General features: G+C 44.2%; 5 protein-coding genes across 7 annotated transcripts in view; 3 read left to right on the top strand and 2 right to left on the bottom strand.

Moving 5' to 3' along the window:
- The window catches only part of C5H4orf17 (chromosome 5 C4orf17 homolog), a 7,235-nt gene extending 3,731 nt beyond the window's left edge, over positions 1-3,504 (top strand). Inside the window, exons 4-7 of the mRNA XM_074147571.1 lie at positions 232-396; positions 1,511-1,592; positions 1,996-2,152; positions 3,237-3,504. Coding sequence (XP_074003672.1) covers positions 232-396; positions 1,511-1,592; positions 1,996-2,152; positions 3,237-3,504 — 672 coding nt within the window. The remainder of the gene's footprint in view (positions 1-231; positions 397-1,510; positions 1,593-1,995; positions 2,153-3,236) is intronic.
- Positions 3,505-5,484: 1,980 nt separating this feature from the next.
- On the bottom strand, positions 5,485-18,360 carry TRMT10A (tRNA methyltransferase 10A). Of its 2 annotated transcripts, none has more exons than XM_074147708.1 (8): positions 17,954-18,136; positions 16,576-16,873; positions 15,398-15,560; positions 13,285-13,356; positions 12,730-12,804; positions 11,735-11,884; positions 10,439-10,544; positions 5,485-6,849 (listed from the first exon to the last, which is right to left on the bottom strand). In XM_074147708.1, the coding sequence occupies exons 2-8, from the start codon at positions 16,794-16,796 to the stop codon at positions 6,683-6,685; spliced, it is 954 nt and encodes a 317-aa protein (XP_074003809.1). In that variant the 5' UTR covers positions 16,797-16,873; positions 17,954-18,136; the 3' UTR covers positions 5,485-6,682. The 2 variants fall into 2 exon arrangements, with proteins under 2 accessions (XP_074003809.1, XP_074003808.1); XM_074147707.1 differs by lacking the exon at positions 17,954-18,136 and adding an exon at positions 18,241-18,360 and having other exon boundaries at positions 6,410-6,849.
- Positions 18,361-22,791: 4,431 nt separating this feature from the next.
- On the top strand, positions 22,792-50,561 carry MTTP (microsomal triglyceride transfer protein). Its single transcript, XM_074147913.1, has 18 exons — positions 22,792-22,852; positions 27,645-27,832; positions 28,396-28,539; positions 30,521-30,628; positions 31,374-31,490; positions 32,686-32,825; positions 33,644-33,794; positions 37,216-37,373; positions 38,253-38,421; positions 39,000-39,107; positions 40,557-40,769; positions 41,833-42,044; positions 42,677-42,774; positions 42,876-42,997; positions 43,779-44,006; positions 48,870-48,994; positions 49,321-49,491; positions 50,393-50,561. Exons 1-18 carry the CDS (start codon positions 22,792-22,794, stop codon positions 50,559-50,561), a joined length of 2,682 nt encoding a protein of 893 aa, XP_074004014.1.
- Positions 50,562-70,887: 20,326 nt separating this feature from the next.
- Positions 70,888-135,148, top strand: DAPP1 (dual adaptor of phosphotyrosine and 3-phosphoinositides 1). 2 transcript variants are annotated; one of them, XM_074148369.1, is made up of 9 exons: positions 70,888-71,189; positions 120,382-120,504; positions 123,801-123,934; positions 128,209-128,339; positions 130,390-130,437; positions 130,680-130,742; positions 132,420-132,505; positions 133,087-133,174; positions 133,564-135,141. In XM_074148369.1, the coding sequence occupies exons 1-9, from the start codon at positions 70,888-70,890 to the stop codon at positions 133,612-133,614; spliced, it is 1,026 nt and encodes a 341-aa protein (XP_074004470.1). In that variant the 3' UTR covers positions 133,615-135,141. The 2 variants fall into 2 exon arrangements, with proteins under 2 accessions (XP_074004470.1, XP_074004471.1); XM_074148370.1 differs by lacking the exon at positions 70,888-71,189 and adding an exon at positions 110,439-110,588 and having other exon boundaries at positions 133,564-135,148.
- LAMTOR3 (late endosomal/lysosomal adaptor, MAPK and MTOR activator 3) lies at positions 135,043-141,180 on the bottom strand. The gene is made up of 7 exons (XM_074148371.1): positions 141,099-141,180; positions 140,872-140,909; positions 140,595-140,629; positions 139,843-139,901; positions 138,834-138,967; positions 137,705-137,768; positions 135,043-136,915 (listed from the first exon to the last, which is right to left on the bottom strand). The coding sequence occupies exons 2-7, from the start codon at positions 140,878-140,880 to the stop codon at positions 136,842-136,844; spliced, it is 375 nt and encodes a 124-aa protein (XP_074004472.1). The 5' UTR covers positions 140,881-140,909; positions 141,099-141,180; the 3' UTR covers positions 135,043-136,841.
- Between the last annotated feature and the right edge of the window lie 1,722 nt (positions 141,181-142,902).

The raw sequence follows: 142,902 nt of genomic DNA, 5'->3' as shown, positions 1-142,902 counted from the left end.
CAATGTTACACATTATGCCACGGATATCTGTTATGATTCTTGGTGACCATTTATTAGAAGCTGTAACGACCTATATGTGGTCATATTCAAGCAAAGAACAGTTCCAGAGGTGTTTTCTGCTGCACACCCTTGCTGCGGTCTAGCATTAGTGGCATACTTCACATTGTCTTCAATTGCCACCTAAATGGAGTCAAGCCAAATCTTTTCACTTTGTTTTCTATTTTGGAAAAGCTTTTGAAAAAACAATCCCAAGCCTCTACACCACCTGCAACTCGACAGGGAATCCGCAGCGTGTCTGTCACCCAGCCTTGCTCTCCATCTGTCAACTTGTGTCATGGTCCTCATGTCCAGGAGAACATGAACATGGACCTTAGCTACCTGGATCAGGACATGAAGGTAAGACTAAGACTTGAGTGCTGTAGTATATCACAGAATCACGGAATTGTCAGAGTTGGAAGGGACCTCTAGAGATCATCTAGACTAACTCCCCTGCTAAAGCAGGATTGCCCAGAGCACATTACTCAGGACTGCATCAAGGCGGGTCTTGAAAATCTCCAGAGAAGGTGACTCCACGACCTCCCTGGGCAGCCTGTTCCAGGGCTCTGTCACCCTCACCAGAAAGAAGTTCTTCCTCATATTTGAATGGAACTTCCTATGTTCCAGCTTGTGCCCGTTGCCCCTCATCCTATTGCTGGGAACCACTGGAAAGAGTCCGGCTCCATGATCCTTCAACCCACCCTTTAGGTACTTGTAAACATAGATAAGGTCTCCCCTCAGCCTTCTCTTCTCCAGGCTGAAGAGCCCCAGCTCTTTGAGCCTTTCCTCATAAGGGAGGTGCTCTAATCCCTTAATCATCTTTGTTGCCCTATGCTGGACTCTCTCCAGTAGTTCCCTGTCTCTCTTGAACTGGGGAGCCCAGAACTGGACACAGTATTCCAGTTGTGGCCTTACCAGTGCAGAGTAGAGGGGGAGAATGACCTCCCTTGACCTACTATATGGCTTCCTATAACGTTACATATTTTTCTTTTTCTTGAGGATGGTGTGGGGTGTTATTTGTCCATTTTTTTCCCCCCCAGTGTGGATTCTACTGACTTAATTTGATGTTCAGCATTTACTCTGAGTTGCTTCCACCTAACTGGAAGGTGCTATTGGCAAATCACTGGGGGAGCAACGCAGCTGGCACATGGGCTGAAACTTGTTCTCTAACATACAGCCTGCAAATATTACACGTAACACGCAAGCGGCTTTACATGTAGGAAACACTACTTGCAATTTCCTTCCTGTGCCTCTGAAGCACTGTGTACATGGCACTCTCTCAGCATCACCTTTTGCAGTCTGGTTGGCCTTCGCTCACACTGGATCAAAACTGGTGGGACATCTTAGGCTGGGCAGTCAACACAGCTGTAAAACTGCATGCTCACATGGCTAGAGCTAAACTGAAACGCACACAAAAACTGGGTGGCGAAACAGCTTCTCTTCCTTCATGGTTACCATCCTGTACATCTTCCAGGTGCTGGAAAAACTCGGCCAAGTTTTACAGACAGATTCGGTTACCAAGATCCAGAAATGGTTTGCAAGGGCAAGTACAGAAGGTAACAAACAGATGCATCTGCATCCCTTTCTGAAAAGCACGTGCTCCTGTACGTTCATGTAAAACCCTGAAATTCTCACAGACCTGAACAGAGTGGGGTTGCCAAGCTGGAAGGAATAGGCTTGGCCCAGCGGTGGCTGTGCTGAGCAGTAAGGTGACAGTACACAGAAATCAGTCACTCAGACCTCAGCACACTCAGGTTTGGTGCCGGGGGGAAAAACGCGCTCTCACAGTGGAGCTCTGGGCTGCTGTGGGCTGGGGGGAGGCAAACAAAAAGTGTGTCTCTTATGGCCTTAAGCCCTTTGAAAATGAGAAATGAGGTTAGGGAACTCCTGAATTCACCCTGAACTTCCACACCAGCAAGTGGGAACTTCAGTAGAATTTCTGCTGCCTTCACATTTCAGAGAAAGGCTTCGTGTACAGACTGATTTTCTCAAAATCGACTGACAAAGGCATGCTGAACTCTAAGGAAGGTCCCGCAGAGAACATGAATACCCAGACTCTGCTGCAGCCTCACCCTCTTCCTCGGAGAGGACCAAAAGGGGAAATGAATCAGTCCAGGTAAAACCTGCAGGAAGGTTGCGAGGATTAGGGACAGGCTAAACCCCATGACCAGAAATCCTTGTTTTCTCCTCCCATGAAACATGCAACTTTGCGCTTGAACTTTATCATGCACAGCCTAAAGCAGAAATGCTCCTAACTCCAAACAACCCCACACTCTTTGATACAACTTTGGTTACTACAGGAAAAGCAGAAAGTTTCTGGAGCACTCAAAACCCCGTTGGAAAAAATACCTGTATATTATACTACACAGTTTTTACTAGTTATAAAGTTAGACATTCTTTCATTTTTATTCAGGGCTTCATCCAGCTCATCGGTGGCGAGTCGAAACGTTAAACAGGGTAAGTCACAGAAATTACAAATGTTAAGATACCGTATGTCTTGGATGCTAGTCACCAAACAGCACAAGGACTGTGAATCTTCAGAAGCTCTAACTTCTGTCTTCACAGCACCACCCAAATTAGAATCACAGAATTCAGTGACAATATGATTCTCATATTACATTTAAAATTATTATGTTCACTAAGAGTATCACTAAGATACACAAGACCCTCTATACAGCTGTATCTGCCTCTGCTAGAAAAAACACAGCAGCAAGAGGTACTGAGTTCATCTCTTCACCAAAGTCTGCGCCTGTAAGTTACACACAAGCTGAAACTCCTCCTTCTGCCAATAAACTTGGGGATTTGCCAGTCTTGGGCACTCCCAAGAAACACCACTGTCACCTCCTTCTGTCCCTTCTAAAGCACACAGAAGCAACAAAAGTCACTCCCAGAGCATTACCATTTGAACAAAGCCATTCATGCCAGCTCTAATGCTACCAGCTTTCTAACTCCTCCAGTAGGAGTGGGTGAAGAGTAATCTTACATAAGAACAAGTAGGAAAAAGAAGGAACTGCCAAAGCAATAGCCTCTCCTTTTCCAAGTGGTGTCCAGGGATGATTCCTTGCGGAAGTGTGGATGCGCTTCTATACTCTCAGCTGCATATGGAACAAAGCTAAACCAGCCTAACATAACCTTAACCCTAGCCCGATAATGTGTATCAGCAAAGCGCTGATAGCTTGCATTTTCAAAATGTTTTCCAGAAAGCAAGAAAGGATGTCTTTTGCTCTCAACGCTGAGAAACACGGGTCCAGCACAAACAGACACACTGCTCCCAGGGAAGAACTGCAACTGAGAAAGTGCAATGGAGACAAGAAACCGTCCTGCCTTCACACTCCAGCAGAAGTCTCACCCGTGCCACAGCCACCCCCAAACAACAGATATCCCCCTTCCACTGGAGGCACTGCACATAGAAAAATATGTAATCTTAGCCCTTATATTATAAAGATAGATGTTCAGACTCCCTGTTAAAATAAACTGATGTTCATTATATTTAGTCCTCAAGTGATTCAACTAAATCATGCCGCACAGGTACCTGAGAAGTGAGCTAAACGGTAAAAAGCAGAGAGGTCACTCTTTTTGGCATCACATTAATCTTTTTGTGTGACTCAGCCAGGCCAGCACAAAGAGCTCTTGTGAGCAGACTTGACTCTACAGTCATAGACGTACGTAAGAAGAGGGGCACACACACACGATCTGCAGATGCACGTCAAGCCCTTGGCACTGGGGAAAAAAGTGCCCTGGAGTTTCAAAATATGGCCAGCAGAGTGACTGCAGATGTCTGCCTCACAGCAAGCTAGAATTTGCTTCCATAGCTCTCGTTATTAGCAGAGAAGCATCACAAATTGTAGCATCCAGTGGCGGGAGATGGGATATGGACAGGACTAACACCAAACAAACATTAAAACCACCATGCAAATCTCAAGCCATTGAAATAGAAGCCCACAACGACAGAAATGTATCTGGACCTTTGTGGGGCCTTGTGAGTGAACTGTGAAAGCATAAAGATTGGGGATTATCAGTTTGAAACATACCTCGGTCAATTTATTCTCACAAAACCAAAGAAAGATGATAAATCGACTCTACTTCCATTTATTTCCCAGAGCAGGAAGTCAGGAATTCCAGAGCAGAATTCAGGGCAGACAGGCTCATTCAAAACATCTGGCTGTTTGAGGGGGAAGGAGAGAAATCCTGTTAGTACAGCATTAAGGAGTGAAGAGCTTCACTCAGAGCAGAGCTCAGTGTACTCTTTCCAGGAGCCCCTGCCTCCACTTCAAATCATGTCGACCATAGTAACAACTATCACCTCCATTCCCATTTCCCCCTGCAGGAGAGGAGTATGGTAAGACCTGGGAGACTATCTCCGCTCTGCTTTCTCGGGTCTCATGCACAGCTGCACATGCCCAGCCATGCCGGAGTGCTGGATGAAGCAGGCTTGGGAGCGTGAACTAACCTGTAACCTCAAATCAACAAAAAGGGGATTTGGGAATGACCAGCAGAAGGCTGGTCACCCAGAGAAGTCACTACTCAGGCCCACTTGCCAACTCAGATCACAGATGCAGAAACTCGTTTCTACAAAATAAACTTAAAGGGGTATCAGTTTCCCAGACACGAAATTTCTATACTGCTATGCAAGAGTAGGAGCCACAGTAAATGGGAGCAGAGCTGCAAGCGGGAGAGGAGCTGGCAGCGCTTTGAAACTTCTGTTGTGTCTTAAGTGTAAACCCTGCAAAGTCATCTGGAATCCAAACTGGAAATGGAACAGCAGGGTTGAGTGACCACTGACTGAGCTGTGGCAATGACTTCTTGAATGGGCCAGATACTGAATGGCCAAACCTTTTAGGCCGTACTCAGGTTGCCTTCATTCCATATAGGTCTCTCTCCTGAGTGTTTCTTATCAGCTGTCTCACACTGCATTAGCTGAGCCTGAAAAACTTCATTATGTCTCAGAGGCGTGAAGTGCATCAAGAAGAGATTAAAAATACTGAAAAGCCGAATACCAGAGGTAGGACGCCTACAGGCCCCTCACTACAATTACATGAACTTGAAAGCCACACACAGACTCTCACGATTTCTCACAAATCCCATGATACAGATTTCTGATCACTTGACTGTTTTCAAACAGCCCGTCGCTGCAGAGGTAGGAGGTACTACTTGGGAAGTCCATGACCTTCTTTACAGAGGCAGCCAGGGACACTCAGGGGTTAAAAAAAAAAAGAAAAAAAGGAAAGAACAAGACCACTCAGGATGCTTGCTAAGGCACCACTGAGGACAGATGATTGAGACAAGCAACAGGCAACAGCTACTCACCAACCTCATGTGACCTTGTGGAGGTAGCACTTGGAGCCTTCCTAGAGCAACATACCTGACCATCTTTTTCTTCTGTCTCTTTCTCCACAGACAGGTAAGCTTCAGATTTGCAACAACTTGATTTAAAAACATCTGCATGCATATGGGTGGGTGTGTTTCTTTATTTTCACTGGTAAAGATGCAAGACACACTGCATTTTAAACCTCATTCCGGCTCAGCAGAGATGAACAGTTACGATGCCGTCTTCCTACACTCTTCAGATGATCTCTGTGAAAGCTGCACTTGTTCAGAACCTGTAGCTACCTGGTTAGTCCCTGTAGAAGAAAGGGATGGGGAAGCCTCACAGGGCTGAAGGGAAGCCACACTTCCAAGGTGTCCATTTCAGTACTTGGCAAAAGCACTTAAGTCACTTAGAAAGAAATTAAATTGGAACCTCCAGCCAAGACAGACTGTGCTTTTTTTTTTCTAAAAAGGAAAATATTTGACAGACAATACAATACATACAGAATCCTGTGCTAAAACAAGTATACTGAAACTGAGGGACTTGTAAGAAGAGTTCCTGTCTCCTGGTCTTGTTCTGAGACCATGTGATAAATTTTGCTAAGAGGCTCAAGAAGTAATCAAAAGTGACTGTGTCACCTTAAATCAACATGTACCATGTACCAACCCAGACACACAATCTGCATTTGGGCAGACATCCATCCCACTCAACCTGAAGTATAAAGCACTGGCTTAACCCCACACTTGTATTTCGTCTACTGACCCCAGCCAGGTAAACATGGTATAGAAATCAATGTGGCTCAGCTGATGAAGGCAGTTCAGTTGCTTGTGACTGTCTGTGGAGATGCTCAGGGAAACCACAGTCTTTCTTGATTTTTTCTGAGTGCCCATGCACACTTTGTAATAAGCACTAGTGATACAGGTTTTGAGGCCACAGGACCACTTGTCATTCACTGCTTTTAAAAAAATACAGAGCAGAAATAGAGAAGATGCATCATTAAAATAGTAATTACCACTGCTCTTGGGTAATACACCCACCTTGGCACGTATAAATTTTTTTTTTTTTAAATAAAATAAATAGCTTCCTCGGGGAAACAAAATAAATACTGCATTTGCCATTAATTTATTTTTTAAAAAAAAGCTATTAATATCGAAGTTTCAGGGCAAAAAACTTGCATTTATCTTTACCCTTCATGTCCAGAAACAGCTCTAGGGCAACTATTGAACTACCAAGCATTGAGTCAATTCAGTATCACAAGGGCAGCAGACAGTCTTCAGAGTGCAACTGCATGTCCCATGAGCTGCATGTCTCATCTTTCCCATCTTGTCATTCTGAAGCCTAGTTGCTGTCCAAGTCATTATCTTCATGTTCTTTGCCAGACAGAGCATGTTTGGATGAATCATTGGCTTCTCCCAAAGGAACAGCCCCTTTCCGCTGTGGCAAGACACTGAAAAAGGCCTCCTTCCAGTCTCTCTTCTCCAGGTATGCAAGGATGATCTCAAATACTGCAACATCAAGAAAGAACATCAGCTCTTTTACAGGGAGATAAGTGAACTGCTGATAGAAGCACCCCCCCCAAATCTGTCTTTACAGAGGTTTACACGTACTCAGTTGTGGCATCTTCAGAGTAAAGCTGATGAAGAACAGGCAGAAGCAGACAAGGCAATTCTGCTACTGCTGCAGTCTAAAGCCAACCACAATTTGAGTCTCCAGTTGCAAGATGTTTACTACAGCAGTGCTTTTCTGCAGCGGCCCCAGTTTGAATTAATTTCTCTCAGGGATAGAGAGAAATGTCCCCCCAGTACTTCGCTCTCACCTGTGGCACATCTATAGAGGCACTAATGCTTTCCCATGTTTGACAGGAATACTGCTGTGGATGCAGTTTGGATGCAGCCGAACAATGACTTTGTCCCTTCCCTAACGTATGGGCAGCCCAAAATCTTCCTAAAACCTGCTATCATTAGCTTTCTCTTTCATTTCCAGCTGAGCTCATCCCCAAAATCCTTATTAGCCTCCAATTCTGTGACCCTTTCTTGCTGTTTCCATTACGCTAACCATATGGTCACCCTCCTACTCCTCCTGTTTCAGCTTCCAAAACTTTGCCTGATTGACAAGAGCTCCAAATTGCATTATATGTAAAATTCATCAGCAAATTCTTATTTAGAAAAATCCCAGGCCATCCAGAAAAACCTCTCAACACAGATTGTGGCTCGGGGGCAGCAGCAGGAGGCTCTATGGCTGGTGAGGAAGCCAGATTCGGATGACAAATCTGGGACAGAGGGGTGGCTCTTCAAGCTTGGGGCTACAGGAATAGTGCTAACAACACTGGAGAATGCTGACTTCAAAGAACGCACCCAGTACAAGCATTCTCGATGCCAAGCGACAGCATATGAGAAAGGATCAAAGGAGCTGGGGAGGGGAAAAAAAACTTACAGAGAGCTAGGCAGGCATTCAGAAATGGAGGAGCAGCATGGATCTCATACTCATCGAGAGTCAAGTTACAGAGAAGTGTCACATTTACTAGAGGTTTCCTGGATCCAGGTTTACTGGACAGCCAGCTGCTCTCTGTGACATTGATATTGAAGAGCCTGGCCATTTTACTAAGCAGATTATTCACCTGAAACATACTGTGAAGGTATAAGCTCTCAAAGGACTATATTAATATCACTGTAAGTTACTGCATAAAGCATCTGTGGCAAAAATGGTGGCTTTAGAACAAGAAAAGTATAAGGAACACATTTCTTTTCCTTTGCTTTGAAACTTCCTTTATCTGCATGGTAAAAACAGAACTGATAGAAAGAGAGCGGCTTCCACAGGAGAACAGAGGCTTCTAGGATAGGCTGCAATAGCAAGAAAAATATTATCCAAGGACAGAATAAAGCAGTGGGAAGACCTGGTAGAGACATCACTGCAAATTGAAATGGAGTACTATGGTCCTATAACACACACTACAAAGTACAAGCCTTGGGATACAAACCTGACCAGATGGAAACAAACTCTCTCAGCTACACTTGCAGTATGTTTTGCATACAGTATTTTACAAAAACTTGTGCAAAAAACTTGTGTTTTGCATACAGTATTTTACATGGATCTCAAATCTTCCAAGTTTTAAAATTCCAGATCAAGTTAAAAACCGTGTCTCATCTTACACCTTGTCAGTTTTCTAGCATCAAATACTTCACACATACACGTGTTCCACATGCGATTTTGACACGGCAATGCAGGCACTGAAATGCCTGTGGAAATATGGAGACTTGATCCCAATAGAGAAAGATTATAAATTAATAATTAAAAAGCAACAAGCAAATTCCGCTGTAACGACAGCACCAATCTCCCACCACCAGAGGGCCCATTTAATTAAAACGCTTCAAAGCCTGACAAGGCAGTTCAGAAAGTTTCTTCTTCTACAGGACTTTCCAAATTCCCGCTTATCAAAAGTAGTCCCACAGCGACCAGGCAGGTCCCACAGTCTCATCTGGTGAGCCCTGTACTGTACTTTGCCAGCTTCAACTTCTGCACTCAGAGGGGGAACTCAGAGGCCAGAATAACCACATCAAAACAGAAAAGGTGAGCAATTACACAGTTACACAAAACAGTAAGGTGGATATTCTCACAGCAACATGCACAAACCTCAGTACAAATCTCCTTCTCACCTCACAAAATGAGATTTGAGAGGCAGCTTGATTCTGTCCACCTTACGCCAAGTAGAACCTCCCTTGAAAGCTGTCTTTTTGGATTTAGGTTGTAAACTATTAGGGTTACAGTATACACCAGAGCCTTAATTACAACTTTAAAGGTACCTCTACTTTTGGTGGTGGCGGCGTTGTGGTTATTTTCCTGCCCAAAAGCCTTAAGCAAAATACTGCTATAGTATAATCTTTATCTTAAACAAGGTCTGCGTGTTAATAGCCCTTCAGCTGCAATTTGAAAATATTTTTGAAGGGCAAGGGAAGACAACTTCATGCAAAATGAAATCTCACGAACTAAATTGCCGTGAAATCAGGTGCCTAAAAGTCTGGCTCAAGAAACATGCCCAAGACCATAAAGCAGATAAAGGAAAGCCTCAATGAAAGTAAGTGACCCAATTTATACCCAGTGCTCAAACCTGTAAAAGACAGCCTCCAAAAATGTTGACACTAGAGGTCAGTATAAGATTATTGCAGAAAAACTCCAGTAGAAAGCTACAGCTATCATAACTATTGCTGAGTAACACATAAAGTCCTATTCTTGTACATATAAGGCAACATGTAAAGTTAAAACATGTAAAATCTTACATATACATGGAATTTGATAATTTTTCATTCCGGTGATATCCTATATTCTCCTCCACATTTAAATAATCTTGATTATCATGCAAATACATACCTCATCAATCAATGGCATTTTCAGAAAATAAAGTTATCATCAACAAATGTGTTACATAATAAAATAAACTTGAAATAAAGCAAGGTTAAGATAAAATTTCCATAAAGGTCTGAGCAGGCTCCATTTTGCATGTATTTTTGTTTAATGACAATGAACGATAATTTAATAATAAAACTGAAAGTTTAAAAGGAGTGGGATTCAAGACTTGGTTAAGTAATTGTATACTTCCTATACCAGGAAACCACATAATAAGACAGTTATAAAAGCTCAGCAGACGGAATACTGCTGATACCAAATGAGGCCAGCCTACTGGTACCCAAGCAGTTACTGCTGAACAAAGCTGTACAAAGAGGTGAAAACATCACATACATTTATCCTTCCCTGAGATAAATTACATGGGATAGTTTCCAATGTTTTACTCACTTATATATTAAGCCTGGAAACAAGACCAGGATTGTAAGAATGGCAAAATTACTCATGCGACAAGTCAACAGACTAGGAGGTGCATTTCTAAGTGGCTAAGACACCATCCTTTACATTTAACCATATCTAAAATATTTAAAGGTCAGGGCAATTACTGTATCCCAAAGGCAACTAGATTCAAGAAATATCAATATAATAAAATAAGATTTAGGCACCTGCTCTACAGTGCAAATTTTGAGCGTTCAAATTCTGAGTATTGCAGGGACATTCTATAATAATGTCATTATTTTATGATTTAAAACTTACCGTGATTGACAGCTAACACCTTCCGACTGTTCATCTTGACAAAGTTTCCAAGTGGGAGCTGTGCATGACCAATTCCCTGCTCTACAGCTTTTTTGTAAGTAATTCCCTGTGGGAAAGACACCAAAAGAACTGGACTGAGAATCGCCATTTCAGATCAGCCCGTACAGATTACTACAAGTATCATTTCCCAACAAGAGTTTTGCCAGGGCTGCCATGATCTCACTTCAGAAGGTATTTACAAAAAGAAACTTAGCCTAGTTAGACAGTACCTGCTTCAAGGCCTACCTTTGGAAAACTTACTACTTTGATTGTATGTCACACTGTGATGTATGGTCAAAAGGATCATAAATAAAACTTGTTCATGCAGCTGCAGCTCTAGAACATGTTGGCCATAGACCGTTTTAAAGGCGAGTTTATGCTTAACTGCAAAGTCACTCAGATTGCAGTAACCAGGTATTTTTTGAGAGGAAGAGTAAAGGATAGAGAAATTTTGTTTGATTTTTTAAATCTGGCAAATCTTGTGCCCAAGACAGGCAAAAAGAACCCCCCAAAACCTTTAAAACTGTGTAAACACTTTATACCATAATCACTATATAAAGGATCCACTTTAGCTCCCCCCTGGTCTGTAACTGTGGACTAACTGCTCAAGTATCATTTGGTAAGGCTTAAGATCCTTCTCTTTTTTTAGCATCACATTGAAATATTAAACATGTCACCAGAAATTACACAGAAGTGTCTTTGAAGAAAAGCAGTAACAGTGCTTTCATTTCCCAACTGAATCCCCTATGACATTCCAAGTCCACACAGCACGATCCCACATACAGGTATGGAAACAGATCCCTGAGACATGTGTGTTACTTAGCCAAGTTCTCCTGACAAGCAAACGTATTAAAAAAGGACATCCAAGACTCAAGTGCTGTTCTTCATCTATATTTGGGCACGTGCACATACAAGCGCACACACACACACAGAGTGCATGAACAGAAACCAAGCCCTTCTGTCTGAAAATACGTCCCTCAGTAAGCTGAGCAGTGTTATTCATTCCATTCCTATATTTAAAATGAAAAGATAAAATCCCAAAAAGCTCAGCGTGTCTGCATTCTGGAATAAAAGCCACTGCTACCACCACAAGTTTGGTTTTTTTCCCATTTCTTCAAAAATTTTTTGAAGTCAGTCTTTTTTGAAGAAGTTCTCTTGTTATTTATTTTTGTTAGTTTACACATGAACAGCATTAAAGTCAAATAATGTGCCAAAAAAAAAAAAAAAGAGCTGTAAAGAAATGGACTCACAGTTTACCTTGTGGTGATTGTGATCCACCAGTCCACCAATCACATAGGCTTTCTTCTCATCAAGCTCACTGAGAACGTCCGGGGAATCCGAGGTAAGATATACTAGGTCTTCTTTCTTTATTAACTCACTATAGTGTTCTGTTCTAATTTGGATATCCTCAAAAAAAAAAAAAAAAGGTAGTTAAAAGAAGTTAGATTCAACTGATGAATTGCTGGGCAAGCTTTACAGACCCAAGACAGAACCAGCAAAAATAAATCACATAGCATGCAGGCATTCCACATCCTCATTCATGTAGCACAGTGCAGATTGATTTCTGTATAAAGAATCCACAGTCCCTACAGCACTGACTTGTAGAAATCATCAGGAAATTTTCTGAAACCCCCAAAGAACTTTACAAATCCCTAAGCTGTTGTGATTCCCTTCAAATGTTACCGTATTTCTCATAGGCATCAAAATAATTTTCAAGTCTACCTTTCTAAAAACGTGAAACCAGAAGGAAATGCTTAGTTAACATTACTTGATCGATGAGAGGTTTATGCTGTGCTTTTGCAAGAGGTTTATGAAGTGCTTTTGCACTTCAGTGTTGAGAGGCAACATAAAGGAAGCGAAGGTGCACACGAGAATCGCATCATGACTTCAGTCTTATTTTTCCCCAAGAAAAAAAAAAAGCACTCTCAAGACAGATGACTGTCAAAACTGTCTATATCAAGTAGTTTTGCTCAGCTTATCAGAGAATGAAGTCTGTTCAAAAAAAACAGGGGAACACATGTGGAGTTTCTCAAGGAAAAAACTAAGCTAGTTTCAAGTCAAGAAGACTTTGGCTTATTTAAGTTTAATTAATTAAAACCACAAAGAGCCACATTATTTCTAATATGCTATTGCTCTGATCTCTTAGAAAAACCCACATGCAACAAGCACAGGTCCTTCACGACTAACAACCTAGTTAGCAACTATAACCATGACCTCTTTGTCTCTTTTTATAGAAATATTCAATTATTCACCTTCCAGTTTACCCATCCTTTGTCGTTTTCATTCATGTTGTTCTTCAACTGTCCCCCATGGCTGGTCAAGTAAAACTTTGAAAAGAACAAACAAGAGGTACAAAATACTGAAATGTTAATACACCAATCTGTTTCCTCTCAGTACAAGACTTTTTCTAGCCTCAATTATAAGCTGAAACTCTTAATTACTTTTCAGCTGAAAGTGGTATTAAGACCATATTCATACAGGTAGTGATACATTTAAAAGACAAATATAAAAAAAAAAATGACTGTAAGTGCATATCTGTCACAGACAAAACTGAGGATTAACAGTATTTTAGCGGCACACCAGTATCTGGCACTCTTCATCTGCATGCACATACTTTTTCATATATACAGGGATTTTTATAACATGTGGGTTAAAGTGAATTGATTACAATAGAAGTAATTTTTTATTAAAAAGAGGCAGCTTAAATATTTTTTTCTACTACGGTTCTCACCACCTGGGCCGCAGCCACCTTTCTCATATGCTTTGTACATGGCAATACAGTCAGTGCGGAGTTTGCTTTAACGTACCTGCACAGGATGGAATGCTTTGCGGTTTTCTGCGTAACATCTCTGAATTTGCTTGTGCAGCTTCTTAACATCCTGTATACAACACAATTTGGTTTTACATAGTCCTTCAGACAGACCACCACAAAATGCTTTACCATGAGCCAGTCAGAAGCTAAAGAAAGAGAAAGGAAGCTTTTAACTGGCAAAAGTGATGACTGAGAGAGCGTGGACATCAGAACCTGAGTGAAAAAACAGCCGTTGTGAAGGGATTATGCTGACAAGGGGGCAGTTTCTTCCCTGCAGGGGTTGTCAAGCATTGGAACAGGCTGCCCAGGGAAGTGGTTGAGTCACCATCCCTGGGGGTATTTAAAAGACACAAAGATGTGGTGCTTAGGGACATGGTTTAGTGGTGGACTTGGCAGTGCTGGGTTAATGGTTGGACTTGATGATCATGAAAGTCTTTTCCAACCTAAATGATTCTATGACTGATTTGCATTATTCTAGGAAACAAACAAAAATCACTAGAATTTAATTATATGCAATAATATACTCAAAATTAATCTGAGGAATGAAGGAGATTTATCACTGCGACAATACTCAGTCTTTCACCCATGGAAAAATCCTGAGAATATACTGTTTAAGAAAATTAAATACTCATAATTAACCTGAAGAACCCCAGAATAATGCAAATAATTTAGTGGCTGGCTGTGGCATTTCAACCTGACAATTTGGACAAGAGTTAACTAGTACTACTTAAAATGAAGCAGACTTACTTTTTAACCAATTAGGGTTTTTCTAAGGTACATCACATAGCTTTATTCTCAGTGTCCCAAAAGCAGTGTTTTGTAAATATAACTGATTCCCATTTTAAAATGAAACATCATTATATTGCTTTGAGTCATGTAGTGATTTGAGAATGTTCTGGTATCTCCAAAGGAGATGACTTCCAAGTAAACTAGACTTTATCACTACAATATTGCAATGCAAGTTTATACAGACACTACAGGAAGTGTCTAATTAAGCCTATTGCTAAAGGCCACAACCATCTTCACTTACAACGCTTGACCCTCCCGAAACACCTGCAGAAGTGCCACGTTTTATATCAGGCCTAACAGGGGCTCTACCTGACCAAGGAAGCAAACGCGTTTTACGAAGGATGAAGTCTAGCAGGAAATGCCAAGTCAGCATCTCCAAAACTATCAAGGGGGTCCTCTGGTCTCTTCTGGAGCACTGTTGAAGGGCTCCTCAGGGAACCAAGTTCCAATATACCAACTGGAGCTTCCCCAAAATTTTGTGGTGAGCGGTACTAGCCTCCATCAGTGCTGTACCTGCTCTGCATTACACACGAGCAGCAAGATAGGCTTTGCAAAAGCTTGTATTCAAGCAGTCTTGCAGGGCAGTGAAGTCCCTGGCAGCAGCAGAAGCGCTCAGGGCGACACAGAGAGGAGAGGTCTGTCTCAGAAACCAAAGGCTGCAGTCTTACAGGAGGCTGCAGATTAACATACTTTCCTCATAGAGTTAAAGCTGTTTTGATCTCAAACCACCACACCAAGCATCTTGACCAGTGGTGGGGTATCATGCTCATCTTTCTCATATTTACCTATCCTGCGATCATCTCACCTGTTCTTTTACCCATTCTAATATTTAGAGACAATGTCCTCCTGTCCCAACTGCCTCTCGTGACTAAGAGAAAAAGCTCAGTATCCTCATAATGCTCAAAATTCTCATTGTCACAGATGGGACACAGTTGGGAGCCTCAGGTCCATTTTGAAAGACGAAGTACCTAGATGTGGCATTTGCAGCCCCTCTAGCAAAACCATTTTGAGGCAGACTGCATCTAATTTCATCGTGAACACGAGACATGAACTGTTTCTATATTCCTGTTTTGGGAATCAAACTAACTCACCATATATCCATGAAGGCAAAGAAAATCTTTGGGAAGCTTACAGAAAGGTACACATCAAACCATAAAAAATTCAGCAGCTGATGTAAGCAGGTGTGGGAGCCATCACAAACTTAAAACATGCTAACTGTCCTCTTAAAGCTGTTCTCCAGTCTTTGTGCTCTGACATCGCATCAATGATGTCACTGAAGACCTTTCAACATTTGTTTGTGATGAGTAAGTTTCTTTTACCTTTAGCACCATCAAGTCATCAAAGCTGCAGTCCACGATGAGGCGAAGTGTACTAGGAACAACTTCCCTTCGCATACGCTTTCTGTCACTCCCTTCATTATTGGAGTCCAGTTTTGACTGACGTTCTAGTTTTCTCTTCTGGCGTTTTTCTTTTCGTTTCTGCCTAAATAAGCAAACAAACAATTCTTCAATAAGCACTGCCAGATCCGCTGAGGTGCACGTTATGCACATAAATGCACCTTCTGTGAAGGTGGTTTCCATGACTGTGTTAGTTAAAACTTAGCCATTTGTGCTAGGGTGATACCAGCATGAAACACATACCCCATTTCCATGAAATTCTGTATATACCTACAAACCAGACATCTGACACAAATTCAGTGAAGTCAATAGTGGGACTCTCATGGATTTAAGGGTGCTCCGAGTCATGCCTCGTAACAGAAACGACCAAAAAGATTGCGCAAATTGCGGTATCAGAATCAGAATGTGGAAGGCAATTTACCTCTGGATTCACTGAAGTTTTTCAAAATGCTTCTGAAGCAATTGTTTCTTTCCCTGATCCCCCAACAGGAGCTGGCAGTTGGGAGATCAATTTTCAGAGACAGCAACCTTAACAGCCACTGTCTCAGGAAGGAAGACTTTGCATTCAGCAAGACAAGGATAAACCACCATCAGCCCATTTGCAGATACGCTTTCTCTCAACAACAGAATAATACAGAAGCTCCCCATCCTCCAAAGCTATTTTAACAGACTGTAAATTAACATAACTTATAGCCCAGCGTTTCATACGTCAAAAGAAAATTTTTTTATTCACTGTCTTTGTAGGATTCACCAAGTCTGACAGCACCAGGGAAAGAGGGCGCAGCCCATTCAGAAAGGAACGAGGCCACACGTTATTTCTCCCTTCTGACAAGTCAAAACCATGCAAGTTTGAATCCCTCCTGATATCCTCTTCCAGTTGAAGAACACTTCTAGTATGAAGAGAGGATGCTTACCTTTATAGCTTCTTCATATGCTCATGGAGTAGCCTGTGACTACTGCTTTAAACCTGGCATGGGAGAAAACTGGTTCAACTGCCTTGATTTGCTAAAGCAATCTACATGCAAATTCTGCTGACACATTGTTATTATTAGCACTAACTACTACACACTATCCTAGAAAAGTCATTTTGCAAACCATACCTCCGTAGATCTTTCTGTTCTTCCCACTGTTTCTGCTTCAATAGTTTTTTCCTTTGCCTCTTGGACATAGGCTCAAGGCATTCTTCCTTGTCTGAGCCTGCCTCCCATCTCTCTACCGGACTGTCACTTGACTTCACCTCTCCTTCCACATCAGGAACTTCAGGGGACATGGTATTTTCTGTTGGCACCTCTGGACTTTCTCTTGGCGTTTCTGACGACATTAGCTTTTGCCCAGGTTCACTGACTTCTCAACTTATGATAAATATGTCATTAAAAGCAAGCTTTTCCCTCACCAGTTCTGTAAGAAACAAAACAATACTATGAGTGTTATTAACAAGACATTTAAGTAGAACGAATATCACTCTACACCTACCATAAACCTGAATAAAGAAAAAAATAATTAATAAGAAATGGTCTGGTTTTCTTTAAAGCTAGGTTAGTATCTCTGCAAACAGTAACTTTCAAAATACTAGAGGCATTATAACCTATATACAGATGTCTAAAACCCTGCCTGCTACGTCTGCAGCTATTCAAGAGTTTCCAATTAACGTTGTGAAAATGCAACTGCATAAAAGTAGGGCATCATACTGGGTTAAATGTAAAAGAAAGAACATTAGCAGTACTGTTATGTGTACACAAACTATTCGCAAATACACAAACACAAAAAACTAAAGAGGTATCCTGTAATATAATGCCGGCAGCATGCAGAGAAATATAATTTTACGGAGACTAAAGCCATTTTGGGGAAAAAAAAAAGTGTGAACAACCTGCAGTCCTTCAAAATTAATTTTTACTTCTGAGAACCAAAGACACTGGCCAACCACCGACACTGGCCACTGTCAGTGGACAAAACATGGCAAGTAAGGGAATGAACAGACTGAACTGAAACTCAGCAAAATGTCCTGCGTTCAAATCAATTACAATTATACCCTTTTCCTTTTCAATGGCAAGTATTATTTCTTCATACTAGTAGCTCCCCTGTGCCCAACAGCCGCACCGTTTTCCAAAGATAACTTAGTTCACCGGAGAACACTGCATCTACAGAGCCAACGTGCAGAAAAAAACCCCACCACAGTCCCCTGGCTTCTTCAGGAAGGGAAGAGCCGGCAAACACACGAAACAGCAGAAAACCGGCAGCGCTTTCGCTAACACACCCCGATTTCCCTGTCTGGGGGCCGTAAGGTACAAGGCCCGGGGAGCGGGTGCCCAAGGGCCCGGCCCCGCGTGGCACAGGCGCCCCTGCCGCCAATATATATATATATATAGGCACGTACACATCTACACGCATACATCTATATATACACACACGTATCTATGTATACACGCATCGTATATATAGAAACACACACGCGTTATTCCTGCTCGCGCGCCGAAGTACCTCGTAACTCGACAGGACAGGACCGGCCCACCCCCCCTGCCCACAAGGGCCCGGGGGGAAGCCGTGACACCTCCCCACACACAGGCAGCAGCGGCGGCCGAGCGTGGGGAGTGTGGGGGGGGAGTGTGAGGCTCCCCAGGCCGTTGGGAGGCGGCCATTTTCCCCTCTTCTTCCCTCTGAGGAAAGCCGAGCCCGACCCCCCCCCCCCCCCCCGCCCCGGTACACCAAGGGGTAACGGACACAAGAGGGGGTGAGGGAGGTTGGGGGGGGGGGCGGCTGCAACGTACCCGCGAGGCGCCCCACGCGCCGGGTCGGGGGTGGGGAGGGGGCGGGAGGAGGAGGAGGAGAAGGAGCAACACCAACACCACCCCCCTTCCCAGCACGCAAGACTTCAAATCCCGGCGAGCAACGGGGCGGCGGTCACGCGGCGCTAACGGCCACCGCCCCGGCGCTGAGGGAGGGAGGGGGACGCCACGCGCAAACAGGGCGCTGCGCCTCCCTAGGCCTCCCGCGCCCAGGGAGCGGGGGGTAGCGGCCCTGTCGGTTGCGTGGGGCGGCGGGGAGCGGCTTTGCGGCCCGCCCGCGCTGGGCAGCGGGGGTCTACACCGACTGCTGTGCTCTGCGTTAGCTCTGGTTTCCCCTTCCAGCTTCTTCCAGTCAAAAAGTACAACCGTAACGAATGCACTTTGAACATCAGTCATGGTTCGAGCGGGTTTCTCGTTTTTACGTCGTTGGTTATGACAGACGCTGACAGGCCGCGGACGGCAGCCGGTGGCTGCTGCTGCCGGCCTTGCCATGGCGGCCGAGCGGCTGGAGGTGGGTGCCTGGCCAGGCTTCGGGGGCCTGCAGGGCCCGAGGTCGCAGGCAGGTACGCAGGTGAGCACCTTGCTTGGAAATGGGCCCCCGCGGCGAGTTACGAGGAGAGCTGTGCACCTCCTCCCTTACGGCTGTGGTGGCTCCGTGGGATTAAGAGGAGCGAAAAGTAGGAAAACCTTATTTTTATCCGATGGTTTTGATGACACCACTGAGTTCACACAGGGGCCAGCGAAGTATTTTTAAGTGGCGGCATTCCTCAGAGCAGATTTCTCGCTCCAAAGGTCCCCCAGCAATGGCGTGTTCCCTCTGCCCCTTAAAAAGGGGTGCGCGCTTTCACGCTTCATAATTTTAAAGGCCACCGCCAATTAGCTTTTTAAACTCCGGTGTCAATACTCAACGAAGGGCAGCATTCTTTTGCCTTCAGATAACTTCAGGAAAAAAATGCTGCCCTGGTACAGGAGTCAGTTCTGGAGACGGGGATTAGATTATATGAGAAAAATATATTTTGGGCAGCCTAAATATGTAGGTATCTGTTCGCCCCTGGTTAATGAGGCACTCAAAGTTAGCAAACATAAGAGTGCGTGCTACCATAATACCCTTTTCATCTGCATCAATATTTATCTCAAGTTTCATTGGTTCCAGATATACGCACTCTTAGAGTTTTAGTGCTGGTTTCAGGTTTACTATGGCTATGTTAAAGTCACAAAACTGTATGCTGTCACTATAGTAAGACACTGACCTTTAACTGCTGTTGGTATTTAATATTTGCTGTAATATTTTATTTCATTTGTGATTCCTATTCCCTGCATTACTTTAAAAATAGCTAGATTTGCATTTGCTTTTGCTAGCAGCTATTTAAAACCTCACTTGTGTTACTATTAATATCTAGCTTTACACACCAGCATCACGAAAGTCCAAATGTGCCACTGTCCCTGTGAGGAATCCTTCATTTTCCTTTGGTGGCTAAAAGTTTGCAGATCAGTTACTGATAGAAGCCCATTTGCCTGCTTGCTTTTTTAAAAAAGCAAAAAGGCATCTAACAAATTCACATAACATTCAGATGTGCTTTTTCTTAGAATGAAGAAACTGCTTACGCATTCTGATTTATTAATCTGTTTTTCTCATATTGCACTTTCCAAAGCGTCAGTACTGCTAACCCAGATCCCCACGTCCTCAAACACCGATACAGCGTAATGCAATGTTTTCTGAAGTCTGCCAAGAGCCAACTGGTGACAAAGCAAAATGAAGACCTGAGCAGTTGCAAATATTGAGAAAGAGCTGTCTAACTGAATTTCATTATTTTGGTAGAGCCATAACATGACTTTTCAAGATGCTCATTCAAATGGTGAGTTGCCCCCAGCAACAGAGCAAACTCAGCACCTCGTAGTTGAATACTGCATATCGAAACATTCTGTACAGACACCACCGCAGGTCAAGAGACCACGTATGGACAGAGGAAAAGATATACTCAGTGGAAGCTCAGGTGTGGACACAGACACTCTGTGGGCCAGGTCTGATTGCAGCACTCTTGGGGCAAGGCTTAGGATGCAAGTGACATGCGCAACTCACCTGTAGCCAGTGGCTTGGCAGTGCATCTCCCTCCCCCTGCAGCAGAAACTGGGGGTGGATGGGGTGTCTTATTCACCGGAACAGCAGGAGCTGGGGCACGCAGGTACCAGCTGAAGGGCAAAGATGGACTTGGGTACTTCAAGTGAGTTGAAAACCAAAATCTTCACACTGTCACTTGTGAAGACAAAACCATTTCAGTGACCTCAGAAGCTGTGAGGAAATCTCATTAGTTTTATTAGGTCATATAAAGATATGAGACTTACAGTTTGAACTCTGGAAAATGTGCAGCAACAGTAATACTTTGACCCCAGTACATATGCCAGCATGGCGTGAAGCATACATTAGGGGCTGATCCTGCAACCTCTGCGTGTAATGGACTTTGGTGGGCGCAACAGTTCTTTCGTTGGTGTAATTTGACTTCAAGGAAATCACTGCTGGTTTACTCTGGCCATAACTGAGGAGAGGCTTAGGCCTCCTGTTTTTAAGGCGTTTGAAGAATATACCGAGTATACATTATAGACACAAATAGAGGGGAATATATGTATATGCACGTGGAAATATATGTACGCTGTTTCTCTACGTTATGGCTACATCCTTAGCTCTATAATTGGCAGTACTACACTGGTGTCCAAAGAACTACTGCGCTGATTTAACTCAGCAGGTGATCTGGCCTCTGATACTCTAGTGTCTTAAGGGAGTGTCTTTTTTACAATAACTTCATCTCAAGGAAGAAATAAATTTCTTCTGTCCCAAGAGCATAAGGGGAGGACAGTTGCTCTTCTCCAGATTTCAGACAAGCATCAACTCCTCCCTGTGAGTGAAGTGTGAACGTTGCGTTTCCAAATTAGGATCCATACCTCTGGTCTCTTTCTAGCCAGAGTTGGTTTTGCACACAGACAATATCGTTTTTATCAAAAAAAGCACAGAAAGCCTGGTAAGCTCTTCGTGTACAAAACACAGCAAAAGGATCAGTTGGAGTCCTCTGCCTCAGGCCCTTGAATTCAGGAGCGTATCACAGCCTGCACTGGTGAAGCAGTGTAAATAACAAACTGGGGAGCGGCAGTAGTGGTCCCCAGGGTTTCCTGCTAATCATCTCCTCCATCCCATGTGCATGCACACACAGCACACAAAGAGCTCCAGGGGGACTTCCACAAGCTGCAGAGAGATGAGCATGAGTGAGGGGAATTGGAGTGGACCTGTGGTTTCCCACTGCTGGGCGATGTTTGAGATCCATGGTGCTCAGCTTCTCTTCTCGGCATTTGTACCACCCAAGGTGAAGGCTGTTCTCATAATCGCGTAATAATACAGAGGAGCTGGTGGCAAAAATGTCCCATTGGGAGCAGCTAAACATGCCTGGGGCAGCACTGGTTCAGTTGGGGTGTTTGTAGCTCACAGTCTTGTTAAAGGAACCTCTGGAAGTGGAGCAAAGGAGCGTGGTGATGGCTCATGGATGTGCCTGTACAAGCAGGACCAGATCCTCCCACCCTACAGAGCCAGGGAAGAGACGCTGCCCCCTTGCAGGCTGCGACACCTAGGGGGTGCCAAGGAACATGGGGGGGGGGGGGTACCTACTGCCCCACCATCACCTGAAAGACAAGGGGGGTCCTTTAGGAAGCCCTTTGGCCATGAGGCTTAGTGCAAGATGGCCTGGGATTTACTCTGGGAGGAAACGGGGAAGCGCATGAGTTAGTCAGCTGGGGGCTTATCAGGGGCGGTGGTGAAGTGAGCGTAAAAAAAGGGGAAGATAGGGGTGAAAAGGAGGGCTTGGTTTGCCCTGCTGCCAGACCTAGCCAAGCAGGTACTCTTCACCAAGGTGGGACAGAATGGCAAGTTTATCTCATCCTTTCAGTCTCTAACCTCTGCCAGTGGAGCTGGGGCTGCTGAAAGAAAGAAAATTTATTTGGTACGATACAACACAGCAGGAACTGACATTGCATCTGCATCTCCATAACAAAATAGCATCACTTTTTGGGGTGGCACTGGTAAATCCCATGTACTTCTGCTTCCAGGGTTGCTGGAAAAAGTTAAAAAGCATCTGCCTCCGGGGTTGCTCACAGAAATGATACAAGACAGTGGAGACAGTGGTCAGGATCGGGCCCCTGGTAACAACAAACCCTTCGTTCAGAGGAGGAATGGCAGGTTCTGCCAGGACTGGAGAGGGGCTCCCCCGCTCAGAAATGTGGCTGTATGGGCTCAGTATTCAAAAATGAAAGCTGAGGCGATCGATAAAATGGGGTAGAAACCACCAGTTACCTTAGTTCTTAATAATTAACTGGAAGTCCTTCAATGAACTTAGTACCTGAGTGTGGAATTTGGAATCTGACCTTTACTACATCTAGATAAACAGCGTGGCTGACCCAGCAGCGCTCTCTGCAAGCGCCCCTACACTCTCAGCAGCTCACTTGGAGGCTCTCACGCTTCATGCTGCAGTCAGGAGCTCGGGGGAGTCCAGCATGATTCTTCTTACTGTGCTGTTCCTTTGCATCATTTCCACCTACTCAGCCTCTGTTAAAGGTAGGTCTTACCGGGCTTGGCTCAGCAAAGGCATAACCAGTGTGTATATGCAGATCTGTTTTGCAGTAAAAATGATCGTCTTCACTTGTCTGTCTTTGAGTAATTCAAAATACATTTAGTAATTACAAACGCTTAAGTGCTTGTAGGATTCACGTCAGCAGAGGGGATGGAGAGACAATGTTTTCAGGTGCACAGGGCCAGCAGTGTGAGCCAGGAGACTGGGGATCTTGACCTTGCTTAGTCAGGACATGCTGTGGGGGCACCGACTTGAAAGGGACTACGCTCAGAAGTTAAACACACAGAAGTGCTCTGGTGGAGCAGAGCCAGGAAGCGCTCAGGGCTCTCCAGGTTTCAGCTTCTGAGCAGTTGACTCAGCTACCACTGAAGTCAGTAACAAGCATCCCATTAATTTCATGGGGAGCTCGCTCTGCAATAAGTCATGAAAACCTGGATGTCTGCACAAGCCCTGGGAGCAGGGCTTTACTGAGGTGTCCTGACAAAGGTCAAGGGTATGAAATCTGGAGGGCGCCCACTTCAGCGGTGCCAGTGTATGAAGCAAAGAACGGTGTTTTTTCTAGTGGTCCTTCATGTACAACTTGACGTTAAATTTAGAGGGGTGGCAACCTTAAAACATGAGCTGACACCTAGTTTTTAGTTTAATAAGGATGTCCTCATCATGTTGAGGAGGAGAAGGCAGAGGCACGCCATGCTAGGTTAAACTGTTAAAAAGGCTGTAGAGGTGCTTTCATGCAGGTGCTCCCTGCAGGGGATCCAGAGCAACAATCCTCCTCCCTACCTGTGTACCCCCTTACAGCAGGATTTATAAAGCAGAGAAGTTTACAGGCAGTGCCTCTACCCATGAGTGTATTTCACAAGACTGCCAAGTAACATTTATGGCTAGACACCAACGTGCCACATTTCTGCTGTCTGTTTTTCCCAGCTTCTCCTTAATTTCAATTAAGCAAAGATCCTTCTTGGTGTGAAGTAATATTTGCTTGTCACTTTACATCCCCAAGGTACTGAACAAGCATTTTCTCATTAATTAGTCCTCCCTTCAGCTCTGCCAGGTCTCATCTCTCTCTTGTGCAGAGAGATTGAGAGCTAAATTACTGGCCCAAAGGCCACTTAGTGCCTCAGTGACAGAGTTGGGATTAGAATGAGTGTTTTACCTTTCCACCAGGGCCATGCTTCCTTTTGGAAATATTGAAGGAATATTATTTTCTTTTAAGTCAGCTATATCAGCACACATGAAACTTTCCTACTGCAATTTCATTTGAAAAATGTTTTTAAAGTGGATGGGTTTTGCTTTTTAAAGCTCTCCGGTATCAGAAACAGTGGCAAATATAATTTATGAAGGTAGAGCCAGCAAGTAGTTAGAGACGCAAATGCTGTGCATGCCATATGTATTAATAAAAGGCACAGGACTTGACAGCTGTCTCTACTCATGCAGTGTAACCTTCTGTATTATACAGTATCATGATTTAATTATAGACTTGGCATGTTACCCTTAATGACAGACACTTAACATTACTAGTCAAACTGTATGTTATGCACTCCACCTTGAAAGCAGGCACTTCTGACCCCAAGAGAGCAAGGCTGATTGCAGTCTTTATGTCCATCTCTCCTCCCTTCTCAGCCAGTGGACATTTGCTGAAATGGCAATGGCGTATGGGCAGCAAGGATCCCAGTGCTGTGCTGAATACAAAGGAAAGAGCTACTAAAGGCAGGGGTTTTTTAAGAAAAGTTTCTATCAGAAAGGTGTAGGAATATTCATTTTTTAATATTACTGGTGCTTTCTTCATGAAAGATGGCATGAAAATTTAGTTAAGCTGTTTTGAATGCTGGTTCTGGGCAGCGACACTGTCTCTGTCCCTCAGCCACCAATATCCCCCTTGCCTCTCAAACTGACCACACTATCCAATTATCTCTTGGCTTCTCCATTTCCACCACAGTAAGTACTAATTCCTTGGGACTGCCTTGAATACTGCCTCATCCCTGCTGCTTCTCTTATTATGATCCAGTGCTGGCTCACCCTTTTCCATTAGTGACACCATTCTTGCAACTAAAGGCATCTTCTGCCCTGGCTTCTGCAGTGTCTTCTACACATGAAATGGTGAAAGCTTTCAGAACCTTATATTCTTCTAGCTCCCAGAAATACTTTGCAATTATTCATCTCTTCCATGGCACTTGCAAGAAGCTGCTGCGTCATTTGCTCATCTATTTCCTTCAGTAGGGAGCAGCTCTTTTGTATGTGGGGACAAGCACACGCCAAAAGGGAAGAAGAGGGAAGGAACTCCTGCAAAAAGGAAAAAAAGATCTATGGGTTGAGCTGTGGGAAAAAGAAGAGGATAGGTGGAAGGTAATTTTAACTGAAAAGAGAGAGGGAGCAAAACCACAAACATCCACCTTAACTAATAAGACATGTCTCTCATCACCCAGATCATTTTTCTTGGACGTGCTTTCCCCCCACCTTAATCTTCAGATGGGATTGTGTCACCTTCTGTGTTTAGAAAGCACCTAGTGGGTGGCGCTTGTAAAATCTCAGCTGATACTAAATCATCAGCACTGCCATTTCTGCTGGAAATGAAGGACATTTCGAACTAGGAAGTGACCTGCTCCGAGGTACTGCAAGGAACCAGGGGTGTCCCTGAAAGGCGCAGCCATCTCCGGGAAGGCACTGAGCACACTCTGCTCTCAAGGGCAATGTAGTTTCAAAACTGATAGGATTGTGGGGGATTAGGGAAGTGGCTAGAAAATTCACAGTAAGCCTGAAGGGAGGGTTGTATGTCTCTTGGTGACTGTTTTTTTGAAGCAGACACACAAGACATGCAAAACCAGAAGAGCCCCATCGTGCCAACATTAATGCTTCAGCCTTCCTGCAAAAAAATCAAGAGTCACAGCTTTGAGCTCTCATATGCAAACAGGCTTCTTCCCCACCCCCCCTCAAAGATTACCAAACTTGCTGTGCCACATCTCCAGCTGGCGTAAAGCATAAGTCAGTTTAGTTCTGTGTTGCTTTGCCAATTTATGCAACTCGCAGAGCAGACTTGGTGGGGTTGTTGTTTTCCCCAGGAAAAGGTTCTTTGAAGCTTACTTTTATTTACTGCTATGACATCTGAGTAAACAGGGGAAGGAAGTGAGCAAAACCTTAAAAAGGGGTTTTGGACTCTTTGAGCACTGCAGAATATATCTGTATATATCCAACAGCCATGTTGGAACTACACTGTCCACCTACCTAATTGGATTTAAAATCTGAGAGTAAAATAAGAGAAGGCTTTGGTTTTCCTTTTTACCAATGCAGTGATTTGAAATTTATTTAGCAGAGTCAAATAAAACACTGAGGGACATGACATAAAGCACGATAGCCTGTTGATTCTCTGCAAGGGACTTTGAACACACTGATGACATTACCACATGCTTAAGAATTTGTTTGAGTTGTTTTGATAGATTTTTCTTCTTTTCTGTGCACTTGTCATAAGACTGAGATGCATTTCCCTGAGGACAGCACTTTGTTTTTGTTAGATTAACTCTGTTGTGAAGTTTTTGTTTCTGCTCTGCACCTCCTGAACTCCATGAAGAAATTCCCAGTGGATTCAGTGGTGCGGTATTCAGGTTCGAGAGGCTAGTGCCATGCTGCTTACAGATAGCACCTAAGGTCACTGTATGTGTATTTACTTTGCAGATGTAACAGCACTTTGTGTACAGCCAGTTTCTCCTCCCTTCCCTTCCCTCTACAAACTGACTTCATCAGTTTTTCTTGTGTGGAAGAGACCTTTGTAGCCATTTGCACCAGAGGAGGGAAGCCCTTGGAAGCAGTGAAAAGGGTTGTTATGTATACCCTTCACGACAAAACATTTAAAGGGTATTCAAGAAGAAGTTGATTTTCCTTAGCCACAAATTTTAGGGGCACGGTCCTAATTCCTGTACCCTGGGCTGGGTAGAGAGTTGTGACTCTGGTGCCACACGACTCATATGGCTGTGTGTGACAGAAGAGAAAGAGAAGATAGGAAAGGGTGTGGTAGTAAGTGGTTTTGTAAAGGAAAAATAAAAGCCATTTGTATACTACAGATTTTCATTTATGCTGAAAAGAGTGCAACTGAGTCCCTAGGAAACAGTCTGAGTTGTTAACGCAGATGGAAATGGCACCATAAATTGGGTATGCAAGTTGCATTTTTGCTAGAATTTGGCTTTTAAATCCCTTAAAATACATCAATTAACAGCCAAGGCACAGCTGCAGAGACAGTTATTTGGTTTAAAGAACAAGGGCTTAATTATTTAATCTAAAACATATTTTCCCAATGTCTTCATTACATCCATGTCACCCCTGGGCAAGGCTCTCAATGGAAGGATTCCCAATAAACATGCAAGAGATGCAGAGATCAATTTCTGTTGGCTCCAGCAAATATCGTCTCTGCATTTCAAGTTGCTAAGCACACAAATTGTATGATTAATTACAGTATTTTGAGTTGCAAATAATTTTGGATTAATTTCTAATGCTAACATATCCAAAGTAAAGAATTTGACTTTCTTTTATTTATTTAAGTGTAAGCTAGAGCAAAGGATTTTGTGGACATTCTTATCTTAAATATGTGAGATTAGGGTCAACTTAATCACAAAAAAAAACCCCAGGTGCTCTAGTGGGACAGCCTCTGTAATCAAAGGTAGCAGGATCAATCCCAGAAATATTCTGTTGACAATTAAATTTTTGATTTTTCTAAAGGTGTTTTTTAGAGAAAATGACAGATTATGTTAGTCAATTCTAAAACACTGTTTGTTTTTGCTTTCCAAACAGGGCACACTACTGGACCAAGCTTAAGTAATGACAAGCTATATAAATTTGCTTACTCAGCTGAAGTGTATGTTGATCAGGTGAAAGCATCGCTGCAGAAAAGTGCAGGCTACCGGATTTCTTCTGGTGTAGATGTCAACCTCTTATGGAGAAACCCTGACAATGATGATGACCAGTTGATCAAAATTACGGTAATCAATGCCATCAGACAACTTAAAATATGCCAAATCTTTTCTGCATTTATCTAACTGCTGATTTAATCTTGAAGACCTTGTTTTCAGAAGATGAGCTAAATCATTTATTATCCTTGTCTCATCAACTAAACCCAGCTTTTTCAATAAGCTGATTACTATAGAATAAGACTTCATAAGAATACATCTAGCATCACAAGTCAGAACTTCAGAATATCTCCTATATTTTGAAATTGCTTCGTACAGCTTCTATAGCTTCAAACAACTGGCGTGCAAGCTTCTACCTGAGGTTGTCTGAAGCCCTAAGTTATAGCTGCAAATCATGACATTTGCTAAATACAAACTTGGTTTGGTTTACAGTGAGTTTTTCTGCCACTTATTTCCCCAGTGGTGAGTTCTGATTTCTTTTGAAAACATAGACATAGTAATCGTGGAAGATTAATGATCAGAACCAGAAATGAAGAAATAAAAAAGATGTATTAAGTAATTTAGTCTATCCAGCCTACCCCAGGCCAATGCTAGACTGCTCTCTACATGAATTTTCTCTGCTTTTACTTTACTAGATAAGAGATGTTCAAGTTGAAAATGTGAATGAACGTCCAGCTGCTAAAAACATCTTCAAAGGAAAAAGCACAGAGAAGATCATCGGGAAAGAGTATCTGGAAGCTTTACAGAGGCCCATAGTTCTTGAGGTTGTCCGTGGAAAAGTAAGACCTTGTCTTTTAAAGTTCAATCCCTGAGGAAACCTGAGACAAATCTTTTATTACCAGCTTGGAGAATTTACCAATTCAATATCCTCTCAGTGTTCTTAATATGTCCTCATGTCCTGTATTTCTGTACAAAATACAATAGTTTAGAACAGACAGTAATTTAGCTATACAAGGAGCCCTTCCAGCCCAAGAGTCTTGTGTTTTGAGAACACCATACAGTATCGAAGTAAACAGGAGATTGGCCACAAATTTATGGACCACATGCAGATATATGCACAGTTGCTGTGTAAGATTTGTGCTCTTGACTTCAGCCAGGTCAGGATTTTATCCAATGCCTGAAGGCAGAAAAGGAGATACAATTTGCAGTGAGGGAGATTATACTGAGTCTGTGAGGAACAGTGTTAATCACTTTAAACCGTTAGCAAATAGTTTAGCATGACTGCTTTTCCCACCTCTCTGGCTTGCTTATTTACTTCGGTGTCACCTGCAGTTTCAGTGGTCCCAAGTTAATGAGCTTGATACTGAAACAGCCTTTCAAGTTGTTCCTCTACTGAGAACTCTCTCCAAAAATCAGAAGAGAAGGGACAGTGAGCAGGTGTGTCTCGTTGTGTGCCTGCATTTTATAGCTTGCTCTGAGAGAGCAATGAATGAAGCACTGTCCCACCACAGGGGCACCCATGTGCAATTGTAGCTCTCAGAGTCCCAGTCTTGCTCAGAAATGGAATCAAGTAAATCCATCTCCCCCTCTTTTTGCCTGAGGAGCTGCTCACTTGTCCCCTTGTGCTTTAGCCTACTGCTTAGGCAAGGCTTGAGCCATGGCTGCTCCTGCCTCCTCTCCCTGCTTCTTCACTAGCTTGTGGCTGGGCGCATTACACCAAGAGTCTTGCTCTCCCCTCCAGAGCCCAAGCAAGTGGGCAGGTGGGACGTGGGCAGAAGGGCAGTGAGAAAGAAGGAAGGTTGAAGGTCACACTCCATTTTCTCTTCTGCAGAGCGGTGTGAGGGCTGTGACACCCTATCCCAGCAGGATCTTTACCTCCTGCTGTAAATAGGCATTGAGCACATACCCTGGCCGCCAGCTCAGCCTACTGAATTGCAGCTGCTATCAGCCTGCTCGGTAACTTTCAGACTCAGCCTTGTCATCAGTTTTACACAACATAAAAAGAAACAGGACAGCACTGTTTCCCAACTGTACACATCCCTAAATGAGGACAGATGTATCAGAAGAACACAGTCAAAACACATCTGCTCCTAATTCATTAAGCAGTTCACACACTAAGACTGAGATGTAGTATTAAAAACTTGGGCTTTTTCTCAGGTAATATGGTCTCTATGCTCCATTTATGATTTCTTTGTGGTGTGATACTTTCATCCCTGGCACAGTGATTTCACTTTTCAGGTTTGCCCTGAGATAACACGCTGATTGTACTTACAGTTCCTGAAAAAAGTGCACTTTTAAAGCACCTTGAATGCAAAGTGGAGGTGCAAAGTCTTGTTACCAGAGGAGAGGCTTAAGCACAACAGTTGACCCACGAAGTGCAAAGGTTGTGATGTGTTTGACACGTCATTTAAGTCATTCTAACTGTGATTTACTTATGATTCATTCTGGGTTTTTGCAATCTGTGATTAAAGTGCAGCAGATATTATGCCCCTGTGGGGAGGGATTATCTGACGATTGTGCAGAAAAATGGGTCGTTTCTGAAATTATGTAAAGTTTCCCATTTCCCTGCTAAATTCTCTCTAATTAATAGGAAAGATGTTCAGTGCACTGAAACTGTACATAGGTACAGCTGAAGCCTGAAACATGTTTGTACTGTTATCGGCAGGCCCTATAGCCCCTGGAGTTTGCTTAAATAAGGGCAACAGACCAAATTCAGCTTCCAGATCAGAAAAAAGTAACGAGAGTTTTTCTAGAGAGAATCCTCACTATTCCTTTCTCATTTAACCAGATTTGTTATATACTTGTTTTTTATTCCTACAGGTCAAAAACTTCTACTCGTATCAAAATGAACCCGGTTTTACTCAAAATATTAAGAGGGGTCTGGCTAGCCTTTTCCAGCTACAGCTGCACTCTGGTGCTGCCCGTGAGGTATGACGCTATATCTGGCAAGATAATCATCATCAGAGAAAGAGGCAGGGCCCAGTCTGCTCTGAAAGGCAGACCTGCGGCTCCCACTGACCTCAGAAGGAATGAATTGTGACAAAAATCAGCCCTTTGAATGCATTTGAGGTTGGGGATGTAAAGGGAGTCTTCAGAATATTTGGTGACACAAGTCAAGATGCTGCACTTGACATAAGGAATTGGTGAAATCCATTTGATTTAAAATGCTCTTACCGATTTAGCAGAATCTGGTAATATACCAACTTAAACCAGGTCACTATAAAAGAGATTATACTGATGTCTAAATTCAGTTGATTCCTAACCTCAATTCAATGGATTAGGCCATTTTAAATCAGAGTATCCACACAAAGTTAGCAATGGTTTAGCTGCATCCATTTATCCTGCATTACCTTTATATCTGTCCACATGAGCAAAGGTGGAATTTAACTCAAATTCATAAGTATAGTCCCAACTGCCAGGCATTTCCTAACTTTTTTTGTTTTAGCAAACATTGTTACTTTCCTTCATAGCTGTCTGATGCAAAGTACCCCTGCCTATCCAAAGCAGGTAGTTAGAAATACTGATACCTTCAAAACTGGTAAATAAACCCAAACAGTGTAGCATCTTGTGTAAAACATTCCAAGGGTGGAGAAAATGGTTCATCTCTGGAAGGTGTTCCAGGGTCCCAAAGATAAAATCACACAAGTGTCCTAATCTAACTCTTTTTTTCAAGGTGGACATATCTGGCAACTGCAATACTACTTACCATGTGCGGCAAGATCAAGTGACTAAAATAAAAGCCCTGGACTCCTGTGAAATAGAAAAACAAGGATTTACCAGCCACAACAAGGTATGATTTCTTTAACGAAATAAAATCTGTTCTGCCTATTTACAAATATATTCTTAATAGCTATTACTTATTTTCTCAAAAGTCCTTTCCTACATTACAGAAAGCAAATTCTACATGTAGATTTTGTAGTATTACTGATAGAAATTTCATATGTGGTATCTATGGGGAGAACAGGAAATGGATTCTCCTCTTGTGCAAGCCACCTTGGCTCAGCTGACATTAAGTGAAACACACCAATTCTCATAATTTTGGAATCTCATCCATAATATATTTCAGTTTCTAAGCAGATTTAGAGCACTTTTGTCCTGTCTGTACTGAATTTTTAATCAATGTGAGGCTTCTTTTTCTTTGGAGGAAAACACTATATGCAGTCACAGTCATAGTGACAACAGTAACTTTTTTCCCAGCTGCTAAGTCACAGCGTTTAGTCACACAGTAAATGCCGGGCAAGATGCTGACTCCTGAATGGAGCCCTGTCAAGCTTGCCTGAAAGGTTGAAGGCTTCCCTAACGCACAGGTGCAAGTTAGGAGATGTGCTGTAGAGGTAACTGAAGCCCTTAGTGGTCCCTTGCTACTAGTAAGTGCCTTTCTAAGGGGTTATTACTGAGTGCAGGCTGGACACACGCTGAAGGCACTGGGATTCTCTGCATCAGAAACTGTCCTTTCTCAGGTCAGAGAATATAAAGGTAGCACACGCTCTCTTAATGAACCAGCTTAATGCCATGACTGAGTTCCTGATATTCGCATTTGTCACAAAGACTTCATCTTGTTTACAAACAGATCAAGCAAGGTGGCTGGCTTTGCTTCCCAGGTGTGACCACCACAATCTTATTTAAAAAACATTTCCCTGGAAAGGCTTCTCATCTTATTTGAAGTGTAATTTTAACTAAATGTAGTACTGGGCATTTTCTCAGTTACAGCCTGCTCATGACTTTGTCCCATCCTTCCCCCTCTTTTGTTTCTGGTATGTATTGAATTTGAAACACATGGTGCAGAAGTGAGTGACTTGCAGAAGGAATTCTTGAGAACCTGGAAGATCCTGGTTTGTAGGATTAGCTGGAGATGTTGTCAACCCAGATGCACCTTCCTCATTCGGCTCTATTTTGTTATGAGTTTTGCCCCAATGTAGAACTGTGACCTCTTTTCATATTCTGTTGTTTATTGATCTTCTGGTTTATTTTTTAATTATTTTCAGATCTTAGATGTGACTACAAAAGCCACATCTGCCACAATTTATGTGCTAGAAGACAGTTTCATTAAATCCATCAAGGCAGAAGAAAATTATGTTTTGCTTCTGAATTCCCGACGAAAAACAGGTGCCAAAATAGTCTCAAAGTAAGTGGGGCCAATTGACTGTCGTTGATAGTAGCAGGTTCGAGTCAGGTTATATGTGTATGTCTTATAGCATCAAGTTCTAAGGCTCTAAACTCTCCAGGTAAGGATTTAGGTCTCTTTTGCATCTGTACAGTACCTAGTCCAACTTTGATTAAGGGCTCTACCATACTGCAAACAATAAATAATTACATTGATAAGAAATTAAATGGAAGCAGCTTGAATTGGCCAAAACATTTTAAGCAATGCATTACTTTTGTAGGTGTTCCGTTTCTGTCTTCTCGTTTCTTAAGAAATACTTCAAATAGATCTCCATTTCTAGTGTGTGAAAGTTCAGAAGTGTAGAAGACAAAATCTGCTGCTTAGAAAGGAAGCAATAGTGAAACCTAGATCTGCGTTAGACTCCAGACTCTGAAACAGTGAAAGTTTGGACAAATACAAAATGATTCAGGCATCTCCTTAGTATTGCGATATTAAAAAAATGTTCATTCAAAATCTCATTTTCCAGATCTTCTTGTGAACAAATATATGAAACATATCAGAATGTATGTGGTCACTAAAGCTGTTTACCAGGTGCTATAAATCCATACTTCAGAAAGTCTATTATTTTGGTATTTTATACCACGGACCTCTAGCAGTAAACTTCTGTTACCTTAAGAAAGCCAGAGAATTGCCATGTTCTGAACATTTTAAAATGAGACTTCAGTAAATCTGTGTTCTGTATTTTTGGTCTGTGGAGGATTTTTTGTTTCCTCTTGCTGTGATTTCTACATTTCTGCTCTAGTAGTTGAGCTCTAACAGTGTCTTCTATGGATACACAGGCAGAGACTGGAACTGAAGTCAGTAGAAGCTGGCCCTGGACTGATCGCTGCAAAGCAAGTTGCCAGTGTTATCAAGACCTTGGACTCCAGTTACGTTGCCGTGACACTAGTAGCGGAGCCAGTCAAATCCGAATGCAAAAAGTGTCCTTCGGTAAGTAAACACAGGCTCATGCGACGTCGGGTTGGTTAGCTGAGCAGAACAAGTGTGGAAGAAGTTTCTGTCCAAGCAACCCAGTAGGAGAGGTCTAACATAGCAATATAAAATACTCCCTGGAGGGGGGAGCACAGTAGCGATGCGAAGGTTCTCCACCACACAAGGGTGTTTTAAGATTTACCTGTAAAAGTACCAATCTTTTTGCTGTCTTTCAAAGACTGAATACAGTATTTCTTGAGACCACTAGAAAATACAACACCCTTTTGTTTTATCTCATCTTTGCCAACCTTGAGTTGGCAGGAACTTAATTCTTCTGGGTAATGGAGCGTGAAATGACTTTTAAGATGGTTTGCCAGTGTTTATAAACAATTCTGTCATGGAGAAGCTGAATGAACTGCTCCTAGAAATTAAAGGTAGTTAGCCTTTCCTTAGGCAGGCTAAACATTTTTTGGTAATCTATGTAGCCTTTTCTTACTGCCTGACTGTGAAGGAAGTCTTCTATTTAAAAGACTTTGTAGGTATTTTATAAGTATAAAATGGGGCTTCAGTATTCCTGCAAGTCAAATACTGTTCTCATTTTTCCCCTGGAAAAAAAAAAAATTACTCTTTTTTTTTTTAAATATTTAAATCATCTAGAAACTACTAAGGGCTCGGTTCTATAAATACATCCTCTTTTGTTTTACTGATGCTATTCATCATAAACTAGTATATATTGCTACAGTGGTTGTTAGCAAACAGTTTTAATGCTATAACTATTGTGGACTGAATTTAGCAGTGAATGGGAACATTAATTTAAAGATTATTATTCTCTGGCAGTTTTTGATAAGCAAGATAAGGCTTCTGTTCAGCACACATAATTTTAATCCTCCAGATATAGTCCTTATGAGCACAAATACCTTACTATATTGGAATATGTGCTAGTTATTTGGAAGTAGCATTGAACTGTAATAATTTATCTCGTCTAATGCTTGTTGAGCTGCAGAGAAGATAAAAAAATATGTTGAGGGAAATGAAATAGAAATGATGCTGCATGTGTGCTGGAGCAGTTCTAAGCAGGGAACATGAAGGGATCTTAAACAGAGCAGGGACAGGTGCTTTTTCCCTGACTCTGCCCCTCGGGGTTTGCACTGACCAATTTGTTACTTGGAACCAAGTTTGTCATAATAGTTAGAGATAATTTCCAGACCAAGATAACAAACATAGAGTATAATTCCAGAGCACTGCCTGGGGACTGAGCTATGTCATTATAAACCTGATGGCACGATGAGAATGAAGTCCTGCTTTCTCACTGTATTTTACAGTAACTGCTATGAAAAGATGGGGTCTATAAACAGAACACTGTATCCAAAGCAGCAACATAATATTTGGTACTTATATATCATAGTATACATTAATGCCATGCTGACATGTTATGCCCTACAGTTTTACATTTTCAAAACCCTTTTAAAATCAGAACACGTCTTATCTCTATGAGTTTGGTGAAACAACCATTATTATCCCCACTTCACAGATGTCTGCACTAGCTTCTGTGAGGTTATGGCCAACATTTACATTTAAATTTAGGCCTAGATTTCTATGTTTAGACATCATAAAGCATGTTCTTTTCAGAAGGGCTCATGGTTCTTGCATTTTTTTGATGCTCATGGTTCTTACAGAAAGGAATGCTTGTCCCTTCAGAAATTGAGGTGGTTTTGTTCTGTCTTGTGCAACCAACCTTTGTAGGTTCGTAAGGCAGCTGTCAGGAACTGACATTCAAAACCAAGTCTTGCTCAGTTTAGGACCTCTTGGTTTGGCTTGAATTTTTCTATAATACCTGCAAGATCTCTGGTCTGCTCTCTCTGACAGAGAGACAGAGATTCATGTCCGAGGTTGGCTGAGTTGCCATGTGGAAGTGTGTGCATCTGTGCCTGAATCCTTGGGGTAGTCAATCCAAACTGCCTGACATTTGCATAAGGAGAATGAGGCCCCTCGCAAAAGTCAACAGTAAATGCTGGTTTTTTGAAGTTATGGTCACTGCAGGAGATGGTAGCTGCTCCTTGTAGTAGCTGAATGGTTAGAGCATCCTCCACAAAGAGGAAGACTTGGTCTCCACTCTCTTTTGCTTGAGATGGCTCCAGCTCACATCTCCCACCTTGCTCCTCTCTAGGGTGTGGGCTAAGCTGAGAGCAGCCCACACAGCTGGGCTCTGCACAGGAGAAAATACAGATCAGAGATTTTAGCCAGGCTATAGTGCAACTTCAACAGGGGGAATAGAAGGTGCCCCGTATGTTTATCCAATTTCAGCTTATAATAGCCACACTGACCTTGGTGCTAAGCACTAATCACCAGTTGAGGTTAACAGACCCATCTGTGCCTCAGAACATGAGCTCCTCCCAGCTGGTCATTAATCCTCAGGAAATATCCTATGTCTCAATCGTTGTTGCCTAATTATTGTTTGTTACAGTTGATGGAAGTTGCACTCTGTACTTCTGAATGATACTTCTATTTGCCGGCAGGTTCAAGTGTTATTGCCTAATACAAAATCCACGAAGAGGGGAAGTATTTTAGTAAAGGTCAAATGGGCGACAGTGTTATTTCCCACTTGGGAAAACTGCAGTAAACACCGCTGCAGAGAACAGCTGAGTTTTCACCAATAATTTGAGATAATAATAATCTAACTCGATAATTTGAGATAACAGAGGCAAAGGCAAGTGAGGGAGGAAAGGTCAAAATACCTGGACCAGTTTCTTATGGGAGTGTATCTGGAAAGACAGATATAGGTGCTTTGGTACCATGTTGGCTTATTGAAGTAAAAAATGCAAAGTGTGGAGTAAATATAGAAACAACGTAAGAAGGGGCCCATACCTATTCTAATACCATCTTACCTATCATTTTGTACAATAACCACAAATCCTTCCCTATCTTATGAGGTTTATGAAAGAAATGGGAATTATTTGTGGGACATTTACTCCTGTTCCACACTAGCAACTTACAAAATTACCATCTTCTGAGGAAAATATGATTAATTTGGGGACTGTGCATCTCCCACTTTAAAAAAACTGACTTGGGAAAAAATGGAAACAGAAGGCAAACATTGTATTCACCAGAAAGCACAGTAAATTTGCAAGAGAAGAGAATTCACCCTATTCCAGTTACAGTATAAATAAACATGTTTTGTTCCAAAATAGATTGCATTTAAGGCAATGTACATTATCAAGAAAATACTAAAGTGTTGGAAGAGAGACAGCTATAGAAAGGTTTCAAAGATATTTGAGCTGGGATATAATAAATTAAATAACACTTAGCTAGAGGATCCACAATCTATTGAGTTTCAGCTAATTTAAGCAGTAGCTGGCCCACATATCTGCATTTAGTAAGTCTGATTTTGAGGACTGAAACCACAGCTGAGAGATTTGGCATAATGTGAATTGTTTTGCAGCTTTCTGAACACTGGCAGAGCATCAGAGAACATATGTATCCTGAAAAACTTTCCAAAGCTGAAGCAGCAAGAAGCTTTTTGTCCTTCATTCAGAACATCAGAAAAGCTACGAAAGAGGAGATACTGCAGATTATTAGAAGTGAAAATAAAGAACTTCTGTAAGTCATCATGAACAAGCTTTCAAAAGGTGTAAATTACTTAAAATTGCAGAAGGGCAAATTGCGTGCAAACAGATTCAGTTCTACTGGTGATGTCCTAGCAATGCAAAACCAGAATTCAGTACTGTCTACAGGAAAACAATATATTTTTAAAAGCTATGTTTGTTCTTGTAGTATAATATATTTGCAGCACACTGTTCAGCATCGAAGACTTTATCTGCAATACAAGGCAAACATGTTTTGTAGCTTACCCAAAGGTTCTCGTCCCAACTGCTTGTTCTGAAACACTGTAAGTTGTTCTTGACTTGCCCATTTTCCTTCAAAGGGAAATACGGCAAAGAAGGGGATGGTTCATCCCTGGATATTGCTCTCATATTACAGACTAGGTGAATGAGCACCTAGACTTAGGAGCTGGAAAGCTTTTCTGAGTCCCACCATATGATCGGGATCTTTCAAACAAATTATAGCAGGTCTTAACAACAGAGGTAAACCTGAGAGTAACTCAGGTAGCGTAGAAGCCTGTTCTCTAGTTGCCATTGTGTATGTAGAAATAAAGCACTTTTTTCCATTTACAACCTTGTCCTGTAAACTTTTAGACACTCTGGATAGTTCTGGTTTTTAATACTTTTTGGATCCTATATTTGCATAAATTCAAATATTATTATCCGTGGATACGAAGAATTTCTGGAGTTCATGTACCATTTTGAGGTGGAAGAATTCAGAACACATTTTTTTCCAACAAGAGTGAAAAAAAACCTCTCTCTTACCTACAATGAAGAGATCTTTCAGCACATTGGCTTCTTTCTTTCTATAAGCAGTGAAGCCTTTTCAGTATTTTCTAGCTCTTACAATGATATGTTCATTTCCACTTCTTTGTAGTCCGCAGGTAGTGGATGCCGTAACCTCTGCTCAGACCCCAGAATCACTGGAAGCCATATTGGAGTTTCTTGACTTTAAGGATGCAAGCACTTCTACCCTGCAGGAGCGATTCCTGTATGCCTGTGGATTTGCTTCTCACCCCAGTGAAAATCTCCTGAAATCTTTAACTGTAAGTCAAAGGACAAAAAAATACAACGGAGTTAATACTCTTGAGCCTCATCCCTGTAAAAGGGGAAGGGAGGGGGAAGGTTGCTGTTTCCAATTTTCCTTTCTTTATCCCAGGGTTTCCTTTAAGTGTGCCAGTAGCACGTAGCCTGTAAACAACAAAAATTAGTAGGTCCAGACTGGAAGTCTATTTACTTTGTAAAATGTTATCAATATCTACTACTTGGAAAACAAACATAATTCTGAATGTTAGCAAAACAATTTGAGAGTTGTTTGATTGTTGCCTTATTGTTGCCAAAGTCCTGTAACCATTTAATACTCTTTTTTACTTTTTAAACATAGCTTCAAAATGAATCTACTATTCGAGACACAGAAGTGTAACTCAATGGGAAAATGGCAGTCAGTTTTTATATGTAATGATACAGCAGTGCTCTGTTTAGCCTGAGCCCAGGACATTGTGGTCATCACTGCCTTTGCATTGCACTAATATTCACAGGAAATGCGGGAGGGTATTGAGCCCACTACAGACTGGGCTTCATCATATTTAGACAAAGAGAGTAACAGCATTGCTTTTGCTAACAGGCTACGTTCAAGGGTGATATCGCGAATGAAGAAATGAGAGAAACTCTCGTCATTGTCATGGGAGCGCTCATCAGGAAGCTGTGTGAGAGAGAAGGCTGCAAGCTTCCAGTGAGTATCTGCTCTTCACTGCTGGCCAGACTGTGGTCTGCAACACATGCGAATGATCCCTGCTGATGTTACTGGGAGAGCATGAGAGACACAGGCAGCATATTCCCTCCTCTTTTAAAATAAGCCCATAAACTCCTATATTTGATAGAGGGAGGATTATTTTTTTTTTTTATAATGACATCTACTTTGTCAGCTTTAGGTTTTACTCTCATCCGACAGAACTTTTTCTCACAGCCTAGTCTGCCAGCAGAAGCAGTACTTTTGGTCACATGTCCAAAAGCTTTGCATGTTGTCCTGGTTTCAGCTGGGATATAGTTAATATGTTTTTCTAGTGGTTGCTGTATATCAGATTTGCTATGAAAGGATGCATGCTATAAAAGGAGGTCAATAACGCATATTGGTGTAGTTGTTGCCAGGTGGTGGTTATATTTTTCAAAGACTTTTTTCAGCTTCCCATAGCATCTGATAAGGAGTGTAGAATAGACATGATGTTCAGTATATAAATGGGGATAGCTGGGGAGAGGGAGGTACTTGCAATCACTGCTTGGGACGGTGCCAATTCACCAATTTACTGGGTGGTGAGAGCAACTTGTGTCTTGTATATTCTTTTACCATTATTATTGTTATTTTTCCTTCCTGTTATTGTTTTATTAAACTGTCTTTATCTCAATCGATGAGGCTTTTCCCTTTCCCCTCCTTTTCTCCCTGCCCTTCTGGGGGAATAGGGAGAACTGCATGAGCGGCTGTGTGGTCTTAGCTGCCAGCTGGGGTTAAACCACAACATGTCTCCTCAGAGAACCACTGGTGAATTCAAGATCTATTTAACATCTGCAGTCACCTTAGGTTATTTCAGGTCTGTGAAGAAAATGAATTAATTCAAGTATTCAACTCTGCCCCAAACGTGCATAGAACAACCAAGGAGGAAGGCTATCACCTTGACCATGGACTGAGGAGATGCTGGTGATAGAGGATGAGGATGGCCAGACAAGGCACTACAGCCTGCTGGACCTGTGCTGTTCAGGATTGCAGCACACTGCTGAAAAGATACAGAGAACCTGAATGGCCCTTAGGAATCCCTTTTTCCTTCCTCTGTTGATTGGCAAGCACTCTTATAACACTATGTTACGAAGCACTAAAGAACACTTCCCTTGGATTTTTTTTGTGGGGACACGTTGGCCCCATGAGTAAGACCTGTGAAGTCCTTGAATCAGGGCAAGAGCAGCTAGCAAATGATAAATCTACAGACCAGGTGTCACTGTGACATAGCCACTTTGGTTATGCCTGAAGGAAGCCACCGACATACGGTTTACAAATCACACATTTGCTAACCCTGTGCAGTGATGCTTTGAAACAAAAATATTTTAGAAGCCAGCCCTGCGCCTCCTACTTCTGCGAGGGAAAAAGGTGGGTTTGTGGTCACCATTTAAACATGCTGTTGATTTTCTTTAGGCTGTTGTGGAAGCCAAAAGGCTGATTCTAAGTAGACTGGAGAAGGCTAAGAAAGATGACAATGTGAGGATGTACCTGCTGGCACTGAAGAATGCACTCCTTCCTGAAGCAATTCCACTGCTTCTGAAGTATGCCGAGTCAGGAGAAGGGCCCATCAGCAATCTTGCTGCCACTGCCTTACAGAGATACGATCCTTCTTTTCTCACCAAAGAGGTAAGAAAATATACTGCCCAAAAAAAGAAGTGGAAGAGACAGCATTAAACATCAAGTATAAATTAACATAGTTCATTTGTCAGTCTCACTCTTTTTAAAGATGCCCCACATACAGTTTTTTTACCTCCAGGAAATTATGATACACATCTCAGTTCCAGCCAGAAAACTCTATACATTCCTGCTTGCCAAATCCCAGCTCCCAGTGCTAGTCAGCCTTTGGCTCCAGAGTCACAGACAGCCATCGAAGGTGGCAGGTGAAAACTGGGCTCCCTTGACAAGACCTCTGCCTTCTGTGTGATGTACAGGAGACATTAGGAACACTTGGGCACCCGTGTAACCCCTGTTCTTTCTTGTGCTTTCACACAGTCAGGGAGAATGCATGAAGTAAGAGAAGGGTAAACCAGCTGCATCTTACCTTGCAGCCTCCAAGAGTAAGAGAAGACATACAAAACAGCGGAACATGAGGTCCTGCCTCTGCTGCATTACCCTGTATCCCATTTCATACCTGCTGCTGGCAGCTGTGACTGAGGTTGTCAGGGTGCTGCTCTGCAACGAACATGCTAGAGGCCCTTCTATCAGTGGGGCTACATGGTTCTCCATGGACTTTTCTGTAACAAAGATGTGTCGCAACCTTCTCAGGGACACAAGGCCACCATGAGCACCAGCTAGAAAGTTAAAATTGAAAGATTCTTGATTTTTTTTAAAGTACCTATTCCCTTAACAGTGAAGGAAATCTCTCTCTTGATCTTACCACTGCCACAGTATTTTGATCTTAGTGCTCCCACTTATTTACGGCCCCGCTGTGAAAATCAGTGTGGGAGACTGTATTTGGACTGTGGCAGAGAGAACATAACAGATGCCCCTCTTGCCCATGTGGTCACTGAGCTATACATGTCTCGTACATTCCAAAAGGACCATGAAAAACAAGGTGCTGAAAATATATCCTTATGTATTAGCCTTAGCTATGGAGCTAGCTTAAGCTGATATTATAAACGAGATTCCAAGCTGTACTTTGCCCAGTCATCTGTGTGAGTACTGACTGAATAATCTGTTTCCTGACCAGGTGAAGGAAACAATGAACAGGATATACCACCAGAATCGTCAAGTCCATGAAAAGACAGTGCGAACTACTGCAGCTGCTATTATCTTAAACAGTAACCCATCCTACATGGAAGTGAAAAACATCCTGCTCTCCATTGGTGAACTGTCTCTGGAAATGAACAAGTACATGCTCTCCATGATCCAAGATATACTTCACTTTGAAATGCCTTCAAGGTACCTTAAGTTCAGTATAAATGAATACAGTTTATCCTTAGTCCTTTGCAGAAACCCAAAGAACACACAGGTTCTCGTGAATTACTACTGTAAGAATTAAGGAGAGTCTAAAAGGATGTCTGATTTTTGTGCCATTTTTAAGTATTGATATTTCAGAATAAAACTCTGCATTTCAATGACATTCCTTTAATAACTAGTCACATTTTCAGAGATACAAATAAGAATTAGGCATCTAACTTGCATTACTGTAAGAAATGTCATCTGTAGCCTTAATTCTCTCAGTGGGCCCTTGCTTTTATATTATAAGAACCAGTGAACCAGAAAAATTTTAAACATCACAGCACTAGAATGAAAATAATCAAAATATCTTTTCTTCTCAACTCCATTAATTTTCAAGCAAGACTTTTGCTTGCCTTTTCACATATGACTACAAGGAGTAGCTGAAATTGGAAAAGAATCTCGGTGTTAGGGCAGATTTTTAGTTGGAAAACATGAGGGGTTTGAAGACCCTCTTTCCTACTGGGAAATTCACCCTCTTTCAAATTTGGTATTTCTACAGAACAGTAATACATTTGGTACCATAACATTTTTGTGTCTCTGTGTGTTTGTTTGTTTGTTTTGAAATACCACAGCAAAACAGTTCGGCAAGTTCTGAAGGACATGCGTGTTCATAACTATGATCGCTTTGCCAAGATGGGCTCTTCCTCTGCCTACTCTGGCTATATTACACGTATGTAACCATGAAACTGCCTTTTAACCCTGTTTGTATTCCCAAACGTTTGATTAATGCACTAGTTTAGTCACAGGTACCTTCTTTCTTTTTTAATTAAGGTGGTCCTGATGTATCATCCACATACAGCCTTGACATCCTCTATTCAGGCTCTGGCATTTTAAGGAGAAGTAACATGAACATCCATGTTTTTGATAGAAATGCTGAACTTCATGCCAGCCAGGTAACTGCCACGCTGTGCATAAAAACTAAGCCAGTGTGTAGTCTCTTCTTATAGCTTCTAAAAGAATTCATCTAATGCCTAAGACCGTAAGATTTGCTGCACTCGGCAGAGAACGAGCCAATAACGGGGGAAAAAGAAACCTGCAACAGCCAATGAGGCACATATTTGCCCTAACGAAAAGACAAGTGTTTTCTTCTGTATCATATATCGAGTCCTGTCTCTGGTTAGAGCCCATACTGTTTATCTGACATAATCAATAAAAGCTTTGTCAGTTTGTAAAATCAAGCCTCTCATCTGGGTATAACATAGAATGGAAGTAACAGGAGTAGAGCAAATGTACAAATCTAAGAAATTTAAATGAGATGCCTCTATTTTGGCCTCTTCTTAATGTTGGCAAGTACCTTCAATATTATAATCCTCCTAAATTTCTGCAGGGCAAAAATTGCGCAGTGGAACATCTTTGGGTTTTCCTCCCAAATGTCTGTGGAAAATAGTCATATGGATAAAGGAAAATTTATTTGAAAGTAGGCTCAGGACTGTGAGCTGCATGTGGGCAAATTCTGCCTACGTCTAAAGGGAAAAAACATGCAGTGAGATTATTTTATTTTCCGTTTTTCTAACTGCTCTACCTAGTTCCCTTAAATCTTAACCTCATACTTTTTCATCTATAACTACATAAATAAGAGTGAGGCTCTTAGACATTAAGAAAACGTGTAGGACTGTTAACAGCCTGGATCAGGCAGAGTTTTTTCATTGCTTCTGTATCACTATTGCTTCTTAGGTGGTGATTGAAGCTCAAGGTCTAGAGTCCATAATAGCTGCAACTCCTGACGAAGGCGAGGAAAACCTGGATTCCTTTGCTGGCATGTCAGCCATTCTGTTCGATGTCCAACTCAGGCCAGTTACATTTTTTCAAGGCTATGGTGATTTAATGTCTAAAATGTTCTCAGCAACTGGAGATCCCATTAACGTGGTGAAAGGACTTATCCTCCTGACAGATTACTCACAGGTACTAATATCACACTGTTTGCTTCTTTTTCTGTCTCTTAAGCACAGATGCTCCCTCCCCCACACTCTTATTGTAGGACATTGTATTTTCTCTCTTTTCAATGCTGATAAAACTGAACAATGTTACATAGGCTTCTCTTACTATTGAAGCAATAGAAAAATCACAGGTATTAAAAAACAGAATGAAATTACGTGAAAAGCAATCTAGAACAAATGTGAGAACACATATCATTCTAGAAAACAAAGTAACACTGAATAAAAGCAAATCCAACTGAGTTTCCTGTAGAAAACTCATATTGCTGTCAGCTATGGCCTCCCCTCCCACAGTTACTTGTAATACAGTATTGTCCCATGTGACCACCTAAGTTTTCCTCTTCACAAGTTGTCCAGAGACCTAATGTTCAATTAGGCAATAACTGTCAGGTACTGAATGAATGAATCACTGGTACTCAAACTTTCCCAGGTAACGAACCTTCAAAGAACAATGCTAAGAGGTCCAAATTTCAAATGCTTATTGCTAGGCAAACCCAGGAATTAGGGTTAAAATGAAGATTGCACAATGGTTATGCAACTGTCACCCCAAATGCTCTGTTAATTTTATGCTTAAATATAGACTCATGGACAAATATAACTGGCTACATAATGTATTATTGGAGGACTAAAGTCTAGACACCTCTCTGAAAGTGCAGGGCCAGCACTTGGTTCAATATTTTTGTTCTTCCCAAGCGGGGATCTCCTTAGAACTTGTGGATTTAACAGCAGCACTCAGATCATGAAACATCTGCAGGCTCAAACTTTACTTTTTACTTTTCGCTTTTAATGCTTGGCAAAAGAAAATGCCAAAAGCAGATGATGAGAAAATCCACTCTGATCAAAATTACACAGAAACACCCCCCGCACATGACAGCTGTCCCCGTCCTGAACCCAGCTCAGCCCCTTTATAATGGTATTTTAAGTCTAGAGGGCTTCCCATGTAGTGCACAAATTGGCGAACTAAAGCTCATTCCAACAATGCTTTACAGTTCACATGCAGATTATGGGCAAAAACTTTACCATGACCTATTTAACAGACTGCAGAGGTGGGAAAGATAATCATGTCCAGTCCTGGGCATAGGAGCATGGTGTTTACAGAACTAAATATTTCCAACTGCTGTGCATGCACCAGGCTCCATACATAGCCTGGATGAATCAGCTGGGCAGGCACCCCAAGAGCTCTGTCAGCCAGCAGATTCTCCACTCCTCATCTTTGGAGAAGCTTACAAAAGTCTGGGGCCCAGCAGGGCTGGGACTGCCTGCTGTTTTTATCAATATCAGGGTGTAACATTTTCCGTCAGTCGCTGACTCTCTGGAAGCCTGGGCAGCAGTGTGATGAGATGGGATCCCACCCTGCTTTCTCTTTTGGGTTGCCACCGGAACAGTTGCTGCCTAAGCTCTGTGAGACTCAAACAGTGGACACAACCAAAAGTGCATGTTCACAACCAAAAAGGCACTTGTTCTTTCCTCTACACCCCACAAAGGCAAAAATTCTTTAAAGCACTGTTGAACACAGCTTTAGGCTGAGCTGCATTTTAAACACAGTGCATCATTCAAAGAATGGTTTTATAGCTATGTTCCAGGTCAACAGCAACATGGTTTGGGCACTTCCACATAACCCAGTTAAGCTTTATTAGAAATGCTTTCACCAGTCAAGTTCTTCAACTGTGATTACAACTGTACCAGAAAACACTGTCAGATGGAAGTGTGAATGGCGTAACACTGGAACTGAGGAAAGACAGTGCAAGAGAGCCGTAATTAATCTAGATTCTTGATAGTTGAGTACTACCTCCACTTTCCCTGGCCAGCATGGACAGGCCTTGCCCAGAAGGTAAGCCCCTTAACAAATTGATACTGTAGACGACCAAGTCAAAACTGGATTTATCTTCTTTCAAAGAAGAAAACCAGGCATGGGAAACAGTGCCCATTCTATGATGCCAAAACTCAGTGTGCCACAGCTGGCCGCAGTGTGGTTTCAGAACAGGGAAAAAAACAAACATAAGATACAGACAGAGCAGTTGAGATCAAACATCGAAAGGGTGACTTGGAAGCCAAGACTGAAACTTAAAAACGGGGCAATTGAATTGTCAAAAGAGAACTTATGTAATATTTGGGTTGCAGTTTTTGCATTGGTACAGCCTAATTTTGAGAAAACTGATTTTTAAATATTAGAAAAGTTCTGCTCCCCTGTTGCTGTTTATAAGGATCATTTTGCACAAAAAGACCAAAACTGATTTGTACTCAAAGTGCTGTCAAATCTACCAAATAACATACCCCCCCACGCCCCCTTACCTCTCCGTCCCCCAGAAAATAGCTTCCTTTCATTAACTTTACAGCTGCAGTAATCACAACAGGCACATTTTGGAGAGGTGTTTCCCAGTTAATAACACTGCTTCTAAAGCTTACATTCCTGCCCACCTTTTCTCACCTAACTCCACAAAGTGAAATCAGAGTATATTTCACAGCCATGGCCAGCTCTCGCAGTGTTGTCTGAGGGCTAAGAATAACCGTCCAGAAGTTGTAATTCCCTCTATAAAATAAACAGCTCTCATAAAACTGTTTTTGAGACTCCTAAGTCACCTGCATTGAAGTTCAGTAGTGTTAATATTTCTCCTAGGCAACACACCTGCCAGAAGCACAGAGAAATTAAATACTGTATTAATAGGTCAGAGAAACCATTTGAAAGCCAGACCCCAGTGGAAGATAGCCAGTTCCCAAAGAAGTGTGTGTTTCAGTCGTCTCTGCATTGCATTACAGTAGCACTGTCAGTGCAGTACATAAAGAAATGCTTTTCTTTATTGAAAGGTAGCATGTTTCAGCATTTTAAACAGTAACAAACTGCCAATTCTGATCTTTTGGATCATGGTTTCCACTGCAAATGACATACAAAGCTTAAAATAGGAAGGGAAAGGAAGATACTGCTCCTGAGGAGGCCGGGTCCCTGTGATTTACGCCTCCCATCAGCCTGGATTGGATTTGCACATGAGGCGAAGGACAGGACTGAGCTCTAAATAAGGAAATAGATGAGCTAGTAAAACACAAGACCAGTGCTCCTTAGCTTCTCCGCTGGCTCCAGTGACAAACCTGATTTAATTCTAGGTAGCCTTTAAAGCCTTAAACTGTGCAGCCGTTGCAAACCAAGCTTACTCTAATATTATTAGGTGCAATTTGACAATGCATCTAAAAATATCTGCTCCTCTGGTTGTGTGTCCGTGTCTCCGCCAGAATGTATACTGTTACCTCCTCGCTCATTAACAGCTACCCACCAATTCAGGCCCAATTTAAAACAAAGTAAAATAAAGTCAAACAAGCTTTATTTCCACACCTAAACAGACCAACAAGGAAAGTATTCCTTGCTCCGTTGCAGCCAGTAGAAAAGCTGCCTTTGATTTCAGAAATACCGTCATTCCAACCTGTGATTTTAACTTGCGTGAAAATAAGAAATCAGAGGACAATATGACCACACCTGCTGTGGGCATGCGGGATTTATGAGCCACAGCCAGCCCACTTCATTCTTACATTAAATCTCAAGCCCACCTCAGCAGTAGCCGACTGCCAAGTTGGTTCTGCCAAAGGGATTGTTTCAGGGATTGTTTATTTACCCTAAAAGGTGAAGTAACCATATACAGCCACCATAATTATCCAAGTCCTCAATTACGGCAGGAAAACTCAGGAAAACTTTAATGCTCTGAATAAAAATGCTCTCCCCCAGTGTTGCTCCTTGCTGTAGGGATTAGGAAGCCAGACTGTCTCTGCTTGCTTCTTTCTTAAATCTTGGGACAGTATTAGCTGGAATCACTGGGCTACTGAATAGCTAGGAAGAGAAGAGAGACTTTTAAAGTGCCTGAACATCAAAAAGGGGGAGGAAATTGAGTGTCCACACATCCTACAAATGCCTGCAGAGCTACAGGGGCTGAGAATACCACAGGCACAGGAACCTGGAGAGAGGGAAAAAGCCAGCTGGGATAGAGGAGAAGATGCCCTGTACACAGGACATATGATCAAAATGAACTTCTCCCAAATTAATGGTTCTTTTAAGCCAGTGAATTAGTCCACTAGTTCTTAGGGAAGCAGGACAACTATATAAAGTGAGGTAGATTGCCAAGCTGAGTGAACCTTAAAATCTTGGCTGTGTGTCAAAACTTAAAAGTAATGAGCTCCCGTGACCCTGAGCTATATTATCACTTCCGAAACAGACTCCACACGATGGGTTTCCAGTCCAGCCATAGAGATTTCAAGAAGCCACGAGCACACTTGATGGAAAATGCATTAAATGCAAATTCACAGTGGGAATTAAGGTGCATTAGCTTAAGAGTTTGGCCACCCGGCCACTGCAGACGTAATTCCTGCCATAGGGTGGGTTCAGAGCCACGACACTGCACGACTGCTCGCAGCACCTTGGTGCACTTTGCTTTGCAGCCTTCGGGTGTGCTGAGGAAGCCACACCACACTCCACCATGGCTGGGGCTCCAGTCAGGAGTTTAATCTGATTTAGCTGGAGTGCCAGCAGAGCCTCCGTGAGGCTTGCGTGGTAGCTCTTGGAGACAGAGGCCACGACATTCCTTGCAGTGATACTCCTTGCAGAAATTATACCAGCTGGCATATGAGGGAGAGGGGAAGGATGCAAGGCACCTCACTTTAGCCTCATCCCAGTTTCTAGGGAGAGAGGTACATCAGGGGTGTTTTGTGCACCCTTTCAGAAAAGTCACCTATTCCTTCTTGTTCCTGCAAAACGACAAGTGGCATGATCATGGTACAAAAGGGAGTAAGGAAACCACTGAGCTCTGCAGTCACTAACGGGGGGGTTACCTGTGCTTTCTGGTGGCTCTAGGAGATTCAGCTGCAGTCCGGGCCGAGGGCCAGCACGGAGTTCCTAGGCGGCCTGGCCATCGACATCTCGGGAGGGATGGAGTTCAGCCTGTGGTACAGGGAATCTAAAACCAACGTCAAGAACCGGTGAGATACTCCCAGCGCGCGATAGAGTTGTAGAGAGCTCAGACTCTTGAGCCCCGGTAGTCTCAATGAGAAAAATTTAAATATAAAAGACCTTGCAGATGAGTTAAAATTAAATACCTTGCATGCATGGGAGAACACCTGTACTTCTCCTTTCCTCCTGGGTAATACCAGTTCCCACTGGTCTCATCTGAATTTATATACCTTTACCTGAATAACAGGCTCCTTTGAGGGCACTTGATTTGTATGGGTGGTAGGACCGTTTGCAATTTAATTTCCTCTTTCTTAACGTGTTTTGAATTAATTGTAATGCCTGAATTTATTTGCAGGATAGCCATGTTTATAGCTGGTAACACCGAGGTAGATTCCTTCTTTATAAAAACTGGTATGGAAACCACTTTGGCAGGAGAAACGGCATTAGACTTCATCTCCACAGTGCAGTTTTCACAGTACCCATTTTTGGTCTGTATGCAGATGGACAGAGTCGAGTCTCCATTCAGGTAAGAACTAAGAGCACACAATTTCTGAGGCGTCCTTCCAGCCAGCTGCTGGATCTGGAACTTTTGATGTTCGCAGCCAACAGAGGCCACATTTCAGCCTAACACCCTCAGGTGCAGCGGAGACTGTTAAACACACCGGTCCCTCCGCTAACCCGTGCTCCCCTGTCTCTCACCCCTGAGGTTCAGAAGAGACTTTTTGATCTGAATGTGCATTTTAGTCTAATTTTCTAATTTGGTTTTGCAAGTAAACCAACTGAAGTGGCAGGACACTGGTCCCCTTGTGCACGATCGGTTCTGATGGTGACCTGAAACTCTTCCAGCAGTAGTTCTTTATTACACTGTCGAGAGAGTAAGCGCATAAACATAAACTAGCTGAAATTGAAAGTTTTCTTCATCGTCTGCTATTTACTAGTGTCAACAAAAGAACCCGGTGTGTTAAGCTCTTGCAACCCTTGTGTTCTATCATATTTTATTAAGGCACCAACTTTCCTGAAAACTAAACAACTCTGCAATAAGGTAAAAAAGATGCTTTCCACTAGCCAAAGAGTAGTAATTGCATTGCTGTGTGACAAACTGAGTTTACTACTCCCTCCTAATCCCGATTTGCTAAGACCTAAGGGTGATAACATTTGCAGAGCCCGTGCCAGATTTCCATTCAGGCTTTTCTGATCCAAAAGGTGGTAAGCCTGAGAGGAATTAAAGAACTCAAGGATCTCCAGGGAATCCTAAGAAAACAGTATCTGTTATTCTGCGGATATTAAAACATCTTCTGATTATACTTGCACATTGTGGAAGTGTAATCTCCTCTGTAGTTAAAGTGTTTATCTCTAGCTTCACATACAGGGTACAGATTTTGCATAAATTTGCTCTAATGCCGGACCACCATGTTCTGTCTTCACAGGCGTTACGTGACCAAGTATGAAAGTCTCCCGTCTGGCAGACGGTACACTGCAAAGAGAGGGAAAGCAGAACTGTTGGCAGGGAATGAATTCCCTCTCCATCAAGAAAACTCCAACATGTGCAGGAAGGTTTTCAGCGCGAAGTCCGATTCCTCCAGCAACTGGTTTTGAAGCGAGCACCTGAGCTTTTGCTTTCCTGAATCCGTGGCTCCCTCAATGACTTAGGCTTGTACGTACCGTACTAACTTGGAGCTTGATCTTGCACTTCTGCGGTTAATGGGAAATTTGCCATTGATTTCAACAGGCCAGGATCAAACTCTCAGTGCGTGCACAGTGTTTACATATTAACCTATATTTAAGACTTTTGTAAAAAAAAAAAAAAAAAAGCTAAGGCAAATAAAGTCTGATTTGGTAGTATTCCATGCACCCCCTTAAGGGTGGTGCTAGTTCTTTATTTTTACTTTTTCATGCCAAAAGCAAAAATAACCCCTCATTTTTATTTCTTGGGGAATACAGAAGTCCATGTCTTTGACATGCAGTAAGAACAATTATGATGTGTAAAGAACAATTATTTATGGATATATTTTAAAGTATTTAGGTGTTTTAGGCCTATGACCAATCCTTACTCAAATATTCAAGTACAATTAACATATAAATGGGACCATGAATTCCTGCTTACTCAGTATTGACTGTTTACAAAAAAGCAGGTTTTGTTTTACATGATTTTAAAGGATTTTTCCTTTTTTTTAAAGCAGACAGAGCCTGATTATTATTATTATTTATCTTTTGGGGGTTTTTTTATTATCTGCTGTAGTTAAATACAATTGATTAAAAATGTGGGGTAACATTTCCAGAAGTACTTACGGTTGCCTTAATTCTGTTCCCGTTGAAATCAATGGTATAATTTCCGTAGTTATCACCAGGAGCAGAGTTAAGCCAACACCGGTTGCTCTTCAAGGTTGCCTCCTGAAAATTTGTGTCCCTGTGTGCAATCAAGGCAGTTGTATTGCAAAAAGGAGCACCCACTAAGGCCATTCTGAACTATGATGAAGGAAAAGGTGCTGAAAGAAATCCATTTTGAATGCACAGTCTCGCAAAGCCTGTGCAGAGCCAGAACATTTTCTTCTAGGTAAGTTAGGCTCGTATTTCAACACCAAAAAGTAATCACTACTCATACAAGTCCTCCAATTAAAATGACTTACACCTTTTCGCTTGTTTAAGAGGTGTCTTCATAGGAACTGTGTTAAAAAAAAAAAAAAGTAAAAAAAAAAGTTTTACATTTACAACAGCATTGCGGATTAAGAAAGAATATACCTCATCCCAGCTCAGCTGATCTCTGACATGATCCATCTGATTTAGTTTTTATAGGACAAGGTGGGTGAGTGCTGGTCACAAAAAAAGTAAGATAAAAAGCCAGGAACAATTGTTTTTTTAAAAACAAAACAAAACAAAACCAGGCAGGAAAAACTCATAGATTGTCATGAAAAAAAATATGTATTACTATAATAAAAAAAATTTCCAAATTATTTTGTGTTGTAAAAAAACAAGAGTGCAGAAATCTGCAAAAATCAAACTATAAATGGGATGAAACAGTCTGCTTGTTGTCTTTCCTGAAAATGCTGACACACTTCTAGTCAAAGCATAAATAAAACAGGTAAAAATACAGTGTGAAAAAATCATTTTGGTTTCAGTCTTGTTTTTTGTCCATGACTTGATGGGTTGGGGAAGCCTCTCATTGGATAGTGTTGATGGGGGCAAGAGGAATCCTTTCGTTCACCACGACAGAGAAACCAGTAACATAAGTTGGACACCCACTTGTCCTGGGCTCCCCCTCTAGTCAGGAGAGGGAGGTATCTCCAGAGGGTGGTGCAGACCCCAAGCAGGATGCACCACATGCTGGAGGTGCCTGCCCAAATCCTCTGCCCAGGTGTCCTTCTTCAGTGTCGACACTTACCAGAGTAAGTGACTTAAGGCCAAAGTGACACCAACACAGGTGGCAGTGACACCACCCTGTAAGATAACTCGGCCAGCACTGCCAGCAAACCTGCTCCTAATCCTCAGCTTTAAACGCCCTCTTTCACCCCTCTGCTGAAAATTTTATGCAACATCCCATCCCCAGGCATTCCTCCTCCCTCCACAAGGGGCAGTTTCTCCTTCCTCCCTTCCAAACCTCACCTCCTCCTCCCAAAAAAACCTCAGTCCTTCTCCTTTCAGCAAGGCTCCCTCAAAGCTGTCTCTGCCCCTCAATATCGAAGTCTATATCGAAGTTAATATTGAAGTCAGTATCTTCCCCTCACGCTCGAAGTCTGTACCCTCTATTTTGCAGACACTGTTTGATTGCTCCACTACTGTTTTAGGAACTGAAACTGAAAACAAGCTTTTACACTTGTTATTGCTACTTGCTATTTCTGTCATATAAAACAAAAATAAGATCAGAACTAAGTATTCATACACCTAGAAAGAGGCAGTCTCCTCCTGCAGTGATCTGACACCCTAAATATAGAAGGTAGACAAAGAGTGGCACAAAGAAATAGCTATCAATCATCACTATTTCACTTGTAGAGAATTGAGATATCAACAGATGACAACGTTAGCTCCACATCCCATCCTAATCTGCATCAACAGTCTGCCAGGCTCGCCCATGAATCAGAATAAAAAGGTTGTAGATAATGCAGTTTGTATCTGCACGATCTGTGTCTGATATCAGCAATCCCACCGCAAAGCTTACCCCCTCTCAAACTTATCAAATCTAAGAAACTTCTGGATGTGTACCTGTAAAACGGGGCCCTTTAGCACATAAAAATAGTGCAACATCAGTGCTCGCTTTCAAAAAAAAGCGTAACATAAAATATTTTCCAATTATGAAAGATAAATCTGGCTATTGCCAAGTATCTACCCAATGAAACCAGGTTTGCTTCTCTTTCACATGAAACGCGCAGGTGTGTTTAACATGAATCCATCAAGTCTCCCGGAGATACTGACCTGTGTGTTTTGCCTTTGTATTTACTCATGGATCCCTGGCAGAGCTTGTTGAGGAAAATCACGTGCCCATCCACACTACTGAAAACTGGCCTTTCAGAATGGGACAACCAGCGCCTTAAGGGCACTTCTGGGGCTTCCACAGCTTTGACAACATCCCTTGAAACTAAATCAAAGACAGCCTCCGAGGCCCACGTGGCTCCTTCAGAAGTGCCACTTGTCCTCGTGGATGTCCCCCGGTACCGCAGCGATACACTTGCTCCTGGAGTTATCTGACCCTAACAGCTGGGCATAATGGGGATTCCAGAAGGGTTTTAGTCCAACAGCTGGGCAATGGAAGGCCACGACTTCCTTACCAGGGCTCCATAGCTACGGAAACAACAAAACCGACAATATTCTAAAAATAAGGTGAAATTAATACATTGCTTAAGCCTGCATTTGAAGTGAAAACACACTTAGGGTTACAACCAAAGCAAACACTATGGGCATGTATCAAATCGGGGGCGTTAATCACAAATATGCAACATACATCTTTCATAATGGCTATTATGTGTACTTTTAAATAATCAGTAAGGGTAGCAATTAAACAAGAATTCACACGTGAAGTTTAGAGAAGTAAACAAATGCCCAGTCCTTTCTAATTGGAAGCCACAGAAGGAACAGCGCGATGATAATTCAGCCAAGTCCAAAAAGCAACCCACTTGCAAAAGAGATTTTGAAACTTTCCCGTTGAAGTTTCAAGGAGTGCTAATTTTTAAAGAGTATTTCTCATCTACTCTTCAAAAAATATTAAGATTTCAGGATGCAGTTTCTCATTCCACCCCCAAACATATTCTGGTGCAGAAAGCACAGGGAAATACAAAGATCAATGGTCTGGAAGGCAGATGGCCTCATGAGGGTATGAATTAAGCTATCAGTGCAGTACAGGTTAGCAGATAGGAGGACTAAACATCATTATTTTTGTAATGACCATAAATAACTGCTGGTAAAATGCATTCTTTCCCTCCAATAATGGATACCAACCAGAGCTGCATGGGTGTAAATCAGCACGATCTCAGAACTGCCTGCAACCACACTGGAAATATCTCCCTTTCCCTTGTCAGTGGGAACAAGATCATAACTGTAATTATTGTACTTTTAATAAAATTAATTGATACTTGGTGAAAGGTGATAGGGTTAACCCACGTGCAACAACCTGTAAAATACTTAGCCCAGATTTCCCAGAAATACATGTTACTTATAAAGGCAGCCCTGACTTACTGAGAACGTCTGGTGGAGAATTTTCCTGGCTACACAGCGTAGAACTGCAGTCTCTAAGGACGAGATACATTTTAGGAGTTCCAAGGCCATATAATGCATGCTCCAGTTGGACATTAGAACACAGGAGGATTTGTTAAAAATAGCAAAATAAACAGAAGCCCTGGTTGAGCACGGTTTTTAACCACATTTTCAACCTGAACTGTGCGCCTTGCCCAGCAGAGGTCAATGGAAAGCAGGGCAGCGGCAGAGCTGGGCTGGCAGGCACTGTTCTGCAGCGTGAGGTTCAAATTTGGCAACCAGATGATAAGTACCTCAAAAATAAAACAGCTGGCTAGACTAGAGATACAGTTAGGGTTTGGCAAGCAGATTACCTGTTCTCAACAGCGACAATCCAAGAAGACAGCAATTTGAAAATGGGTGCTTTTTTTTTTTTTTTCCCTTTTATTTATTTATTTTTTTTAAAGTGCTTTGTTTCATCCAGGATGGCTTGCTTAGATCTGGCATCAGGGAATTATCTGCTTCTCATTTTGCTTTGTTCCCACTCCTCCTGACAAAAAGTGCTGCACTTCTACCTTTTGGTCTTGTCATTCCTACCAGTGATGCTTTCAAGATTACTTAAAAATTCGTTAAGATTTTCTCCCCCAGTCCTTGAAAATCCCCCAAAATCCCATACATATTTCACCTGACTTTTCATTTTAATTTAAGGCATCCTAAGAAATGCTCTCATTTCAATTTCAGTGGATTCTTATAGCATGAGGCACATTGCTGTTGGACAAACACTGGCTGCAAGAGTAAGCCCTGTAGGGAAAGGTTAGAGTTCGCATCTCTCAGCGTATTTAATTTTGACCTCTCTTTTGTAGAGGTGTGAGCTTAAAAGGTCCATCTGTGGTGAGAAATAGCAGTGAAGAGCTCGTTACAGAGGTCCACTGAAATCAGGCTCCAGGAGCTCTTCTTGGAGAAAAGTAGAGGAGCAGTTCCCAAATTTTCCTGCTCAGAGAGAGAGAGAATGTCATAAACACCAAACCACTCCTTTGTCAGTAAACTTGGGCTTCCAGCAAGATAGGAAGACCGTGTAGCCATGTCTTGGAATGATACGGCAAATTCACAGTAGATGTCTTCATATTGCGTTACTTGCAGATAAATAATGAGGTGGGAATGTCTTTTCCTTTAAGCATCTAGGGCACATGATTAAAAGGAAGACCATTATAATGTGCCCCTTATGCATCAAAAACTAGAGAGGTGAAAGGGTTCTTTTAAGCTGCAAAACTAATCTTTTAGTTTTCAAGTCCATTTTGTGGGTTTTTTTGGTGTTTGACTCATGCTTTTTTAAAAGTTCGGACGTAACATCAGAAAGCAGCTCGCCCTCCACAAGCGTAGAAGGAACACGTGAAAGCAGCAAAAGGTTTTTCCTAGCAATAATTCAAGCAATACTGCTATCCACTAATAAAGCGATCCTATTTTTGATCATATCACAATACTAAACAATGAAAATAACACAGAGAACGAGCAGAAAAGTCATTCACCCCACTGATTGCTCTCTCTGAACACACTACAACAGACAAAGATCCAGTTCTTTGGATACCCAAGTCCATACACCAGTCAAAGTTAGCCCTCCGAAACTGGGGAGCTCTTTTTTCATTGGAGTTATAGCTGGGGAAAAAAATAATCAAAGAAAGCCAAATGGAGCAATGCCCCCAACTTCCCTTTGTCCTAAAAGGGCAGAGTAAACAGCGAGATCAGGCCAGAAGGAAACTTACAACACTGGGACAAACCTGGGGAGACTCTGAGTGTGGGGTTTTGGATCCGCTCTCCAGGGAAATCCTCTCTTCTGTTACTGTTTACACGTTGATCCAAGTAATGCCTCTGTTACCACTTGTTCTGCACAACACCAAAGGCAACTTCACAAACATATGACCAAGCAGGGAACTGCAGGCTTACTTGCAGTGTGTCTTTTACTGAAAAATACATTTTATTTATCATAACATTCAAAAAAAAAACAAAAACAAAACAAAAACCCCAACATGATACAAATGCTAACTCATTCAGGTACAAACTTTGGTACTCAGCGGTTTCAGACAGTCCATTCTCGCGTGGTCGTGACGTACTGAAGCGTTCCCGATGTGCAACACACTGCTAGTGCAATTCTCAGAGTGATTCCGCTGTCCTTGAATCCCAGGCTCACGGCATCTGGCAGCGGGATCACTTCGGGCTTCGGCTACGCACTTGCCACAGTGTCGTCTACATTAAGAGCAGCTCAAAAGAGTCCATTTTTCTCCAGTTATATATCTCCTTTTTTTATTTTTTCCCCCCACAGGCAACAATCATCAACACAATGCGCTCACGGCATTTTCCCCTTTGCCTTATAACCCACCGCTCTCTCATCAGACATAGCACCCACATCCTCTTAACAATCGTTATCTTTACTTCACATTTGCACTTTTAAATACCTTTACAGTGATAATCCACCCCCTTAAAAAAGGGGGTGGAAAGAGAAAAAAAAGAAGAAGAAAAAAAAAAACAGAGAAAGGGGAAAAAAAACACAAGCGATTTTAAAGTAGTGTATGTGTTCTTAGGTAGCCACAAGTTAATGGTAATTTATAAGCATAAGGAATGACACTTTGGCCATCAACACTAGAGAGTAAAGGCAGCTTTGAATGCAGACAAGAAAAAAAAAAAAAAACAACCCACAACCACACAACCCATAAATACATTTTAAATCATTCATCAAGTGATTCACCAAGGATTAAATTTAACCGAGTGAAACCGACCCTGCGACAAAACACCAGAACAGCATTCGTGCATCACTCCAGTCTCCCCTCAAACTTTTAATTGGATCCTGACCTAAAGCGCGCGGAAGCGGCTGGGCGGCTGTTGCAGACCCCGAGCCCTGGCGTCAGGGCTGGGGAGGGAACTCGAGTGGTGCACAGGATTTTGCCCTGCTTTGCACACGGGGTGAATTTCAGCTGTAACGCGCTACGACTGCACCGTGAAACACATAATACTAGCAGCTTGTGAACCCTGACACGCAGGGGCTTGACTCCAATCCAAGGTATGCGGTTACACATCACCCCATCAGCTGGAGAAATTCACCACTGGGTACACATGGAGGAGTACCGTGTCGCCAGATTTTTTTTTCTGGCGACCTTTCATGGCACTATCTGCTGGGTCCGGCTAGACTCAAGCCCAGAGCCTCAGTTTTATACACATAAAGTGAAGAACCCGGGACTGGGGTCTGCAAGGCACTCGGCGCTGTGGGCCAATGTCAGCAAAGCGGTGTGTTGATGGGTTAAAAAAAACCCACCCAAAGAGACCGCGCTTCCACTGAAGTTCCCAGGAATCTGCTTCGATATTGGAAGTTAGAGGTGCACGTGAAGGCTTTGCTAGACTGGGTCTGCAAAGTGAAGGTCCTTGCAAAACTGACCCCGTGCTGCAAACATGAAGTCTCTTTAGTAATAGCCAAAATTAAGCAAACGCTGTTTGACATTAGAATTGATACGCTCCAATGAAGAAATCTCCCCTGAGAAAATAAATACCTGTTGGTATTGCCTCATTTCATGGCTTTCGTCTCCACAGGCAGATAAAAAAAAAAAAAACAACCTGCAAAATTTTCCTTCAACAAATATATGTTGAAATCCCGGGCACTTTGTTTTCTATGCATTTTTTTTTTTCCTTTCAAGTACACTGGGTGAAACTGTAAACCCTGAGTTTGTGTGTGCAAACCTCTCTCTTGTAAACTGCAAGGTGAAAGTTCGCTCCGAGCACCGATATAGGAAAAAGATAGGACAAAACATTTTTTAAACACAGATGCTAGTATTATAATGTACGTACCGTGCGCACGTATGTCACAGTGGACGACCTACTCTGGTACCTGCACTGTCCTGCAGTCCGAAGTACAGTCTCGTTTTAACACCGATACTCTACTCGTAACGCGTACGGACTTATCAGTCCTGAAAACGGTGAAGCAGCATTCATTTTCTTTAAGAGGCATTCAGCCCAAATCCCGGCAGGAAGTTAGAGCTTCTAACTGTAAACCCTACAACCGAAGAGCACAGGGGTTAAGCTTACCAACTATATGCACCTGCCGGGCACACCAAGCTCTTTTAAAAAGGTTAGAATAGTATTCTTTCATGGGATTTTTCCACAACGATGAAGATAAATGAGGAGATACATGTTAAATCACTCGCTATCTGTATACTTGCAGTGCATTTCGTCCTGAGGGCAATGTCAATTTGTGCCTGTAAACAAATAAATTGCATTGAAATGGAATCTTACACATATGGTTAAAGACACCTGTAGCTGAGTTTTCTGTATCGTGTGAGTTACTCAGGAAAATGAAAACCTGGGGCTTTCTTTAAGAATGGGAAACCCTGAAACTTTCTCAGCAGCAGGAAACCTTGAGAACAGGTGCAGGAAAATCCTGCTGTAGCAAACGCTCAGGTACAGACTTTCAGGTTTTGCGTTTAGATTTTACATTTCCAACCTGTTACCTCAAGAAAGCTTTATGCTAAATAATTTAGGCTTGATCTTACGTTTATTGGCTTCCCAAAGTGCTTCACTGAACTGAAGTTTTGAGCGGGGAACACACTATTGTAGTTTAGTTTTACCGTCATGATAACAATTCTCTTTTGCTGGGACAAAATGCTGGCAACAAAAAAATCAGTTTAAGTAGAGTTCGACATATGGACTTAGTATATATTACTGAGTCATCTTATTTTATATTTTCTTGTTCAAAAACGAAATATTTTCTTAGCAAATATAGATAGTGTGGATGTAGCCCTCAGGTAAATGTGCCAAACATTTAACAGCTAAAGAAATGACTACGTATCATTTGGGCTGTAACATTAAAAAACTCCTCTCGCGGGGGAATGGCTAGGATTGTGTTTTCAGCAATGTTGCAATTTAAGGAAGAATGGAGTGCAGTCTTATAGAAAAATAAATGCTGTCCTCTCCTTTAGTATCAGGATCGAAAAATATTACATTCAATTTCTTGCTTTCCAGTATTTAAACATTGTCATGATTAAGGCAATTTGTGATGTTTCAACACAGTGCAGAGGAGCAAACAGAACCCGAAAGATATCAAACGTGTTTCCTGACATTTAGACAATCTGTTCTGAACCATGCCAAAAAATAAAAACTGAAGATAATCCTAACATTACAGATCTCTCCATTTGCAATTCCAAGTGCAGAAGTACAAAGTACAAAATAGACATCTGATGGGAAATTGTCACTGAAACCTATGGGGAAGACCCTCATTTACTGCAATGGGAGAGCGCTGAGGGCTTTATTTTTTTTTTTTATAAAGAGTTGCAGGGCTGCACTGGATCATCACAACACGTTCCAGGGACCTGGACAAAGCTGCGTGTCGATCCACACCGAAACACTGCTGCATTTACACCCTGCGTTTTACAAAGAGCTGTAGCAGCAACTATACTGCTCAGGGGCCACCAGCACAGGGCCAACGCCTGAAGCCTGCAGATTGGCTTCAAATATGAAAACAACTTTGCAGAAAATAATGCAGTAATTTAGTGTCGCTCGCATAATTAAATGTATGCGTACTCCAAAATCGGGGCGGGGGTGATATTTAGGAGAAAACAAGAAACTTACACACTTGCTTTGTATGATGAAGCAAAAAAAATGAGAAAACTGTAGAAGCAGTTTTTAGGATGAATGTTTACAGTTACCAAGTGTGTCTCGGATTAAAGGAGCGTGATCCTTCTTCCTTATCCCTGTAAAAAAAACAAAACAACAAAACAAAAAAACAAACAGTAAAGCATCATTAATACAAAGTAGATTGTTAGAGAGCTGCCACAACTATTGGAGCAATCTTTACTACTCCAGAGAAGTGCATAGTACCTCCTCCGTTGTCATACTACTCTTGCTACTAATTTCCTAAACTACTGCCAGGAACCAGACAATAGCATCTGACTTTTTAGACTGAGTCAGTGCTCAGGCAGCCTTATTTTTTGAGCAGAACCGATCCTTGCTGCTCAAGGTGTGAAACCTGTGGTTCTTTATGACCCCACAGATGCCTGCAGACTGGTCCTGGGGAACCCCACACACATAGGTAGACAGAAGACAAAGCGTTCCGTCTGAGATTTAAGTGATCCCTCCAGAAGTTAAAGACCTGAGCGCTTCACTTACAGACACAGCATCCAACATGGCATACGTAAGCAAAGGTGAAACAACCCATAATCATCTGCTCCAAGACTTGTGGAGTCTTAAATACTTAAATATTAGCCCTGGAAAGCACCCTGGGCAAGAAAAGTAATTAAGCTCACACTTAATTTTCATTGGTATCAATGTTAAGTACTATTTAATAGAATCATAGAATGGTTTGGGTCGGAAGTGACCTTAAAGATCATCCAGTTCCAACCCCCCTGCCATGGGCAGGGACACCTCCCACTAGAGCAGGTTGCTCAAAGCCCCATCCAGCCTGGCCTTGAACACTTCCAGGGATGGGGCATCCACAACTTCCCTGGGCAACCTGTTCCAGTGCTTCACCACCCTCACAGTGAAAAATTTCTTCCTGATATCTAGTCTAAATCTACCCTCTTCCAGTTTGAAGCCATTACCCCTTGCCCTATAGCTACATGCCCTTGTAAGAAGTCCCTCTTCAGCTTTCTTGGAGGCCCCATTTAACATTTCTTCAGTAGCTATGGATTTGAACACAAGCTCATGCTTATTTCCATTCATAGACTGCTTTACTAGATCAAATGCTAAAGCCCTTTTAGTTCTTGGAATATTCTTGTATTTCCTGCTAAAATTGAACAGGTGCTTTACTGAATTCTCAAGGATAAGTAAATCTTTATTATACTTATATTTATATATATATACTTTATACTATATAAAAGTATATAAAGTATATATATACACTTTATAGTATATATACTTTATAAATCCTTATAGTATTTATACTATAGATTTATACTATAAATCCTTATAGTAGTAAAGTATATATATACACTTTATAGTATACATACTTTATACTATAAATCCTTATAATACTACATATTTCACTGTAAGTTGACTTTTTGACTTAATGTAGAATATACATTTTGCTGAATAGGGCACAACTAAAACAGAATTTAAAAATATCAATTTATGAGCCTTTTAAAAAAATCACTCATATATGCTATCCACACAAAATTACTTTTTAAAGGCAGGCATACATTTTCTGATGGCAGGTAGGAAGGAACACAATTAATAAGTACATTTGCATACTTTGGTGAAAGACCTGCTCACATTTGACTTAGCCTACTTTCACCACAAAAATAAATGCCCCATGTATTCCTGTAACTATCAGGCGGCTTCAGTTTAGGCACGTGTTGATACAAAGAAAGGAAAAATACCCTTCTAATATTGGCAGTACAACTTACTACAGTTACTTTCTACTTTGCTACATGTTACTTTCTCATTTATTTGCCTACAACAAGGCATAAACTCCCCAAAGTATATTGTGGGAATAGATACAAGAATTTAAAAAAGGCATTTTCAGTCATTCCAGCTGGGAACAAGCTCCCTTTAGGCAGGCTGCTTGCTACAGGTAGGTGCTGTCTGGATTCAGATGCGGGCAGATATGGCAAGTTTACTAGAGCTGAAAATTAGCCCCCCCTTTTTTTTTTCTCCCATATGAAGGAAAAAGTGCAGCAGGAAAATCCAGGCAAAGACTACATTGCTAAAAGCTCACCAAGTACTGTGAACAAAGAAGAGGAGGGAAGAAACTGACCTCATGACGTCTCTCAGAAACACATACATATTCTCCAATATTTGCTGCATATCAAAAAAAAATAAAATAAATAAATCAAGAATTGTTCAGAAACTGCATCCTTTATCTTGGATTTTGCCAGAATCCAAATTGATAGGATCCTTTGTATCCCATTGACCATGCAGAAAAGAACACCGGCCACAGAAAGAAGTACTGGAAGAGCAGCAGATGTGCAGAGGGTTTGGTGCCGACAGCACCACAAACATCACACCAACACCAAAGCGTCAAGTCAGCTCTGTCACGCTGATCTCCAAGAGGTGACAGAGACCAAGATGGAGCAGTCCTTGATGCAGTGACACAGTTTTGTGAATGAACACATGAAAAAAAATAAAGAGGGAAGGAAGAGATTATGTGCAGTGCAGAAAGATACAGGAGCGAAAAGAAAGAGCACTCATTCAGCTTATTTTGGCTAGTAAAAAACGAGACCCTAAAGGACAGTATTTTTCTTCAAACTTCATGCTCATGTAATGAAATCCGGCTGTTTTAAAATCCATTTTAGGATCTGCACAGCATTGCTGTAATCAAAAAAACCCTGATACGATGTGAAAGCAATTGGAATGAAAAAATTATCAATAGTTCACCTTCTGATTCATACAAAATTACACTCCTGTTCTTGTTATGGGGAAAAACACTACCCCAAGCAAATGTGTTTAATTAGGAAGAGAAAGACAAAAGACATAGAGGAAAAGAAGGGGAAACAAACAAAAAAAAAGCAGATAATAAAGAAAAAGAGAAAAAATTATTCACAGGGACATGGAAGTTATGTAGGGGAATGAAAATGCTGAGTAGGTACAAGGACAGTACAGAATAATGGGAAGAAGTCTATAGACGTGATTCCCCTCTGGCATATATGTTATTTTCATAGAATCATAGAATCATCTAGCCTTCCGGGACTCCTTTGCCCCTCAGGGCTGCCTCCCAAGGGACTCCGTCAAGCAGGCTCTTGAAAAGACCAAAGTCTGCCCTCTGGAAGTCCATGATGGCAGTCCTGCTGGCTCCCCTCCTCACTTCCCTGAGAATTGAGAACTCTATCATTTCATGGTCGCTCTGCCCAAGGCAGCCTCCAACCATCACATCCCCCACATCCCCCCCTCTATTCACAAACAGCAGATCCAGCAGTGCTCCCTCCCTAATCAGCTCCCTCACCAGCTGTGTCAGGAAGTTATCCCCAGCGCACTCCAGGAACCTCCTAGATTGCTCCCTCTCAGCTGTGCTGTATACCCAGCTGATATCTGTTAGGTTGAAGTCTCCCACCAGGACAAGGGCAAGTGATCTTGAGATCTCTCCCAGCTGCTTATAGAATAGTTCATCTATCTCTACATTCTGGTTGGGCGGTCTATAACAGACTCCCACCACGATATCAGCCTTGCTGGACCTCCCCCTGATTCTTACCCTACTGTTTCCCTCAATTAGCTCTTGACATTCAGACATACAGGGCCACCCCACCTCCTCTCCTTCCTCACCTGTCCCTTCTGAAGAGTTTGTAGCCATCTAATGCAGCACTCCAGTCATGCAAGTCATCCCACCACATTTCTGTGATGGTGACTACATCATAGCTTTCCTGCCGCACAATGGCTTCCAGTTCCTCCTGTTTGCTGCCCATGCTGCATGCATTAGTGTGAAAGCACTTCAGCTGGGCTACCGGTCCCACCACCTTTTTGGTGTAGGAAGGCCTAACTTCTACCTGACCATTCCCAGGCACAGCCATAGTTTCTAACCCATTGATGACCCTTGCGTCTCTGCTGATGGATTCCCCCCCTTCCCCCTTCAAACTTAGTTTAAAGACCTTTTGATGAGCCCTGCCAACTCCTGCGCAAAGACCCTCTTCCCCTTTTGAGACAGGTGTACCCCATCTGTCTCCAGTAGGCCTGGTGTCATGTAAACCTCCCTGCGCTCAAAAAACCCGAAGTTGTGCCTCTCACACCAGGCTCGGAGCCAGGTATTGATCTGCTGGCTCTTCTTGTTACTTTCCTCATCCTTCTGTGTGACTGGGATGACAGAGGAGAACACTACCTGTGCTCTTGACCCCTTGACAAGTTGTCCCAAGGCCCAGAAGTCTCTTTTGATTGCCCTTGGGTTTCTCGTTAACAGCTCGTCTCTGCCTGCCTGAAAAATGAGTAAGGGGTAATAAGCTGAGGGGCTTACCAGGGTGGGAAGTTTTCTTTTTATGTCTTTAACCCAGGTCCCAGGGAGGCAGCAGACCTCCCTGAGAAGTGGGTCGGGTCTGCATACCAGGCCATCAGCTCCCTTCAGGATGGAGTCGCCTACAACAATGACCCATCTTTTTTTTCTGGACTGAGGATGTTTTGACGCTGGGTTTAGGCTGAGTTAACCCTACTGACACCTCCACAGACATTGAATTATCCTCCTCGCTGTGATTGGGTTCCCTTTGCAGAGCCTCTTATCTGTTTGTTTAAGGGTACCTGGGGAGATGGGGGAGGTACTGGAGAGACACATCTGCTTCATCGGGCAGCAACTCCTTCCCACTGCCCCCTATCCTCTAAGTTACCTTGTTCAGCCAGGCAGAGAGAGGACAGGGAGTTCTCTGTAGCCGGGACTCTGTCTGCCTGCTTGGTTTCTGTTATGGGAGGCAGGATGCAACTCTGGCAGTCCTTCTCCCTCTCACGTTCCCTGGTTGTCCTCAACTTACTTACCTCCTCCCTGAGCCCCATCACTAAATGGAGGAGCTCTTCCACCTGGGCACATCTCCCACAGGCCTGGCCACCAATGCCATTTGACACGGGCATTAAGAGCAGGGCACACCCCGCAGCCCGATGTCCGAGTGGCAGCATATTCCTACAGGAGCTCCGTCTGGGAAGCTGCATCACAACCGGTGCGTGCAGAGCACATAGATGCCACGGTCCTCTTCTGTGTGGATACCATCGCTATTCTGTGGCTGAGTTGGCAGTCTTTCGGCGCTCTCCCATGCAGACTCCCTTGTGGTGCTCCCAGGTGATGCCCATCCGCTCCTTGCTTGCTCCGGTGCCATGTTTAAACCTGCCACTGCGGGTGCCAGCTTCACCCCATGCCCCCTCAGCTGGCTTCTCCCTAGAAGCTGCTGGGTACCGGCCCGGGCTTGCCACTTCTCCCAGCTTCGAAAAGCCCCAGAAAAACTAGCCCCTTGCCGGCTCTCCTGGCTGCGATTCCCTTGCCCAGTGCAGACTTACCTGCATTGGATGCTGGTCTCTTCGGTGAGAGACCTTCCACTGAGACCTATGTGAACAACCAAAGTCTGATGACAAGCTAAACGTGTCTTGCAGCACGCAGTTAAAATGATTTGTTTTACTGACTTTCAGAATAGGTCGAGAAAAAACCCCCACATCACATCCATTACACACCAGCAGGACACCTACCTACCTACCCCAGCAGGTCTGAGACAGCAGGGAGGGGGCACCCCTGTCTGTATTTGACAACGTGCGTCTCGGCATCATGAATGGTAAAAGATGAAAGTCTTCAAACTGCTGATTGACCTTCTGTAATGGGTACATCATTGACCTTCACTCTGAGAGCCGGAGAGGGACTCTTTGTCAGGAAATGTAGTGACAGGACAAGGGGTAATGGTTTTAAATTAGAAGAGGGGAGATTTAGATTAGATACTAAGAGGAAATTCTTTACTGTGAGGGTGGTGAAGCACTGGAACAGGTTGCCCAGGGAAGTTGTGGATGCCCCATCCCTGGAAGTGTTCAAGGCCAGGCTGGATGGGGCTTTGAGCAACCTGCTCTAGTGGGAGGTGTCCCTGCCCATGGCAGGGGGGTTGGAACTGGATGATCTTTAAGGTCACTTCCAACTCTGACCATTCTAAGATTCTATGACCTTTTGGGGCAGCTTTCACACCTGCCTTGCAACAGTAGAGCTCCGACATCAGGCAAAGAAGCAGAGCATCGAGGCAGTTAACGTTACCAACGAGAAAGAGCAATTTGCCAAGAGCATCACCCGCTGCAGGGGTACAGTGGCGTTCTAGGCAAACCAGCTGAATGTACCTCACAGGATAACCCCCTGGGAAACAAGGGGCGAATCACACTGGGAAATACGGTGGATTTGACTTTTAAAGAGTGAAACAAGATCGAGAAGCTAGGGTTTTTCATTTTAAAAGTCGCTGTAAAATAGAAATACCCTTTCCAAAACCAGGGAGTGTCCAAATGGAAGTCTCACAAATAACCGATTCCTTGTGCTAGCAGACTGAATCTAGCCTGAAGAGCAAATGGAAAAATAAAATACCTTTTGCCATTTTATCTAGATACTTTTCAGTTTAGTCTTCAGTTTTGAAGACTTCACCGACAAGATCAAGTCAAGTAGCACGGCAGAGCTCAACTTAAATTGGAACTTCACCTATCCTGAGTGACCTCATAAGGGGCAGTGAAAACAACTTCATTTCTATCCAGGATAAAAGAATGGTGTTTCTGAGATAAAAGTATTTACAAGCAGAGAAGTAAGCATAGAAATCATTTCAGTAAGGCTTCATTCAACAATCTACTACATTGTAGCCGATCAGGCAAATTAAAAGAACTATGACCGCAAAAAAAAAGGTAACGCAAACACCAGAAGAAAAGATTTACCCTGAAGCCTGCAACCAAACAAAACTCAGGGCAAACTGGTGACAAACCCAAACCTCCGACCGTTGCTGCTGTTTCTCTTTGCCTCGTGATATACCCCAAGAACAAACTCTGTGAGTCTTTGGTAAGCCACAAAAGACACTGGTAGCTCTGCCCAGTACTGCACAGTACTGCACTTGATGAAGATGAGCCCTGTGTTCTAATGCATGAGGCAAAAGGAGCAGCGACACCCACCCTGAAACTACTTTCTTAATATTTTAGGTATTTTTAGTATTTCAGGTATTTTAAAATAAAATGTCATCATTCCTTGGTTATTTTGCACAAGACCTGCTTTCAATGCATGCTGTACGTTCAGCCCCATGCTCTCCTCCTTGCTCCAGACCAGACACTCAATGCTCCTGCACACAAATTCCTGAATTTGGAGGCTGGCCCTGGCTTACAGCCCCAGCTAATGGGACACTGGCGGGAATGGGGCAGGCCAAGCTCGGAGTAGCTGTGCAAAATCATGATTTGCAGCAGCGCCCACAGACTCCACTGGAGCCCTCTTGCAGTGCAGGCAGCTGCAGGCACCCTTGTCCACAGCCCCATGGAATCGGGGGAACATGCTGCCATCTACCCCACGTATCCTGCTCCCTCTTCCCGCTAACAAGAACCTGAAATCAGGGTTTGCCTTCATCAGACCCCTCTCCTGCTCTTCCCAAGGATGGGGAGAAGGAGGGGTTCAGGGCAGAGGGATGGGCGCTCTCCTCCCCTTGGGAGGAAGAGGCAAGAGGTGAGGGATCAGGGATATGCTGCCAAGGCAGAGGGGTCATTTCATGGCTTGCAAGGTGGGTCCAGAGGAGGTGCCCAGTAGCAGTTCCCTCACCGGGAGCAAGGGGACCCCACTGAGACGGGGCCTCTCTGCCATGGGACTCTGCAAATTATGGGCTGTGTGATGAGCAACTACCGTGCTTCTACTGGAACTGCCTCCAGACCAAAACAAAGGGTTATTTACCTGCTCTGAGGGACACCAAACTGCACTGATGGGCATGCGTAACCTTTGCATTTCTATCTTATGCTTGTATTTTAAGTCCCGGTGAGGGCTCACCTGCAGCCCCCAGGCCCATTACTTACCCTCCTTGAGGAGAACCTGTGGCACAATTCTCATTCAGGGGGTAACCTGGTCAGCCCTTAATAACTGTCACTGGTGACCACTATGCCTAACAGCCTGCACCGACTCACCTACGCTCTTCACCGGTGCTCCACCACAAAGCGCATGGTGGTGCCATCGAAGGATGGAGGTGCGACGATCCGTGGGCCGGTGGCCGGCGCCGTGATGCTGATAACTGGCTTCGACTCAGAGGCCCCACGCCGCGGTGGCGGTGGGCCCTTGCCGGTGGCCACATAGTAGGGGCTCTCGATGAAAGTTGCCTCTGCTGCTGCCGGGCTGCCGGGCTCGGCCGGGGCGCTGGCATCACTGCCCGGGTGGGATAGCGGGCGCGACAGGGCACCGGTGGGCAACATGGCGGGCAAGAGGCCGGGGTAGAGCATGTACGTGGCACCGTAAGCCCCGGCATTGAGGGCCAGGGGCGAGAGGGGCAGCGGGACGGGGGCGACGGCCGGCTGCTGGGGCACCGGCACCTCCACGTACTGCCCGGTCTCGGGGTCGAAGAGGCGCCGCTTGAGGGGCTGCTGCACCGGTGTGTCCACCAGATAGTACTGCCCGGTGCTCACGTCCAGCAGCATCTTGCGCTGCGTCTGCGGGAAGGGCTCAGCTGCTGTCGCCGCGGCGGGCATGGAGGGCGAGAAGCAGAGCAGCGGCGGCGGAGCGGCGCCGGGCAGGGCGGCGAAGGGCAGCGGCGGGCGGTAGATGGCGGCGGGTGGACCCTCGGCGGGCGGCGGGGCGGCGGCGGCGGCGGGGGGCTCCTCGGCGGCCGGGGGTGCGGGCGGGGGTGCGGGGCTGCCGGGGCGCTTGGCAGCGCCGAAGGGCTGCAGGTTGCACAGCGCTGCCGCCGCCGTCGCCGACACGGGGCTGGGGCGGACGCCGCCGCCCGCCCCTGCCCCCGGCACCGGGGAAGGGGGGGAACCGGGCTCGGCGGCCACCTTCAGCGGCAAGGCCAGGTAGTTCCCGCAGTCCGGGCCGCGCTCCGCATCGCCGCCGCCCGCGGGCAGCCGGGAGGAGCGCGGCGCCGCCTGGCCCCGTAGGCTGCTCTCGGAGGGGGGTTTGCCCGGGGCGGGGGCTCCGGTTGCGGCTCCTCCGCGGAGGGTGAGGAGGGCGCGGGGAGCGGCGGGGGGCTCGGCGCGGGGGGGCGGCGGGCCGCGCTGCCGCTGCCGGGCCAGGCTCTCGAAGGCCGCCGCCTTGGCCGACACCTTGTCGGCGGCGTTGTTAGCGGGGCGGCGGGGCAGCCGCTCGCTGCCTGGACCCTTGCCCGGCGGCTCCTCCGCTTTATCCGGCGGCGGCGGGGCGGGAGCGGCGGCGGCGGAGGGGGAGGTCGGCCGGGGCCCGGCGCCCCGCTCCTGGCTGGCGATGAGGGAGAGGACGTGGCTGTCGGTGATGGGCAGCGGGTCGCTCTTGCGCTTCCACTCCCGCTTGTTGAAGCTGTACAGCTCCTCCATGCTCCGCACCGCTGCCGTCAGCTTCTCCAGCGCGTTTTGCACCGGCGCCGCCTTGTTCTCCTCCCGCGGGTCCTCCTCCGGCCCCCGGCCCCTCTCGACGGGCGGCGGCGGGGGCTGGTTCCGCCAGGGTGCGGCGGATTTGGAGACGATCTTCAGCACGGCCGGCTGGCGCGGGTCGCTCTTGTTGGGGGCGATGGTGGCCACCGGCAGCCTCCCGGAGGTGCGGTGCACCAGGACGGTGCCCTCCGGGGGGCAGGCCGGCGCCCTGCCCGCCGCCTTGGCCCCCGCCTCACTGGGCTTGGTGCTGGCGTGGCCGACCGCCTGGCAGGTGATGACCACGGGGGAGAGGGACCTGGGGACGCCGGCGATGACCAGCTGCTGCCGGGGCTTCTGCTCCGGGCCGCCCTGGTCGGAGGCGACGCTGCCCTTGTCGCTGCTGTTATCCCCCGAGTCGCAGCTGTAGGAGCTCTTGATGAGCTTCCGCACGTCCCGCACCTGGTGGAGGGGTCCCTGGGCTCTGTGCTTGCTGTCCCTCACGTCGCGCACCAGGAACTGCGGCACCTTGTCGGGGCCGTCGCCGGCCTTGGGCGGCTTGGGCTGCTGGCCCTTGCCCTCCTCCGGCGGCCGGCCGGCGATCCGCGGCGTCAGCAGCTGGGCGATGCTGAAGGCGGTGTCCCGGGGCTGCTGCAGGCTGCCCAGGCTGATCTTGATCTCGGGGGGTTTGGGCTTGGCGGCGGGGGGCGAGGAGGAGGAGGCTGCTGCGGCGGCGAAGCACTTGGTGGCCCGCTTGCCGGGCTCCTTCTCCCGGGGGGTGTGCTGGATGGCGGGGACGAACAGGCGGGACATCTTGGTGGACTTGCCGGCGGAGATCTCGCCCAGGTCGGCCCGCCAGTCGTGCCTGGGGGAGAGCTTCAGCTTGCCGACGGGCGCCCTCTCCTCCTTCCTCTCCGCCTCCCGCTCCTTCCAGGACCTGAAGGCGCTGTTCTGGCTGCGGAGGAAGGTGGCCTTGATGGCCTCCGAGGCGCTGCGCTTCACTTCGCACAGCTCCTCCGACAGCGCTCGGTCCAGGCTGCGGCTCCCCTCGCGGGGCGTCGACGGCTTGGAGGCCGGCGACCGGCCGCCGCCGCCCTCGCCCGCCTCCTCCGCCGTCGCCGCGGTGCTGTCCGAGCCGCCCTCCGAGTGCCGGGAGCTCTGCCGCTGTACGCCGCCGCCCTCCCGCTGCCGCTCCCGGCCGCCGCCGCCGGCGGGCTCCGTCTCCCGGACGGCGCTCATCCCGGTGTAGGAGGTGTCGGTGATCTCGCCCCGCTCCATCTTGAACTCGTGCTCCAGCTGCATCTTCTTGGAGATGACGTTTTTGAGGAGGCTAGAGGCGAATTTGGACTTCTTGCTGGACGCCCCGCCGCCGCCCGCCGCCACCGGCGGCTCCCCACCGCCCGCCTCGGGGGGCTGCCCGGCCTCGGGGGCATGGCCGAAGTCCAGCAGGGTCACCACCCGGGAGCCCGCCCGCAGCCGGCGCGGCGCCTCGACGTGGGCGATCTCCCCGTCGAGCTTGCTGACCACGAACTCGAGGGCTTTGGTCTGCGAGCGGCCGGACCGCAGCAGGCTGGGCTCGGCTCTCGGCCCCAGGCTGCCGCACTTGAGGTCCAGGTAGGTGGACCAGCGGTTGATGCCCAGGGCATTGTCGGGCAGGGAGGCGGAGGAGGCGCGGGAGCTGGGGCATAGAGTGTCGAAGTAGGGGTACGCCAGGCTGCGGAAAGCCCTGGCCGTCAGGTTTCGCACTTCTTTGTCGGCATCATCCAGCTCGCTGACGGCGCTGGAGGCGCCGCTGGAGTGCTCTCCCGCCCTGCCGGCCCCGCACCGCGTCTGCAGCCGCGCGGGGACCGCGATGAATTTTTTTGCGTGGTCGCGGACCGCGTCCGGTTTTAAACCCGCATTGCGTTCAGCAGCCGCGGGGACACGGAGGCTCATGTCGCCTTCATGCTTGGCAGCGTAAGTAGTGTTTTGCTTTCCGCGCACGTTGCTAGACTCATTTATAGCCCGGGAAGCGGCTTTGATTGATAGGAGAAGCTGGGCAGCCGGGCTCCCGCCGGGGCGGCCGGGCTGCTTGGACCGGCTTTCCCCCGAGCTGGCGCGCTTGTCCCCGCCGGGGGTGTCGTGTTCGGAGGTAAGGCTGACGATCTCGGTGCTGCTGGTGTTGTCGATGCTGTCCGTCTGGTTGTTGGGGTCGCTGGTGGTCGTGCTGAGGTAGCAGCTATTCTCCTCCTCCTCCTCCGTCGGCGTGTCCCCCGGGGTCTCGTCGCTCCCGAAGGAGGCGTAGTCCACGAAGGAGTAGATCACGTTGTTGTCCTCGAAGTCCCAGCGGGCGGCCAGCCCCGCGTCGAAGTCCATGTCGTGGTCCACCTCGCTCAGCTGGATCTCCTGCGTGCTGATATAGTGCGCCTCGTCGCGGCCGCCGCCGGGGGGGATGCCCGGGGGGGCACAGGGGGGGGCCGCCTTGCGCCTCGCGTCCTCATCCTCCTCACTTTCGTAGCCGAAGGAGGACGAGGAAGTTTTGCCCTCTGTCGACACCGGGTCGCCCATTGCGGGAAAGCCGCCCGCCTTGGTCACCGGCGAAGGGCAGGAGGAGGAGGAGGACTCCGGGCAGCCCCCCGCCTCCGGAGGCCCGCCGCTCCCCGCAGCCCCCCCGGAGCCGGGGACGGAGTCAGCGCCGCATCCCGTCGCCGCGCCCGGGGAAGGCGAGCGATCTCGCCCGCAGTCCGAGGATGCTGGCCCCGCGGCCCCGCCCGGTGGCCCGCCACTCGCCGAGCCGCCAACATCCCCGGTCCCGCCGGCTCCGCTTTCCGGTGCGGGACCGGCCGCTCGCTCCGCGCCGCCGTCCGGGGCCAGCTCAGGGGTCTGGCGGCTTTCCTCCGGCCCCCGCGGCGCGCAGCGGATCTCCACGTACTCCGCCGCCTCCTCCTCCTTGATGGCCGCCTCCGGGCTCGGGCCCCGTCCCGCCGCCGCGCCCTCGGGGCCGGCTGGGTCGCCGGCGGGCGGCTGGCCGGGCGCGTCCATGCCGGGGCCGTCGGGGCGCGGCAGTGGCCCGAGAGGGCGGGCAGGCACGTGCCGGCAGGGACGGGCAGCGCCGCGGGGACGGGCAGGACCGTGGGGGTGGCAGCGGGCCGCCCACCCCCTGCCCTCCCCTCCTCTTCCCTTCCCTCCTCCGCGGAGGAGGGTATCACCGCCGGGGGGCGGAGGGGTCGGGCCGGGCTCGGGTGCCCCCCCCCCCCCCGCGCCGTAGCCAGCCAAAGGAGAGCGGAGGCCCGGTCGGTCGCCCAGGGGAGGGGGGGGGTAGGGGGGTAGGGGGATGTAGCCCTGCGGGGGGTCCCGGGACGGGTCCGGGTAACTCCGGTTTTTTCCGAGATGGGCGTCACTTGGCCGGTCCCAGGCGCGGACTATACATAGAGCCGGCGTCACTTATGCCGGTTGAACAAAATCCTATTTTAAACGTCTGTGTTTGTCGGAATAAAGGCGCCCAACCTCCCCGTGGAAGGGGAGAGCCGCCCCTGCCTCCAAAGATGCTGCTGCTGCCTGGCTCCCCGGCCGGTGGAAGAGACAGCTCCCGGGGCACCGGCTGGGCACGCAGGCTTGCCTATACCCCCAACGCACCCTCATCCCACAAGCAGCAGTGGCTAAACAGCTTCTTTCTTCCTTTAACTACCCTCCCACACCTCCCATCCCCAGCCGCAGGAGGTGCGTTGCAGAGGGGTACACTGGCTGCTGGCCTGGCCCTGTGCCTTCACAGTGGCCCGGAGAGCTGCTGGCCAGGGGATGCGAGTTGCCCTTTTCCAGGAAAAGCCATTTTAGACATAACTAGCACCTTAGATCTATTAACAGGCATTTCTGTGGCATGCCTGACCTTTGGTGACTGAGGGCTTTACTGAGCGGTCCCAAAGATGACACACCAAAAATCGCTCCAGAGTCATGGAAGGAAAAGGCGAGCTGTTTAAAGACTGGGGAAGAGAAATGGGGGAAAGCGAGCAACGTTGAGAAGCAGCCCTCAGGTACACAATGCAGGTAAGAGCCTAAATTTACAGCTTAAAAAACAAATAAGCCCCCACGCACTTGGACAAGCAAGTCGTTGTTGGGCTGGTAACATCGCACATTAGGTATGGAAGGGTTGTGGAAAACCCCAAAGCTGCATGCGCTGGCGTGGGGGACATGGTGTCCAGCCCTCCCAGGGATGCCATAGGGATGCAGGGACAAAGAGGTGAAGCAGAGGCCATCCCAAACCTCTCTCTAGCACTGCCCGTGTTAAAAAAAGTGCATTTCTCAGTGCTCCCAGCTCCTCACCCTACCCCATAGCTCTGCTGCCATCTGCCCCACAAGGTTGCAGTGTTCCCACTGCCTCTGGGGAAAATGACCTTCTTCCCTTATTGAGCCCAAGCAGCAGCTTGTGAGGGTCCCTGCAGCAATGGCAGGTTTCAAATCCCGCTTCGGCTAAGAATTTATTTTCTCCCTGGAGGAGAACAAGTGAGGTAGCTCCAGCTCTTATACCCTACATAGTCATGCAATAGTTTTTTTTTTTTTGGCTGCAGAGTGACAGTGGAAAAACTGTTGCTAAAGCACCAGGTGATATTTTAACGAAAACAAACATCCTCCAAAACTTGGAGGGTTTGGCGGGAGTCAGGTCAAGTATGGTGAGGCTCTCCCCACGCAGCAGGGATAACTGCGTGGTTCCCATCCCTCTTGAGGCTGTCCTACCTCCAGCATCCTTTTAATGAGGGGCTGGGCACCAGCTCTTAGGTGTACTTGGCCTACCCAGCCTTCATCATTCCTTAGCCCAGGTTCATGTAGCTTCAACTCCTCTTATTCACAAAATCACTGTGTAGTCCTCCATGAAGCTATGGTAGATGGCATCAGCATTCCCTAAAGAAAACTTGACCAGGTTTTGTGCCCCCCCGCCTCCCATTTTTGACTTGCCCCCCCTCCCCGTCCCAAGCATCCACAACAAAAACATGACATTACTAGAGAAAGACCATATTTTTAGCACCTTATTAAAGAGAGATCTTGGTTTCAACTGGCAGTGGGACAAGACTAGATCCTCAAATACAGTTCTTTCCAAACGCTTGGGATGCAGAGGGATATTAGGTTTTAAACCCTGATGATTCATTGTACTTAGGTAGAGCGCTGGCAGCAGTAGTATCCCTGCCTCCTGCTCTGCCTCTCTTCTATCAGATGCCTCCTCTCAAACAAGATCTGCACCCCATGTTCTCACTGCCCCCACCTTCTGATCCCCCAAACCAGGGTCTCCCCTGTCAGTCTCTCATACCTAATTGTCCTCTCTAGTATTTGGTTTTCCTGCATTAAGAATGCACAAAAAAATCAGATTTTTGCTTGTGAAACCTGCACAATTAAAAGTGGTTTTTTTGTTCTTTTTTTAAGTTGTAACAGTTGTTCGTATACTCCTGCCAAGATCCCCAGACAAGTTCCCCACCAAAACAAGCACTGAAACCTGACTCTTCATTTATCTATTTCCATGGTCTAGTTTCCAGCTACGGGCCAGCATTAGCTTTTTTCCTGTTTTCCTTTGGTGATACCTTGAACCAAATCTGCTCAGTCTTAGAATACCAGGCAATGATTCTCACAACTGAGGCTCAGACCGTAACGGAGCACCCATACATGTATGTTTATAATGTATCTATGTCTCCACCACAGGGAATTTATGCCTCCGATGACAAAAATACATACATAAAATCCACACCTGTTCTTCCCCACTTTCAGTTACGGCTAGCCCTGGAGGCCTGCCTGCCTTAGTCAGTCAGACCAGTGTATTTCCCGTGGCACTGGGCTGTTGTTACGGTGTACAGAGCCACCCCAATCCTAATGCCTGTTGAAAAAAAGCGAAACTGTAACATCCAGCTTAAGTGCTGTAATAATCACTATATGCATACTGGAGGAGGGGGGAAAATGAGAAGGATCTCCTCCTCTTTTTTTTTTTTTTTCTTCTTTCTTTTTGGTATCAGTAATTTCTGCCCTGACACGGTGCCAGCCACTCAGAGATGCATCGCTGTGAGTCTGGCCCAGAGCAAAGTGTAAAATTCCATGGGGGTTTAGGCTTAATTCCTTCTCCTCAGCCTTTCCTCTTAGCTACTTCAGTGTCAGCTTTTCTAGACCCTGTTTCAGAGGTGCCTAATAAGACCCATACGTCGTATTTGAAGCTTGGGCGCACGGCTTGAACCTAGGGACTGACTCCCAGGACTGCTCCCCCGTAGGGCTGCCTAGAAAGGACCAAAGTTCTTCAACAGCTTTGCAAAGGTGTGGATTTTTAGTTTTTTTTAAAAAGTTTTTCTATATCTATTACCATTGTCAAACAAACCCTACACCAAGCAAAAGTAAAGTGATAGACCTGTTTGCTCCCAGCCAAAAGTACACAGGAAATCTGTGGCCCCATGATGCCTTCTTGCAGATAGCAATTTCTCACTCTGCTCTGGCAAGACATCTCAGCTGATTAACAATGAGATCAATGTGATTTTACTTAAAAATGTTGGGTATCAGTAACTAATGCACATCATCCTAATGATCCTAGTAATACTCAGTTGAGGTGTTCATTATTAACACTTTTTTGTGTTTTCCACCTTTAAATCTCTCTCACTCACTCCAGGTAAATGATGTCCAAGATTTCTGCATCCAGATCTGCTGCGAAGTGTTCCTGATGCCGTCCTGACAACCCCACCAAATCTGTACATGAATGCCTTTCGTAACGGCATAGCTACTCTACTTTTAAGCTCTTACTGTTAAAAATGACAACCCACACTGTTCAACCACATTCTGCCCTTTGCTAATGTAAGGTTAGGTCAGACAGGTAAAAGTGATGCGAAAAATTTGGATAGGCTGGATTATCTGTGCACCTTAAAATACAACACTTAAGGAAGCAGCAGGGAGGCAGGATTCACAAGGGATTTAAGAAGAGGCACTTAAGAGCAGAATAAAGACATTAAGGATGAGGTTAGGGAGACGGTAACTATGCTCTGCATAGGAGAGGATGCAGAAGGCGGCATGGGGGTTTTTTCCTTTAACTGAGACATGGACTGAAATATGAGCAACTGCTGGAGGAACAGCAGGAGGGGAAGGATTTAGTTGAGCTTTCTTTGACTAGGAAAAGGGAAAATAGTAATTTGTTAAATCACATTAAGAAATGTTAATACCATGTTACACATTTTAGTTCTTACAGTGTTCAGTCACAGTTTTTAAAAACTGAAGTAGGAATAAAAATCACAAAGGTGTTAATAAAATCATGCCGATCCAGAAGGAAATAAAAACAATATTTGCACAGAGAAGGCAGATGCGATTCCAGTCACTAAGATGGCTTGCAGGAGAAGTTACGCTACTCGCATGGAAAGAAATGATGGCTTCTGCAGAAAACAGGGAAACAGCAGAAGGATTCTGCTGCATTCTGTGCACACAGCAAAAGACTTCGTTTTGCTATAGGTTCTGAGAGAGATGAAGAACGATTCAGTCATAGAAAGAAGCTTTAATTTTTGGCTGATTAATCTCTTATGAACAATATTGGAATACTGCTGGACTTGATTTCTCTCTCAGTAGTTTTTTTGGTAACGTTGTGCATTGTCAAAATGAGCTTGGTGGCAGACATCATCTTTCTCATCTTTGAAATCAAAGCATATAAATACTTGGCTAGAGTTTAGATGTGTGTGTTAAGGAGAAAGGAAGACTGAAACCTGCACCCAGATTTGCCCTCAGGAATTGTGCTTGAGAAAGAGGGAGAAAAAGCTACTTTGGGAAGGAGAACGGGACTTGTGGTTTAGCAATAAACAGCAAGGCCCAGCACACATTATAAATCTCTAAGTGCTACCAGATATATCGAAAGAAAATACAATACCCACACATGCACTTTGTTACGGAAACTTTTTAACAAACCCAAGTGGAAATAAAATGGGATTTTTAGAGCTTGCACTAGACCAGTGTTTCTCCTGAGATTTAGCAAGGGCCTGGCTGACAAAGTACTGAGTCCTAAGTGAAAACCAACACCTGGACAGGTCTATCCCTTCTCGCATGCAGAAGACTACACCAGCTGAGGGAATCGTTTCTTTTCCATCCTGAGCCTGCTGGAGAGATTGAGGGGCTCTTCTAAACACTCAACCTGCAAATTTAAAACATATGTGGTCTCCTTCCTGGCAGACGTCTCCATTTTAGTGAAAGTCAGACCCTCTGCTGAGGAAAAAAAAACGTGGAGCTGGGTGGATTTCAAGACCTTGACCCAAGTGTTTGAGCTTACAGGATTCAAAGGCCTTGGCGTGGCCCTCCGAATGGGAGGCCACTTTTCCTTCCAGGATGAGATGGGATCGTTTTCTGGCCGTTGCCTTAGGCTCCGCAGTGTGCTCCCATGTAACTGAGCCCCTGCGAGAATCGGTGGCTGAAGTGCTTGTTAAATGACAAAAAACCCCAGCCTGTGTCTCCCTCTGCTATAAGCAGCTCTCGCTGGATGCCTTACAAGGTCTGCAGAAGATGCATATATTTTTAAAACAGATCCTCCCCCTTGCTACCCATCCTTCTCTTCCAGACCCCAAAATCTCATGCCAAAACAAACAGGCAGGAAGGTAATCCCAGAACGAGCTTAGATTTCTCTGGTACTTTTCAGTCGTGCTGCAAATACAGTCTAAATGTGAGTTCATGTATTTATATGGTGAGTCTGCTACTCAGACGAAATAAATTAAATACTTGCTGAATTTTGCATATGTCAGGTCAAACAGTGTCTACAATGTCATTGATACAAGAGAATATTCTGGTGGCTATTACACGTAGACAGCAATAGCACATGCAATGTGCAGGACCTTGCTGAATAAGACTATTTATAAACACTTTATTGCCTTCACCAACATCCTGACAGATGCCTGTCCAACCCGTCCTGACAAATTTCTGCTTGCAGAGGCTTCATAGCTTCCCCAGTACTGGATTATCCATGAAAAATGGTCCTCAGGTCTATCTGAATCCTCCTTGCTGTAAAGCCATTATTTCTGCCACAGCTGGAAGAAGACATGATTCCCACTCTCCGTGCTGCAAGTTTTTGTATATCTAAGGGTGACTAGCGTGTTTCCTTCACTCACCATCTTTTCATTAGGCGTTGACAGCCCTAATTCACTTAACCGTGGGACATATGCTCCCATTAATGCTCTTCAGACTTTCTTTAGCAAATCTGTATGTGTGGTGCAAAGAAGTGGTCACAAGATGCCAGGTGGAGCCTCACCCCTGGTGAGAAGAGGAGGGGGATCACTTTGTGTTCTGCTTATACGCCCCTGAGTAACTAATCTGCTGTTTTCATGCTGGCATGACCACGTCCTCCAGCTCAGGCCCTACTGCCAGCACGTTTTCCATTCATCCTCCAGTTACTAATGAAAATACTCAACAAAGGCAACTGTGCTGACCCCCGTAAGTTCACTACTAATACAAAACTGACCTTGGAGCACGATCCAAGCAGCCGTTTCTCACCTCATAATTTCACCTGCACGATGCTTCCCCAGATGGCTCAAAGCAGCGTATCATGCCGTACCAAAGCCAAACACCATTTCTGCGCCCTCTGCAAAGCCCATTCCCCTATTTTAGAAGGAAGTCAGAGTGACTTATCAAGAACAAGCCCTATCAAACTCACATTGGCTGTTATTTATCTGCTGTTTTTTAAGGGCCGACAGAGTGCATGTTTATACCAGTATTTTTCCAGGAACTGAAGTTACACTGACTGATTTCAACTTCTCTGCTCCTTCCCCCGTGTCTCTCAAGGTCCCTTTTCCACAGGATCACCTCTTCCAGGTCGCTGGTCCACTCCAGTCTCCCATCATGGGCCTGCCTATAGAAATGAACTTTCTGGACTGGCCCTATTCTTTGTACAGTATTATCAGGTAACCCGAGAACTGCAGATGTATCTGATTATTGGAACTGTGGAGGCGATTGCCACAAAATCCGAAACCGTGACCTTTCCTTGAGGTGTTATCACCAAGCTGGTGGGGGGACAAGAGAGCTGATTTATGACCATTCATTAAAATGACACGAAACTGATTATTTATAGAGGTGGGCTTAAGCTGAAAGGTGCAGGCTCCAAACCTGTCTTCTTCATAGTGTTTGGACATGGGAAAACAAGGAATGATTTCTTGAAGCAATGTGAATATAACTGGATTACATTTTGTTATTTTTTATTATTTTTTGTATTGTATTTTAAAATATATTTTCTTATTTCTATTTAATAATTTCTATAATCTTCTCATAGTTTATTAATTTGTTACTTTACTATTTTTATTGATAGATTTTATGAAATATATTTTTATTGTTTTAATCTATTTTTAAAAAAATCTATTTTTAACTGGCCAGGGGCCATCACATGAAAACATAAAGGAGTACTATTGTTTTTCACTTACTTTAGAATGAGAAACACAAAGAGCCAGGCTGGATTTTATATTGGATAATACCATCTCTTTATGCAATAGACTGCTTTGCAGAGGGGTTTTGAATTCTGGCAACAATTTGTCGACATAAGAAACGCTTCTACCGACGAATGCGCGCCCAAGCAGTAAATTGCAAATCGGTTATCGTGGGACTGTAACATGAAATTGCCACGCTTTGGAGAGCAGCCAGCCTTGGATTGGGATTAATTTGCTCGCAGCGTTCAATAAATAATGTTCGGAGGGCCACGTGAAAAGCGATCCCTGTTCATTATGCACACCTCCCTGCCAGGGGGCCTATGTTTGGTCACTGAGCTGAAGTTCGTGCAGCAAATGTCTTGGGGGTATTTCTCTCTGGGCTTACAGTAAAAGCCAGCTAAAGTGCCTCCCATCGCATGGCGATGAAAAGGAGGATCAAGCAGCCCTTGGAGTGAAGCCTCTCTCAGGCTGGAGTTGCTATATATAGGGGACCTCAATAAACACCATTATGACCCGCGTGTGATCCGCCTGCCCAGAATTAAGGTCACATACATACTTTTGTATATGTTTTTCCACTGGCTCTCTTAGCTTAGAAATTGAAGAATTACAGGTGAGAAGCTGGCTACATAATGAGGAGTTATAAATCCAACCAGCTCCCATCCAACAAACCCCTTTAGTCAGTACACCAGGCAACTGCAGGGGAAAGTAAGAATGAGATTTTTAAACCCAGGTGTAAAATCCATTGTAAAGGTCAGGTTTATAAGGAGACTATCCCAAAATGCTAATGACATGACAGTTTTATGAGGCTGGAAAATGATAGCTTGGCTGAAGCCGAGTAATACTAGAGCAAGGGATTTATTTAAATTGGACTACTTTTTTATATTGAATTTTGTCCTTGATCCTGCCAAATCTCACTGAGATGAGAAATCCTTACTTGTGTAAGTACCCCCCCACGCTCAGCTGAACAACTGAGATAAGATTATTTATTGTGAGGAATTATTCTGTAATCTTTTCTTCCAAAAGTTTACATATTTTTCTGCAGTGTATATAATTGAAAGTTATGCGAATTTTAATGTCTATAATTTGCAAAAATATTTATAAAATATCGGCTCTTAATAGCTAGCTTCAGAAACAGAAGTACAATACAGAAACACCAACTTTGACACAGTTCTAACTTAGAGAAGCTGCATTTCTCCGTTGTAGTACAGGAGGACAACCTGTCCAGAAGAGTCAAATGTACACTTTTAACAGAGATGCATACAAGCATAGCCTGCACAGCCTTAGCTGTGCTCCCTGAGAACAGGCATTTGTGTATCTAACCAGAGCAAAAGTACTTTTTCATTTGCAACGTAAAAATCTCTCTCATCTTAATGCTGTTTCTTCAAAAAGCAGCATCAACATCCAATCTGTTTTTTCTTTTTTTTAAACTGTGTCCTAATACTTGTGCAAGGAGTTAATTCAGCCCCTAGAAGACTGTAAGAAGCCTCTGGACACATTCATCATCAACTGGGCGGTTCTTGTCATGCTGAAGCATAATGCAATTTTCATTAACCTGCAATTTCAAGCTTCAGCCTCAATACATAAAATATCTATCTATAGCTGTGTAAAACATAGCTAGCTATCTATAGCTATGTAAACGGTAGCTATAGATATGCTATAGCATAGTATCTATACATAGTTATGAAAACATAAAATATCTATCTACAGCTATGCTAGGTTTTTGCTTATATAGTTCTGTGTTTCCCACAGTTCCTTTAATCAACAGTGATTTAAGGAAAATAGGAATATTTTAAACACAAAAATTGTCTATTCTCTTTTCTCCAGCAGTCCAAGGTTCTCTGACTAGGTCTACTATTTCCCTTTACAGCAGTATCTTGAAGAGGCAGGTGGTGTTTTAGCACCCGGGCGCTGGGGTTTAGTAGGGCTTTCTGCACCAAGCACGCAGGCCTGATCCTGCAGGGTGTTGAGCGCTTCCCAGGAAGCGATGAGCTCTCTGAAATCCCTGCGATTCGGTTCCCTGGGCCAGGCAGACACTGACCCCATCTCCACCAACACTCTCCTGGGAATCTTCCCCTCCCCAGCATGCGCCAACCTCCTCCTCCAGCGTTGGAGGTTCTCAATTAACAAATTGCTCAACCTGGTAATAAGGCAGGGTGAATTTGGGGGAAACACCGGCTGCTGTGGAGGCCACTCCACCAAAATGCTCATGTATTTGTCCACTTTCTGATTGGAGCACGTTTGCAGGTAGCTCCTCAGCGAAGAGGGCTGGTGTGCAAACCTGGGCCAAACTGACCCTACGGGGCAATGCTCTTCCTCCAAACAAGCCTCTTCTGCACAGAGGCTCCTGCAGTTGCCAGGTGGCTTCCTACCTCTCTGCCCACACTGTCACACCACAGCCAGGGAATCACGCAACTGAGCATGGATTGTCTTCTGCTTTGGGTAAGTCTTTAAGTTGAGAGAAATCAGAGGGAAAGACTTCCCCCTCCTGTCTGTGAATGGTTTCCAAGCCTCCCTGTGAATCAAGAATGTGAAAGCAAAACCAAAACCCCCCTCTGTTTTGGAAAATTTAAATACTAACCACTTTTTCTCCTCCTCTTTTTCCAACTTAAACTCCTTGCTGAATTTAACCCAAATTAATAAATAGGTCTAAAGCGTTCAGTAAACAAGCAACCAGCTGGAAATTTTTTGGCCACACTCTACTAATTCTTTTCTTTCCTATACTGTTCGTACAAGCTTAGATGACACAAAAGATTGCTACGCAGTGACACAAGTAACAACTATATTAGCTTGTGGCTGCAGGGTAGCACGTAGTGCAGAGATACTTGAGCTAGCTTTAAATTGGCTAGCTGGGATGCTGGCCATTCATTCATCTGCAAAAGCTGAGAGGTTAAGTTGGGTTGGGATATCGCACCTTTAGGTACCCTTGTGTAAGCTTTTTCATCTCATCGCCACATCGCAGTCCCCTCCGCAACAGCAAAGACCCTCAAGGGCCAAACCCAAGAACATGATCCTTGTCAGAGAGATTTTCTGTATTTGTTATAGCATTTGTGACATGAACAACAAGAAAAGCACTTAGATTTTTTTTTCACAAAAGCTGTTTCTCACCTGCTGCTCAGTTTTAGAAGACTGGAAAACTGAAACTTCATCCGAGTTTTATCCCTTTACAATTACTTTACATATTTTCATTCCTGTTTCCTGACCCCACCAGGTCTAAGCACAGATGAGAGAAAATGCTTCTAGAATAAGACTCTTCCCCAGACCTTAAAGAACAGAAAATAAGGACAAAATCAAAACCAACAAGCTCTCCAACCCCATAAATCCAAAACCACCTGATTCAAAACAAACAGGTATCATGCCCTTAGAAACCTCCCAGCCTAATTTTTAAGGCTGAAAAGACTCCAGGAAGACTCCTTCACTTTAATGCCTGTCTGGCCAAACGTTGAGGTTCACTGATGTGTAATTCATTCCACTTTGTGCCAAGAACTCAGTTGAGCTGCTCAGACTGGGAGTGCAGGCTCCTTGTATAGCCAGCAATGGGGGAATTCAACCCACCTAAAGTTCCAGGAGCTCTGTCATTAGCCTACAGTAATCAGCTTCTTACGTCAGACGAGTCACTTTGGTGCATAAAGGCTAGTAGCACAAACTTTCCCATCTGGCCATAACATAGCTGTCTTGCTTCACATTTACAAGGAAAAGCAAATGGGGTTTCCAGAGGGACTGCTGCTCTGAGTCTTTTTTAGGGACTCAGAGAGGTATGTAATATACTAGAAACCCACTGCTGGGTTTCAGTAAAAAGATCTGCCAGATGGGTAGCTCCGTCTGGACTGGGATCAGTGGTCTTGCTGAGTCTATGTAGTTAAAGGGAAAGCAAATTAAACCAGTTTGTGCTTTGGGCTGGCTTTGTGAATGGTGGCAAGCCTGATGCAAACGTTCAAGTGGGTTTGTATGGAAAAAAAGTAGTCAGATACAAGCTTAGTGCCTGACACCTCAAACAGCACTCCAATGATATATTTAGCTTGAATGAACTCCCGAGCCCTGGTTCAAATGTGTTCCACTACTGCATGTTCACCTCCGTGCTGGAAAAAGATGAGTCCACAAAGGTCTTATTCTGGTACACCAGTAGCCCGAGCCAATTGACTTTCTATGCAGTAAGTCATATGAAGTGAATATAAAGCAGGCAGAGAACACAGAGTAATGATTTTCTGTTGCTGGCTGATAAAAGGAAGCACACACTGATCTTTTTGGACAAATCACTGTGCTCAGCTGAAACCTTCATACCTCCTCCTGTGAATATGCTGAAGAGCTTGGACACTTAAAGTGATCCGAGCTAAAGTCAAGCACCACTTGTCGATAAAGCCCTAGTTAACACATATCCTGTTTGGGCTGTACAGTTGTTTTTAGTGATCAGATATAGCAAAAAGCAGTTACGGGGATATGATGGCAACCCGAGAAGAGCTGTGAGGTGACAGAGAGAGTATAGCCCATAGATTGAGCTGACCAGACCAATGCTGATCCCTAATGTACGCAGCCAGGCTCTCAAGTTACGTGATTTAGTCCATAGCTTATCAGGAGCGATATAACTAATCACATATGTTTAGGGGAAAGGCACGATTTATCAGATCCTACCCCAGAGGTTCATGTTCTCTCTCTTTACCTAGAAAAGATGGTCATCCAAGGTTACGGGAGAAGTAGCTGAGAGATCAGCACGCAAAAACTTTCATGGCAGCTGCCTTCGTCTGTTAGGCAGGCTTTTCTACCCCAGAGCAGATGGCTTTGAAGTTGGCACAAAAGCCAAACAGACAAGACATAGATACATGTACAAAAGCTTTCTCACTCCCACATGCATTAATGCCCTCTGAAGACAAGTCACACCGGACTTTCACAGAGAGGTCTCTGGGTAAGAGTGTGGAGGAAGTTCATTACATTCTCCTTTTTAACAAATTAGTTTGGTTCCCAAGCTTTGTTAGTCAGGAAGTGACTGGGTAGCTGAAAATTCAATACTGTCACAGTATGCTGCTGCAAGAGGTGAAGATGTGTTTGTCCTCTACTACGTTCTGCACCGGATTTATTTTCAGATACCGTGTTTATAAATTAAAGTACTGGAAGTAGTGAAGAAATACTTAGGAAGAACATATTAAAAATGCACCTGTGTTAAAAGAGCATCTCAAAAATAAAACACTGAAAATTCAAGAAACAGCTTTTTCTTTTGTGCTAATCAGAGGAAGATACAGCATATGACTGAAGTCGAATACTGCCACTTTGTTTTAAGGGGACACCCCACCCTCAACCCCCATTAGCAATAAGAAAAGTCAGCAGAGCTATTAGTATCCCTGATAACGCATTACAAAGTTTTCTGCAATTCTATACCCTTGCTGCTGTTCCTGTGCAGAGTGTTTCCCTGGGTATAAGGGAAAATAAGGCTATAATTTCTTGACTGATCATCTGACCTACCAGAATGTGGATTATCTGGTCTTCCTCAGTGCAAAGTGGTTGTCAGTACTTTATGGCTGTAGCAGCTGGTCAGCAAGGCAGAACAAAAGAGCAGACCTGTTAATAAAAATGAACAACCTTTAAAATGACAGACAATTGTTTGCATATGCAGAAATCCAAAGTATAGCTTTTTCTTTAAAACATATATAGAGAGAAGGCAACCTGCTCTTAACAAAAAGTTTATCTGTTTTTTCATTTGCAAAACCAGAGAAATAAAACCATTCATTTCCCATTGATCGGGTTCCCCTGACACCAGTACAAGGTGAACCTTCTCACAGTTTGACCAGAGGAGTAGCTGTCGTGTTGACTTTGCAGCCTATCTCCAAATTGACATGAACATGAAAGCAGAATCAAAGGCTCACTCCACCTGCTGAACAACCTGCAGCTGCTCCAGCATTTTCACCAGGGATGAAATAAAGAATTCCTCCCAGCTGGACATTACCTGACCTCCCAAAAGCAGAAGAGGATTTCAAGTTTTTAAGCAAAAGAGCATGGCAACGTACCAAGCTGGATTTATATTGATCAAGCAGCATTTTAGCTTGATTTCCTCAGCCTAATTTTAAGTGCAGTGTACCATAGCAATAATCTCCATCATCCCTTGTCAGCTGGACAGGCCTGAAATACTTCTCAGGAGAAGACAGGAAGGTGAAGTGAGTTATCCAAAATTTTTTGCCTTAAGAACCTGGTATCTTCCACAGACCCTTTATTTTTTGTCACATCAATGCTGACATGAATGTTAAGACGAGGATGCAATAGCTTCACTGGCTATTTATAGAGGCACTGTATAAAGATCAACAGATGTTTTCAGAAGAGCCGTGTACTTCAAAATGGTTACTTGCAAAAATTTCCTTTAGAGAAGTCAGAGCATTAGAAAAAACTGTAACACAGAAACTGAAAAATAAAAAAGCCCTGACTTGTTAAGGTTTTCTGGAGGATCCACCAGTTGTAAGGGTAATTGCTGTTATAGTCCAGCTGTTGTGGGCTGCTTATGTCTTTGATCAATTAATGGTTTAAAACATGGAAGTGTGGGAAAAGAAAGTCAAAAGTACTGATGCTGTCAATAATTCACAGCAACACCTCAGACAAGGTACATGTCGAATTTTTGGCACTAGATTAAAGGGTAATCATATTGCCAATTCCAAACACTGCAAATTCAAAATTAATCAGATTTTTGAAAACAGTGTAGATAGACGTACTAGTTGGGAGCCTCCATTGGTCACTCTCAAATTCTACTATTAAATCACAGGTAATTTTTTAATAAAAGCTGACACAGAAAAATAGCCCATATATCAAAACACACCACCAGTTCTACCAGTGTCATGGCAAAGTTACAATGCAGCTGTGAGGTTTTGCTAAAATGCACAATAAGTACGAAGTACAAAACAAAGTATCCCTTTCAAAATAAGGCAGATTTTGATGAGAGTCTGACTACGAAATATTACCAAGGCAAGTTTCAGCCAAGTCAGTATAAAAGCATAACTACTGGTTTTACCTTTGAAGTTGGGTTTATTTTACTCAGTCCTCTTTAGTACCTACAGGCACTAAAGACACTTGCCTTATTCTCAAGGTGAACTGTCTAAGCAGTAAGTTATTCCAGGGGGCTTTAATCCTCAGGATAAATATGTTTGCCTGAAAGCATAAGGAGTGCAGGCTGAGCAATCATCAGGCATCTACAGGGTCAGGGCTTTTTCATAGCAACTGGGAGCAAAGAGTGAAAATGAACATCATTATCACTGCTAACGAAGAATGAAGAGCTCAAGCTAGCCATGCGGTAGAGCCATCAGGAAGGATGTCAAAAATTGGCTAATAAAATCTAGTAAGTGTGAAGTTTATGTGACCTTTCTATATGGAAAGCAAGTTCTCCATATAAAGCGTGCTCTCAGAGCTGTCAGATGGGGGGAAATGTCTGGTACAATACCTTCCCTGCTCTCAGTTTAGCATGTGGAGCAGAACAGAGCCTGTGCTTTCACTAATCTCTCATTACATCCAACGAGCAGCACGGATAACCATCAGGGAGAATATTCTGACCTTCATTAGATATTCACAGGTCCCTGAGCTAGAAGCAGCTAACTTTACAAGCATCCTGATAAAACCCACCTCCTGCACTTGAAAGCAGCCTAGAACAAGATACCTGATTTCAGAATTTCAAGATTTAATTTGAAACACCTCCTAGGACCCAAGTCAGGAGTGGAATTTGAGAAGAGTTTTACTGCCAAACTAAAGGCACCCAAATAAAATCCTGGCTCCAAATAGCTCCGAGTTTTGTGATACTCGAAATGCAGACTTGGAATTTTGTAAAACACCATGTAGGATTTTCTGTTCCTTTTTGTCAACACCTATTACAGGTTATTGACCTGAACGGCAGTGCATCAAACTCATGTAGTATCTCTGCACACCAGATGAGCAACTGGCAAGTTAGCAGACGTCCGAAATTAAGCTTCTTCATTGTTTTAAGCAGAACAGGTGCCCAGCTGTAGTTGTCCTTGCCCATACTGTGGTCCCTGCCAAAAGCTCCGTTCAGGACAGGGTCCCAGCTGGGCTAGATGCTGTAAAAGCAGAGTACAAACCTCAGAGAAGAGCTCCAGCAAAAGCTTGTAAGGGCCAAAACAGAGGCAGCAAGGAGAGAAAGTGAAGTGATTGGAGTAAACCCGGCACACGTCCTGCTAGCCTGAAGGCATCAAACAGGCAGCTCTGAGGACATTTCATTTTAAATTTGGCCTTAATCTATCTGACCCAGTTCCTCCCTTTGTAATTTTCAATTAAGCCTATAAGAAAAAAAGAAACACAGCTTTGTTTAAACCACTTGAAGCCTTTTCTGCTGGTTTGAGCAGCAGACCGCAATAGCATATGTTGCGTTCAGGCAAAACACAATATTCTCAGATTCTGAAGCTTCCTGCCCATTTCCATGATTAAGAATTTCATCCAGAAAAACCCTCTAGAAAAACCCATCCAGAAAAATCTGCCTCTATAGCAGCAAGACCAGTGCCCATATGAACACTGGCAGGCACGAGAGCAGGGAAGTTGCTTGTGCACCCCCGGCAGTGGGGCAATTAGCACAGTTATCCTGGTTCTGGCTTTCAATGAAGACTGTGAGCGTGACTGGTCTTGTTCTCTCACCTGAACATGGTCAGGCTGTGCTTGGGTCCTTTGTGTGGTCTGCTTGTGCAGTGGCACCGAGGAGGGGCAGATGAAACATTTCTAGCTAGAAGGTCCCAGTGAGGCTTCAGTAGCCTTCATCAAATGGTCACTATCCTTCTGGTGTGCTGGTCCTAAATAAGAGTCCTTTGCTCGGTTGCTTTAAAACTTTCCATATGGTACAAAGAGACAGAAGGCACCATTTCTGAGGGATTAGAAGTGACCTCTGCTCAAATGCTTGGCTACTCTTGCCTACGATGAGGCAAAGCCAGGTTCCTTTTTCTTTTGCTGGGTAAGGATGGCAAGTTGCTTTATTTGAACTTTTTCAAACTGGTCTGATAGCCCCATGGGAACTCCCAGAGAAATTCAGGTTGTTGCAGATTTCTCCAACACTTTCTTGTCTCCCAGCTCTAACTTACGGCTTATGTTCAGTTTAGGTGTTTGCCTTTTACAGGCAAGTTCTTGCAATGCTGCATACTGTAACCATATTTTAAACAAGGTAATGCTTAACTGCAGAGTTTTTAGCAGTTCTCCGAGATGGGGTCAGTGTCTACAGGGACCTTGCAGTGTCCCTTGCTAAATGGCAACAAGGGAGATGCACTTAGGGGCACCTAAGGGGCAGATTGGCACCTGTGGGACAGAAGAGACATCTGTTGCTCCCATATTTTAGCAGCACTAATCCATGACAGGAAGAGCAGGTTTGAAGCCCTCAGGGTTTAAGTCAATCATACTGAAATGCTCTGCACAAGAGGATTGGGGGCGGTAGATGTCTAATCAAGGTCTAGATGGGTCACGTTCATTCAAGGCAGAAGACATTTTGGAATTTAAAGGAGAGCTAAACCCTCGCCAGCCGTGCCTCGCTGCCGTAGGTGGCAAAGGGGAAGAGAGACGAGCTGCAGCTGTCTTGTCTCAGTAGAGGAGCACAGGGTGCATGTACAGCTCTCGGGGAGCTATTTGAGAGGCTCCGGCTTTGGACACGGGCTCGGCGTGCATAATGAGAGGTACACAAGGACACCCAGAACATGCCCATTCTGTGCAAGGCGCTGCAGCATGAGACCCCCTCCTGATTCATATAGATACCTGCACCTCACGACCTTGCTGTACAGCAGCACAGACCCCAGCGGCAAAGACCGTATCGGACTGTAACCACATGCATCTCAGCCGAGGCACAGTGCTTCGTTGCGCTGGCTATATTGCTTCTATCTCCAGAGCTAGCTCCTCTGGTGTTAACTTTAGTACCTTGACACCTTTGCACGTGTGCTCTTCACTCACAGGAAACCCTGAATTTGCTGCCAATGCAAACAGCCACAGGCAGGCACACAAACATGTGGAGTTTATGCAGCTTTTCTCCCTACAGCCTGGGAAAATGTGCCACATCGTGACTTGCCTTCCACTCCCTTTCCTAAGGAACTCATAGTACCAATATATTTCTTAACATGCCCTTTGCTGTTCAACAGGCCAGCCTACCGGAGTAAATGCCACTGTAATAACACTTAGTGCCTACTGTACAGCATTTAGAAGTATTGAGTTTGTGCAGCTCTGAGGTAGAGACAGTTATGGTCCTGATAGCTCTATGTTGTAAATATTTTTTGAATACGGTGAACTGCATGCAGAAAGAATTGAAGACCAGATTATGTCTGCAAAGCCACTGGCAGTTTGGGGAATAATGTAACACATGCAAGTCCTCTGAAAGTAACAGGACAGACCAGCTTTTGCCATGATTTTGATGAGAAAACATATATGTCTTTGTACAGAAATATCCTTTCACTGCTCTTTTAGATCATGGATGTGATCAAGTTTCATTCATTTCCTTTACAGACCACAGGGTGGCAAAGACTGCTTGGTACTTGGCGTCTGTACAGCGAGATGACAAGCTGGAAAGCTGGGTCCTCAGCATGGAGATGGGTAGAGCCCTATGAAGCACCCACCGCCCTTGACTGAACAGAAAACACAACCACAGCAGCATGCACTCCATCGGCTGGGCATGCAGGTTATATTCCCTTCCCATGGGAGGGACGTAGGGCAAGGAACAAAACAAAGAAGATAGGCTTCCAGGTGGAGCCCATAAAAGGCCAGGTCTTCATGCGTTCCAGGTCTCTAGAGCCTAACATGGACCGATGGCACTTCAAGGCCCCACTGATGATTCACACTGCAAATAAACTTCAGAAGGCAGCAGGTGCTGGCGCTCATCAGAGGATGAAGCACAATTGTTTTCTAGTGAACAGAGTAATTTGAAAAGTATTTGTGCCATCTTGCCAAAAACACAAACTGTGCCACGTTTATTTTTAGATGCAGATATCGCTCCGGGAAGAAACCACAACCAGTTATGTCACGCATAAATCAGAGCTACCTGCTGATACCATCACAGAGCTTACTACAGTGCTTTTTAAAATGGCTAGCTACCCAAATCCAAGGCTATGTTTTTCATTGACCCATGGTGAGCTATGATGCACTATTAGGTACCCAAACTTTAATTTACATCTCAAACTACCTGCTTTCTCAAGGACCAAAATACTCACTGGGATGAAGGTGTTGGGCAGGGAAGGGAATATGCAGCCTTCTCTTCTTCAGCACATTTCTATTCCACACTTTTGGCTCCCCGGGGAGTATTTTGTGGTCCCTGTTACAGTGTGATTATTTCTTTTTTTTTTGTAAACATTTCTCCTGTTGGGTGAATAGTGCTGTGCAGAAGGGAAGGGACTTGATGTACTGGTCTGTGAGCTATCAAAGTGTGTAATGCAGGGGCTGTATGAGGGATTTAGGTGGATGGATGCTCCGTGCTGCTGCAGCAGTTCTGTGTAGTCACACAGCAGGCAAGCTGGCAGCTCTCGTTAACCTCTCCAGTGGATTAGACACTGGAGGGGCACAAAGGCCTGCACTGGGCTTGTCTGAATTGCATCTGGTTGTTGTTCAGGTTATTTTTTCGGAGGCTTTTTTTGTTGCAATCTGCTTTCAGCGCCATGCCGTGCTGGCCCCTCTTCTGCTCCAGCTTCTCACGGCATTAATGTTTGCATGAAACTGTGTGACATTATTCACCCCTGGATCCCACACAGCTCTGCTGCTCTGCACACAAAGGCGACACGCTCCTTCAGGTACCAGCATCCCAGTCAGATTAATAGCATTCATGATGCACAATGGCATAAAAAAAAAACCCCAACATTTCCTGTATCAGCAACAAAGCTTGTACTACACAGCAAACATACGAGTCTTAGAAAAAGATGTGTGAATATACATTTATACAAACAGAGAAGGGTTATGTCAAAAGAAAGAAGTTTCTGCAAGACTTCCTTATTAATAGTGTTTTCTTGTTGTTCTTGTGTCATATGCTATGGTTATCTATTGTCTCACATTTCCTGTCTTAAAAGGCTGTTTGACCCTCAGTTCTTTCCAAAAATAATTGTATTATTCATGGTGCAAAGCTCTACAATTACGCTTTCACTATTCTCACAAAAAAAATAGCATTTTTCCACCTCTTCACTATTTGGAAAATAAGGTCTGCGAATCCAGTGTCAACAAGCAGTATTTAACTCAGTAAGGCAGTACGCTTTCTGACTACATAACTCATTTTGAAAACTTAACCAAAAGATTAGATGCAAACCCGCACATATCAGTGGGTAACATTAGGGATTCAAAGCTCTGGTTGAACTCAAATGTTGCTGGGTATTAAGAGTTAAAGGCCCTGGTGTCATTTTGTCTTCTCATTTCTCCCAATTTTTATCATCATCCTTACTTTTAATGGCTACATAATAAGATAATTATGGTGCAATTACTGCACTGACAAAAAACTGCTTTGAAAAACTCATACAAGAGCCCTTGATAGCTGCACAGATAGTGGGCAACAGCCTTATGGATGGAGGTTGGACTAGACCAACTCCAGAGGCCCCTTCCGACCTTAATTTTCCTACAACGTTTTAACATGTGCGCTTATATGCCAACACTTAATATTACCCCTCTGTACGCCAGTTCATCCAAACAGAAATACCCCCACAGGCCAGACAGGCCTTGGAGGCTGAAATTCCTCTGCTAGATCACCTCCTGTGCCTTGCCAGACTGAGCTCCGAGGAAAGGCGATACCCTGTTCTCTAAATATCACACGAGCCCCGTCCTCGGGGAGCTCAGCAGCGGTGGCATCTGGGAGGATGGACGGACAGACCTGGCAGCTACTGGGTTGAAATGACCCACAGAGAGAGACAGTTCCTCCAAATGCCAAGCCTTGCTTTCTCCTTGCAGGGCAAGGACCTTGGTCGAGGTACTGCTGTGCATCGTCACACCCACTGGTGATGAAATTCTCCAGCATGGGTGGATGCTCGGGGTAACGAGCTCCAAGCAAGGTCTCGCCAGCTTGCTTTGCTCCCTGCCATCCTTGTGCCTCTTGTGTTCACTCTTTGCCTTCCCCACACTCTGGCTGTCGGTGGCCTCCGGACCATGCTTCTGATAGAGCCTGGGTACCTCTGGCCCTGTCAGGTTTCTGAAATCCTTCACCCTTTTGCTGCGGCCCATAAAGCAATGGAGATAAGCCATTCGCATTCTGGCTATTGAGAAAAGTAAGAGGATTGCTTCCATCTGTTACAAGTGACTGTTCTCCAAGATCGGCCCTTCTGCAGCCTGACACGGAGAATGACGGGCACTGTTTTCACATCATGTTAAGCTAACACCATCCCTGTCCTGCTTCCCAACCGTGCAAGCAATGAAGCTTTGTGTAGTCCCCGTGTTTTCCAAGGCACAGTCCACTTTGGAAATGTGAACTCTAAAAATAGAAAATTCTCGTGTTCCAAATATCCACCAGCTTACAACCTGGGCAGCACCCGGGCAGCACCTTGCAGGCAGACTGGTATGCCTGCACCTACCTCAAACAGCTTCCCACGGCCCCTGCCTACTGATGCTTTCCTCCTCTCGGGTACGTGTACATGTATGCACCTGCATGGGGACTTCTTTGTTATACAACACCATTTGCAGTGGAGAACCCAGTTTCTCTACCACAAATTGTACACTGTTCCAGAGACGCTTAGTATTAAGATTAAAGAGCTATATTATTTTAATTAAGCCTAAAATTAAGATTTTTATTCTCATTCTAATGAAAATATATATTCCCTACTGCCATTCTGGAAATGATAATACTACTCTACTCAAAATCAGAAGCAAATCCATCTGATATTCTTAGCATATATGTTGCATTAGGAACCCCCAGATTGACACGTGTTTACAAATTCCCATTTTGTTTTTCTCCTCAATGACATTAGCCTTGAGGAGGAGCAGCTGTTTATACCATGACCCACAGACACTGGAAGCTATTTAAATATAGTCCAGACAAAGTACTTGCTAGGACTACTACTAGGCTCTGGGCTTTCTTTTTTGTTATCTGTCTCTCACCTCTCTGCTCCAGGTTTTTTTTTTTTTTCTTCCATCATTCCTTCTTCAGTACTTTTAGTTCCTATCTATCCTGTAATTACTCTTTCACTAGCTTGTCTGGCTCCTGCCCATTTGCTTGCAAGTTTGACAGTGCATGTCCTATGCTGGAAGAAAACATCCGAGCCTTCCCTTGCCCTCACATGATCCCCCAGCTCATAACCTGCTTCCAGAACCCGAGCCCCCCGACCAAGCTGGTGCATTGCTTCAGTGCCTGGGGCTGCTCTCATCCATCTTTGCTCCGCTGGCATTAGGGAAACACATCTCCAGAGCATCATTTCTGCCCCTCACCTCAGAAAGCCTCAGGGACTTAAAGGCTCTTTCCCCATGTGGTATCTCAAAGGCTTTTTTCCCCAGTGGTATCTCAAAGCACAAACGAATCACACATAATTTTTCTACCCAACAGTTTCAGAATTAGATACATTTTATATACTCTAAAGTAACAGGAAACAAAATACTTTTCTGATGCTTAGTTTAAAAAAAAATATGCCATTGCCTGCACCTTTCTTTCAGTAACAATTTTTCTCCTTCGCTACTGCTTCAAGTGGAAGTGGTAAAAGCATTTAAAACACAGTAAAAGAGTTGGTCAAGAAGTTAAAAAAGTACAGATAAAAAAGGAGTGTGTTTGGAAAAGCATTTTCTGGCCTCACTTCCTCTCATGCTACTATTATTTTCTTAGTGCCACAGAAACGCCCAAAGGCTTTCGTTTTGTTATTTTATGCTGTGTATCCACACAAGCCGAGGAGAACACCTTACTCTTGGTTTCAAAAGGCCTGGACTCCGATAACAGTTCAAAACATGGTTGGTTTTTAAGGTAGTGGCACCATCTGCAAGTCCAAGAGGCTGCAGATGTTTGCGGGATCTTGATGAAGTGTGAGCCTGTAGGGCAAACGACAAAACCAGTGGGAAGACACTTGGAAGAAAGTATTGCAACGCAAAAAAAATGTCTCCATGTTTTTCAGCTAGGGGAAAAGACTGATTTTTAAAGCTAAAATTAGAAGGTAGAAGGGGTAAAGATGTTACCACCTTCTTTTAAAATCAAAAGATGTATTTTACTGTAACACTGCAACTGAGCTGAAAAGTCTTTTTAATTCCAGTTCCCCCTGCTTTTTTCCTCTCGAAACACGTGCCCCGTCAGCCAACTCGACGCCGCAGGGCTGTAGGAGGCAAAACTCCTGGGCTCCCTCTGTAGATGCCAACCCGTGCAACCTTTACCGGGGAGCAAGGGAAAGAGAGAGGCTCCTGCACGCCCTGCTGACCAGTGGGAAGCAATGTGGAGAATCCTGTGCTGGCACCCGCTCACTGCTCTTTCCTGGACACACTCTTGAAATGCCTGTCAGGTAGTTTCTTCTAAGAAAATTTATGTACAAGAGCAAGAGAGTAATGCATTTCCCCCTCCTCGGCAAAGATGGTACTTGTGCCGCTTTTGCTGAATGACTTACGGTGGCTTGACTCGAAAGGTGCACTTTATCCTGCCTTCAGGGAGAACGTAAAGGCACAAGCCTGGTGCAAACAGAGCTGCTCACCCTTCATTAAAATGGCAAACCAGAAGTCCCTGGCTAATCCCCAAAGACATGGATGTGACTCTCTGAACCTCTCATTCTTCCTGCTCATCACCTACAGCCCGAAGCAAGGCAGCTCGGAAGTCTGGATGCAAAGTCCCAGCTCACAGGATGCTGGGATGAGGCAAGGATGCTGCAATACAACAACTGCACAAAGAGCACAACTGCTAGCTGAAATCCCATCTGTGTTTCTCTCCTTGTTAAAAAATAAAACCAAAAAAGATCCAGACTAGGTGATGATAAAAACTGGGCAACTCTGTGGCTGTTGGATTTATCCAACAGCCCTGCCAAGAGGGACAATTCCATTTTTCCACTCCTTCAGATATCATGTGCTAACCCCCGTTGTAGAAATTTAAATCTGGTCTTTAAGTTTAGGTGACAGGCCACCTTCTTGGCTCATCTGGACAGCTGCAAGGCTATCCCAAGTGGAAGGGAGGGGGTTCAAAGCAATTGCTTAGAAGATGAGCCTTTAGGTATCGGTTGGAAGAGTTTCAGGACTTTTTTCATAGTCTCCACAGAAATTACAAACTGTCACTGCTACCTCTACTCTCTGTCCACTCCCTTTAGACTTATTTTATTCCATATAACTATATTTAAATTACATTCAGGGTTACTCACAAAGCAGTAAGTGCCTTCATTTTTGCATACGCTATTTTCCCTTCTCATTAACCTCCCCCGAAAAAGGAGCTCAGAGAGCAGAAATTAAAAAACCATTCTCCAACTTCCCACGCAGACATCGCAGCACAAAAACAAATGGATGACTGACTCCTGAAATTTTGGATTTGGCTTCATAATTGAAGGAGTGGAAGGAATTTTAGCTTTTTCAAGAAATTATTAACTTCTTTTAAAATAGCCTCTGTTCCTTTCTTGCACTGTGTAGTTGCTAAACTAAATTAACAGAAACAAATAAAGAAACAAGTTTAGTGATGCTGGAGGGGAGAGTGTCAGAGTTCTAGTTGATAAAAGAAGAACCAGCCTCCTGAATTTCTGTGTTCGACAGTTCTGATGTCGAAACTTATCTCCAAAATAAAACCACAGTGTTTTATATTCACCTCCCTCTGGGACACTTCTGGAGATTTAAAGCATGACGTCGTATTATTTCTTCTCCTCTAAGTTTTACATGTTTTCCTATGTAGAGACTCCCAAAGTAGTACAAGCATTTTGAAAAAGCTACTCCAAATCCTTCACATATATCATAATGGAAAAAGACGCTGTTTTTTTTTTTTTCTGGAAAATGAAACAAAGTAAGATGAGAAGCTCAGCACATGTGAACCGCACACCGTTTAAACTTTCCTATGCTACCAATCCCTCCATATCCTGAACCTGCCAAGCATGAAAACCAGTATCCATGTGGCCAAAAGTAGAGTACCCTCTGCTTAAGGTCTCACACTCTGACCATGACCACCACCATCACCCCCTCCAGCAGCCCATGACCTCCCTCCAGGGCTGACTGCAACCAGTTTCCCTGCTCAGCCCCCGGCATGCGCTTGCAGAAGCAGAGGGGGATGAAGCAGCACTGCCTCAAGCCTGCCCTCTGCACCACCTGGAAGGGAGCTGGTTTTGACCAAAAACTAAGTAGCTACGTTATCAGGCCTGTGAAGCCCCTGTGGGACAATGCAAAGATGCTACAGCAGCAACAAGCCTTACAGTTTGTGTCTACCATGGCACGGCTCAAAATCACGCTGTAGTTAAGGAAAAGAGGTTTGCTCCGAGTTTATACCAAATTCCCTCAACCTATATGCAGGCACAAAGTCCCAAGGCAAGAGTTTAGCGATGGAAGAAGTCATGGTGTCAGAAAACAGCCCCAAATCCTCCCTTCTACCATGGAGACCCACTGCTAAATCATATTTATTCCATACTCTCAGTGACAAGAGTGATTTATAGCTGTCTAGCAGTATTTATACCACAGCGACCACTGCAGTATCTGGGGAGTGCGGTATAAATACAGACCGAGTGATAGCCAGGGAAGCCCAAAGAGTGGGCGAGGAGGGCAAGTGGCCAAAGCAGCTGAGAGACGTGCTGATTCAGTGCATCTCCTTCAGCTGTCCTCAGCAGCAGGTTGCCACAGAGTGGAGGTCGGGAAGGTTAAAATAAATAATTTTTCTTTCCCCCCCCTTAACGGCCTCTTTCTCACACTTTGCTCGAGTCTACAAGGTTCTTCTTTTGAGTATCTGACCAAGGCACTTTGTGTTATTACATGAAGTATAATAAACACATTACTATTTCTTCTAAAGTGATGATTTGGCTAGTGCCCACCAACCTGCAGCACTCAGCAGATGAGGTTGGAGTTGTCATCCCTCTCTTACAGATGGGGAAATCCATGCAAAGGGAAACTGCCTTGTCTCAGCAGGCCTGTGGCTGTGCCAGAAGTAGAGGAGAGGTTCATGTTCTCACCCAAAAATCCAGCCACAGGGCTTTTAAGATGGCAGCTTGAAACATACTCCTCTTCAAATGTGAGGGAAATGGAAATGGTTGTTTTTCTGGATGTGCTTAGTTTCATATGCTTAGTTTCTTCCCAAAACATATTAAAGGCAAGTATTTTCAGCTGACTCTGAATAGGGCCTTTCAGCAGTGAAATCAGTGAGAACTTGAAATACGAGCTTTGCATGTTGACTTCTTTCTTCTCTATAAATAAAATACAGTTCTCTATTCCCAAATGAAACCTTTGAAATAAAATATAAGCAGGGAAGAATCCCTCATAGAAACGGTATTTGCCACAGCGTTTTGCAAGCACATAGCTGGCTTAGGGGAGCTTCTTCCCATCTGGTCTAGCAATGCTTGAGTACCCCTCCGTGCTAGACAAGGAAAGGCACTTTGTTCTATTTTTTCTTCTCGGGATACTGTATTTTTTTCTGAAGAAATGTGACGGATGCAGCAGCCTAGCTACTTGCTACGATTCCCACAAGAACAGTTTCTTTTCTGACTCCACAGCTCTGCAGGGAGCTGGACTTCTCAGCAGCACCCCAGCACGCAGATTAAATACTCTGCAACTACTTTTCGTCACGCCTTCAGAGCCCCTTGCATAGCCAGAAAGCCTAGAGTGAACTGTTCTCAAGGGTAAGATTGGATTTGGGAGGGTGAGATCAGATTCGGGAGTCCCTTTTCACCTACAGCAGCGGAAATCGAGGAGTGCATGGGACTGCACTTACAGTGCAAAACTTATCTATGGTTTATGGAATTGTTACCATTTGACTAATTTGGGCTGTTTCATAGAATCATAGAATGGGTTAGGTTGGAAAGGACCTTAAAGATCATCTAGCTCCAATCCTTCTTTTGCTGAGGACTCCAGAGCTGGACACAGTACTCCAGGTGGGGTCTCACCAGAGCTGAGTAGAGGGGCAGAATCACCTCCCTCAATCAGCTGGCCACGCTTCTTTTGATGCAGCCCAGGATACAGTTAGCCTTCTGGGCCATAAGCATGCATTGCTGGCTCATGTTGAGCATCAACCAACACCCACAAGCCCTTCTCCTCAGGGCTGCTCTCAATCCATTCTCCACCCAGCCTGTATTTGTGCTTGGGATTGTCTTGACCTACATGCAGGACCTTGTTGAACTTCGTGAGGATGGCATAGACCCACCTCTCAAGCCTGTCAGGTCCCTCTGGATGGCACCCCTTCCCTCCAGCATGTTGACCGTGCCACACAGCTTGGTGTCATCAGCAAACCTGATGAGGGTGCACTCAATCCCACTGTCCATGTTGCCCACAAAGATATTGAACAGCACAGGCCCCGGTACCACCCCCTGAGGAACACCACTCAGCACTAGTTTCTGCTTGGACATTGAGCTACTGACTGCAACTCTTTGAGCGCGACCATCCAGCCAGTTCCTTATCCACCAAGTGGTCCATCCATCAAATCCATGTATCTCCAATTTAGAGACAAGGATGTAATGCAGGACAGTGTCAAATGCTTTGCGTATGTCCAGATAGATAAAGTCAGTTACTCTCCCCTTACCCACCAATGCCGTAAACCCAACATAAAAGGTCAGCAAATTTGTCAGGCATGACTTGCCCTTTGTGAAGCCATGTTGGCTGTTACCAATCACCTCTTCATTCCCCACGTGCCTTAGCAGAGTTTCCAGGAGGATTTGCTCCATGATCTTGTTGGGCACAGGGGTGAGACTGACCGGCCTGTAGCTCCCCAGGCCTTCCTTTTCTCCCTTTTTTGAAAATGCGGGTTGTGTTTCCCCTTTTCCATGGGAAATTTCACCAGACTGCCATGACTTTTCAAATATAATGGAAAGCGGCTTAGCAACTTTATCCTCCAGTTCCCTCAGGGCTTTCAGCTCTTACAAAAGAAACGTCCAACTAAGTTATTGCTAGAAAGCACCATAATGACTACTCATCTTTTTGCACAGCCACCCACTTAGAAGGGTGTATGGACACTACTTCTTGTGAACAGTATTTTTCAAGCTGTGCCTCCTGGCTTGGTTCACTTAACAACCTGGCTAAGGACGGTCTCTCCCTGCTCATTTGGGACTCCAAGTTCTTTAGTAGAAGACCACCAAGGTAGGCAAAATCAAGCACAGCATTAGGTGAGGCCCCTGCTTCTCAGCATACAAACAGTGGGAGAGCTTTTGGGAAGAGTTGTCTGGTGGATACCTTCTTAGCCCACTTCCACAGCACCAGCCTGCTTTGTTTTGGTTTGGTCGCCATGCATACTCTATACTATTCTGCAAGTACAGGATATCTTTTCAAAATATCTCAGTCCTAGTCATCTTCTCCCCGTTTTTGCATCAGGCTTCAAAGGAAATTTTCACAGCAACTTTGCTGTGGATGCTAATAAGAAAAATCTATTTATCAGCCTAGCAATAGAAGGGGTCCCTGAAGCCATGGGTTTTGATCATGAAAGATCTGATGCAGCCTTTATTTTCCTTGCAGTTTTCCTTGTGTACACTCCTTTAGATAAGGATCTGCTCTGTATGGGTCTGAAGGACCTGACAGTACCCACCATAACAGAAGTGTGCCAGCCCCTCCTGGATACGATTTCCTCTTTCCTCCCCTGCTGCTGTTAATCACAGGCAACATATGAGTTTGTGCTTGAACATCCCTGAGACAGTTCTGCTTCAATGTCTTGTATTTCTGTACATTTCTAATATTAAAGAAAAATGAAATTTAAGAGCAGGACATAAAAATAAAGTGTTTTCTGGTATCGGGCTGTTTAATTTGCAAGGAGGATAGTTTACACTCCCTGTACTTTAGATCCTAAAGAAGCTTTTAGTACTTAACTATGTGCTGGTAGCACAGAGCAGCCAGTTGAGCCTGCTCCCCACAGCGCGAAGAAGCACAAAAATGTGAGCAGAACCTATCACTTATAACCCCCAAAAGCAGTTTTCACCTTGAATCCCAAACAAGCAAGCTTGTTTTTCAAAGTGCTAACAGGAGCTGCTGCTGCCTAGGCTATTTCTTGGAACCATGATAGTAGACAAAGAATCAAAGTGACATTTGCCTTCTTGGCACCAACTAAACTGCCCCCACCTCCACCCCCGCATCTGACTCCACAGGTTTTTTTCTGGAGATGCTGAGTGTGATCCCTATTTGCGCACTGGTGAGACATCTCCAAGGTATGCTGGATGTGCAGCTCTCCTTTGACAAATGTGATTATGAACATGCATCTGTTATTAAAATGGATTTTTATCACTTGCAAAATATGCCACAGGTTAAATGCTGTCCAGCTTCTTGGAGCTACACGTTTTGTTACAGATTGAATTGCTATAAATTCTTTGCCTGCTGCTTTGCCAGAAAAACTCTGACACAACTTGCATCCAATACAGAAGTCAAAATAATTCTCACTACCTGAAGCAGATAAACATTTTGCTCTCTTCTGAGATCTCTGCATCAATTCTGCATTTTTTAAATTCAGATTGGTTTTGTTCAATGGACTTTTCATTTTCAGAGCTTCAATTTATTTCTCTCGGCCTCAGAACTGCTATTAAACCTGCACTAAAACAACTATGAATTTCAGCAGCATTTCCTAAACAACTGAGCTTGATTTTAGCAGTTTAAAAATAGGTTCGATCTCATTAATATTTTTCATTGCCATACCATTTCCTTCCCAGAAGCCAGTGATTTGTGAACTTTCATTAGTGATTCAGAAAAGGATTAGCTTGTTAAAGCACCTAGGTTCTGCTCCCAGCTATGTTACAGGTTGCTTGGCCTTAACAAACCACACAGGTCATGTGAACTTGTACGCATCTACAATATTTGGTGCAATTTTGTGCGCAGTTTTGAACCATGCCACAAGCATGAAAGCTCACAGATCTCTGTCTGGCACTGGCACACCCTGTGAAGCCCTCGGATGGCACATTTCTGGGTCTATCAAATAAAACAGCACCATTTATGTGGCGAAGTGCTATGAGCCCCTGCAGCTCTGGAATGAGCCCCTGCCTCTGTGTATGTGTGTTGCTTATATTAGAGTGTGACTTGTATCTGGCTCTCAGGACTGCGAGGATGATTCCCGTGGGCAGGATCCTATGGTCCCTACAGAAATACGGCAGGGAAGTCTTCTGCTCAGTATATGAAGCTCTTGTGCTTTTTGTAGTAACTTAGACATGTGCAATATATAATTTTTACACCAGTTAGTAAAATGTTTTCCGTGGGTATAGCATATTTACTTTGGCCAGCACTGGCCAAAGTGATGATCTATGTTTTTTTAAGGCTGCAAAGATCTGGGTTATTATAGACAAGAATATTATAGTTTAAATAACTATAATTTCCTGGCTGTAAGTGGGGTTTTTCTGCCTTTATGCGTGATTACACTTCTCAATAGGTAACAGACCATGGGTTTTTGTTTTTATTCTGCCTTTGGCAAACAGGCTCCTGGACAGTCAAATGCTTTCAAGGCAAGGAAGAAGTTAATTAAATTTTAACGTTCATAAAAATTATGATGTTGAGAGCTAGCACCCCATCAACTTCTCCTCTCAAATGTTGGATTTCCTGGGAGCCCACACATAACCCACTCCCCCTCCAGCCCATGTCATGCACTAAATGTAAAAATTAGAGAAATCCCAAAATAAAGGCGGCCAACAAGAGGTTCCAAATTCTGACTCCAGATATTACATCTTAGAGTCTGTCAGGACTGCGAAAGAAAGCAGTTTCACTGACTGAATACACATGAAAACTGAATTTCTGAGTTCAAACAGGAGATTCTTAACTTCCTGAAACCAAATCAGGTCATAATAACAATACAACCCCCATGTTTCTAAGAGTCTCATCCATTTTCTTTACAGTGTCAGGTCTGTGTTTCAAATCTTAATTTCCTTAATTCTTCTGCTTCAACCAGAAAAAATCCTCACTGGTTTATTCTCAGGTCATAGGCAAAGTCTCTCTTTCTTCAATTATGGCTTATATTTCAGTCACCCGTATTGCGGGATACAACTGTCTTTTAATTACTTTTGCCTATCTGCAATGAAATTGGATCAGTGACTATACTTGGAGCACATCCACAGCGTTGACAAAGTCTGAGCTATACCAACTTTGCAACAGATAAAAACGAGTGGACCCTGCTCTGCCATAAGGTAATGTAGTCAAAGACGGCTCTGCAAATATGCCACCTGATGTTCCTTTCTTGCACACCTAATTGTCTTCAGTTTAGCCAAGGGGGAAAACATTTTTTTTTTGCTGCAAAGTGAAACCCCTACATGAAAGCTGTATTTCGTTCAAAACAGAGCTGGACCACTACGCCAAAGTCACGCTGGCAAGGACAGATCGAAACCAAACTCCCCAGCCCCTCACTTCCTTACTTGTTTATGTCAACCAGTTTGGAGATTTTTAACATTTGAGTTATGTTTATCTGAACTGGTTTTCAAGGTCTAATTATAACATGTGAAGCGGAGTGAGATTGCTGCTATGAGAGTTGCAATATAAATAAGAAGACTTGACGGGCTGACTGATATGCTGGCACACACCAGACGTGTGTCACGTGGAAGTCCAGTGCAGCTGTTGTGGTCCATGGTACAATAAATAGCTATGGGGAAGCGGCACGGTCATACAGGATTTTTTAATACCACCTACTGTGCTACTTGGCCGAATGCACTCGTCTTACAAAAAAACCCCAGGCAATATCCGCAGTTTAAACACAGAAAAGTGATGGTCCTGGCGGAACAAGGCTGGTGCATTTTGAAGGCTCTGGAGGAGAAGATAGCATGGTTGCCTGCCTCTCCTGCCCCATCCTCCTTTCACACAGTCGTCTCCAAAGATAACCCAAGCACTACTTTCCACTCAGCAAAACCATCAGAGCACGTGCTCTCACCTCTTCGATCTGGGAGAGTGCATGGTACCATGTGCAACCTCTCCTCCCTCCTCTTTGCAGGAGAGATCCACTGCAACTGCCCAGTAACGGGCATGCAAGGATCATGCCTGGTGGCACTTGCAGATGGATGTCTCAGGTAAGACTAGGCTTCTGGAGAGGATCTCTATTTATAACCCAGACCCCGATAGGTGGCCGGTCTTGGGTGTTAATGTGACAAAGTATTGGTTTTTAGAGTCGCTGAAATGCCTCAACACAGAATGAAAGATGAAACCGTGGCTGGCTTGCAAATGGTCATTCATGCCATGTGCTGGTAAGAGAAGAAGCCATCAATACCGGGCATTTGCGGCACATTGAACACCAATTAAACCAAGTAGGGTTCATGAAATATTAACTATAAAGCACCTGTGCCCTTTCTGAGGTTAGGTTCTTATCCTTTTTAGAAAAAAATGTCCTGTCACAGAGCATTTGTAGCTTTAGATTAGCAACTGGCAATGAACCGAGCTTTTGACAAGGCTCTGGAAAATGTCTGGCATCCATAATTCCAGCAAGATGCCTTCTGGGTTTCTATTACACAGATGTGAGCAGCATATTAACCCACATTTCCCCAGCAAGGAAAAGGAACTACAATTGCAATCATTGTCCTCGGAAAGTAACTGACATCCCCTTTTTGACCCAGACTCTCAGTATACTGCTTATGCAGCAAAGGTGCCATAAAATGCAAAATGATACAACATTTAAATGTTTTTGGAGCTACTGACATAACATAACTTTATTTGGGTAAAATAATTTTTCTCCCTAGCTCCTTTCTACTCAGCTCTCAGTGTTACTTACAAAGTTTTTCCCTGTATCCATAAATAGTTGCATAAAGTGACAGGTCTATCAAGTTTGACAGTGCACACACACATTTCATTTGTTATTTGAACCTGGACTTTTGAGCTGCAAAAAGCCAAAGCAGTAAATTTCAAAATTAAAAAAAAAAAAAAAGAAAGAAAAGAAAAAAGTATGTAAATGAGCTGTAATAAGATCACACAAGAAACCAAGTTTCACAAAACAGCAAGTAAAACTAATCTCAGCTTTTTTTCCTAGCCTCTTTTCTAGTTTAAAAAAATTCATTCTGTATTTTGAGACACATTTACTTAAGCCTAAAAGCATATGCTGTATCTCCATCAATTTTGTTTTGTATAATTGTACACTGGCATCTGTGTTCAGTTATGCTCTGGACGCACTAGCAGTCCCTGGTTTAAGCACATCAGACAGGTACTGTAATCCCAGGTGTGATCTGAACCCGAGCCTGTGGTCAGGTGGGAGCGGTAACTCATCACAGACGTGGAGCTGGGACCCTGGGTTCTGCTGCAGGACAGAGCTATATGTTGCCTTCACAAGCAAGCAATAGGGGAGTGGGAAACCCTGGTGGGACTCCAGGTGTGAGGACGTTCATGTCTTCAACTCTGACGTTGCTCCCTACCCCACATTGTTGCAGAACAGATACAGATTTGAAGGAGTCCAGAGGGCTTCCTCCTCTCTACATCTTTAATTGCTGGGTAGTCACAGTGCACAGACCTGCCAGCCAGGCGTGATGCCTCTTGGACAGAGACCTGGCTGCCAGCAGGTCACTTGGCTCAAGGCACCACATGGCCCACAAGAAGAGCTGCCTGGCTCCATCCACACCCCGCACCCTGGCCTTTGGCAACAAGACCCGCTCTCCTCCACCTCCCCATGTGTGCTGCCACTAACAACCACTGAAACTCACATTTTCTCATTTAAAGATAATTTCTAGATGTTTGGGTTTATTTCTTGAGATTATCTTGGGGTTTGGCTAGATAGATAAAGCATTTGCAACACACCCCGTCTATTTAGAGAGTATGACATTGCTCTAAGGTGGGAAGTTTTAAAGAGACTTTGGCTGTGTCTGAGGAGGCCTGAAAAACATGTTGGAGGCCTCGAGTATACACGTGTTAAACAGCGGATTGAGAAAGTTCCTAGAAGTTTTCCTCATAGAACTGAAACTGGGAACGCGTAATCTTCATGTCATTATCCGTATTATTAAATCCGTGAAAATGGAACCACGTGCAATAACACAGCTGTTGTAACTAGAAGCATTTAATCTCCCACTATCATCTCAAAATATACATGCTCCGGCTCTTGGTTATATACATAGCAAGCACGCAAGGACTAGAAAAAAACAACAAGCATCAAAGGAAGCTTCCTGTACTGATTTCCATGTCCCTATTTAAATTCACAACAAGGAAAAAGTCCTCCTTTACTTACCCCTAAAGGGGTAGCTGAATTTCCTAGAGTTGAACAAATAAGAGGAGAAAGTGTTATGTGGTTAGAAATGCTAACTCTATTTGGTCCCAAAAAGTCACATCTTTATGAGGAATGTGAGGTTTTTTCACTAAGGACAGAGTTAAGAGACTTGAAAAAGCTGAATCATTAAATAAGTATCTCTGGGGTCCCATAGGTAGTCATATCCACAAGTGACATGGCTGTTCCCATCCTACTTGGCTGAAAACCACAAAGGCTTGGCAGGACATGGCTGTTGCATCTCTTGCCATAGCTAGGTGGAGACGTGGTCCTAATCCAAGTCTGGTCAGTCTTTCTGAATAGATTGCAGACAACATAGGGTTAGCTGGCATGTTTTGAAAATGTGTTGACTATGGAAATTTGGAACACGTTAAATAAACATGCCTCAGGCGCCTCAAAATCTGGAAAGAAAACTTATCACTGTGCTGATATCCAGTATGTCAAGTGTTTTCCAACAAAAAGTCGTTCTCAATAAACAGTCCAAGACAACCTTTGACACATTCAGAAGGGTAAAATCAGGTTAATTGCAGAAGTTGATATTAGTGTGTATACTGTGTGCGAACACAGTGGAAGGATTTCTGTAGTTGCTTTCATGGGTTTCACAGTATCCCCTGGGATCACACCCAAATGCAACAGGGATTAGACGTCTTGGATCCTGTAAAATTGTCAGATGCAATTAATTTAAAAGGAATAAATTAATTGGCAGCTCTGTGTTGTACAGGAAACCTGCGCTCTGCAGGTGACCACTTAGCTCTAGGGGAGACAGACCTTTCCTGCTCACCGCAGAGTGAAGCTGTAGGCACTGCCGAGGGAGGGCTCTCCATCACAGTGCGCCTGCAGTCACCTCGCACCCGCTGCTGCTCCGCACCGTGACAAACCCCATCCCACAGCTCCGAACCCACAATGAGCTGCAGCTCCCATCCCAACAGTGTTAACAATGGCTTTGTGATATTTCCATTCCTTTCAAGTTCATTTGGATGAAACCACTCCCTTTGGAATTTGTTTGGGTGGTTCACAGCTATCTGCAATCTATTCAGATTATTAGAAGGCGGGGTGAAATGGTAAAAGGAAAGAAATTTAAGTTTCAATTCTTTCCTGCCAAGTTCTGTCAAGTGACTGGAGTTACCTAATTACACTTTTACAGCAATCACGTCTCTTTACCAGCTTCATTAGTTGCATGGGTACTTAAGCCAAACTCTCCTTTATTACATTAATATATTGTGAAACCCAAGTACAAAATTACACCTATCTGAAAAAAAGTAAACTCTTTCAAATGGTTTCAAGCAACTGCTCTGTAAAAACTTGAAAACCTGGAAGAACTATGGTGATCCTATTGGTGGACGAGAAGCTCAACATGAGTCGGCAATGTGCACTGGCGGCCTGGAAAGCCAACTACATCCTGGGCTGCATCAAAGGAAGTGTGGCCAGCAGGTTGAGGGAGATGATTCTGCCCCTCTACTCAGCTCTGGTGAGACCCCACCTGGAGTACTGTGCCCAGCTTTGGAGTCCTCAGCACAAGAAGGACATGGACCAGTTGGAACAAGTCCAGAGGAGGGCCATGAAGATTATCAGAGGGCTGGAACACCTCTCCTACGAAGACAGGCTGAAGGAGCTGGGGTTGTTCAGCCTGGAGAAGAGAAGGCTCTGGGAGACCATATAGCAGCCTTCCAGTACCTGAAGGGGGCCTACAGGTGAGACGGGGAGGGACTCTTTATGAGGGAGTGTAGTGATAGGACGAGGGGTAATGATTTTAAACTGAAACAGGGGAGATTTAGACTAGATATCAGGAAGAAATTCTTTACTGTGAGGGTGGTGAGACACTGGAACAGGTTGCTCAGAGAAGTTGTGGATGCCCCATCCCTGGAGGTGCTCAAGGACAGGCTGGATGGGGCTTTGAGCAATGTGGTCTAGTGGGAAGTGTCCCTGCCCACGGCAGAGGGGTTGGAACTAGATGGTCTTTAAGATCCCTTCCAACCCAAACCATAATATGATTCTATGATTCTGACTGCTTGCAGGACACACACGATATACCCTCATCTAGCAATTCCACAGTTTCTGCCCAGACACAGGCACATCATCTCCAAATGCACCGTACTAAAATAAAGCACCTGCTAGTCTGAGAGCCCCGCTGCTGCAAGGTAAAGCATTTATTGGAATTTAAATTCTGCTGGTAATGGTGGGATTCTGTAATAGCCTAGTGTGACACAAAAGACAAGGGATAATTACGTAATTATTGGCCTTCCCCTTCCCGTTTTGCTGGCCATAGTTTTCCTTCTGTTTAATCATGATCTGAAGTTAAAACAATAGAGTTTGGTGTCTGGATTTTGGTGGGTTTTTTATTGGTTTTGGTTTGGGTTTTTGGTTTGTTTTTTTTTTTTTTTTATATGAGATAAGGCAGTTATTCAAGCAAGATTTCAAGTTTTTTTTTTAATTAAATTTGCTTTATGATGACTGACAGATGTGAGGAGATGAGAAGAAAACCAAACTACCCACTGATTTTCAAAAAGGCACCTTATTCTGCTGTTTGTTTCGGGGTGCCTTGTGCTCGGCAGCGCTCCGGGCTGAGCAGCAAGCACTAAAGCACTGCTGCTATCTACAGGTCTGCTCTGTGCAGTGCTCAAACTGGACAGGAAACCAAGTCCTGCGATAGGGATGCTCACGCTTGGGAAAAAGACCAAAACCCTGACACTGAAGTATGTTGGCTTTTGGCAAATGCAAGCTGGCAATCTGTGGCCTTTCAGTCCTGTGGCCAACATATGTTAAAAAACCAAAATCAAGCTGACTTCATCTGAGGAAGGTTGATCTGTGTGCTGCACGAGAGTACAACTGCTGCTTCTATTTTTTTTTTCTGCGAACAAAGAGGAAACGTGGCACTCTCAGGTGCAGAGTAAGAGGAAGCATCTGCTCCCAGATGGGAACCCTCTCCCACCGCAACGCACTGGTGGTACAGAAGGGCTGGAAACCACCTTTGAGCCTCCAATGCTGAACTTTAAAGACAATTTGTGATATAATTAGAATCTACTAAAATTTAGTTGTGTCTCTTTGTTGTTTGGAATTTACTTAATTTTTCTTTCTTTGCTTTTTCCTCTGTAACCCAGAAATTTTGCTGTGTCTTTCAATAACACAGATAAACAAGATAACCCGGGTTCAGCACTGCTGAAAACAAACAAAGCAGCGTGCAGAACAGGAGAACGGTAATAAATAAACCTATCCAGCAAACACAAGTAAACCGTGGAGATGTCAAAAGCAGCTATTTAACCAAAGGTTGCGGATTTCAAGATCGGGTTACCAAAGACAGCATCAGATCACAAGCTTTCAACAAGCGGTAGAGGAAGGGACAAACTCAGAAAGAAGATATTTTTCTTTCTAATAAAAAATAAAATAAAACAAATAGTTTTTCCTAATAAGGAAAAAAACCAACAGCTTATTTGTGAAATCTGTATCTGAATGCTTGGCTGCCGAGATGAACAGTCACGTACGGGAGCAGAGCACCTTGCAGCCAGGGAAAGCACAATTAGAAGCTCAAACAGCAGGACAGTCTGATCTGACATATGGAAACCCTGCGAAGCTTTTCCCATTTGGAAGGCTAGAAAAACTCTTCCAAAATTCATTCCCCAAAACCATCAGGAGCAGCAGGCTTTTAATGAGCCTGTGCCAAATGAGTCTTAGCTCCATGCTGAGCGTGCTGCTCATTATGATTGCTTATGACAAAATAATAGCTGTTCTGGCGTCTTTAATTATCAGTTCTTCTGGAAACAACTAATTTCCAGTACTGGATACCAGGTGAGAACTTCAGTGTGTGCGACTGGAAAACACCATTCTGCCATTTATTTCCTTTTTACATGACAGTCCTTTTTGTCAAAAAAGTTTGGTAAAGAATTTGCCAGACCTATACTAATTACTGAATTACTGCCCGTGAAGTATCGGGGAACCCAAAACCCCTCCAGGATGCAGCAGGTCGTTTGAGCCTTTGGAAGGACCAGCACCGGGTAACACTCAGAAACCTCCACCAATTTCCTTAGTGGACACAGCAGAGGCGAGGGGCACCCACTGCAAGAGGAAAGTGAACACGCGCGAAACACTTCAGAACATGAATTTCTGGGATGTACAGATTATTCCGGGAATATTTCCCGCATGGGAGGGGGGCACGGCGCACACCGGGCACAGCTAGCCACCCGGGGGGGAGGGGGGGGCTCAGGCCGCCACTGCTGAGGGACCAGCTCCCGCTGACGGGGCCGGAGGGGCCCCGAAAAGCCTCGGGGAAGGGGTCGCTTCCCCGCCGTCGCGGCCGGGGCGGGCCTCCCCGGGCCGGGGAACTCCGCGGCGGCCAAGCGGGACGACAACGCCCGGGGAGGTGCCGCCCCGCCCGCCCACTTCCTCAGCGGCCGGCGGAGGCGGCCGCGGGCAGTCTTAGTCCCCCGGCGGGACGATGACCCAACGCCGGGAGCCGCGTCGCACCGTGCCGCTAGACGAGGAGCTGGAAGCGCTCGGGTGAGCGGCGGTCGCGGGGCAGGAGGGGCCGCGAAATGGCGGCCCCCGCCCAACCCCGGGGGTGGCTGAGGGGTGTGTGTGGGGGGGTGGTCCTCACGAGAAATGGCGGCCCTCGGGTGGTGACGGGAACCCCGAGGGGAGCTGACAGGGTGGGAGCTGCTGGTTCTTGCTGCTAGATTCGGTAATGAAGTGAGGAATAAGATAAACTAGGGTTTGTTTTAACGAACCCGCCGGAGGGCTTCATGCACAGCGTGCATCCCCTCAGAGAAGCCCAGCGCCTCGGTCCCTGAGGCAGGTTTGAGAGGGCGGCAGCCTCCCCTGTACAGAACATGCTGGCATGCCGCAGGTGGGAGGGAGAAATAAGTAATAGAAAAATTAAGAGTGTAGGCAGCCGTTTCAAATTTAGTGGAGACTTAGAGGCAAAAGGGCTTACCGCTTCACACAGAGAAGCTCTGCGATGTTGGCACCACCTCCCTCGGGAAGAGCCCGGGTTGTACCTGCGTCTCAAAGGAGCACCAGACCCAGAGCTTGCCCTCAGAGCTGCCTGTCCTTCCCGGCTGCAGAGCTCTGCTGTCCTCTTGGCCATCTCATAACTTGTCCTGGGCCCTGGCCCAGAGGGCCGCCATGCCGGCCGCTCCTTGCTGGGCCCTGGGAGACAGCAGGCCTCCCCAGGCCGCCTCAGGCATCCGGAGTGAGAGCGGTGGACAGGTCACAGCAGTTACAAAGATGTCACCCTCGCTCAGAAGCAAAACCCAAGGAATGAAAAAGAAGGCTGAAGGTTGCAACGGACCTTGCTCTCCGTCCGGTGTGACTCGCCCGTTTTGTCTGCCAGTTAGTTTTGGTTTTTGCCGAAGGAAGGCTTAGGCCACTTTTTCCACGGGCGGCGTTGCCGTGTGTGAGGAGAAACACGGGCTGGAGGAGCGGCACAGGTGGGCACTGGGAGGCCAGGGTGGGAAGGATCAGCGGCAGCAAAGTGAAGGGGAGACAAAGCAGAAGAAAGGCCAGTGAAGATACTGAAAAAGCAAAAAGGCTCTGATGTCTGCATTCAAAAGGAACAGATGAAAACAGTAAAGTTTTTTTACTTCCTGGGTACTTATGGATAAGGACCAAATAATGTGGGTTTTTTGTGTTTAATTCACTTAATGAAGAAATTGGAGTGTAACAAAGGGACTTGGAATTAGTATCCCCACACTGCTGCTATTTTCCCAAATTTAGAAGAACCCGTTGATTAAGTGCCTGTTACTGAAGCGTCTAACAAATAAGAAACAAAGTAAAGTCACTTTGCAACGGTACCGAGAGTGGCCATTATATACTTTTCCTTTACATCCTTGACATCTTCCTTTACGTAAGATTATGCTCATCCTACAAAAGTATCTACAGGGAAAATAAAAAAAAGAAAACAAAAAAAAAGAGTTGTAGCTGCTGTGAGAAGCACGATTCCCAATTGCTAGACTTTTGTGCATTTAGACTATATGGCCTGAGTTGATTTATGCCAGTAACCCGTGCTTATAAACAGCCTCGCTGCTTGGCAAGGAGTTAGTCCTCATAGATGATCTTGTAGAACTTTAGCTTGATGTCATACCTGATGTGGTACTTGACGTGGTAGCAGTGAGAAGGAAAGACTACAAACGAGAAGGCAACAAATATGCGTTTTTAAATCTGTAGCTTCTCTATTTTATTTGCACTTCACAGTGGAAAACCTAAACTCTTCACCCTACCACAAAATGCTAAAGCATCTCCTTCAGGGCAGTGTGTTGAGTTAAATGAACTAAAGGTGAATAAGCAATGGCAAGAAAAGATTCCCTTAAAATCATTAAGCAATGCCCTTTTTTCATCTAGTACTAAAGCCACTTTGTTTATGCTTTTTTCTGAAGAGGAAAAAGAAGTCCTTGTACACCAAACATTTTAGTAGCATAGTCTAAAAGATCTGTTAATGTAAATACTTTTTCAGCTGTGAGAAGTAGATGTGTCACTGTCCAGACTATAACATTAAATTCTCAGCCACCAGACCCCTAAACTTAGTCCCTGGTGCTATCACAGTGCTGAGTTGCCCTTACACCCGACATAGTATCTAGTACAACTGAGACCTGATTCTGGTGAGGGAGTAGTAAAGACCAACGGAGACAAAGGTCATTCAAATGAGGAGCAGCTTTGATGTTCACATATCTTTGGGGGGAATATGAAGCAGGTTATTTTAGAGCTTCTGCTTTACTGTGCAAAAATCAAAGAAGCTAAAGCTTTGAAGAAGTGTGAAATGAGAAGCATTTTACTTTTAAGAGAAAGGAGATTGGGTACCAGGATATCCTTGTAGTTTACCAGGTCAACTGGTCGTTAAAATAGAAAGTTGACAGCAATGTAGATGGGTGTACAGTGTAAAACCTGTCTAACTCTCTGCTAGGTTTGGAGGACCTGGTATTCGCTGGGCCGTCCTAGATTAGCGCTCCTGTAATTACATTGAGAGTATCAAGAGCTGGTGAGAGCAAGAGGCGGGAGGGAGAAGAAAAAAAAAACGAACGTATGTTCAAACCCCACCTGTATTATACCCCTGCTTTAGAGATATCCCATCTGTCACTAAAAAAAAATAATCAAGAAATATAATAATTTCTAATTGTCACTAAAAAAAAATAATCAAGAAATCGACAGACTGAGAGAGCTGGGGTTGTTCAGCCTGGAGAAGAGAAGGCTCCGGGGAGACCTTATAACAGCCTATCAATACCTGAAGGGAGCCTACAGAAGAGCTGAAGAGGGACTCTTTGTCAGGAAGAGTGGTGACAGGACAAGGGGCAATGGTTTTAAATTGGAAGAGGGGAGATTTAGATTAGATATAAGGAAGAAATTCTTTACAGTGAGGGTGGTGAGGCACTGGAACAGGTTGCCCAGGGAAGTTGTGGATGCCCCATCCCTGGAAGTGTTCAAGGCCAGGCTGGATGGGGCTTTGAGCAACCTGCTCTAGTGAGAGGTGTCCCTGCCCATGGCAGGGGGGTTGGAACTAGATGATCTTTAAGGTCCTTTCCAACTCTAGCCATTCTATGATTCTATGAAATAAGATTTAAGAATCCCATTTATCATCAAGGGCAATCACTGAAAGATCTAGACATACGTACAGCTGTTTATCAGATTGGATTGTTTTTCTCCAGAGCCTCAGTATGTGTAAAGATGAACTTTCTGACCTCACAACAAAAGAAAGCAAGAGGGATGGGTTTAGCTGCCTATTATTATTATTATTTTACTTTTTTAAAACTATATCATTCAGTCTAAGATGGCTTATATTTGTTTGGAGAGTTTGGGTGGTCAAACAATCAAGAGTTCAAAGTGAAAATTCAGATTACTGTCAGCTTCATTGTCAATGACCCAATAAGTGGAACTAATGTGTAGTGAAAAGGTAGATCAAAATCAACATGATGTTAAAAACATGTTACCTCATTCATTAACTTCTTCCCTAAATTTACCAAAATATTTAAAAGGGAGCACTGAAGTTTGTCAAAAGTGACATAAGCATCTTGGCTTAATGGAAAAGGAAATTGACATCGTGATTCTTCTTTGAAGGTCTCTTTGGCCGTTTCTGGAGTCAGCCCTTTTTCCAATTGCATTTATTGCTGTTACTGCCAAAAGGACAGCCTGCGCACTGCAGTGTGAAACTCCCGCAGCTGATCACGTAGGATGTGAGTTTGGGGAATTCCACATCGCAGTTCACTTTATTTGCGCAAGAGATGAGAATGTGGAATATCTCGTCATCCGAGTACTTACAGGCTGGTCTGGTAACTCAGCTTCAATCCCAATGTAGCATAGCTTTGGCGACACTTTGCCTTTTGGAGGTGAAACGAATGGGGCAAGAGGAAAAGGTTTTTGTAACTTTTTGCCTTTTACAGTCCGAGCATTCTTTATCATCCCTTGCAGCACAGCTTTTATGTTTCTCCAGCTCCAGGTTTGACAATACCATGACAGATGGTATTTAGGAAGACTAAGTGATACACTTCATGCTCAGTTTTATTAAGAGAAGAGAAATTAGACCACAGGCCTAGATCAGATGATGATAAAATTGGGGAATTGAGGAACTCGTATGACTGGGATGGGGCAAAAGGTCATAAGAATTTTTTTCCTTCATCTATATTTCTAAATGTAAACAAGGGCAAAATTCCAACAGCTAGAAAGTGGGCAAAAGAACTGGGTGAAAATCAGAACAAAGGCAGTTGATAGAAGAGGGTGGGAAAATGGAAGTGAAAAGCAGAAGCTGAACTAGTGAAAGCCTACAGTTAGAAGACATGAACTTTAAGGCTGGATACAGTGATGTTACTTCCTCGTATTTCTATTTTTAAGTTATTTTTCATATGAAATGGCACCCTTGTATTCCAACGAATTACTTGACATAGGTTTGCGATGAAATGTTTCAGTGTGACACATTGAAAGGATGTCTAATAAATAGCAATTTTGGTTGTATGCCACCTGTAACATCTATCATAGCATTCTCACCCTTTTGTAGGTTCTCTAGAGCTCTGTCATGTTGTGTGCTGTTAAAAACATTGCCAAAAATTCACTTCTACTGATATGAGGTACAGAAAGCCCTTTGTGACTTTAAGATGGTAGATAATGCTCCTAGGGTTTGATATTAGGAAAAAAGTTAAAATAAAATATTTTTTTAATTAAAAAAAAAAAATCAACCAAACAAACCCTGACAGATCTGATCTAAAATCCAACATGCAGAGAACAGAGAAGTAGTGAGACTGTTTTGTAGTGTAATTTTTGGAGTATAGGCATGTGAAGGGCATTGTGTCCAGCCAAAGGAGCGAAGTCAGTGCTTTCCCACTCACTCCATCAAGCATTACAGCATACTACTCCTTTAAACTGTGAATGGGAATCCGTCTGTGAGGCTAGCATATGGTTTCAAAGTGTAAGAAAATTCAACTCATTGCGGTAGAAGATTTTTTTTTTTTTTAATATGAAAAAAGGTGCAGAACCTGCCAGGATCTACCACCACAAAAAAAAACCCAACCAAAACAAATGCCAACCAAAACCACCCTCAGGGTAAATAACTGCTCTAAAAAATGCTGAAGTCCTACTGAGAGCACACCTGGACCATCTCTCCCTAATGCAGATCTCTGTTCCCTTTCAGAGATGGAAGGGAGATGAATTAGATTTGCTGCGTTTGTGCTGGGCTCCTGCAGCTCAGGGGCTTTCCACAGGTACAGTCACCCACGGAGGAGCACAAACAGTATTGCACCTTCTACGGTAGGGGAAAGAGCTTCTGGGAAGGGAGCAGAGAGATCACCCAGCTGAATATTGATAATCTCCTTCCTGCTTCAGAGAAGGAACTTTGAATTGCCTCTTTACAAAAGCAAGCCAAACGTGCGCACAGTTCCTAAGTCTATGCAGGCTATAACCATCTGAGAACATAATCTGGTAAGGACACAAAAAATAAGCCTGACCTCTGCCTGCTGCTGCTTTATCTGATAGCTGGGCGTACCTCAGAGTTATCATTCCAGACACTAAAAACAAATGCCAGTCAGAACTTCTAGCTGTCCTCTCTTCTGGCGCTAGCTATCTTTCAGTTTTACGAGGAAGAAAAGCGAGTGTTTCTGCTGGGTGTTACACAGTTCGCACATAGAAATGGCTGAGAAGAGAATTATCCAAGTCACTAAACATTCGTCCTTGTGTTCCTTGTGTATTCCGGTATTGTTAAAAAGTTAGTCCACCTGATGCCAGCGACAGGTTTGTTCGCTGGCCCCTGTTTACGCAGGCAGAAACGTTTTGCAAAATATCCATATGGTTTCTTTGTCAACAGCATTATCAGAAGTGACAGATGCCATATCTAATGGCTGTCTCATCTGCAGGGGATATAGAATTGAAGTTTCATTAACATTTTTCTTTGAAACCTCTTGGGTTGTTAAAGAAAGGAACAAATGAACATTTTGAGGATGATTTTCTAACCTGAAGAGGGAGTTTCCCACCCCAAATATAGCTGTAACATACTGCTGATCATCACCACTGTGTAGGGAGGTCTAGTCACTGCATTAACTACACAGAGATCTTAATGCAAGAAGAGATTTCAATGCAAGTGTGTAGTGTTCTGGAGTTGTGATGATTAGTGTAGCTGCAGCTGGCCAGCATAGACATGGCTTGTACTGTGGCAGTCACCAGCTCATCCCACGGGGGTACCCCACTAGTGACTGGGTGGGCAGATCCTTAGGGGAAGGCTGTGTGCTCTGATGAGTTTTGGTTCTCTGGGACACCATGTGTCTCATTTCTTTCTCCTCCTTTTAACAGCAATGTCAGTATAGCCCTTCCTACGCTGTCATCGATGCAATTTGATCTAAAGAGTAGACTGATTTCTGAAAATGCTTTATTTTCCGAAGAGAAACAAAGGTAATCTCACTAGGGCTGCATACTCGTCTTAAGACATGCTTTCATGGGCCCAGCAGACACTTGCACTCCAAAAAGCAGGAAGAATAGTGTGGTCCTTCTACAACACACACTGACAACACAAACATGCTTGCACGTATGGAATAAAGAGATTTAATGTAATTTAGGACAAAGTAACAAGAATAGATAAATGACGGCAATTATAAACTCTGAAACTGAGACGGCTAGTCAAATTGGCAATAAAGAACCCAAAAAAGGAGAGCATGCAGGATTTTTTTTTATAGGAGAAATGAAATAATCAGAAAAGAAAAACCTCCTTGAAGTATGTATGCATTTGAGACAGGAAAGCATGCAAGGCCAAGGGCAGCCAGCAGAAGTGGCTCTAAAGCAGGGGAAGGATTTTCTTCTTGTGTTTCTTCAGAGAAATATGAATCAGGAACCCTAGGCAGTTTCTGCACTACTGGTCATTATCAGTCTGACAAGTGTCAAAGTACAGAACATATTTCTGGATTCTTTTGTAGTGAATACAAGACTCTATAATTTGGGTCAGGTAAAGATGACTTTTGGAAAGACCTTCAGAAACAGGCCAAAGTGCAAGATATGTACCATAGTTCAAAATGAAAGAGTTTAAGACAAGACAATTCAGTTTTTTGAAGGACTTGCTAGGGGCTTCAAAGAGATAGGCATTTGGAAAGCCTTTTGATTTCATTAATTTCTTGTTTTAAGGGGGAAAGAAGGTTGATATAGTATTATATTTTCTATCAACAGTTTCCACTCCTGGGTACCACTCAGAAGACAACCAAAACTTAAGCTAAAGATGACTGCCCTTTATAGTGTCTTGCTGAATGAGCCATGTCTCTCACCTTGATTTACCTGCAAATTTCAAAAGAACTGCCTAAAAGGTTTTTTTCTAAATACGATAAATAGAAGCATTCCCCCTCTGACAAATACTTAAATTCAACTGAAGTCTATCTAGTTATCTAGTAGTGTCTAACCACTGTTAGGGTTTGGGTTTCTTTTTAGTCCTGTTTATTTGTATGTGTGTCATCAGACAAGCTTGATTGGGATAGTAGACTATTTGCATAAGTGTATATTTATTTACCTTCCTGGTGGTCTGTGTGCAAATGCTAAATTTTTCACAGCATTTTAAAATTTTACCTATGTTCATTCAATTGGAACAAATTTTGAGTGACCATTTTCAGAGTGGAATATCCAGGTAACCTGACAGTTATTACTGGTTGAAGCATCTGTGACCATCAGTAGGAGGGAAAAAAAAAAAAAAAAAAGCTATGTATAACACAGTCACTTTGGCACTACAATCTGTATTATTGTCTCACATCTACTTCTATTTTTTAAGCCAAGCAAGAGGAACACGGTAACATTTGAGGGATTTTTGTCTGAGACAGCATATTTAGGCAAGAGTGGTGCACCCTTGTCAGCAAAGATTTAAAACTGCACTTAAAAACAACATTCTTTTCCCAATGAAGTGGGTCTTTTTTTGGTTTTGGTTTATGGTTGGATGGTTTGGGTTTTTTTTTTTGCATATTGGTAAAATTTCATTAGTCACTGGCCTTTTATGTATAAAGAAAGAGTAAATTTAAACACACTATCTTTTATACTTTTGACTTTATTTGAAAATCTTAGTTAAAGGCTTTTTGGAAATAAGGTTACAAAACACTTATGAGCAACCACAAACTGAATGTCCCTCCTTTATAAAAATGACCACTTGCAGATTTTTCTCAATATATGCTTCTTTTGCATAGAAGTGAGAAAAATAGTGTAACGAAATTCCACCCAAAACACAGCGTCATCTTCTCAGCTGTAGGTCTGGCCAAGCATGCATGCCGATATGATCCTCATCACATCAGGACAGATCTGACCTTTGACTGGTACTCGGGCAGTTAATCCCAAAGCGGATTTTGGCTAACAGGTGTTTCAGAGGATGACACTTTGATCTTTAAATATTCACTATTTTATTCTACTGTGTAGATGGTCCACGGAGCACGTTCTAGAGCCAAAGCAGCAACACCCTGCCTGTATTAAGTTTTACATGGATCTTGTCTTCCACAGGGTTAACAGTCTGGAGCCTCTTATAAAGCAATTTGTCAGCCAGCTGGCCTTTCAAGTAGGCAGCCGTCTAAATACAGAGCTAAAACCATGTGTGAGATGCCAAGTGGCAACCTACAATGAACAGATAAGGAGAAAGAGTATACAATTACACCTCATTTCAATTTGAAGACTGCCATGATACAAATGCTGGGAAGTGCTGTGATCACACTTCTGCTTTCAGTCAAACTGTATTTCTCCAGCTGAAACAGTAATAGACTTTGACCCCCAATACTACAGGCACACACAGTTTAAATGAAGGGGGAAGAGACTCGGCACCGTTCCACATAGAGACAAGGGGAGAAGCTTGCTCCCTGCAGAGCTGTGCCCCGGGTACAGTATCCCTGCCTCCTTCTGCAGCAGAGGTTCTGGTGTGTGTGTATAACTATCATTATTATCTGCACATGGCATTTCTTACAGGGTTGGCACTCCAGCCTACAGCTGCGGCTCTTTTTTGTGTTCGGTCTCAGTCTCATTTCTAATGAGACCCTTTTTCTATTGAAAGAAATCAGGTGTTTCTATTGTGAATCATTCTGGATGGAAATGAAGCCGTAAACAGTATTTCGTGATCTTTTTTGCAGGGTTTTTTTTCAGTGGATTCTTTGTGGAATTTTTCATATTAAAAAAAAAATTAATAAATAGTTTTAACTGAAGTTAAATGAAGCAGCCGTTTTGATGTTTTCCTGCATTGCTTGGACCATGTATGGCTGAGCGGCAACAATGGTGAAGTTTCCTAAATTTTCCACTTCAAACTCTGTCAGTTAATTTTGGTCCCTTTCTCTGTTCCTTCTTCCAAAAAGGTTACTCTTCAAATGACAATTTTAAGCTTAGGCAAACATGTTTAAGTGCAGATCTTAGCAGTGCAGATGAACTTAGTTACGGGAAATACAGAGCTTGGGAGGGGTTTAAGTGTTGCCTGTTTGCCCCAAAAGAGGAAGTGTACCAAAGCATGTAGATATGTCAGGAAGTACAGATTCTGAAAATAGACAAAAGATCCTGTATACCCCCCCAAATTGCTTTCACCTTACCAGCATGGACCTGGGTAATTTGTTGCTTATGCAAGTAGAATGTGCAGATTTTTTGTAGATTCAGCAAACTGTCAGCTGTTTGTACACAACTTTGTAGTTAACAAAAATAAATAGTTTTTCTGAGTGTGTGGAAAGGGGCAGAGTTCTGTGTAACCTGTGTGTGCCTGTGAGAAGGACAGTAATTCAAAATTGTAGCAGTGTTAGTTGCAGTCCTTCCTCTTTCTAACTCAGCTCCGTAACGCAGCAGAAGCTGTCAGTTAAGAGTCGAGCGAATGATGCTTTAATTCCTTGTGTCTTCCCAGGTGGTATCATGACAATCTTACCCGACACGCGGCAGAAGCGCTGCTGCTTTCCAATGGGCAGGATGGAAGCTATCTCTTGAGGAAGAGTAATGAAAGGGAAGATTTGTACTCCCTCTCTGTAAGGTAGAGTATGACAGAAGTGAATTTATCTAGTGCTGCACAGCTAGCAGTTTTACAGCCTTCAGTCACTCTTCATGTTTGTTTTTGTGTCTCATGCATTGAAATGACCTGCAGATTTTTTCCTAGGGCTTGAACTATTTTAATATTTATTCCTAGTATATTGGTATTAATCCGGGTGTAATTCTGCCGCATGACATTTTTTTTTAGAAGAAAAGCAATATATTTTCGATTGGGTTTGAAAATTGCTCTCATTTTTCCAAACTATGAATTAATCTTATGGTGAAAAACATCATTCCATGGATTGGCTGTAGATTTTCAGTCTGCATGATAAAATTCTGTATGGCAGTTACAAGACTTTAAGGAACAGCTGATGGGAGTAGAAGAATTTTATGGTGAGAATAGTAGTAAATATACCAGTTAATAGGCGCGCTACCTTCACCAGCGTCTGGATCCCTGAACAGGAACCATCATCTCTGAGGTATGATCTAGTGTTTGACTGGATGGTTTTACTCCTCCATTCTGGGATAAAACTCAGTCTTAGCCAGTAATGCGTGACTGATTTGAACAATATTTTGCAAGTGACAGATACCAGGCCCTTGAAGTCAGTGACAGCAGTTCACAGCAGTTCAGGACACAGCCCGTACAGAGCACAGGTAGCCTGGCCTGGATACTTCACTAGTGAATCACATTTAAGCAATCTCCCAAGAAGCAGTGAATCCACAATGTTTTAGATGCGACATGAAAGACGTGTGTTACACACACAAGGTAGTCATGTCAGCTGAGTGAAGTTAACTGACCTTAAATACATTCTTAGCCTCTGGAAACTGTATGATATATTAAGCCTCTACAGTGAGATTCTAAGCTAGTGCATTCAGGCTGCTTTCTGCCTCCGACCAAGCCTCTGAACAATTAGTGACCACAGCTCAGCTGAACTGCTGTAACTTTTTAAGGTAAAGTTGCTTTGATCAGTATAACGATGCTAGTTATTCACAACCCTAATAGATAGGAACACAGCCCTTGAAATTGTGACTTTATGCGTATTTAGTACCAGGAGCTGTTATAATTTGGAAGTGTAGTCGCTTGGAAACTGAGAAAAGCACAATTTGCACATACCCTGTTCCCCACATATATGAAAGGCCAACGTGAATTGCTTCACTCATCTCTGACAGAAGACCTGGGAGCAGGTGTGCCTATACATACGCTGCTGAAATTACTACCACTGTAGACAGCCATTTATACCAGGAGCTGGGGGCAGTGCCCAGCAGATCTGAAGCTGATGTTACAAAATGGGTATTCAGAGTAGCAATGACTGAATTGAGTGCAAGTCTGGGGAAAAAGAATAGTAGTATTTATAAGTAATAGCTTTCCTTGAAAAAAAAAAAAAAGTAATTTTAAATAAATCATTGTCTTGCTCGTTAATATTTTTTGACTTTAAAATGTAACTAAATATTATTTGAGGTACTCGACCTCAGACAATTTAAAAAAAAAAATATATCTGGAAGCTAGTTTTAAAAGGCATTCAGGAAACAACTTACTGTAATAAAATAAAATTTAAGTAGTTGTTCTATTAATAGGAAATTAAAGCTAAAGTGTTAGTTTAATTGTTAGTTAGTGAAAATAGATTTGCTGCTTTAACAAATTCTAGCCTTAGAAGACCCAGAAAAGTCTACTTCAGGCCAATTCTAATCTCTTATTCAGCTCTCCATGTAGGAACAAGAGTTATTTGCTGTATTACCATATGAATTGAATATCCTATTTGGGATTTTGATCTTTTAGTCTGTTACATTAATTTTTTGGTGGTGCAACTCCTTTGAAGTACTGTTTTTGATTTTAAAATGCTTTTCTACTTTTTGTCTAAGTTTTCCTTTCCATTTTTTGACTAATGTTACAACTTGATTTTAGAATAAGTAATTCAATTTTGTTCTGATACATTTTTGTAGAAAGGATAACTTTAGAAATTCTAGCTGTCATTTTTTTTCCCTTCTAAAATGTCTTCTGTAGCTTTTAGTTTCTGCCTCTGCCTCACAAGGAACTTCAGTCATTATTATAGGTTGTTTTCAAAGGAAACAATGCTTAGACATCCCTTGAAGTTTCTATTGAGAGCTGCAAGAGGAGAGATCACTTACTGCCTGAAATCCCGTCCCCCAGCTAAACTAGCCAACTTTAAAAAGGAAACAGAATAGAAGTTGCTCTCGTTGCAACATTGTATCTCTTGTGAAATTAAACAAAAAGATGAAAACCCTGTCTTTGCTGGGGGGGGTGTCACAGCAGCTATTTGGTGGTGTAGGGCGTCTGCACTTGGCTTGCTGGCATTGTGTCTCAGCTGACTGTAGCGCAAACCACACAGCAGGTCAATAGAGGCACGTTCTACAATATCACAAGTACTGTTCAAAGATAAATATTTGTTTAAATTCCTGTTTGAAATTATAACCTCCTATGGTAGTGGCAATAAACAATGGAGAAGGTGCTATAAATCCCTTTCTTCACCATATTTTCAGTATATTTGCTATATACATTTTTCCTGAGACAAAGTTTTGTCTGGACTATTTTGGATGCTATTAACAGAAGTAACTTTTTCACAGGAGAGATACTTGCAATAAGTGCTTCAGTGTCTTCTGAAGTCAAAATATGTGCCCATCCAGGAAGTGAGGCCTTGCACACTTCTCTAAATACCATCAGCTTTCGTAAACAAATGCTGTCACTTCCCCGACAAAGGACCCTGGTTCATGTTTGACATTGCCCACCATAGAGGAACCATTCATCTGAGTACAGAGACAAAGCACACAATTTCTAAAGCCTTAGGTTTCTAAAGTTAGGTTATTAAATCCCTGTTTGGGTGCAAAAAGGAGCCAGCCTATTTTTGAAAGAGAAACAGAAGATATTTTCAATGAGATCATGATGTTACCTGAAAAGACATATACCAAGTAATATAGGTACACCATCAAGACAAAAGCCTGGTAAGAGAAGGGATATCATCCTTCTTAGACAGAAGGCTGGAAACCTCGTTTGTGAATATTTTATTGATTGCTGCAAGAGTTAATTTAACTTACTTGACCTTTCTAAGCTTTCATTATCTCCTATCTGTAAAGCAGCAGTTCGACTTTTATTAATAAATCTGAGTCTCAGGTGAGTTGAGTATTAGTGAGGGACAGTAATGGCAGTAATATTTCTGCTAGGACAGTGATTGGCAGCCTGTGATCTGGGCCAGATTTCCTGTAGTGGAAGCTGCTATTTAAGGGTTGTACATGCCAAAAGCCTTTGGCATTTATGCCTTGACAAATATTCCTTTTTTGTTTTAGGGGAAAAGATTCTGTGAAACACTTCCACATTGAACATACAGGAACTTCATTCAAATTTGGATTTAATGAATTTTCTAGCCTGAAGGAATTAGTCATGCATTTTGCAAATCAGCCTTTAATTGGAAGCGAAACAGGTAAGGAGAGCCATATGTCTGTATGAATACATTTGTAGTCACTCTTCACAGAGATCTGAGTAAAAGGAGGTTCCAGTATGTTATCAGGTAGATCTACTGCTGAAGTGTTCCTCTTCAGAAATTCATGTTTGTATTAACCTCAGGTATCTAAGATGTTCCTTTTCAAAAACTCTTTCAAGTACTCTGGAGACAAGCTACATGTAAGCTTACTGGGTTTTTGCTAACCGAGGGCATGAGCTCCTTTTGATTTCTCTGAGAAGGAATCATTTCAAAATACACATGTATTGAGAGGAGGAGAACCTTCTCAAAAAGGATAAAACCAAAGCAGGGTGTTTAGTGAGGAAGTACATGTTCATCTATGAAGTTGAAATCCTCCAATTAGAATAAATGGAAAAGGGACTTGAAATTCTTTAGCTCCACTATTCTTCATCCAAGGAAGAAGTCTACAGTGATATGTTTCTCTTTTCTGTAGGGAGCATGTCCTGTGTTATGTCTCCCTTTCTGTCTACAGCAGATCAGCCTCCTGATGCCATTTGCTATCACATTGATTTGTCTTGGTTTTAAAAAAAAGAAAGAGAAAAATACAGGCTTCTTTAGCAGCCAACATGCTACCTGAATTAAGAGTCAAAAGATTAAATTTGATTTCTACAAGTGAGTTGAACACCAGCAGGCCAGAATCACTGGAGAAACAGATGCATATTATCATGATAATGCTAGTTTTAGGTTTAGTTTCAAATGTAACAGTTGAAGATATGTCAGTACAAGTTAGTGCCAGAAGCTTCAGTATCCTGTGTAGAAAGTGTATGCAAATAACACATAGAGTAGTACTAATTATATATGCAAGAGACCAGTTAAATAATAGTTGGCATATGCAATAACTGTAATATGTCACACACTAAATGCTCTTGTAACACAAGCATTAAATTCAAGGGTGGCTTTGGAATTCTTTTCCCTCCAAGAAAGATGCAGTGGTACACTCAATATGGCACTTTTATCATTCAAAGCATTATCTTTTTATGTTGCTTTAAAGAACATTTCGAACAGAGAGTTCCTACATGTGTCTTTTGTGCCAGTAAGCTATTTTTCCTGCCAAATCAGACATGCACCCACAGGCCTAACGCTGTAAAGATTTTAGTTGACGTATAAAGCTTGTATTTCCCCATTCCTTCACTGCATGTGTTACAGCCATTAGTAATCAAGGCATTGGTGTTATGTGATCTCTGTGGACAGGATCAACACTGCTGAATGATGGGCTCACTTGTCGCCTTAAACCTCCCTAATCAGATTCTGCTGGTTCTCTGAAACATCTTTAAGTTGGATGTGCTACAGAATAAGAAAAGCCGGTTGAACATCATATCAAGAAACCTTCTACCTTACCTTACCATGAACAGCAGTAGAGTGGAAGAGACAGTACTCGGGGAATGTCCCGTCAGATACAGGTGTCAAAGGTTTCCTGGGCGGTAGCCAATTTATACTAAAAAGGGGGTAGAGGCTTGTCAGAGCCCACTCTAAGCCAAGTGTCAGCATTGCAGAAAGACTGGCTCAACACAGGGTCACACAGCAGGTTGACAGAAGGGCCAGCAACAGAGTCTGATTTCTTAGGCCTCACTTCCTTTCAGTGAAAAGCAGTAAGCAACCTTTGGCTCAGGCTTTAGTAGAAAGTAGTTGGACCAGTTTTTCTTATTCCTTCTTATACTTACAAACAATTTTCTATAGAAGCACTGTGAGGTCAGGAGTAAGAGAGCAAGACGGCATGATAGCATTTTTCATCTCCTCCTTGATTATGGACAGGATTTTATAAGAGAGAGACCAACAAATAGAACATGTAATGGTTTCCACTATCTTCCATGTAAATTTCGTCTCACTGGAGCTAATTTGAAGAGGCACACCGGACTCTGTTTGATCAGTACTTGAACACACAGGCCTACGGAGCAGTGGTTCTTTCATACTGGGATGGCTGCAGGTTTGTGCTTCAAGCCCAACAAACCTTGTCTTACTGCAGCTTTGCCACTACAAATTGCTGCATGGACTCACATCTATTTTTCTGCAGCGTAATGTGTACACTTCCTTCTGAACTACAGGTAATTGAAACTGGAGCTACTGTGTTCTATGTGATGGTTTATTGAACAGGCAAGCTGAATCTGTTCAGTAACAATATAAAGCAATATACCGTCATATTTCTATATTTCTGCCTTTATTCAAAGTGACAAAGTCAACATGTTATTCTTATGTGTTTGCTTTGTTTATCAGTTTTCACCTAAATTATATTGAAAACAAACACTTTAAGTCATTACCTAGGTAAAAAAGCTAGTCACTTGAAGCTAACATTTCCAACAATGGGACTAATTTTCATTCTTCCTTAGAAGTGGGTATCATGTACAAAAAAAAAAAAAAAAAATCAAAAAATCCAAGACGACTCTTGCTTCAGTGCAGTTTTTACTAGTTCTTTTGTACAGTTACCAGATAATTGTGTACAAGTATCTTCTGTGGAGAAGAAACATGGAGGACTTACTAGAAAACAAATATTGTATAAAATGTTAAAGTAGTCCTCCCGGTTCTGCAACACGGCTCTTTATGCATGGTGTACAGCTGTTAGTACTTCAATTCTGTGCAACAGCTTAAGAGTAGTTTCTCTAGACTGGTGATGGGGATGTTTTCAATTTCATTTTATATTGTAAAGCATTTTCTTAAGAAAGAATTAAACTGGTGTTGACTTTGCACTTATTGCATGCTGAATATATCACATTTGCATACACCGTCTGTGCCTGCAAACAGATTTCAGTTGGTTACTTCAAATACAATTTTTCCACGTCCTTTTGCAGCACTTCCCATTACAAAACATACTTTAAACTTTATTTCACCTTTAAATTACTCAATCACCTGTAGGTTTCAAGTTCAAGTTCTTACCAATTCTAGCATCCCTCCTCTTTAAGAGCTGACAATAATCAGCATAAAATGCAAATGGAGCAGCACTTGGTATGCTGTGACATTATTTTTAAAGAATGGGATTAGATGGCGTAGCAGTTACTATTATAAGGAGGTTTTTCACTATTGTGAGTAGTGTAATAGATGCACTATCCAGAATGCAGCTTTTTGTAGAGAATGTGCAATGAACATGACCTCTGGAAAACAAAGTACGGCTATAATCAAAATGTTGCTAACTGGAAAGAACTATGGTAAAACAGTTAAAGGCGACGGTAATGTGGGCTTACTGTTGGGAAGGCTGTATGCTAAATTCTGACAGATTAAGTAATTTACGCAGCAAGCAGTGGGTTGTTGGCAAAACCAGGATGACTGTTAAGGCCTCATATCTAGTCTAGCATCCGGCCTACCCACCCAGCCAGCCTCCTGTACAGGAAGGGAATTTAATGTGTCAAGGGATTGATTCCCTGCAAGCACTAGTTAAGTTTAAAGGTTTTAAAAAGGCACCGTATATATTTACAGTTTTCACAGTTGCATATAAACAGGCATGATAATGTTTGTAGTCACGTCTTCATGAATGCAATCAAAAAGATGCCCCTGATTTTCTGCCTGACATGGTAGAAAGTCACAAGTCAAACCTTGATCACACACAGGTCAGCATTTCAGCTGCAAGTGTTTGGTAACTATGAAGTCTGTGTTTCCAGTTACTCCCTGACTGGAAAGCAGGTTCAAGCAGGATAAAAAACAGGTGCCTTTGAGGGTTGTCTGATGGTCCTGTTCTGTTGCTGTCTTGTTTTTTTTACCACTTACTATGCATTGCAGAAGGAGTTTAATTACCTACTGCTAAGAAGAAGCAAAGAGGGTTTTCGGTCTTGTTTCAGAGATGTAAGAACAAATTGACTCCCACCATACAGGGATGGGGGAATGGAATTAGGCAAGATCCAAGTGCTCAAAGCATTGAGGACTCTGAGCAAGACAATAGCCAAGGAAGTGAGACCAAGCAAACAAATCCAACACCAAGTGCCCCTTTGTAGTTTTCAGGGGTGGATTTTTATAGAAAATACCCTTCACAAAGGTGATGTGGGTTAGAAATATTTTTCTAGTTTTATCAGTATAGGAGAGTCATTTATAGCATCTGATTGTTTTCTGGCATGAACTTGGCCTGAGTCCTACCCCCTTCCAAGGAAAACCCCTTACAGGGAGCATCACAAAGATCTTGGGGAAGTTATTACCTTGTCCTAAAATTAAAAAGATGTAAGAGCTAAAGTTAATCATGCTACAAACAGGCAACTACTGCCATTTATTTTCTAAGACTGTCTTGCCAGATGAGTTACTCCTCTTTTTCTCTCCAGGAACCTTAATCGTATTGAAGCACCCCTACCCACGGGAAGTGGAAGAACCTTCCATTTATGAGTCTGTCCGAGTTCACACAGCGATGCAGACAGGAAGGACAGAAAGTGATCTTGTTCCAAATGCTCCCTCAGTAAGTTGTGTTCTGGTGCAAGGGGTTCTTCTCCTGGTTCGAGTTTAGTATGACTGTTGGAGTGAACTATGGAATAACACCAATAATTCATCCTTTTATGGGTTCGTAAATGCAGGAAGTCTTTGCCGAGCAAGGCAAAGCAAACACAGACTTGCTAGGTACAGTCCTGTGACAAATAAAGCCTTTCACAATTGTTGTCACTGAGGCAATGTCTGCAGCTAACCTAGGTAAGCCTCACCATCCAAACAAAGAATATATAAAAGGTTTTCATTCTTCTGTTCTCTTCCTTTTAGAGTGCCATCTTAGCAGTAACATTATCAGGAATTTGAAAAAAACCCGACAAACGCATCACATAAAACAAGCACAATTCTCCCATCCTTATGGCAACACTCATCAGGCTGTATGCAGCAATATGTATGTCAGGTTGCACTGTAAGCCCTTGTTTTGCCAAACATCCTTTACAGCCAGACTCTCTCTCCCCCCCCACAGGTGAGGGGAGGAATACACTAAAGAGCAAAACAGTAAAAGCTACAGGATTTACCACATTTTGTCTCACTCGGTCATTATGAGGATTAGACGACAGGAAGCAGTCCTCCTGACAGACAAACTCATTACTTATTATTATTTTTGCAATCTTTGTTTGTTAGAATTATTTTGCCCAGTCAGCAATATACAGCCTCCTTCATAACTGGGAGGAAGGAAGGAAGGAACATCTCTGACTTTCTATCTAGGTGGGTTAAAAAGTGACCTTTTGAAAAAAATATCCAAAGATATGCAAGACGAGCATTTGGAAAGGAAACCCCAAAATGAAGTGTGGTGCAACCAAATTGTTAATATCTGTATTCTGATAGGCACATTACTCAAAAGGGTTTTTTTTGGCATTTTCATACTTGGGTTTTATTATTTTAGAAATGCCTTGTCTTAAAGTGGGAAGACAGTTTGCTGTATTCTGACAAAGTCTTAAACCCAAAATAGAGCAGTACGACAGAAGAGCCTCCACCCTTTCAGCCCTAGTAAGTTTGAGCATACTAAAAAGCTGTGTCATGTTAAAAGCTACACCTTACTGGTATGAGAAACAAGAGAACATCTCCATATCCATTTGGACCACCTGCTGTGACATCTGTGACTCACTTGGACAGTAATTAGAGACTTTAAATCCCTAGTAACTCATATCTAAGCAAGACAGGTGGTTTGTCCAGAACAGTATTGCTCAGAACAGAAAGGAAAGTTTTTAATGACATACTATATTTTTGGAGAAAAAGATGACGAGTTACATTAATGTGGGCTAATCGAGTTGATAAAAGAACAACTTCTGATGTCTCTCACAACCAGCCTTTCATGGCTGAGTTCCACTTTAACCTCCAAAGGAACTTGGCTTCCACATACAGCCAATAAAACAGCAGTATTTTTTTCAGGAGGAAGTAGTAATTAACTTGGTAAGAATTTGGTTTTCAGAGATCAGCAGTCTCACAGTGAGACTGTTGGGGCTCTGCCGCAGAGTTTCAGTGAGTACCTGAGAAATCTTAAGGTCCCAGCGTCACTCATAGTGGCAGAGAAACAGTACAACAAACACTTTCTCAATAAGCATATTGAATGTAACATGTTTTTCCTCTTGAACATACAGCTGTTTGAGAGAAGAGAATGCCTAAGTAAAACAGTGTTCCCCTTGTATTTCAAGGGGGATTTCTGTGGGTAATTCCACTGTCCAGTAAACCCCAGGCGCTTCTGTTTACAACATGCACAACCAACTAACTTTGCTGTTTACTTTACTAAACAAACTGTAACTGCAAGTATTTTGCCGTGTTTGGTTGAGAAGATGCAGGCCAGAAGCTTGCTGAGGGAAGCACGGTCTAAGAGATTGCCTCGAGCCCTAGCACAGGTCCGTGTTTACCCTAGTGGTGGATCCAGCCACGTGAGGACAAGGTGTGCGGCCACGGGAAGGTTCCCCAAGAACAGGCTGCTCTTTGATCTTATGGGTGTAGGCAAAGATGTGGGAAATAGAAGCAGAGCTCAGTCACTAACCCTGATCCCTTTCCTTGTTACTTCACAGCTTGGTACAAAAGAAGGATATTTGATAAAACAAGGCAAAATAGTCAAGGTAAGGAAAACTCTTAATCCTTGCTTCCACATTGCAGTCACCTGCAGAAGCTAGAGGCAATGCAGAGCTGAAATAGCTCCACTTGCATTCCCTTCCAGAGAGGAACAATTTGTGTTTTTAGCAACAACGACAAAGCACGACTGTAAACCAGAGCAAGTCAACAGCTTTAAAGATTTTTGTTTCCAAAGAAGCATTACACTAAATTCTTACAAGACAATTACCATCTGTTCTTGATCTTTCAGAATTGGAAAACAAGGTGGTTTACACTGCATAGGAATGAACTTAAGTATTTCAAAGACCAGACAGTAAGTAGCAAACACCAGCTCCACTCTTCAAACCTCTACAGAGGCATCTGCAACCTCCTCATCTCTATGGCTTCTCGCATCTGTATCGCAGCTTCCCAAACTGTCAGAGGGGTCAGACCTTTCAAATAAAGCCAGAGTTTTGCTCATGACTTCAGCAAGAGGAAGTTAGTAAGTTTAACAGCTAGAAAACATTTACTGCGCTCTCTCAGTCTTGCCTACTAGACAGAGTTGTTGTTTACCATACATTGTTTGGATTTTAAGCTACCAGCACAACACAGCTTTTATTGGTAGCTTTGACACAAAACCTAACAGACAGCAGTGCTATTGAAATATTTCTGCAAATACTAGTAGCATATTTTGCATTCCTCAATTCCATTCTTCTATTTCAAGTAGTCAACTTGCAGTACCTCCAGTTCGAGTTCCCCCATAAACACAGCAAAACTGTTTGCCTCTTCACCCCTGCCAAGCCCTACTTCAAGCATCTAACAGGTTTTTAACACAACAACATACGCAACTGCCCTCTCTCTCCAAACATTACCATTTATAAATGGTTACGTATTTATGGCACCTTCCATCAGTTTTCATTTCAGTTCCAGCCAACTTGCATTGAGTTTCCAGGATAACATTTCAAAGGGCAGCACTCCAAATGTTTGAGCAGCATTTGTGACTTACCAGGTGAGAAGGTGTCTCTGTCAGGAGCGTGGCCTCCTCCCAGGCAGCAGTTCTGGTGTCTCCTGGTGCTCCCATTATGGCTGTGGGGTGGCAGATACCTATAGGTAAGCAACTTGCTGCTGGCCCTGGGACGGCATTTATTAGCATGCCTCAGCACAAGCAGCTTTCTTCTAGTGCAGTGTGTGACTAACAGCTGCTAAGCCAGAGGATAACGTAAGGAAAGGCAAGGAAACAACAGACACCCCTATGCACCTGATGAAGGACCAACAGCTAAGGGTGATTGAGTAGAGGGCGAGCTGCTCTTCCACTTCAGCTGCCTCTTGCAAGCTGCTGAAGAGGGTGAGGCTGAGAGAAACCAGTCAAAGAAGGAACCCCCACATTTCAGGGAGAGCAAAACTCTTAAGAGAGAGTTGTTGTGATACAGACAGCTTGCATCCCTGCATCTGAGCACTCCTGGGCCTGTCCCAAGGGAGTTAGCTATACACACACTGCTCATATAGCAAGCCTCATCACTCCTGCAACAAACACTGCTTTAGCTCTGCTTCTGCATTTCTCCTCACCCAGCTTTATCCTTTTAAAGCACTTAGGAATTAATTAAGTCTCTAACAGCTGGCTAGGCCTGATAAGACCTGTAGCCATCCCCTTGTCTCTGTCAGCCTTAGCTGGAAATTATACCACATTAGCTGCAGTGTCAGTGATGTTATAATGCATCAACCAAACCCTCAGCAGTCTGCATCCAGCTCAGACTTTCCCGCAGTAGAGATCTCCTTTGTTGTTTGTCTTGATCTGAACTGACTCTCCTGGTGTTTTATATTTAGCTCAGTTCATCTCACATTGGCACTGTTGTTACCTTTGCTAGTTTGGGTTTGTGATCTTACAGCTGTTGTACCTATGCCTGTAAAAACCTTGTGTGCCTTTAAAGGTCTAGGTGTGTGGAAGATGAACTGAACTAGCCTTATCTTCTGTTTTCGTATGTTCCTATTGTAAAACCGTTTTATTTTCAAGGCCACAGAACCAATCCGAGCACTTGACTTAACTGAATGCTCAGCCGTGCAATTTGACTATTCCCAGGAAAGAGTTAATTGTTTCTGGTAAGTTACTGTGCTTTCTCCACCTTGAGGGGAATGTCAAAATTGCTAGGGAAGTTTGAAATGTAACCACTAGTTGCTTCTGAAAGCTCCCTTACTGATGGTGACCCTGATGTTCCTCTAGCTCATGAGTCTGTCTGTCAGGCAACTTCTGTCAGTCCTGCCACGTTTTGCCAAATTACTGCTGGCAAAAGGGTTTTTTGTAGGCAAGGAGGAAGAGTGTAGGCCTATGTGTAGTGGACATTGCTTTTCCTAATTCTATAAGCACGTATAATCATCACCTTGACCCATGGAACTTAGGTGCAGTCCAGTTCCTGGCTCAAACATTGCTATGGGGCACACAGTAATGGCTTCTGTGCCCAGGTGTGGGTCTGTTGTCCTGCAGCAGCGGCTCCCCGAGCTGTAAATGACTATAAATCGTTCTTGCCTAACCTCCCTCCCTGCTGCTGACTGAGCGGGAGGCAGCACGGCCTCCCTGCCCTGCTCTGACTAAACACCTTGGTGCAGGCCAGCTGGGTTCAGTTTTAGGAAGAACTGCCAGTTGTTCTAGCAAATAAGAAATACTTTTAATCGTTTACTTACAGTCTAGTGTTCCCACTAAGGACATACTACCTGTGCGCGAAAACCGGAATAGAAGCTGACGAGTGGATTAAAATACTGCGATGGAAACTGGTAAGTGGATGTGGGGTGTCCCATGGCAGTACGCCGCAGGCAGCAGTGCCCTTGGTACTGCCACCATAAACCCTCCCAGCTCCGTAGCACCCAAGTGCTACATTTCTCAGTATCTGCAAGGAGGGAGTACTTGCTCTGGCTCCCAGGTGTTAGCATATTTGGGATGCCCTTTTAACACACATACTCATGAAGAAGAAATTTCTTCCGTCTTTAAGGATGTCATTGTGTAGATGGTAAACACTATGGAGCGTCAGAGCGCGTGTGTCGGGAAGGAATGAGAAGACAATGCTTGAGAGTGTTACTTCCTTAAAAATATCAGAATCTGGGTTGATCATACTCGGCCACATCCACATGCAGGCAAACAGCAACGGTTTGTCTTTCTGTTCTAGTCACAAATACGGAAGCAACTGGAGCAGCGTGAGGCCACCCTCAGTTCCTAGCGGCACCTCCAGTACTGCTGCCCCTTTGGCAGGAACTGCCGCTTTGCCAAGGGGAAGGCGTCGCTTACAAGAGGGCGGTTTCAGGTGTCTCCATTACTCACAGCGGGCAGTCGTGTGGGTGTGCGCCCGCACACAGGTGCTTGCCTCCAGCTCTGCACACAACGGGTTCCTACAGCCGAGTGCTCTCCAGCTGTTAGTCATGTGTGGAGACGGTTGCAAAAATCAGAGTGTTGGTTTGATATGCATGGTGTGCGTCGTGCACACTGAATTCAACACCTGCTAACTAATCACAGAAGTAGTGACTGTTAAAAACTTGTGTGGTTATTCAGAGCACTCTTGATAATTTATTGTAAGCTCCATCACAACTAACTGTTAGGATATTCCATAACCTTGAGGCTGTTATTTAAAGCCAGTCCTTTCTGGAATACTTCTTTTGTATTATGTGTTTAGGATCTAAACCAAAAGAAAAATGACAGAGGTAATTGTATTTTTGTAAATAGTATCTCTATTACAAGCTAGAGAATAGTTCAGGGCCCTTTTCCAGGTGATGGATGAGTAACAGTTCTGGTCAAATATGGTTTTGTATGGTTTAGATTCATATGGTACAAGATGGCTACAAGTGAACGGTTGTTTCACGTGGCATAAATAAGTAACGGTGAGCAGCGTCACCAGAGCACGCTTGTTTGCACACTAGGATTATGAGAAACAGGCAGCTGGTTCCTAGTGCGCGTATGACAGAGCTGCCATGAGGCCCTGAGGATGGTGACAGGGCTCTGCAGAAGCCTCTGCCTGTGGCAGCCACCGGCGTTTGTTTACAGTGTTAAGAGCTGCACCCCTCACAGTCCCCCTTGAAAATGGGATGGATTTTGTACTTTTTCCTCATGCAGAGAACTCAAAACAAGGTTTTGTCCAGAACTGTGTTCTAGAGTTAAGCACTGCTTGCTTTATATTAAACAAGATCAGTAATGGAAAAGCACCATGTACACTAAAAATGAGTTTAAAAGAATACGTCTTCTACATGACCTGATGTAAATTTCCATCTATATTTTGGAAGACTCACACAGATGTAACAGCGTTGTGGCTCGCTACAGAGTTGAGAAGTGGAAGCCCAGTACTTTGGTGCTGTAGTCAAAATAGACGTTACATTTTGGAAGCCAAGTGTAACATGCTGGAGGGTCCCAAGACCAGCTTGGCCTGGCCTCATGGCTGACCCAGCTGCAATCCTCCTCCTCCTGGAGGGGTAGGAAAAGAGCCAGGGGGGTGTGTGTGTGTGTGTCCTTCTCCCTGCATAACACTCAAGTTTCTGCTGAAACAGCGTACGCAAACCCCTCCTGCTGCGCAAATGCTGCGGCACAGGGCTTGGCATTGCTCACACGGCAGGTCAGTGTTCAATAGGTGCCTTTACTGTGAGAAGACTGAAGAAATTTTAGATTTGGACATAGGAATAGCATTTTATTTCAACTTAGAAATTTAAAATATTTGTAAATATTTTTATACAGACTGTTTTCTGAATAAAATGTCAATATAAAACTCCCAAAGTATTCATGTACTGTTAAAGCTTTGCTCTCCTTTTTCCTTTAAAGAAGTGGTTTAACTGGCATCTCCCATTTAGTTAAAAAGCTTTGATGAGTTTGTGTGAGATAGAGACAGCGTAAGGGGAAAAGAGAGACAATATTCTCCACCAGCATCACCGTTCTCTGAGAACAGTTTGGAGATGAAGCTTGAAGTGTAACCACAAAAGCAGCCTTCCCCGTTTCACACAAACAGGGCATGTTACAAAGCGTTGAAGCGAGTTCAGCACACACTGCCACGAACTGAAGCCAGTGAAAGAAATGGCGCTTGGCTGTCCTAGGAAGCAGAGTGACAGGCAGGGGAGCTGAACAGAAGCTCACGGCGACAGTTGGCCCTAGGTGGAACACGAGTGCTTTTTGTCAGAAATACACGCAGAGACACCTCGGGGCTCAGTTTCCACCTGCTTCTGTAATGACCAGCAACAGAAAGCTCAAGCCAGGAGTTCAGTTTAAATGGAAAAGGGTCAACTGACAACTTTAAATCTCTGTGAGAGCTTTTGAGCCAAGACTTCCCCGCACCACTGTTTCCCCCCAGCCTGAGGCAGAGACCTGCAAAGAGCTTGCCCTTAGACCAGCGGTACTCGGGTTTAGTGCTGGAAGTCTACACTGGAGTCATCACAAAGGGAGGGAACGAGGAGGGGTAGGGGCAAAGAGCGTTGGACCGATCCCCAGCGATAGGAAGCCAGTCAGCAGTAACCTCTGCGTCAGCATGGGACCCCCTATCACCTAATCGAGAGACACCCCAGGTAGTTTTAAGCCTGTAAACTCCTGGATTTTGTATTTACAAGCAATTAAGAGACCTGTTCTCTCCACAGAAAAGCTGATGTGCTGTAGAGTATTATGGGGCAACAGAAGAGTGGACCAGGCTCTGTCATTTAAAAATACTGTATTTTATTTATATTTATTTACTTAGGAAAACCTAAGGGTAAATGAGCTGAGAGTGTCACCAGTGATGAACCCCCACAAAGACTAAGACATGAGATCTTCACAACCATATTACACAAAAAAACCCTTGAAGAAATGAGACACTGTTTGGGTGCTTTTATCTGGGCATCAGGAAAACACCTAAAGCAACACCTTTCATAGAAATAGCTTTCTTCTTAGTGGAAGCAGGATGCAGCTAGCATCCAAATTAGTAGCATTCCCTTGCCAAAGTATCACCCACGTGAGAAAGCTGGGATATTTATTGATTGTACCAACACGTCACTGCTAGTAAACCTGCTCTCACAACACTCTTTCAACCATATCTTTGATAACGCTGTACAACCGATCTGCTTTCCAATACACCGTGGTAGCCGGCCTGAGGATACGCCCCTCCGCGTGCCCAGTTCCCTGTAAAGCAAGAGATCTGTGGGTTGCTCATCTGAGCCAACAGCATCACGCCGACGGGGCTCAGCTGGCTGAGCTAAACTCCATGGGAGCTATTTTGGTGGTCTCTCCAGTACTGCACAATACAAGAAGCGTGGCCTAAAGTAACATCCACCTACAACACACTAGTAGATCGTTTCAGATTCAGTACTATGTACAATTTACTCTTACTTAGTATACTAAGGAGCTGTGGTATTTCTTCCGAGATGTGTTATTTGACTGAGGATTATTGAATCTTTCTGTCCACTGGGCTGCAGAGGGATGCTGCACTCCGGCTACACCATCAGGTTAAGAAACTTCAACAACCTGCCTCAGTTCTTCAAAGAGGGGTGTGAGCTCCTTCTCTAAACTGACAATCAGCCCTGGAAAGAGAGAAGAGACAAAACATCCCATCAAACAACATGATGGAGAAGCCTCTCTCCAAATCCTGCAGCTCCCTCCCCTCCCAAGTCACAGGCAGTGTTTTCCAAAACGCAAAATGTTTCCCTTTGGGGAATAGCAGGCACATTCTCCCATGGCAATAGCAGGCAGCACTGCGACGGAGGCTGCCTGCAGCCCCTGGCACCAACAGGGGCAGCTGTGCAGCCCAGTTCTCCCCGGTGCTGCTGCTTCCCACAGCTACTGAGTCCCAAGCGGCTGTGCAAGAATTAAATCCCTTTTTGCTCATGCTCGTTAGCCAACACCCTCATGAGCAAGGCCAGGTGCCTCGCTGAAGGATTCCCCCAGCCCACAGAACTGAGAAGATGAAGCCACACGTTACTGCTGAACGTAACTTGGAACTGATGGAAAGAGACCAAAGAACTTGGTTGGACTGGATGATCTTAAAGGTCCCTTCCAACCTAGACGATTCTAGATGATTCTATGAACTGGTTTGTACAATACAATCACTGCTGCTGCAGTGGACGCTCTGAAGCTGCAAGAGTAAGGTTAATCACAGGAGAAGTACGCTTCTAACAGAGTAACAACTTCAGCAAGTCACCTAAAGTCTATACATTTTTACTCATGCCTTTCCCTTCTCTCCTTCACAATATGCTGGCAAAATTCACAGCAGGAGCAAAGTCTTGGAAGTAAATTCAGGTAACTTATTTTCAATAATTTAAACACCTGGGCCTTAAAATACTGCAATATTTAAAATACATGTGAAGACGTACCTGTATTGGCATTGCTGCTGGCAATGAAACTTACTACCAAAGGCAAGCGATTGAACTGCACCACCTGCAAGGAGAGAGAACAGTGTTTAGCCAGCAGCTAACACATGCTGGATGTCAGAGCTCTGCCACAAATTCTTTCACAAACAAGCGGCCTCCTCAGTTTAAAGGACCAGCAGGAGCAAAAGCCACAGAACTGACTTTTCAGCCTATCCGTTTTGCAAGATTCACGGTTAAACACACCAACAGAACTTACACCACAGTACAGGGAGCTACACGTGGAAAACCTGATGTTCCCCTCCCTCCCATGTTCTGCAGTGTCAGCCACCAGGAATCTAACTCAGCTGCAAACAGAGACCACACTCTCCGCAGGTAACAAGAGGGTAGGCAGGTTTATTCTTTTAAAATACTATTCCATGTACAGCAGTATCTCTTCTTCCATTAATAGGGAACTGGAACCTTAAGCACAACAATAAGCTACTAGCATCAAGAGAATCAAAGCAGGGTACTCAATGTGTACAAACTCACTCATCCATTTATTTTCCAAACAAAGCTAGATACTGTAGGCTAAACAGCTGGCCAGTTTACTGCAGTCACAATAAAAAGCTCTCAAGGCCACTAGAACTTCAGAATGAGCAGAAACACAGTAGATGATGGAATTCAGGACACAAATAACCAGTTTGTAAAAATAACGTGAGGGGTATTTCAAAGCTTTGTTACCTCAAAGTCGCACTGGCAGCAAAATTGGCTATGAAGTAGGCTGCACGTGCTTATTTATCTTTAGGTATCACTGATTATAAACAAATCTTGTTTGTAGAAGAGAACATAAACCCTTCATAACAGATTCTGAAAGCCACATGAGCAGCACCTGCTGCAAATTCCCAATTACTGCCTGTGTGGAAAACCTGACCGTTTTCAACCAGTAAATCTCAGTTTTGAGAAATGTAAGAGAAGCTTAACAAATAGTGTGAAAGTTTAGCTCAGCCATTTAAGCAGCATGAGAAACAAAACACAAATACTTCCATAGCAGCCAAGCGGGAATCCAGCAGAATTTAAACAACCCTCTACCATCCTCAACGTAACGCAGGAACAGCTCAGGTCACTGAGAACAAACCACACTGAGGTTACTCACCTGGTACGTATTGTAATAGCAGATGATGCTTTTGTTTTTAGAGAGTCCTAGTTTACTGCCCTGATCCGTGGCAAGGGCAAAGGTGGAGAGAAAGCCAGGTCGCAGTGCATGTTCTGGAGCATTATCGTTAGCAACTGGAACAAAACAAGAAAATTCTTACCTTTACACAGTATCTCTGACTGTATCACAAGTCTTTATCCAGCTTAGTGCTGTGCCAAAAGCAGATCTGCTGGTGGGGAACACGTAACACACCTCATGGGCTTCCGCAACGAGTACAGGACGATGTTTGTGAGCAGCACATCATTTAATAATCTGTACGTTATCACTGCTCGTTACACTAGCGCCCCCCCAGCATACATAGGAAATGGGACTTTTTCCTTTATGACACACAGCCTGTGCTGATGTCATTTTGTTGTGTCCCTCGCTGTCTGTGCCGATTCCAGCCTTTGAACTGTACTGGCACCCAGTCACTCAAAACAGGTGAACGTGTGCAAGTTCTGCTAGGTGTTTAAATACTTTGGGACATTAAGAAGAAATACAAATCTGCAGTGCTTATTTTTATATTCTTAAACTAGTGTACTTACAACATAAAACCATCTTAAATAAAAACTGCAGTACCAAAAAGCAAACTAAATTAGGGTAATGTGTGTAAAAGGTGGATGCAATTGCTTCTGAGCACAGACCAGCCAAGTCAACAAAATACCGATAAGCTCTCCTTCGGACTTCGCATCAATCAGCCTACGAGTGACTCAAAGATACAAGGACCTTACGGTACTCCAACCCTTTTCACTGAGGAAACTTTCTGTGGCTTACAATTATTGAGGACACAAACAAAGGGATAAATTTAAAGAGGTACATAATCAACTACTGAATTCGAAGTAAAAGTCTGATTTCATCCTTCGGTTTGGGATATTCAGCTATTGGGCATAACCAGAGGAGATTCTGCTGTCCTTTTCCACCCCCTGCTGTTCATTCAGGATTTTGTTTGCAGGGCACGGTGAGAAGTTACCTTTGATAACAGGCACACCATCTCTATCTGAGACTACAATAGCATGAAGACCTTCAACGCTGTAAAGAAAATGAAGAGACACCATTTTAAAAACAGAGTTGTCACTAGCAAAGATCTTTTTTTCCTGAACAAACGTGCAAGGAAGGGGAAAACATGGAAAGAATTGATGCCTTCGCTAATTTCTCACTGAAAGGGGCTTGTTCTGTTTAGTACATGTGATCTCTTAGGGCAGCAAAAAGAGAAATACAAAATAAACTACCGAAAATTTGCACGGAACTTTTAGCTTCAGAAAGAGGACTGACATTAGTGACCAAATTGCATTAGTCAAGCAAGAGCCTCTGCAAGCTGTCCTCACTTAAGGAGTGCCAGCTTCACCACGTTTGCACATTGCCTCGGACTGTTTAATGATGCTGGCAACCAGCAATTACCAAAAAGGGAATTATCGAGTATTAGGCAGCCGAGTCACGAGGAATGTCTTTTCCGCTCCTCGTTACGACACGCCATACACTCTTCCCTTCTTCTCGGGCGAGCCAGAGAAAGCTGACCCTGTCTTCATCTCCAGGAGCTTCCCACCTTATTTCAACAACCGAACCAGGCTTCCCCAGCCAGCCGTCTCCCTCCCAGACACCGAAAGGGGCCGGCAACGAACAACCCCCCTCCCCCCCTTCCCCTCCGCCCCCCCCAGCAGTCGGGCAGGCTTCGGGGAACGGCCTTTGCCTCGGAAGGGCCCTCACCGCCGCGCCCCCGGTTACCTCGGCAGCTTCTTGTACAGGAACCTCTTCAGGTCCTGGGGGCAGAGACGGGCGGCACGTTACTGATCGTCACAGCCACCGAGGGGGACCCCCGCGCCCCGCTCCCCTCACAGGCCCCAGTGCGGCCCCACAGGCCGCTCCGGGCCGGCTCTCCCTTCACCACCAGGCCTCAGCCGCTGCTCGGTGTCCCCCCTTCCCGCCCCCCCCCCCCTTCCACGACCCTCCCCTCAGCCGCCCAACCGCCGCCCCGCAGCCGCTCAACCGTCGCCCAACTTACGTCGGCCATGGCTGGGGCCTGCCGCCGCCTCCGCGGGCCTGCGAGACGAGAGTGCGCCCGGTCACTCCGAGACCCGTCCGCCTCACCCCCCCCGCCGCCGCCGCCGCCGCCGCCGCCGCCGCCACGGTAGAGGCCGCCCCCACCCGCCCCGGGAAGGGAATCGAGACCACCGGGGAAGGAAGCGGGATGAGGGGGGGTGCTTCCCTTGCCTTTCCGCCCCGCCCTACCTCGGCTGCCCTCGGCCTCCGCCCGCACAGCTCCGCCGCCGCTTCCCGTTTAAGCCTCTATCACATGATGGCGCTCCGCCCTGGAAGCGCTTCCCCCTCGTCACTGGGTTAGTGCCGCCGGTTCCGCCCCGGTCCCCGTCCCCCCGGCTCCCACACACACCGCCGGGCCTCGGGGAGGCCCTAGTTTTCTTCCTCCTCCCGCCAGATCCCTATAAAATTCTCAAAAAAATAAGGAGGGGGGGAGGTGGGGGGTTTGAGGGGGATATCTGTTACCATGTGTCGTCATGCCCAGCATATACAGCTGGGGGAAGAAGAAGGAAGAGGGGGACACATTCGGTGAGATGGCGTTTGTCTTCCCAAGTAACCCTCAGGTGCGATGGAGCCCTGCTTTCCTGGAGATGGCTGAACACCTGCCTGCCCGTGGGAATCATAGAATGGTTCAGGTTGGAAGGGACCTTAAAGATCATTTAGTTCCAACCCCCCTGCCGTGGGCAGGGACACCTCCCTCTAGAGCAGGTTGCTCAAAGCCCCATCCAACCTGGCCTTAAACGCTTCCAGGGATGGGGCATCCACAGCTTCTCTGGGCAACCTGTTCCAGTGCCTCACCACCCTCAGAGTGAAAGATTTCTTCCCAATACCTAATCTAAATCTACCCCCTTCCAGTTTGAAGCCATCACCCCTCCTCCTATGACTACATGCCCTTGAAAAGAGTCCCCCCCCCATCTTCCCTGTAGGCCCCCTTCAGGTACTGGAAGGCCACTATGAGGTCGCCCAGGACCTTATACCTTATAGCTAAGGCTTCCCTGGATCCTTCTCCAGGCTGAACAACCCCAACTCTCTCAGCCTGGCTTCCTATGAATTCCTTGTTCTGCTTTGCTTGTGTGCACGGCTTTTGCTTTACTTATTAAACTGTCTTTATCTCAACCCATGAGTTTTCTCACTTTTGCCCTTGTGATTCTCTCCCCCATCCCACCGGGAGGGAGTGAGTGGCCGCCTGGTCCTGGGTTAAACCACAACAAGGGGAAATTTTGTCTCCAGTTCCAATGACAGCTTTTCTATACACGGAGCAAACTGATGGGAAAAGTATATTCTGCATGAAGCATAACACTGTAACTAAACATTGTACTTTTAAGATTATTTCTAAAAATCCAGAGAAAGCTGACGCTCAGACCTCGTTCCTGCCGGACTGAGAAGTCTCGGAATTATCCTGAAGAAGCGTGGGGAGGAGGGTTTATAATGATGCATTTCTTTCCTATTTTTATTACATTTGTACTGTTTGCTCCCAAAAGTATCTTGATCGTATGCCAAATATGGCACAAAATTTTACATTTGTTACATGGTACCTTTTTCTCCAGGCTCTACCCGGTGGATTACAAAGGAGCAGGGGGAAAGCAGAACACAGAGGCCAGTGGCACTCGCACGAATCGTTAGGAGATGGGGGATACAGCACCGGGGCTTCTGACTGCCAGTCGCCGGGATTCGTTACGACCAAGCTTCCTCTGGTAAAACGGACTGCACTCCATCAACCAGATTTAGACAACTAGGAAGCTAGTACTTTTTCAAGTTACAGCTTCAGGAATTTGTGTATTAACTGATTTTTTATTTTTTTTTTTTTTTTAAAAAACCAAAATGTTCACTCTTACATTTTCATTCATCTGTCTTTGACAGATCTACAAGAAGAAAGAATAACAACTGTTTAAGGGATGAATGAAATTTATGGAAGAAACCACCTTAAAAACATATTCTTGCTCTTTCATTTTAATTCTTTTACAGCACACATTACAAAATTATATTAAAAATTTAT

The sequence above is a fragment of the Numenius arquata genome, chromosome 5, assembly GCF_964106895.1.
Source record: "Numenius arquata chromosome 5, bNumArq3.hap1.1, whole genome shotgun sequence".
Taxonomy (NCBI): Eukaryota; Metazoa; Chordata; class Aves; order Charadriiformes; family Scolopacidae; genus Numenius; species Numenius arquata.
This window is presented reverse-complemented; position numbering and strand designations above follow the sequence as displayed.

Bases quoted from the DNA above. Each gene is read 5' to 3' on its own strand.
- TRMT10A (XM_074147707.1), bottom strand. From the start codon at position 16,796: ATGTCGTCAGAAACGCCAAGAGAAAGTCCAGAGGTGCCAACAGAAAAT. The intron at 12,805-13,284 runs GTACGTTAAAGC...TTCTTTTCAAAG, and splicing joins AAGCATTCCATCCTGTGCAG to TTTTACTTGACCAGCCATGG. The intron at 11,885-12,729 runs GTGAATAATTGA...TTTTTTTTTGAG, and splicing joins AAGGATGGGTAAACTGGAAG to GATATCCAAATTAGAACAGA.
- MTTP (XM_074147913.1), top strand. From the start codon at position 22,792: ATGATTCTTCTTACTGTGCTGTTCCTTTGCATCATTTCCACCTACTCA. The intron at 39,108-40,556 runs GTGAGTATCTGC...GATTTTCTTTAG, and splicing joins GAGAAGGCTGCAAGCTTCCA to GCTGTTGTGGAAGCCAAAAG. The intron at 49,492-50,392 runs GTAAGAACTAAG...CTGTCTTCACAG, and splicing joins AGAGTCGAGTCTCCATTCAG to GCGTTACGTGACCAAGTATG.
- DAPP1 (XM_074148369.1), top strand. From the start codon at position 70,888: ATGACGTTTTTGAGGAGGCTAGAGGCGAATTTGGACTTCTTGCTGGAC. The intron at 132,506-133,086 runs GTAAGTTACTGT...GTTTACTTACAG, and splicing joins GAAAGAGTTAATTGTTTCTG to TCTAGTGTTCCCACTAAGGA. The intron at 133,175-133,563 runs GTAAGTGGATGT...TTTCTGTTCTAG, and splicing joins AAATACTGCGATGGAAACTG to TCACAAATACGGAAGCAACT.
- LAMTOR3 (XM_074148371.1), bottom strand. The intron at 139,902-140,594 runs GTAACCGGGGGC...TTTTCTTTACAG, and splicing joins CTGTACAAGAAGCTGCCGAG to CGTTGAAGGTCTTCATGCTA. The intron at 138,968-139,842 runs GTAACTTCTCAC...GTTTTGTTCCAG, and splicing joins TGGTGTGCCTGTTATCAAAG to TTGCTAACGATAATGCTCCA.